This window comes from Lissotriton vulgaris, chromosome 2_1 (genome assembly GCF_964263255.1).
Source record: "Lissotriton vulgaris chromosome 2_1, aLisVul1.2, whole genome shotgun sequence".
NCBI lineage: Eukaryota > Metazoa > Chordata > Amphibia > Caudata > Salamandridae > Lissotriton > Lissotriton vulgaris.
The window spans coordinates 264,134,927-264,279,105 of NC_141687.1; the positions used below are offsets into that span (position 1 = coordinate 264,134,927).

General features: G+C 47.2%; 1 protein-coding gene across 1 annotated transcript; it reads right to left on the reverse strand.

Annotated features, from left to right (window-relative positions):
- Positions 1–27,185: 27,185 nt before the first annotated feature.
- MRM1 (mitochondrial rRNA methyltransferase 1) lies at positions 27,186–111,599 on the reverse strand. Its single transcript, XM_086954901.1, has 6 exons — positions 111,463–111,599; positions 83,127–84,242; positions 80,559–80,652; positions 31,023–31,143; positions 28,335–28,454; positions 27,186–28,233 (listed from the first exon to the last, which is right to left on the reverse strand). Exons 2-6 carry the CDS (start codon positions 84,206–84,208, stop codon positions 28,196–28,198), a joined length of 1,455 nt encoding a protein of 484 aa, XP_086811027.1. The 5' UTR covers positions 84,209–84,242; positions 111,463–111,599; the 3' UTR covers positions 27,186–28,195.
- Positions 111,600–144,179: the final 32,580 nt, after the last annotated feature.

The following is a 144,179-nucleotide window of genomic DNA, read 5'->3' on the forward strand; positions in this document are numbered from 1 at the left end:
TTCCAGTTTCTTTGCAGAGTGGGTTGGGGGTGGTTGTTGGATGAGGGCTTGTTGTAGGTGAAGTGAACGCAGCTGTGGTCAGACCAAAGGAGAGCTGTGGTGTGGCTGAAGGAAACATGCTTGCTGGAGGTGAAGATAGGGTCGAGTGTGTGACCTGCGATGTGGGTGGGGGTAGTGACAAGTTGTTTAAGTCAGAGGTTTGCGAGGTTGTCCAAAAGGGTGGTGGTGTTGCGGTCGTTGTTCTTATCAAGGTGAAAGTTGAGGTCTCCCAGTAGAATGTAGTCTTCGGAGGGGAGCGCGTGTGGAGTGATGAAGTCCGTGATGTCTTCACTAAATTGTGCGCGGGGGCCTGGTGGCCTGTAAAGGAGGGTGCCTCTGAGTGTGGTCTTGGGGTCGATGTGGATCTGGAAGTGAAGGTGTTCAGAGTTAACGCAGCTTTCATGATGTCAAACAAAGTAACACCCATGGAGAAGGCTTTGGACGCCATAGCCCCACGTGCAGAATGTGCGCCAAACACAGAAACATCAATACCTGCTTCAGACATAAGCCCCCGTACCCAGCGCGCCAAAGTAGCTGGAGTGACAGGGCGAAAAGGCTTTTGCAAAGCAATCAGCAATTGACCCTGCATGTCAGATCGCAAAGAAGCGGTACTCACCTCGTAATCTTTTAGACATTGCACAACGCAAAGTTTGGGATGCGAGGGAAAAGAAGGATAAAAAATAGAAGGCGTATTAGATTTTGTACGCCTAGAAAGACGAAAAGAAACCCCTTCAGGAGTAAAACTACGACCAGCAAGGTCTAAAGCGTGGACATCAGAAACACGCTTACAGGAAACCAAACACAGTAACATAGTTAATTTCGCCGACAACTGTTTGCGGGAAAGCAAAGAGTTCGAAGGCCAGGCTTCCAAAAAACGGAGAACAACCGAAACGTCTCACAATGTAACATACTTTGGAGAGGGAGGTTTCGCAAAACGAATCCCTTTAAGGACCCTGGAAACAGAAGGATGTTCACCTGCAGGTTTCCCATCAATGTGAGCATGGCCTGCCGAAATAGCAGAGCGGAAGCCATTGATAGTGGAGTAAGCAAGCCCCGAGGTGGCTAAAGAAGCCAAAAAATTAACAATCAGACTGACACCTGCTGAAACGGGATTAACTTGTTGTTGATCACACCAATCGCACCATCGCTTCCAAGACCCCTTGTATCGTTTGTGAGTATTGGGGGCCCATGCCTCACGAAGGTACTTGGAAGCGTCGCTTGAAATGCCTGGGATCGCCCAACGATCCCCGAGATCTTCCACGCGAGCAATTGTAGGGATCCCGAGGTGACCAGGGGATGAGGATCTCCGAGAGGATCCAACAAGAGATTCCACAACGGGGGAAGGAGAAACGGCGGAGCGGAGCACATTTCCAGAAGCACCGGAAACCAAGCTTGAGCCCTCCAGAGAGGGGCAATCAGAATCAGATCTGTCTGGAAGCGTTTGGAATAAGCCAAGACCCTGGGAAGCATCAGAAACGGTGGAAAGGCATAGCAAAGGGTCGATGGCCACTGTTGGAGAAAAGCATCCGTGGCCAGAGCCTGAGGGTCCGGTCTCCAACTGTAAAAGCGCGGGAGTTGCGCATTTAGACGAGAGGCAAACAGATCCAGTTGACAAGGACCCCAACGCCTTTGGAGAGCACGGAAGACTCGAGGGTGAAGCCTCCAATCGCTGTAATCCCGGAGATGTCGGGAATGCCAGTCCGCTATTTGATTGTGACATCCCGGAAGATACTCCGCAATAACAGTGATCTTCTTCTGCAGACAAAAATGCCAGAAATGTTTGGCAATCTCCGCCAAGATTTTGGATCTGGTCCCGCCCAGTTTGTTCACGTAGCGGACTGCCGACACATTGTCCATCCGGAGAAGGACACAACAACTCGGTCGTAGGGGAGAGAAACACTTGATCGCAAAGGAACCCGCCAGGAGTTCCAGACAATTGATATGCAGAGTCAATTCCTGAGGTGACCAACGACCCCCGGTCGAGACAGACCCGCAGCGGGCTCCCCAACCCCACCGGCTGGCATCAGACTCTATCACTAGATCCGGGGATGACCCGAATAGGGCTCGACCATTCCAGGCCTCCATGTGGTCCAACCACCATTGCATCTCCCAACGGACCTCCTCCGTAAGAAGGATCTGGTCTGAATATCCGAGACCCTTCCGAAGATGCAGAATTTTCAGGCGTTGCATTGCCCTGTAATGTAGAGGGCCCGGAAAGATCGCTTGAATGGAGGACGCTAGAAGACCCACTACTCTCGCCAACGACCTCAACGACACAGTCGGTCTGGAAATAACAGATGTCAACTCTCTCTTGATGTAACGCATCTTTTGCTTGGGCAAGAGAAGTTGACAAGCCACCGAATCTATCTGGAAGCCCAGGAAGTCTATAGACTGGGAAGGAACCAAAACCGACTTCTGAACATTGATCAGAAAGCCCAGAGATTGTAACAGATCGACAGACCATTCCAGATGACGCATAAGCTGAAGAGGACAATCCGCCATCAGGAGAATATCGTCCAGATAAATTATCAACCGCACACCCCGAGAACGAAGATGTTCTACTACTGGTCTCAAGAGTTTCGTGAAACACCACGGTGCCGATGACAGACCGAAGGGGAGAACCTGATACTCGTACCAAACCCCTTGCCACAGAAACTGAAGAAAACGGCGATGGGGTTGAAAAATCGGAATCGAGAGGTATGCATCCTCGAGATCCAGACGGACCATCCAGTCCCCCTCTCGTAAGAGATCCCTCAAAAGATGGATGCCCTCCATCTTGAAATGACGGTAAACTACCACCCCGTTGAAATCTTTCAGATTGAGAACAAGGCGAGAGCCGCCTCCTTTCTTCTCGACCAGAAAGACAGAACTGGCAAACCCCAAGGGATGACGAGTCGTGGGAACAATCGCCCCTTTCTTGAGGAGGGTGGCTATTTCCTCAGAGAGACACTCTTGGTCCTTCAGAGTAAAATGCAAACAAGGGGGAGGACGAGTTTGATGCACAGGATGATAAAACTCTATTCTGAACCCTTGAACAGTTTGCAGAACCCATGCATCGCTTGAGATCATGCGCCAATTGTGCAGGAAAAATTGAATGCGACCCCCCAACATCACATTGCATGCATTTATTAGGCTCACCTGTAGAGGAGGCATCATGGTACTGTCCTTGTTGACCACCAGATCGGCCTTTCCCATACTGGCCTTTTCCTTTTCTGGAAGGATAAAAGTTGGCTCGGGTGGAGTAGCCGGAGTCATAGGAGCCTCTCTGCTGAGAGGAATTTCCCCTCTGGGACTGGTTCGCAGAGCCTCGGCCGAACGAGCGTCCCCTTCCACGTCCGGCCTTAGCAAAAACCGGGCGCATGGCCCGTCTCAAAGAGGCCTGCGCCTTGTCAATGCCGCTAAACGTTGATACAAAACGAGTGAGTTCCTTCAGGAACGGTTGGCCGAACAACAATCCTTGAGCTTCAGGGCCTGATTCAGACGTCGCCAATTCCGAAAGCTTTGGATCCAACTTTAAGAGTATGGACCTGCGACGTTCAGTTGACATCGCGCAATTTGCATTGCCTAGATAGCAAATCGCCCGCTGGGCCCATTCAATCAATTCCTTGGGATTCACCAGAGCCGAAGCCTCGTCAGCTTTATAACCAAGGTCCAAGAGTTTGGTGAGGGGAGCCAACAAGTCGAGCATCTTGTCCTGACAGGACTTCCAAGATCTGTCCAAACCTTTCTTAGGGTCTTTCGCGTACTTTTTTAAGTACGTGACCATCATGGGGTCAACCTCTGGGGTGTCGGCCAGATGGTCAGCCAATTCCGGTCTCGGGCACTCGGAGCGCAACCGTGCCCGAACCGAGGCCTCAAAAGGCTGGCGAATGTGGGATTCAATATAATCTGCCACAGCAGGTGAAGGTGCCCACGAGGAAGAGTGCGGGTGGACAATGTCCGCCGGCTCGAAATTCAGGACTGAAGGACGCTCAGGGGCGTCCACAAAGTGTTCTTTACAGACCCTCTTACGAGGGGGCGGTGAAGCATGGTCAGAAGAAGCGGAAGAGTGGGCATTATCCGACTCCGACTCATGAGGAGCTGACGAAGCGGAAGGAGTGGCCGCCAAACTCTTCGCAAGGCGCTGAAAGTCCGCCTTATGAGGATTCACCGGCGACTTAGCCGATTTCTTGGCAGCAGGCAACCAACCCTGCTGTTGGGCGTACAGATTCAGGTGACGCTTCAGGGGGTTAATTGCACGCACCAGTGCCTTGTTAACAGACTGTTGGACCCCCTTGTCCAACTGCTCCACCAAATTCTGCTCCAAGGAGTCGTCCTCCTCGCCATCGTAGTAGTAGTCTTCGTCAGCGTCATAATATTCAGCCATTCTACCAAGTAGAAAAGACGACTAAAGTTCAGAGTGTCAAAACACCAGTCAAGGGGGAGTGCGTAAACCCCAAAGCAGGCTTTGAAAGAAGCAGGAACCGGGTCCGGACTTCAAGAAAAAAAACAATTCAAGCGTGGAGGGAGCCAAAGCCTGCACAACACCACACTCTAGGCAAAGCCTATGCCACAATGTTGCAACCGCAGTCCTCAAGAAACCACGGCGTCTGACGGGGTTAAAGTTTGTAGACAGGTCGTGGGCAGTACGCCAAAGACGTCGTCACTCAACCAGTTCTGAGGAGAAACCCTGAAACCGGAAATAGGACAGAGCGCACGCGCGAATGTCACCTGTCACCAAACACCGTCTCGAGAGCGCTCGCGCTCCCCCAAGGAAACGGAAACCCCTGCTCCCACTCCACAAGAGGACACGAGCGCGAGATAGCGCACGGAACAACGGAGGTGACCACACGCTCCAACGGAAGAGAAAAGCCGACTAGCAGCTGAAGAAAAAACCACGTAAGTAACACGGAGACAAAGCCCCAAACACGTGAACCTCAAATGCGCAAAGCACAACAGGTAAGAAAAGCAACAAAGTCAGAGTAACAATATGCTTTAGGAGAGAAAATATGCACTTAACTGGCTGCGGAGCAGCAAAGAAAGAGGAAGACAGACTAATGTTGGGACCTTTTATACGCTACCATCTATGGTTACTCCCTGGTGTTCATGGGAAATGTAGTTTTTTGCTTATTTTTATTGGCTGCTGAGCATTTCATTAAAGAAATGAGAAAGCCTAATCGGAGCCTCCTGTCCTGACATAGAATTATGTGGTTAATCTTTGTCTGACTGTGTGCTATGTAGTTTTGTCTGATTGATGCCAAAGCGGAAGCTGTGATGTGGAATTCTATAATGTGGAGTGGTGTGCATTTTAACATGTTGCAACTGTGGGGCTTGTCGTGGTGTTGGTCTGGATGAAATTCATGATGCCACTCGTCAATGTGGTCTTGCACATTGTGCCGTGATGCGAGGCTATGTGGCAATATAGGGTAATGTAAGTCAACTAGTGCAATCTGTTTCAAATGAATGCAGCATCAGGATAATCATTCTGTGATTTTATTGTCTCACTTGCCATTACTTACAGCAAAATGTACACAGTATATTTTGTATGACATTGTTCTCGAAGAATCCACTGGAGGAAGCCTTTAGCTACATTCCCAGGCTCTTCCTGTTTGCACAGAATATTGCATTTATTCACCATTGCTTTATGTAACCAGTTTTTTTTAACACCTCCTGATGACACTGCTTCAGAAGGGGTGAATCAATACTCATTTAGTGGTTAATGTTTGGTGGTAGTGTTAATTAGCGTTTCAAAAATATGAATTGTGATTTGTTCACACAATGCTGACTTTGCAGTTTCAAAGATTTCATATGCTGAAACAAGATACTTACCTAGAGTAACGCCTTATCTAGTAGAGACTAAATCTAGCCGCAGATTCCTTACCTTTGAATTTCCCCAGGTGTCAGGTTGGATCCAGATTTTTCGTGATCAGTACCCGTGCGTGCCAGTATATTTCTTAATTCGGCTCAGATTGGCACTGCCAGTGTCACCCATGCCAGAAGCGAAGCCTGCGGCACCTACATAGGTACCACCTAGATGCGCTCACGTCAATTACTTTTCACAACTTTCCATGACACAAGCGCAGAGCCATGAAGCGTACTGACACTGGTGTGTCCAAACTAGGGCCCTGAAAAGAATCAGCCCAGACCCTTGAACTGTCTGCGGGGAGGATGGCTAGGTCGGTAAAGAATCTGCAGCTAGATATAGTCTCTACCAGATCGTCCACACAGTAATTTTTGGTACACGTGTGCAGGGAAGCCAGAGTTGCGGCCTGGCAGATATGGAGAACTGGAACTACATTAATAAATGTAGTGGTCACAGCTATAGCTCTAGTGGAATGAGCTTGCTAACCTTCATGAGGTTGCTTCTTGGCCAATGGGTAGCAGATTTTAATGCAAAGCACGACCCAGTGAGAGATATGCGCTTCTACATCGTCTGACCTTCCTTAGCACCAACACACCACACAGAGTTGGTTGTCCACCCAGAACTCTAGTGTATGGTCAGGTAGAATGACAACCCTTTTTTGGGTCCAGACACTCCTCTTCTTTAGAGGGCTGTTGAGGAGCGTAGAAGGTAGTTTCGGGCAATGGACTGTCCTACTGTAAATATTAATGTCAATATATGCAAAAATATGTGTATGTACAAAAATTAAATTGATTCAATTGCCAAAATACCCCGATATGACCACTCGATCAACCCAGTCAGAAATATGTTGTCAGGCAGGCCCTGCACCCTAGGCCTGAGGCTACTGATTGACAGATCACAGATGGGGTGACACATAACCAGCAGGACAAATGCACGAACATGAGTACCCAGATTAGCTTCACAGATCGGTAGCGACATCACAATGGTCCTGGGTGATTGGTCCCAATAAAACACACATGGCCAGAAGGGCGTATGTTCCCAAAACATCATAAAGTTAGATGCTACATGAAGCTAGACACAGCACACACACTGATCACTTGCTCCCCATGACAGACATCTGTAGACATTACACAGTATCCGTTGTGTCCACGCAAGGTCGTGACCTACCTGTCTTTGTCACCAGGTGGGAGTAAGTTATGGCTTCTTTACAAGACCTACATTCTACTCCTAAAACAGGATCTATGAATTGTTTTATCATGCTTCAACAACGTATGCAAAGACATTCAAAATGATTGCACTTTGAGTCAGTCATCAGACCAGTTTCTGTGTGCTGCACCCCCAGTCGTAGTGTTTGACTAAAGTAACTGTGTTAAATTCATATTTGATCAACACTGCATGGAAATGTGTGACCACTTTCGTCAGAAAGAAGGCCCTTGTGCGAAGCACCACTTCATCAGTGTGGGTAGAGAGATACAATGGCTTGGAGGACAATAACTGCAGCTCGCTTAGTCTACAGGCAGATGTAATGGCCACCAGCAAAGTTGTTTTGAGCGTGTGGGAGCCAGCCACTTGTGAGTAAAGGTAAGTAATGCGTGGGTTCCTGACCCTTTTTATTTACAAGAGATTTTGCAAGCACAGATCAAGCGCTGTGCAGACGAAAGCTAAAAAGTAATCCTTTCAGAAAGCATGCTGCAACTGGCAACAAAAATAGGAAAGAATGGTCAGGTAAGCACATAAAGGGTCACTGGGCAGTCAAATATCTCTTAACATTAGAACGCAGAGTCCTGTTGGACAAGAGAGAGTGAATCGTAGAACATCAGAAAAACAGGACCGAAAAGGATTCAAGCATTTGAATCTTCACAAATCAACAAACTTACTCCAGCAGCCAACATAACTGTAGTAGCAGGTTTCCTGGCAGCGAAAATGATCTCCACCACTTTAGTAGGGAAAGAGAAGGCCTCTTTACTTGACACTGTAGGAAAAGGATTGGTGTGGAGGACCAGACCGCCATGCTGCGAAAACAGGTCCACCTTGCATAGAAAAGGCACAAGGGACAGGGTGCTGAGTTCCAACAGGTTGGGATACCTGGGATTATCAGGATCCATTGTGTTCAGTCCTCTAGCACCTTCCGCCATACACTCAACAGAAGCAAAAAACGATTGGGGTCTTGGCGGAAAGATCCACGCATGGATATCCCAATTTGGAGAAGATCATGCCTGTCACTTAGGGGTGAATCTCACATTCGCGGTGCCTTAGGTAGAGATGACTCACAGCATTCACCTAAACACTGAGGTGAATGTGAAGTGAGCCACAACTAGGAAATGCATTGCTGTATAGCCCATCACCACAACCATATTATCTCCCTAACCAGACCAATACCTCATACCACTCTGCTTATTGATTTAATGGACAGTCGTCATGTAGTCCAACAGAATCTCACTGGTGATCCCCGAGATGGGAGAGAGGAAGTCCTTCGCGGCAAAGCAGGCCAACAGAGGTTTGAGCACAGTTATGCGCAAGTACCTTTATAATAGGGAACAGAGTCCCCTCATTGTGATTTTTGCCCAGGAGTGCCTCAGCCTAACAAGAAGACATTCATAACCACAGTAGCAAATGACTGGGAAAGAGTGAAGGGGGAATCCACCAAAAGATTAGAGGGGCACTTATACCAGTGCAGATCCAGGAGAACAGAGTTGTACATTTGTACTTCTGCCTAAAGACTCCCCTCATGTGGAGCCACTGTTTCCTCGAGAACCACCAACTGTCCTAATTTGCCATTAGGCGTGTGGCACCATCAGAATGAATAAGGACATTGGGTCCAACAGGCATAAGATTTAGAGAATTGAGATCACTGTCTGAGCAAGAAACATTGGAATCATATCCCAAATATCTTCAATCCTCTTAGGAAGCCTTCAAGCACAGCCTCTGTGTCAGGAAAAGGTGCGACTTCAGAATGTTAATGGTAAAGATCAAGTTATACAGAAAGGAGGGTCATACGGCTTGTATCTCACCAGTGGACAACAAACGACAGGATTGTGCTAGACTGATCCTGTGCACATCCCCAGGTAATGTTGGCCTAAAGTTCTCCTAGACGCAGTGCACCATCTGCACCCCTAATCTTACAGGCTAACAGATGTGTGTACAAATTTAGAACATAGCAACCCTGATCCCCCAAGGAAATTATGGCAACAGATCCTAAACCTTTTCAATTGTACTCTCATGCATACCCAAAGAATGACAAAAAAATATCAGCAAGCTGTTTCAATATTTATTGAAGCATGGTGATTCTCGTGTAAAAGTACTTGCACTGTGATGAGTAGAATGAAACAGATTAGCTTAATTAGCATTATGAGAACAGTGAAAAGGATGAACACCACCACCACTATGATAATACAGTGAATATATGCGGGCATATCCGTACTGTGTATAGTGCACTCCTACCTAGAAATTCCCTGACCTAATCTTGTCTAATGTGGGTAATTTGCCAAATTTCTGCCAGGTAAATCAACTCTCCATTACCTGCGGTTAAGTGTCATCAGGATGTCCGTCTTGGTATAGTGCTAAGTATCCCTCATGGGGGTAAACAGGAATCAGCTAAGCTGGAATTCCAGCATGCAGTGATCTCGCAGTGTCGGAGTGCTCCTCTCCCTCAACAATGAAGTGGATCAATATATATAATAAATAGCACCCATGTGGCCATGTTGCAACCCTTGTCCGGCCACAATTGTTTATTCTAGATGGATATCGTTGTCGCCGAACTGAATGTTCAAGGTGTAATGATAGTGTGCCTACAAAGTGGAAAGGTAAGCTATGCCAATTCAGAGAATGTGATCCTGCATTTTAGTGCACACAAGGTATGTCAAAAGTCATTGTGTGTAAAGAGTAGGCAACTTAAGAAACATGGGCATGTAAATGGTGGTGTTCCTTACTGGTCCTATCCTGCCCATGTGACAAATCCTGGTGCACAAAGATATTCTAGGTCTAGTGCAGGGAACCCCGCATTCACAAGCTAATTGTCCATAAACGGAAATAGCTTGACTCCCAACCACTATGGGGAAGTGGTCACCAGCACTTTGGTGAATACTAGCAGTGCAGTAGGCAGATCCGTTGCATAAACTACCACTCTGGAGTAACTCTGTAAGGTTTGCGTTCCCACCCATAGGTGACACGTGTGAACTTGGTTTAACGGATCAGCTTTGAATGTGAAAGACAGTTTAATGTAGTCCCAGAGAACCCCACCCAATACCTTGTTAAAGTGGAATAATTGTTTTTGGGTTCCCAACAATACCGAAGCCGGGATCTGTATTACTGTGGTATCAGATAAACCTTTTTCGCTCTTTACAATATCACACACACAATTGGTACCAATAAGAACATACGCTTAACTAAAGGCATTTTTTGCAACAGGGAAAGGCGGTTTCTTAGCACATCTAAAATAAACACACAGAATATCAGAAAAACAGCAATTATGCATGTGTAGCCAAGGATTAAATGAACATTTCTAACATAGTTAAAATGTTATTTAAAACCTAACTCTCTAAAACTTAATTCTTTGTGCTACAATTGCAGGGCATAAAATGTAGAACTTGCAATTTGGACTTTAAGGAGAAGCAATGCACTGCATACCTTGTTGAGCGCAAAAGCTGTGGTTATTAGTGAGATATGAAGGCAGTGTTCCTGCGAAAGGAAAATAGACGCCAAATCACTGTCCTTTCTCCTGGATTCAGCTAGTTATTGGCATCAGGTGTGACGTAGCATCTTCTTGGTCTGCTGGCAGCACTCAAAACAGCCTCCGGGCAGTATCTTGTGCAATAATCTGGATGAAGGACCTCTCCTGACAAGGATTGAAATTTCTGACAAATTCAAGAAATTCTGACAGATTATTTGTATCAAGGTTTATGTTTCAGACATATCCTGTTTCTCATATAGGGTAAACAGACGCCAATGTAGGCTACACTGTTTTGGATAGGTCTGTGTTCGCTCTTATTTGACCTGGACATTGGGATAACTAGACACTTGTCCCCAACTGATGTCGCATCAGCTATCATCTCTATGTCATTGTCTGAAGGACTGGACACTTTCAATGTTCCTGGAACAATAAGGTCAGACGACATTGGCGTCAGTAGCAGACACGGCAATGATTCTGCATGAATAGGGAAAAATGGCAACTACCTTTACCTAAGATTTAGTCAGGCCTACTTAAAATGGACTTGGAATTTGGCGATTTACGTCAGATTAAATAGTAGAACAGCATACTGAAAGTGCCAGACCCCCAACGTGTACCTCAGGTAGTGCCTGTAGTGGAAATATGACATCATATATTTCTATAAGTGTTTGGCTACCAAAGAATCCAGAAGCTTCCAAGACAGTGTTTCTGAGTGTTGATGTCGCACAGGAGCAATAGATATAAAGGCAGTACAATCCAAGGGTACCACTTTTATGGCACCTTTGCTAAGCAAGGTAAGAACTTCCACCTCCAAGACGGAGGCAAGTGCCAGAGGCATGTCCTATTGGTAAGGGAGCTATTTAGCAGAAAAGATAGGAAAAGTAGAGGTTAACGCTTGCATATATGTTGTATTATCCAGTGTTCAATCATGATATTCTCCTAAGACAGAAAATTGACAGCTCATCCTCCCCTGGAAGCTGGTGATGTGAAAGAGAGGGGTGAGAGTCAGAAAGGGTTTGAGTTAGCAGAGCCAGTGGAGGATGGTGGTGTCCCCTAGATCAACACTCACCCTGAAAGGAGAGATACATCAGTTGGGGTGTTTGGATCAGTTAAAACAACTGTTGCTGATGAGAATGGTGCACCCTGGGAAAAACCTAAAGACCTCCTATATTATTTGTGAAACTGTTTGCATTGGGGAGGCTAGGTCTAGCAAGTGCACCCTAGCGCAACTGTTTCTGAATCGCTCCAGGCAGGAATTGGCTCTCAAACTAAAAAAGGTGTTTGCCGTTGAAGGACATGTACATTAGAGATGCTTGGGCATCTCCTAAGAAGCCTGTAGCGCAAATTCAGGTGTAGTCGTGCAGCACAATTGTCACAGCCAAAGATCAAGCAACCGTATCAGCAGAGTCCAAGCCCCATTTCAAGATTTGTTTGAGTTTAAAAGCTATTGTTGATCCCACCTGAGAACATATTTTCATTTTGTCAGCACGAATGATAATGATAATTTTCACTACCACCCATAGGACTTTAAGGTAACAGCCTAGAAGACACATGACATTAACTGTGCAAAGAGCCAAACTGCCAGAGGCACATACCTTTTGGCCCAGAGTCAAGAATCTTAGGACCCCGGGTCTGGAGGGGCCCAACCGGAAACCTTCTAACCTCCAGTAGGGAGGTAATTCAAACAATTTTCACCTGGCTTATCTGCATATTGGCATCATGATGGATGAACAAAGTTCAAGTTCAGCATTAGCCTTTGGTGAGATCACAGGATTCGTTCAGCAGAAATATTGTGAGCCACATGGCTCTACGGAGAAAGGAGAGCAGACGAAACGTTTGGGTTTGAAAATGCCAGTATAGGTCATTGTGTAATTTGTCTGTTACCTACTGGACCAAAACCTGGTTTCTCCTAGGATGCCAAAAGCAACTTTGCAAGCACTACAATGAAAGGAAGCAGCTGCTTTGATATCACACAGGATGCCTGGAAGATTTCTGTCAAAATGTTGGACTTTGCATCAGTAGTGTGCAAAGATGGTTCCAATGCCTGTACCTCTTTGTGTATACCAGAAGTCAATAAAAGGACTTCCTCTAAATAAGGCTTCAAGGTCACCAGCATTCTGTAAGTCCCAAAAAGGACCAGCAACAATACTAAACAGAGGTCTCTAACCTTTACTATATAATGAGAGCTAAATCACCCAGAGCTGCTAACAGATATTGTAAGTATAAAGCTGTACATCCAGAAAAATTAATGTAATGGGATACAGCCTGAGTAACTACCAGTGGCTAGGATGAATTCAAGCATTTCATCCATCACTGCCCCAGAAAAAGGCCAGCTTCTATATTGTAAGGAGGAGGGACACTCTGATCCATCGTACTCTGTGAAGCCATAAACTCTGTTGGGCACTGCTAGACCACCGAAGTGTGAGCCAAACATTTTTTCCATTTGTGCAAATCTCTAGGTTAAAGGGATATGCTTGGGAGGGAATTTGTCATTTAAGCAGGCACAAAGCCTTTCTTGATCTGCTCAGGATGTCAACATTAGACTACCCCAGAAGCAGCATCAAAGGCATGTGGTTTGGAACCTTGGAATGTGTTTTGCTTCTTCAGAAGTAGTGCCAAGGGCAGGGGTCAACCAGAGGCAGGAGGCATCGGGTTTAGAGCAAATATAATTGCTAAGCCCACAGGAGCTGGCACATCTTTGGGGACTAGCCCAAATTTTACAGAGAAAATCCTGAATATGTCCATCATGGTCTGAAAAAAAGTTGAGACCCAAGCAAGGTTGAGAGTTGTAACAGGAAACTCTGGCTTCATCATCTTTACTTTCAGAATTGGTTCCAAAGACAAGAAAGCGACTGGTGCTATTATAGAAAGGATCCGAGTCTCTTAACAGTTGTTGAAGCGGGACCATTCCCTTGAAGAAGTAGAAGGCCTTTCCTACCAATCGAACGCTTTGTATTTTATGTGGCAAGATCTCCTGGGAGATTGATTCTTATTAGAAGACTTACTTAAAAGGGGCTGGGGCCATGCTATTATTGGCATTGGCCAAAATGAAGTTGGTCTTCAGTTCTGTGATGGTCATCAGACTCATTGAAGGGCAGGACTCACAGACTGACCAATTGATCAGGATCAGAGCCAAGACATCACATGCAGACATCATTGGAATCCAACAACGAGGTCTTTTTACTGAACCTATGGACAGGGTTTAAACCCTAAAAAACTCAGGAGAAATGTAACCTGGTCGTCGTTGAATGCTCAGAAATGTCATCAATGAAGCTCCAATGACAGCTCTGGGCTGCATCAATCAGTAGCAAAAAAACAAGACGGACCCTACGCACAAGTTGGTGCTTTATATGTCCTGGCATCATCCCAGGTGAGCAAACACATGGCTAAAGCTGCATGTTGCCAGCTGGCCGCGCTGGACAGCTATTGCTGGGGGAAAAGATTCCGATCCAATCTGGTGCCTAGAAGGTGGTATGCCTTTGTCTCCTCTTTGCTTTCTCTGTGCTCCACATGGCCTCAGCCTATATGTATGTAACATTTGGCCTTTGAGATCCTTAAATCACGGCAGTATCTACGTGGACTGGTTGGATTATCTGGACACTGGGTATAATCAACCTCTTGTGTGCTCATGACGAGACCAGGCAGTCATGAGCACAGCTCCATCTTGACTCATGACGGCCTGGTCTCGTCACGAGCACTGCGGCGCCGCACTCAAACCCTGCCCCCCGCTTTGGGGGAATTAGCCCCGCAGGGAAAGTGTTAATCAAGCAATTGTCATGCAAGCATTAAGTGATCTCTGCAGCCTCCAGTTATATTCGCATTGCTCTTATGTGTGGGTGGTGGTGGCTCATCAAGACCAGGGGAGGAAGTAAGTGGTTAATTGCAGCTGCTGTGTAGCAGTGTTGACTTGCTGCATTTCTATTTCATCACATACAATTCAGGCATTGTTACTTAATTGGTCCTTGACTTTGACTTCACCCAGGCATACACCATCACCTTCACCTTATTGCTTGAAGATCTTGCTTTTTGCTAACGGTCTGTCGATATTTGAGGTGGTCCTCCAGAAAAGACCTCATGGGCAAGAGCAAATGTACTGGTGGTTCAGCAACAGATGCTCCAGAGGGCGATTCGGTTTGTAGCTTCTTAAATTGAGCTAACGGAGAGAATACTTACCATGGGCCAAAATAATCTTGCACAATCACTGCCTGACCCCTGTGTAGCCACTCCAACAGGAAGTACCCAGTAGGTTGAGTCTTATGTGCTGGATGGTCACTCTACGGATAACTCACAACAGACACTACTCCCCATGATCCTGCATGAGGAACCCCGGCAAGCTTCCAAAAAAAGACAGGAAATCTGTCCAAAATAAACAGTCGAATAATAGTACTCATATTAATTTGCCATTCTCCTCCCGGTCACTTGCAAACCTCGACTGCACTGCGGGTGAAGTGGATCGCAGTACAAAACCAAGTTGGGTGGTTGATTTGGTAGAGGATCTAGTTCGTCGGCTAAAAGGGTTTTTAAGAAGGTAACTTTCGCACATTCTGGCACGATTGTCCGTGATTAAACAGGTACTCAACAATACCATAAAACCCTGGTCATCTTCCCTTTAGTCCAATGACAGAGAAGATCTTGTACCAACTCCCTGATGAGCATTTGTTTTACGACAGTAGCTGCCAATGCCCCAAGGCCAGGCAGCAACACTAATCTAATGAAACGGGACAATTCAGAGAAGGGCCAATGACCAATGCAATTCTGCCAACAGGGGCATACCACTGGATGCAAGGGGGCTAATGCAGCCCCTCAAGAGACTTAGGGGCCCATTAGGATGGCGGGCGGATTGCCCCCGCCAAGCTGGCGGTAGCCACCGCCGGCCTGGCGGGGGCAATCCGCCCGCCTTCCGCACCTATATTCCCCCGCCATATTAGTATGGTGGGGGGACCGTGGCGGACGGAAAGACCGCTTTCCCCCCCGGTCTCCTTGCGGCAGGGGCGGAAATTTCTTTTTTAGGTGGCGGTACCGGGAGGGCTCAGTTACATGCCTTCCCGTGGCGGCGAAAGGCATGCGTTCTCCACTCTGGGGGCCCCCTGCGGGCCCCCAGAGTGAAGGAGGTGGGGGTGCACAAGGGGGGTACCCCCCCACATTTGCATACACGAAGCGGCAGGTACCGCGCGGTGCCTGCCGCTTCGTGTATGCAAATGCATACATGCATTTTTAGCATTGTGGCAGGCGGTGCTCTGCTAAAAATGAGGGATGCGCCCGCCACTGTGGCAGGCGCATCCTAATCCCCACCACGGGGCCCCCGCCCTTATGGCGGGCATTCCCAATCCCCGTGAGGACGGCGGGCGGGCAAAGTCCGCCCGCCATCCTAAAGACTTTCTTAGAATCTTTCTGTTATTAACTTACCCCCCGTGGCTTGCCCCTAGGTGGTAATTTTGGCAGGAGTACTGGGATTGAGCAAAGAGCAGGAAGAATAACACTATTATTTGGTTAATATGTGTCCCTCACGAGTCAAATGCAAAGCATTGAAATTATTCTTACATCAAGCTGCAGTTCCACTAGTCGTTACTAGATGTCCCTCACGAGTCAAATGCAAAACCATTGAAACCCTTTCATCAAGCATTTGCATTTGACTCGTGAGTGACATCTAGTAACCACCAGTTGAACTTCAGCTTTGTAGAATAATTTTGATATTGGATACTATATAATATTCACTGCCCACTGTTAATCTCATCCCATAATGCTTTGCAGGGCCTTAGGTTGGGATTGTTTTTTTGCCAATAACTGTGCTTGGTGTGGTCCTAAGAGGATGGGACCACCACCAAATCGATCAATAAGATGTGCTTTTTGTTTTCAAGGCATCCGCTTGCCACTCTCCCTAGGTTAGGGAGGATCCCAAATCATCACCTCTCTCACTGCTTGCTAATTTTTGAGTTTCACTTTTGTCAAAGTACTATATGCTCTTTAGCATATAAAGATAGAGATACTTATTGTACCATAACTGGCACTGTGGAGGATGCCATTTGCAATTATATCACAGTGCAGACAATTACACAGTGCCATCAGCTACGCAGTACTACGTGTAGTTCCAAGTATACTACGTGAAGATACCTGTAGTGCTGCTATGCAAACTACACCCAGGGTTACTTAACATGCTCCTCCATAGAGAGGTTATCAATTACAATGACACAAATAACAATACGGTAGTAGAGGGCTAGAGGGATGTTTAAAGACCTAGCCTAAGTTTTATCCCCCAAGGGAACTACAGATACAAACAAACAAACTTAGGGGTCTAAACTCAAAATCCTTTGGTGATTTCTTAGGGTTATCCTAATGCCTCATAGAGTACACAGGAAAAAAGCAGATTAAACTAATAGACCATATCACCAGAATGTGAAACACCTGTGATTGTCAGTCAACCTCATTGAGGATTCCCATCAATGTCTTGTATCGATCAATATTCTCATCTGGTAATCCTACCAGGGTATTGTGTCTCTTGATCATCGAGACAGCCAGCATACCCCAATGTTCGGCTTGGGTAACGACCCACAATCACTCAGTTATACCACATGATGTTGATATGATGGGAAGATGCAGTGCAAAAATTATACAAGTGGTGATTAAAAAAAGGATAGGGAGCTTAACAAAAAATTATTTATTGGACGTAAGCCCCTTCCGGTTTAAAAACAAGAACAGTGCATCACAATAATCGCAGTACAAACAAATAGCTGCGAGAGGGCCAACATGTTTCAGCCTGTAGTGGAAAATGACCAAGGCTTTCTTCAGGGCCTCTGTTCTACATTCATGCTACTGCCTACAAGTGACAATGTGTGAAAAAATAATACAAAAAACACACAAGTGAACCATCAGCAGTAAAGGATATAATGTTCCTTCAACTGTGAAATCCTCTTCGGCACCTGGTGTCTTAGTAACATCTGTTGAAGACAAACAGATAGGTGAGCCCCAATCAGCTACCAAAGTCTGTTAGATACACACTTAATTTACAACTATTTACAAATTAATTACTCACTCAGTGTGCCCGGAAAAAGGACCTCACCTCTTCCTGGACCTGGCTCAGGATATGCGAGACCCCGCTCTGCAAGGACCAACTCCACCCCGTACTTAGCATGGGCAGAGAGAGTTATCTCTGATCTGCTCTGTCCATTCATTATACCCGGGTTTGCGTAATATTATTAGCGCAGAGCAACCTAGCTTGCATCAACCTGTCCCAACCTAAAGACCTCACAACCACACTAGCATGGACTGCAACAATGGTTTCAACATATTTTAAAATTAAAAGTGGTACAGCATGACTAATTCCACATTCACATCTGAACAAGGAGTTTTACAAAAAAGGAGGAGGGAGCCCCAGTTTGTAGTATCTGCCTTGTCTTCCTTCCTTTACTGGTTATAAACGAAGGGAGAATGGAGGAAGCAGAACCAAGTTGTAAGGAATAGCCCATTTGGGCTGTGTGCCTATCTGTCCATCGTTGTCTCGGTCTGTGACTGAGTCAGGGGGAGGCACTGGGCTCTCATCAGTACTGCAATTTCAATGCTTGAGCCCTATCTCTAACACCCAATCAGTGAGCTGTAAAGGAGGGACTATAGGGTACCATTATTACATGGAAGAATGCCATATATCTACGGAGAACTCTTAATGATTCCATGTATCAAATATAGGAAAAACGCCAGATTTGGACCAGAGTGTAAACTGACTGCAAGCCTTGGTCCCGATACCTCTCGCTCGCGTAGACTCGCGAGACAGTTGGGAGAACTACCGAATGACGTCACACGCAGAATGCGTGTAGTTCAATAGGCATGCGGCGGTGATAAAAAGTGTCAGTAAGCTGTTAAACTAATATGGTATCGCGGGTCACTGGGGTCAGGCATAATGGTTAAGGCAGATCTTGTGACATGCCTGTAGTCTAACAATTGTTTACTTCGTGTAATCTCGCGCGAGGGTACACTCGAACTACCAAATGACGTCATACGTCTAGTTCGAGCCTTTAATACACAGTGTAAAGGTTTATTCAGGTGCGAATCTTGTCCCACGAAGTTTGATACTTCAAGGAAACACTCAAGAGTTGACCAGTCAGCACACAAGTTTAAATTAGAGTATAGCCAGATCGAGTCATTAGTAATGTATTACTTATGTTGAATCATCTGGGGCAGAAAAACTCTAAACTCCTGATTTCATGACAGCAGAATCGGATGTGAATAGATCAGTCGAATCACTATTAATACAGACATCAGGGAATGTGATTATTCAACCCATTCTTAGCAGAGCATGCAAATCCTTAGTATGTATACTCATGATAGATTAAACCAGGGTATATCATTATTAAGTCCATGCCTGTCTGCCCCCAATTTGAAAACCCATTTCTGCTCTTTTAGGAACAGGAATTAGGATACATCACTCACATGTGAGGGAATGAACGGTTTTTCCAGGACGTTCCACTTGAAGTCTATTTCACTGTGGTTGTGTTGTATGAAATGTTTGGTCAATTTTGAAATGTCTTTTTTGCACCGAAAAGTACTTTTGTGTTCCTGCATCCTCACTCGCACCTTCCTGGTGGTCATGCCCACATAACCGTCATTACAGGGGCATGTAAGGAGATAGATCAAGTTGGTGCTGTTACAGTTGGAAAAATGTCTCAGTTCCCAAGGACGATCTGTGCCTATATCTATACTCATAGTTTTGGAAGTTAAAGGACAAACGGAGCATACACCACATGGATGATGCCATATCAATTACAATGCCCAGGTTTTTTGCCCTCTTTTTGCGGGTGGGCGCTGCTCCTAGCGCTCCCGGCCACCACCACTCAGGCCATAGGGGATGCATTCAAGATCTGGTGCAAAGAAACAAAGATGGCGCTTTCTTCTTAATGTGACATGCTTCTCAGTTATGAGGCGGCATCTGCTGCAACGTCGATCCTCTTTTCCGGCGACGAGAGATGCTTCAAACGATGCGAGCCACGAAAGACCCTGCGACACTCTTCCAGGTGATGCAGCAGCATCTGCTGTGACGTCGATCCTCTTCTCCGGCGATTAGCAGCGACAGGCCCTGCTACACACTTCTCGGAGATGAGGGGGCTTCTGATGCAACGCCGACCCTGGTCTTCGGCCATGAGACGCGACAGGCCCTGCGACACGCTTCCCAGTGATGCGGCGGAGTCTGCAGCGACGTCGATCCTCTCCACAGGAGATACGAGGCGCTTCAGTGGCCCTGTGATGACTCAACGATTCTTCTGCGACACGCTTCCCGGTGATGCAGCGGCGTCTGCTGCGACGCCGATCCTCTTCTCCGGCGATGCGAGGCACTTTGTGTTTTGAAGCAGCAGCGGCAGTTTGCCAACTCGCTTCCTGTTCTTGAGTTGCGCTTCCAGCTCCTTGTGACACGCAGTTCACTTCCAAAGAACTCTTGGGGAGCTGGTGGGTGAAGTCTGTTGTCCCTGAGACTTCAGCAGGGGGAAAGCTCTTTTTTCATGCCCTTGGAGATCCTTCACAAGTTGAAATAAAGTACACAACGATCCTCTCTCCTTTCTTTGGCAGTCAGGCAACCACTGCAGGCCAATCCCCCAAGCAGCACGTCAGCTTAGGGACAGTCTCTTGTCAGTCTCTCTAGTTCCACTCCTCTGGAGAGGTTTCTTCTTCTTGTCCAAAGTGATCTAAAGTTCTGGGGTGTGGGTCAGCTCTTTTATACACAGTTTCTCTTTGTTATCTGGAGGCAGAGAGGCCTTTGCCTAGTCTTAACCAGTTCTGGTCAGTCCTGGAGCACTCTGTGCACAGGACTTCTTTCCTTTCACAGTGTAGGGCAAAGCATCGGACACACCACAGGAGGTGGAGCAAGCATTGTGGAGGGCCGGCACAGTCCTATTCAGGTCCCAGGTGCAACTCCTCCCTACCATCTAGATGCAGATCCCTCTATTCACCACTGGGCGAACTCACCCTGTATCCTGGAATCCCCCAGCTCCTGTCACTCAAACTCCAGACAAGGAATACACAACCTAGCAGAGGCAGGCTTGGATAGTTAGAGAAGAAAATACCTACTTTCTAAAAGTGGCATTTTCAAACAAAGAATTTTAAAACCAACTTCACTAAAAGATGTATTTTATCATTCTGAGTTCAGGCATACTCTAATTTCTACCTAGTTCTTCAAGTCAGTTAGGATTATAAAATGTGATTATGTAACTGCCCATTCTAGCCTACGGGTAATAGGTAGCCTTGCAAAAGTGAAACACGAAAATGGCTTTAATTCACTATTAGGACATGCCACACACATCTGGGCTTGTCCTACCTTATACTTAAAATGCACCCTGCCCTTTGGTCTACCATAGGGGTGTCGGATATGAAGAAAGGGGAAGGTTTAGGGACTGGCAAGTGGGTGCACTTGACCAGTCAACATGGCAGTACCAGACTGCACACAGGTCTGCAATGGCAGACCTGAGACACACTTTTACAGGCTGATTCTGTGGGTGGCACAACCGGTCCCTTGCTCACTTTGTCACTGGATTCAAGCAAGCCGGGCTGAAGACGGCTGGAATGCAAGAAACCGGTCCTCGGGAGCTTGTTTCCGGTCCAGGGAAGACATGGCTTGGCAGTTCGTGCTGACTGTTTCCATGAGGCACAGGGTCAGACTGATTTGCATATAGCCATGTCTGAACTGGGGTGGCAGAGTGGGCTAAAGAACGTGATGGATTAAACCCAGATCTTTTGACTGGGTGTGAGTGTTTGATTGATTCAGATGCTCCGTCCATCACCACCCCCTTTTCCACCGCAAGCCCACTCGCAGCATTTGGTTTACCACTGTACTAGGGTCTGACCAATAAACCAAATCAGCCAATCATGGAATCACTGATCCATACATCAATTTATAACAGGGAGCACTAGCACTGTGGCACTGGACAGCAGTGGCACAGTGCCCAAAGCATCTAACACCAGCAAAAACATGAGGCAATAGCAAAAAATGGAAGGGAGACCCACACCAAGGCGCCAGGTCTAACAAACTATGCTTCAAATCGAGTCAGTGCATTGCCCGGATGTCAGGTGTAAAACGAGGGTTGCAGCAAGGACTGCACACAGTCCCTGCTGCTACATTTTTCCTATAGTAGTTATAGAATAGACAGAGATTCAAGGGCATTTCACCTAAGGTCAGGAAACCCCCAACAACTTCATTCCTGTTGGCTAAAACGCAGATGACCTGCATTTTGGGGTGCAGTCAGAAACACACTACCAAGAACTAGATGAAACATCTGGTACATTGTATTTAGCAATTGTATATCAGTCAATAAAGTATCACTTGTGCATCTAGGCCTAAAGATATTTGGGCACATCTGCGCTTGTATTTGCTTCTCATTGATTGAGACCCTTCACAGATGCCCCACTCTGTTCTATAGCCAGACCGAGCATGAGAAAAGGACCCTTTTGCCATTGTCTAACCTGGATAAGTACTACAGGTCACGTGCAAAGAGTTGAACCTTCAACTCATCATTCGAGCACATCCCATACCTGCCTGGAGAGACTGTTAGTGCACATCCCTTAAGTGCACTCGGAATGCAGTGTCATAATGTATACCTCAGAATGAGAAAATAATATTGTATGCAAGTTTGTTTCCTTCCCTCATTATGCTCTACCTTAATGTGTTATGATGAAAACCTATACAAAAACTATTTAAAAAAAGAGAATGAAGTAAAGTAGTTTTAGGTCTTTCAATAGTACAGGTGGTAATATGATTCAAGGTTATTGATCAGAAAAGCTAATTGCTGGAGTGTGAACGGCGGTGAACGGGTGAACCAGGCATTGTGAATCTCCCTATTCGATATCTGCAACTAAAGCTTGTGTTTTTGTAACGCAAGGGTTAGATACTCATCTAACTGCTTATATCTAAATTACATGGAAGAGATCTCCATGGAGATGGAGATGGTCGCTTCCCACGCTCCTGGCCTTGGTATCGTAGCGCTTTGCTTGAATTGACTGTAAAGAATTAGTGCCTGCTACTGCTCACTACTGCTGTCCATTGCTCGCATTGTAATTGTGCTAGTTTGTCCATTGCTCGCATTTAAATCTGTGCATATTTAGCACTCGCATTGCTTGATTTTAAATTTATAATTAGCGCCTGTTTGTGCCGGTGCCACTGCCCTTTGTGCCCCAATCTCGTCCTGTTGTCCTGTTTCGGTTCTGCCTTCACTGCCATTTGCTGTTGTGCCTCGTAGCCAGCCTCTCCACCCCGCTCCCGCCTCCCAGCTGCTCCTCCCTCCCACTGATAGCTTAGGCTCGTCCCGCAGATAGTTGCGCTGTGACCGTTCAGACTGAGAAGCGGTCGCTCCCCACGCTCCTGGCTTGGGTATCGTAGCGCTTTGCTTGAATTGACTGTAAAGAATTAGTTGCTGCTACTGCTCACTACTGCTGTCCATTGCTCGCATTGTAATTGTGCTAGTTTGTCCATTGCTCGCATTTAAATCTGTGCATATTTAGCGCTCGCATTGCTCGATTTTAAATTTATAATTAGCGCCTGTTTGTGCCGGTGCCACTGCCCTTTGTGCCCCAATCTCGTCCTGTTTCGGTTCTGCTTTCACTGCCATTTGTTGTTGTGCTTCGTAGCCAGCCTCTCCACCCCGCTCCCGCCTCCCAGCTCTCCTTCCTCGCCCCACCCCCTCCACTATCCACTTATGACAGATACTTTTGGGTGCAACGTTCACGCGCAGCGGAAGCGCCCCATGCGCGCCGAAGGTGCGCCAAAGGTAAGCCCGTCTACACTCGTCCGCGCCCAGCGCCATACCCCCTGTTCCCCGCAAAATCCACTCCACCCGCATAACGTACGACGCCGCAACCCTCTCAGCCCTTAACCCCGGCCCGCCCACCAAACTGCTACCAAGCCGCCCCAGGACACACCCATGGACCCTTCACCTGCCCCTCCTGCAAGTTCGACTACATCAGGACCCACACCAAATCCACAAACTCCAAACAGAGCTCCGACACTAACCACCTAAAATGCATCCTGCTCAACACCCGCTCGGTCCACAGACACGCCATTGAACTCTGGAACCTACTCGAAACTACATCGCCGGATGTCGCCTTCCTTACAGAAACCTGGATGAACGCCTCATCAGCACCCGACATCGCCATAGCCATCCCGGACGGCTACAAGATCATCCGAAAGAACAGCACCAACCAAACAGGAGGAGGCATCGCCATCGTCCATAAGAACACCATCCGCATCACGACCAGTTCCGACGATTACCTCGCAACCGTCGAACACCTTCACTTCCAGATCCACACCGACCCCAAGACCACACTCAGAGGCACCCTCATCTACAGACCACCAGGACCCCGCACACAATTCAGCGAAGACATCACCGACTTCATCAGCCCACACGCCCTCCCCTCCGAGGACTACATTCTACAGGGAGACCTCAACTTCCACCTGGAAAAGAAAAAACAGCAACACTACCACCCTTCTGGACAACCTGGCCAACCTCGGGCTCGAACAACTTGTCAATACCCCCACCCACTATGCCGGACACACGCTCGACCCAATCTTCACCTCCAGCAAGCACATCTCCTTCAATCACACAACAGCTCTCCACTGGACTGACCACAGCTGTGTTCACTTAAACTACAAAAAGACCACGACCCACAACCCCCCACAACCTATTCCCCGAAGAAACTGGAACAAAATTACCACTGACCAGCTCTTCACATCGCTTCACCAAAACCCTCCCGCCAAATCATCGGACCCAAACCAAGCAGCCACCAACCTCACACAATGGATCACCCAAAGCGCCGACGAACTAGCACCCTTGAAAAACCATCAAATCAAGCAAGGTAGCAAAAAAGCCCCCTGGTTCAACGATGACCTTAAGAAATCCAAGAAGTTCTGTCGTACCCTCGAGAAAGCCTGGAGAAAAAACCCAACCTCTGACAACCTGACCACTTTCAAGAACGCCACCCGCAAACACCACCAACTGATCCGATCCACCAAGAAATCAGCATTCAAGGATCATCTTGACAACAATGCCCAAAACAGCAAGAAACTATTCAACATCGTCAAAGAATTTACCAACCCCACCGCCGGCACCAACGACATCACTCCCTCCCAAGACCTCTGCGACTCCCTAGCCTCATTCTTCCACAACAAAATCGCCGACATACATAACAGTTTTGGAAACCAGTCCAAAGACCAGTCCACTCCACCCACCTCCAAACCAAAATCGCCATCTAACATCCTTTGCGACTGGAACCCAATCACCACTGAAGACACCATCCGCCTGATGAACTCCATCCACTCGGGATCGCCAACTGGCCCATGCCCCAACCACATTTTCAACAAAGCAGACTCCATTATCGCACCCCATCTCCGTGACGTCATCAACTGCTCCTTCAACTCTGCTACCTTCCCGGAAAGCTGGAAACATGCCGAACTCAGCGCCCTTCTAAAGAAACCCACAGCAGACCCCACTGAACTTACTACCGCCCCATCTCGCTCCTCCCATTCCCTGCCAAAGTCATTGAGAAAGCCGTCAACAGTCAGCTCGCCGCCTTCCTCGAATCCAACAAATCCCTCGACCCCTCACAGTCCGGCTTCCGAGCCAAACACAGCACCGAAACCGCCCTCATCTCAGCAACAGACGACATTTGAACTCTACTGGACAACGGAGAAACAGCTGCCCTCATCCTATTTGACCTCTCCGCAGCCTTCGACACAGTCTGTCATAGCACCCTCATACAACGCCTTAGCAACGTCGGAATACAAGGAAAAGCATTGGACTGGATCATCTTGTTCGGCGCCTCCCCCCTTTTAGATCAGAGGCCAACGAAGTCATCTGCGGCGTACCACAAGGATCATCACTCAGTCCCACCCTCTTCAACATATACATGAGTCCCCTCGCATCCATCGCACGCCAACACAACCTCAACATCATCTCCTGCGCAGACGACACCCAGCTGATCCTCTCCCTCACCAAAGACCCAAACACCGCCAAAACCAACTTACACGAAGGAATGAAAGTAGTAGCCGAGTGGATGAAGAACAGCCATTTAAAACGGAACTCGGACAAAACGAAAGTCCTCATCTTAGGTTCATCCCCCGCTGCCTGGGTCGACTCATGGTGGCCACCGGCCCTGGGAACCGCACCTATACCTACGGACCACGCACGTAACCTGGGCTTCATCCTGGACTCCTCCCTCTCAATGACCAGACAAGTCAACGCCGTCTCATCATCATGCTTCAACATCCTACGCATGCTCAAAAAAATCTTCCGCTGGATCCCCACCGAAACAAGAAAGACGGTCACCCACGCACTGGTCACAAGCCGACTGGCTTACGGGAACACCCTTTACGCCGGAACCACAGCCAAACTACAGAAAAAACTCCAACTCATCCAAAACGCCTCAGCCAGACTCATCCTAGACATCCCCCGCCAAGCTCACATTTCCAGTCACCTGAAAGACCTCCACTGGCTCCCCGTCAACAAGAGAATAACGTTCAGTCTCCTCACCCACGCACACAAAGCCCTCTACGACCTAGGACCCCAATGCCTCAACACGCGACTGTCCTTCTACCTCCCCACCCGCCAACTACGATCGTCCAATCAAGCCCTCGCCGCAATTCCGCGCATCCATAGATCCACCATGGGGGGGGGGGGGGGGGTTGGGGGAGGGGGATCCTTCTCCTACTTAGCGGCCAAGACCTGGAATTCTCTCCCCACCCACCTCCGCCTTACACAGAACCACCTCTCCTTCAGAAAGCAACTAAAACAAACTTGGATATTTGATAAGTAAAGTACACCCCCTCCCCCCCCCCTCCCCCAAGCGCCTGGAGACCCTCTGGGCGAGTAGTGCGCTATACAAATTTTCGAACTTGAACTTGAACCTTGCTCTAGTGTAGAATAAGTGTGATTGTTCAACTGTTCCTGTATTCTCTGCATCCACTTAGCTCTCTGGATTATCTGCTCGCACTAAAGACTAATACAAAGCTTCACTGAACAGGTGATAACTGGCCAACACTAAGGACGTTTCGGTTGTTTAGAACTTGCTCTTTGTTTACCTAACATGAAGGCAGTAGGTAAAGCAAGCCAGATAAACCGATTGAATGACCTGCCTTGTTTAGTGCCTATACAGTCATGTTAGAAGGCTTACACTGCAGACACTGACATATATCATCCCCACCAGAGGTTTGGACATAGATTAAGTCCCAGTGTAACTATTCGAACAATAGGGAACCTTTTAAGTTGTTTTATAGTCATTTGTTTTAGGTAGTTCGACCACAAAGCAGTACTAGTAAATGATCAAACTATCCATGCAAGACCTTTAGAGTACCATCTATGTAAATCATTGCAGTTTCAATTTTTGTAAGAAAAAACATACCCCACGTGAATATGGAGAAAATATGACAGGGGCAGGCCCGCTAAGTCCAATGCTTGACACACATACTCATAAAAAGATACCATTAATGTAATTTGTTAGCCCCCGTAACAGAAGCCCTGAACATAGTATCAAGACTGTAAAAGAAGCATAAGATGATGAAGTGGTTACACGGCGATGATCTTCATAGGTTTCAACTTTATTGAAATCGTTCTTTCACCCTACAGCGTTGCAAGACTGTACATGCAAAATAACTTGTTTCAAAGAGGCACAAAATATTAGGCAAGCATATTTTATTGTACCTGCCAACTTCAATGTCATATTTTTAGATACATACATTTATAAAATAATACAGTACACAGAAATAGGTTGGTCGCTTTGTCCATGACACACACATTTGGGTAAATACAAAAATGGTACTGGATTACCTTTTATACATTAATAGAAGTGCAAGGATGCCTGATGTGGTAGGTTGGCCTAAGTTCAGCTACAAGTCCAGACACACATGCCGAGTACCTGCCCCACTGCTACTTCACACTATCGGAGGGGACATCTATGTAGCTGTATGGTCAGTCATCACGCGAGCATTTATACACATTTCCTGGGCAGAAATGATAATGGCGCAATACCCTCCCCAAGCTCCTCATAATTTCAACTCAAGTCTAGATCACTGGAGTGAGAATGCTGCTACTAGTATGACAACAGCTTACTACATGGACTGTAAATGCACCACGGAGTAGTGCAACATAAAACTGGTGATGCTCAACTCATTTCTCAAGTCTGTGAATTTCTGAACAGGCGAACTGCAGAGATGCTACTCTGGATCTCACAGACAGGGCTAGCACTACTGGATTTCCTCATCTTCCTCCAGGAAACAGTTCATGTCTACCCCTGGTTCAGTAAGAACGTAGCATCATGTTTGCAGTAAGTGACAAAACAAAAATCTATCAATGCAACTATTTTCAAGAAGATCTGGGCCAACAAAATGGAGATTCTGTCCATTCCTCAGCGAACTGCGTAAGAGCTATTTACGTGTCTTCCAGCTCTCCGGGTCTGTTTGCTATTTATCGTGGATTCCAATTGCTCCATTAAAGCTTCTATTATTTTTAGCCATTCATTTACAGAACATGGGGCCTGGTATCCTCAGAAGCACTCCTGAAGTCCCTGACCACTTTCCGCCCAAAATCAATGACAAGCATACCAGGAAATGTATAGGAACAGTCAGTGTAACAAGTGATCAAAAGTGAGCCACTCTTGGGTCAAGACGAACCAAAGCGTTTCCATCATCATGTTCTCTGTCCATATAAACCGTGTAACAGAATTCCTGCAAAGAGAGGAGGGAAACTATGGTCAACAACAGAACTCCAATTGATGGGCTTCTTTAACAAGTGATAGTGGTTAATGAGTTACTTTAAGTAATCTTACCAGCAGCAACGGAAACATTTAAGGATTCAATGCCCGGGTGCAGGACTCTTCCAGGTGGTATGGTAAGCATCATCTGGCAGAGGCTTCTCATCTCAGAGGAAAGGCCATGGCCTTCATTGCCTGCAGAGATAAATACATTACAGGCAGCTCCCGCATAGGTAAAATGATATTTCACAAGACTGGGCTGCAAGGTAGTTATGAGGCTGCACAAGAAGGCGGTGCAAGATCAACCACAAAGACAGGGTCTGCAGCCTTGTTTTGGAGTCGCTGACTGTGGGACACACGGAGTGATTCAGATTAAAGGACATTGCGGTCAGTGACTACAATGTAAAGTGGGAATTATTAAAACAAATACTGTTGAGTTGGGTAAGATCAAAACTACAAATTCAGGCTTAACGCAAGGAGTGGGATTAGGAACACTTACAAGAAAAGGAATCCGCAATCTATTCATCGGCTGAGACAATACACTGATACTTTCACAAATTAGGTTAACGCAAGTCTGTCTACAAAGTAAAATGCATCAGATTGTACCACAATAGTTTATTATTTGTGTAAAGCATCTACTCACCAATACAGAAAGTGCATAAGTATATAAGAAATTAACTAAAACAAGCTGAAAGTACTACCGGTCTGTAAATAATGTCTATTACCCGATGGTATTTTTATTGATTAATTAGTACTGAGGCTGACACAAATGGTACATCTATTAAAAATCTAAAAGCAAGCAATACATGATAGTTTTAATTATTAGCACATGAATAAAGTATTGAGGAACAGTTAGAAAAGGGAATGTAAAGTCTAGGAGTTGCATTGTTTTAGCACTTTAACATTTACTGAGGAAATCAGGCCATAACTGACATCAGAAATATCTTCTCGATAGCAGGCACACAGTAAAGGACCAGGAGTTTGTGCAACAATGGTGGATGGCTGTGCACGGTTTGCTGGCCAAACACATGGCTGTGTAGCGGTCGACTGTTTATGCAGATATTTAACTGGTTGTTTACATAATGCTTTAGCACATGGGTCTCCAAGCGCTCTAATAAACGACCTACCTTATGAATATTAATGAGGTAGGTGGCAAATTGTGACCCCCTAGGATTCACTGCCGTCACAGGGATGGTCGACAGCTGGAGTCAGCAGACCACCATGTCTAGGATTGCTTTAAATAAAGGAAACCCCATGAACCACTGAATACTCCTAAAAATGTTTTGGACCATTCACATAGGGACATGGTCCCCTGCAGACCTATTGCCTTTGAGAAAGGGTTGCCACCTGCTTGGAGATGTTGGTAACATATTAATGTTTTCTATGGCACTCTGGTCGCATTACATTAAAGCCTACCATAAGAATCTGTATGTGGAAGGGATGCCCTAAACACGCCCTTCCAAATAGCGATTCCTTATGATTTCCTAGGCCCATTTATCGATTCTGTAAGATGTTACCGAATAGCTGAATGGGGTTAGTACATTGGAAAAACACATTTTCTTGTTGCAAACCTTGCAATTTACTGAATTGCAGAATTTGCGGCAAGAAAATGTGTTCACACCTCTGGACTTTAGTTCCAGGTTCTAGGATATGTTTGGCAGAGTTCTGTTAACGTTATCAATGCACTTGTAATCTCATGAGTGATGTAACTACTGAATATAACGGATTTAAATTACGGTTTTACGACATCAGCATTTTGCATGTCCTGCAATTTATATCAATATCGCAGACCTTGAACAATAATATCATGTGCGCCCTGAAGCTCCTAGAAGGCCCTACTGGCTACGCTTCTTTGTACTGCACAAGTACCGATTGTTCTTGTAACCCAACCCGATAATGACTCAACCTGCCTGGATACAAGACTCCGGCTCCACTCGGCCTCGAAGCCGCGCATTAACCTACACAGCATTCACACAAGCTTACATCACACTGCACTGTACCCCTGCCGCCTGTACATTACAGAGGTAAGACACAGGTTGGAAATACAGAATGCACTGCATCCCGAAGCGAGCAGTTTTTAGATGCGTTACGGCCATTCAATACTGCGATTTTAGCAAAATGTAGATTGCAATATTTATATAGATGTACTGCTTATACAACAGTAGATAATTTAACAATAACCTTATGAAAAGTACATTCTTCTCTGCCCCAGACCGAACCATAGGTAACACGAAACTGAATAGCAGAAATGTAACTATGAGCTACCTCAGAAGCGCCCTAAAGGCATTGCTATTTGTAAAAGCACAAACTAAAACACCCGCCCACCTGGCGCACACACACACACCCGAGGACACACACACACCCAGCCGACACACATAGCCACCCACCCACCACATACACACACACACACATACAAGGCCAACACTCCTCTGTCCCCGGAAGCAAACTTGCGCCAAATCCCCAGCCTAAAGCAGGACTATGGCAGGTTGGCGTCCCCAGGGCCGGTCCTAGCCATGGGCGGTATGGGCAGCTGCCCAGGGCCTCGCGCTCAGGGGGCCCGCTGCCGGCCCTGCAGAGTAGCAGTAAGGCACTTAGAGGGGCCTCACATCTTCCCTTTCGCCCGGGGCCTCAGAAAGCCTCAGAAGGCCTAGGACCGGCTCTGAGAGCGGCTCTGGGCGTCCCAGACCAGTAATATTAATAAAAGGTGTACTTCCTATGCCAGTTATAAACCTACTGACCCTACAGAGCTGCGGACATACATACCCAGCACTAATATCGTGGGCCGGCTCCACTGGAATTCGGATGTGGTGATGACTGGGACCCCTTCGAGGGCTTCAGTCTTCCCGACCGTGCCAAGCACCTGCCACCCTTGCTCGATCTTTTCCTGAAGAGAGGAAACAAAGGAGAAAGTCAGCCAGATTCAGGCCTCGCAAACCTCAAAAAGTTTGCATCTGTTCATTGTGGCAGATTTCAGGCTCATTGTATTATTCTGTGCGCTCAGAACCCGGTGATGGCAGCAGCGTAAAGTCGGAAGCTGCGAAAATAATGGGATCACCTAAAAATGCTTTACAAGCTGTAGTAAAAGAAAACAATTCAATCTGAGAGCAATGTAAATCCACGTCTAACAGGAAGTGACGGCTAATAACTCACAGCCTTCTAGAAAGGAAAGTATCTGCTGCAGCACAAGCTAGACCGAAGTGAATAAGAAAAGCGTCTAAAAACGGTCAACCACAAGAGCAGAGGAGACATCCCTCTTAAATACGACTATTCACTGCACACCCCACTGTAACAGAACACTGTCAATCATATAGAGGAAAAGAACACACTGCATGATGACAAGAACAGAGGAAACATCCCTCTTGGATACGACTATTCACTGTAAACGCCACTGTAACTCAATATCACATGACAAGGACAGAGGAAATATTCCTTTCGAATAGGACTGTTCACTGCACACCCCACTGCAACAGAACACTGTCAATCGTATAGAGGAAAAGAACACACTGCATGATGACAAGAACAGAGGAAACATCCCTCTTGGATACGACTGTTCACTGCACACCCCACTGTAACTCAATATCACATGACGACAAGAACAGAGGAAACATCCCTCTTGGATACGACTATTCACTGTACACCCCACTGTAACTCAATATCACATGACGACAAGAACAGAGGAAACATCCCTCCTGGATACGACTATTCACTGTACACCCCACTGTAACTCAATATCACATGACGACAAGAACAGAGGAAACATCCCTCTCGAACAGGACTATTCACTGTACTCCCCTTTGCAACAGAACGCTGTCAATCATATACTTGCCATTGCTGTGACAAGTAAGCACACTACACCACAAACGTACTAACTCTCTTGCTGGTCTTAACTTGCAGTGCTGGCTGACAGCGCCCCTGGCTCTCTGTGAAACATGCAATCTCTGCTGCACCATGCAGCCTATTCCCGCTCTTCCGGAAATAAAGCTGGCCACGCGGCCTGTTCCGCTCTCCCCGGAAACAATCACACTTTTTGCTCCTGGTGATTTCTATAGCTGAGACAGGGGCGGCTCCTCTATGTGGGCGGAGGAGCGTCGCCCCACTGCTTTCTCGCAGTGCGTTAAGCGGTAACCTAAAATGGTATGAATACTTTTAGGTTACCGTTACTCGCACTGCGAGATGGCAGAAGGGTTTAATTTGGGGCAGGCGGTGGGTGGGCCTGCAACAAGGCAGGGGATGAGTGGCTAGCCCAATGTTGCAGGCCCTGACTGTTTGGTCGGCACTCTGTGGCCAACCAAACCAGTGAGGCGCACTCTGCCATTTTCTCCTTGTAGGCATGCAGCCTACATGAGGAAAATGGCCTCCCCATAGGAGCCCGACTGGGCACGGTCCCCACCAATCACAACGCTGCCATTTAAGCGTTGTGATTGGCTTAGGGGAGGGAAGGGAGCCAGGCTGCCTGTTTCCTGAGAGGAGCAGAGAAGCAGAGACGATGCGGGACTGGATCGGGCCAGCTAAGGTAAATTATATACGTTATTATAATTTTTTTTAATAAAAATTAAACCTCCCCCCCCCCCCTTCCCTTGGCCCCCCCAGACAACTGCTGGAGATGCCCTGGGTTACCCAGTCAGGCGAATATTAGAAAAGACGCATTTAAGTCTATGCTCCCTTACCCAGTGGCACCTCCTTTTACACCTGCCTGCAGGTTTATGTTAAAACAACTCAGATCCAAGAATGAGGCGCAGATTTTGTACACAGAATCTCTGCTCCTGCCAGCAGTAACTTGAGAGTATAGACAGATATTATGTTCCCGCCAAACAGGTATTAGAAGGTTTTTAACAATTTTTGTCAACGAAAAAATGCATTCATTACATTTTTAACAGCATTGGACAATTCAAGAAGCATAACAGCGAGCTGAAATAAACTGCTGGCAGGTTTTAGCAACACATTATCCTTTTCCACATTCTAAACATTAGCCTGTCTGTCAAACGTGAAAATGTTTTAGGGGTTATCTCAAACCTCATTTAGGCTATCCAAGGGAACATCTCATAACATTATGATAAACACAAACACGAACATCAAAACCTAAATACAAAAAAAACAATTAAAAAGAGAAAAATGCGGAAATCAAGGGCACAGCGAGAAGGGATACATAGCGGCATGCTTCTAAAGAAATGATTTGCAACCCACTCCTCTCTTCCCGAAATCACCCCCTTTTCAGTTGGTCTCTAGAGACTATGGTGCCAGAGATTTCAATCACTGAACCGGTTTGCAGTGTTTGATGAGGCGAATAAAATATTCATACTACGCACCTACAGTGCAATGCTGCCCTCATGTGGTCACATTTACACTAATCCGTCGTCCGAGATTAGAACGGCTCCCGGATGGGATTTTAAATTAGAACAGTCATGAATGAACGTCTGTGCCACTTGAATATTGTCCTAAACTGTTGTTCCTCTAGTTTTAGGACAGTTATTACCCAGCAGGCGGCCGGCATTACAAATTAGTAAAAGGAGTGATCCGCTGAATAGGAAAAAAAAATATGGAAAACTACGACTTTTTTAAAAAAAAAACGGAGGAAATACGAATTGTACACCTGCCAGGAGGACGCCGTACACCACAGAATGACCTATGATTGAAATAATAAAACCTGGATGACAAAAATGGCCTCTAACGAATGTTCCCATTCGTTTCAATATTTATCAGAAAAACAGACCGTACCCCGCGAAACCCACACTATAGAGGTCAGTCCGTTTCTCCGGTCAGAGAACCAGTGGGTTTAAAAAGAATATAGACAGTTGCGGCAGGCAGCCTTTTTGGTCATTCGCACTATGCACTTTTAAAATGTTACGTTTTGCGAGGTTTTCGATGAGCATGGCCGCACGTACAATGGATGTGCGGGCGGCGGGTGTGAATGTGTGCCTTTTAGGAACAGTGGAATGTATCCTGATGCACGTTGGAGGGTTGCACACCACTAATCCCCTCTGCAGCATTTGTAATGCCTGTCGGCCAGTGACTGTGGCCCCAATCCCCTCACTCCACCATGTGTTCCACTGAACAATGCAGTAATACAGCATAAGCAGGGTCTTCAAACACATCTGCCCAACACCTTAAAAAGCTCTTCCGTCACTCCCAGTGATCGAGGATCAATTACTGCTGAACGGATCCCTCAACATGTAGGAAACAACCGTCCCCTCGGTCCAGAGCAGGGAGTAAACTGCCCGCTCTTCATCACGGACACAGCTTGGGAATAAAGAACCTTCCAGGATATGGACGCATCAGGTTATCCAGGAACGCGGGGAGTAATACTAGATGCCTCCAAAGTCCTTTCGCAACTAACATAATAAAAGTGGCCGGTTTTAGGGTGATCGTTTTTGTACAGTATATGTATACGTGTATTTAACAAACAATGGTACACTCATACTATGTTGGATTTTAATTTTACATTGTACTGTAAAATACCAATACAAATATTTAAAAATAAATAAACATTTTATGAAGTGCATACTGTGCTCAAGAGCATCAGAGCGCGCACTTTACAGAAACTGTACAAATAGATCATAAACAAGTCAGAACATCAAAGGGAAGGTGACCTGTACAAAATGATGAAAGGGGGATAAAGAACAGTAAAATAAGGGCTACCATAAGGCAGCCATCGGAGTGATAGAAGGACTCGAGGGAAAGTTAGAGGGCTCCATAAGAAAAGGGAAAGAAGGTATTAAGGCAGTTATACTCAAAGTACGGCCCGGGGGGCGCTTGCAGCCTTCTTGACCTTTACATGCTGCCCACTGGTGAACAGAATCACTAGCTGCTGTTTCGTTGCCGAGCACTAAAATCCAGAAGAAAATGTTAAAGAAACGGGGAAGCATTAATTAATTAAACTGCAAATAAATGCTTGCCCGTTTATTATTTATTTTTTTACCTCCCTGCACAATACCTGACCCCCTGTGTGATGGTATGTTTCTTTAATGTTTGTTAGAATTGTGTTATGCAATAGAATCTCGTGTGGTGTTCTGAACATGGTAGGAATGTCATGACTTCATTATACTGTTACCTGCTTGATCTGCTGCATTGCAATAGAGGTGAACAAAGCAAAATCAAAGGGGATGATAGATGGAGTGTTGAACATTGCAAGCACTCACCCCAGTCAATTGATCTGGGTTTAATCCTTCATCAGTCTTTAGCTCACTCCGCCACCCGAGTTCAGACATGACTATATGCAAATCAGTCTGACCCTGTGCCTCCTGGGAACAGTCCAGACCGGACTGCCAGGCCAAGTCTTCCCTGGACCAGAAATAAACATCCTGGGACCGGATTCGGGCTCATAGCCCTCATCAACCAGGCTATCTTGAATCCAGTGGCAAAGTGAGCAAGGGACTCCCGTCTGGGCATACCCTGCCAACTTAGGCGAACAAAGCAAAACCAAAGGGGATGATGGACGGATTGTTGAACATTGCAATCACTCGCCCCCAGTCAACTGATCAAGAAACTGGTCCCAAGATGCTTGTTTCCGGTCCAGGGAAGACATGGCTGGGCAGTTCGGTCTACACTGTTCCCATGAGGCACAGGGTCAAGACGGATTTGCATGAAACTGTGTCTGAACTGGGGTGGCAAAGTGAGCAAAAGAACGATGATGGATTCAACCCAGATCTGTGACTGGGGGTGAGTGTTTGCAATGTTCAGCACTCCATCCATCATCTTCTTGTGTTTGCTTTGTTCGCCCTAAGTTGGCAGGGTATGCCCAGACAGGAGTCCATTGCTCACTTTGCCACTGGATTCAAGCTAGCCTGGCTGATGACAGCTGTTAGCCAGAAACTGGTCCCAGGATGTTTGCTTCCAGTCCAGGGAAGACATGGCTTGGCAGTTCGGTCTACACTGTTCCCATGAGGCACAGGGTCAAGACTGATTTGCATATAGCTGTGCCTGAACTGGGGTGGCAAAGTGAGCAAAAGAACGATGATGGATTCAACCCAGATCTGTGAATGGGGGTGAGTGTTTGCAATGTTGAGCACTCTGTCCATCATCTTCTTGTGTTTGCTTTGATCACAACAGGGGTGAACATACATACCGGCCAACTTGAAGAACAATCTCACCATGTGAGGAGAATGCGGGCCTTGAAGGGGGCAGGCCCTCGTCTAAGAGGAAAACTGGGAGGCACTTTTGAAGCCCACCACGCCCCCAGGCCACTATCCTCCCCGCCCCCCACCCCCCACCAAAAAAAAAAAGCTTGCAAAGGCAGGTGCCTATGTCCTTGGGCGTTTTCACAACCCTAAATGGACCTCAGCACTTCAAAGCCTCGGAAATTAGCTGGAAAACCACTATTTACAGTGGCTTTCTGCTCATTTTCCCGACCACTGTGTGAAATTGGATTCTCACTTGGAGACTGTGTGATGGGAGCAGATATTGTGTGTCACACAGTGGCACCGTGTGAGTTGGCAAGTATGAACAAATGTCCCTGTTATGCTAACAAGTTGTTCTTTGTCTTGAAGAACATCCTATTATTGTCTCGTGCTCCCGCTCGGGACCACTTTGGACCACCTGTGTTCATTCAAGGGTCGCCTGCATTCTAATGCTCTGCAGTCTTCTGCTCCAGCTCTTTACGTTGAACAGTTGTACTAAGGACAGCAGAGACTGCCGTGGGCTTCTTTCACAGCGACATAATAAACAGAAGTCTACAACTACTATTCTTCGTTGGATCTTCATTTATCACCATGTGACATTTGGCAACAGGATGGGATGTTGCAAATAAGTCCGCTGGCCAGCGGTCTCCAAAATTTATTTTTTTCTGTTCTTTCAATTCATATCCTCCGTTTGTTTCAGAGGATCAGCTTTCAATTCCCCCTGGAATTGGAGCGCTCTCTCTGACCAGAGCCGCAGTAGGGTACTTCCTATCTCCTGGGAAGAGCGTCACAGAGTATTCCTGACTATCCACGGGGGCAGGTCAGGAGCATAAACCTTTCTGCCAAGCAACCAGTGTCGTCACAACGCACTGCGCTCCCGGCGGCCATCTTAAACACGGCAAATACTTAATTTAATCTGCCTGCACCTTCGGTGACAGGCACACTGTATTTATAAAGTTCACTGTTGCCTGCACATTTGGTGACAGGCACACCTTGTTAAATGTAAGAATTACTCTGCCTGCATACTTGGTGACGGGCACACCTGGCTTCATTGTTATTTACTTCAATTCTCAATTTCATTGTACGTACATGGCTCACCTTATTTCTACCATTACAACTATCACAGCTGTTCATGTTTGATTTTTCATCACTTTATTAATTATTCATTTATTCGGTTATCTTGAATGCATATATATGCAGTGCTCCTAAACTGTATTACCATGGCATTTAATAATTAACTTCTTCAAATTTCGCATTTTCTCACTGCCCCAGGCAAACAAGTTATGCAATGGAAACTGTAGAGATGACTCGAAATCTTGTAAGGTAAGTCCAAGTTACTTTATTAGGTAAACCCTAACAGCAGAGGGTGCGTCTGCTCAGATAACGATCCTGCCAGAACTGTCCTCCAACTGTCACCAGAGCCACCGGTCAAATACAGAATGCAGTGACGTCATAAAGAGATAGGGAGGCTCGTGGCATCAGCTGAAGATCGCGAGGCAGTAACAGATAAAAGACTTATGCATATAAATAAACAACACATTTCCTTATCAATAATAAAACAAGAGTACATGTACCTGATGAGGAGGATAAGCAGGGAACAAGACCAGACGCTAAGCACACTCGAAATCTTGTAACTTAGCTGGTGGTTTCACAACCCTACCGTATCTGCTCACCTTGGGTTCATTATACGTAGTGCTGTTTTGAGACCTTACTTCTGCTTCTCCAGGTTCATTGGGACAAACCACTGCATTTCTTGTGCTCTGATCATTTATTTATTTATTAGTATTTTGTAAAGCGCTTGGTTACACAAGCAAGTTTGTCCCCGCGCTGTAAATGCTAATAGACGTTGTTTGTTACAGATGCTTCATTCGATTTTAGTTGTTGGGGAAGAGTATTGTTTTCAGGTCTTTCCTGAATTTAGTTTCTGAAGGTAAGTAAGTAAGTAAGTAAGTAAAGCTTTATTTCGATATAGAAACATATCATAAAAGCAGAACATCACAGCATAAAAACGATAATCAAAACAAAGCAACTTACAATTCATTTTGCCATTAAAAACATCTCATCATTTACACGAGAAAAGCATAAAGTAAGTAAGGATAAGAGGGGACACTTTATTGGATCGTCAGTTGTTTAGCAGTTCTTATGCGCCCAGCCTAGGAATTTTGCCAAACAAATGGCAAAAAAGGGTCTTGCATCTGAGAGCAGTATTCTCATAGCTTCCAAATGTGAGCGAGTTCCCAGGCTCCTACAAAGAGGCTTCAACCATCTCCGTCTAGGGACCATATAGGCTCGACACTCGAATAAAAAGTGTGCGACAGATTCAACTTTTAGCTCGCAGAATGGGCAGTAGGGTACAGTTTGCAGGGGTGGTTTCCAGGTAGATGTAAACTGGCATAAAGGTAAAACCCCGACCCTGAATTTAAAGTATAATGCCCTATCATGTGAACTGTGGATCAGGCCCAAATATGGTTCCCTAGAGGGGATATCTTTGACCATCATGAACTTGGCAACAGTTTTTGGATGATTTGACTTGCCTAGTCTCTCATTATCCACCCATGACCAATAAGCCTTCTTCAGTTCTTGTTTAGGAGGTGCTGTTTTATTTTCCCACGCAGCTCCTAGACCCAGCATGTACAGAACCCTCTTAACCTCTCTGAGCCAGGCGATCTTATGCCAGCCAGGTAAGGACAGTACATCTTTTAGTGCATCTGCATAGCTGTGGAGTTCGGGGACGTTCCAAATTCTGGACCATAGTAATAAGGGGCGTAGTTTAGCTTGCTCGCAGATTGGGCGAGTACCTGCGTCAAGCAAGAGGGGGATTGTGGGGGTGCTCTGGGGTAGCCTCATCAGATCTTTATGAAATTTATTTTCTAAGTGGGCCAAAGTGTCCACTCTCTGGGTACCCCATAGTTCTGCGCCGTACAGTGCTGCGCTCACGACCCTACCCCTATAAATATCTAGAAGTGCCCCAATAGGTTTTATGGAGGAAGCACGCTGTTCTTTAAGTAAAGCACCAACAACCCTCTTATGGGTTAGAAACACTTTTTGGTGGTGCGCCTTCCAGCTCATACTATCACAAAGACGTATGCCCAGATAGTCAAATTCTTTGACCCGTTCTAATGTGACAGAGTCAAGAGTGGGGGGTTTGACAGATTTCTTAGGGGGGTTGAGGACAAGAAATTTGGTTTTGCCAATATTTATGGCCAATCCCTTGGTGTCACAGAAGGCCTTAAAGCTGGAAAGTAATGACTGTATGCCTGCAGGTGATTTCGAAATCAGAAGGGTGTCGTCCGCAAACAGGAGCGTCGGGATTTTCTTTCCAGCCAGGGATGGTGCATCTGCAGGATGTTGAAGGAGGTGCTCCACCACTCCATTGACGTAAAGCGAAAACAGAGTGGGGGCAAGCACACACCCCTGGCGGACGCCCCTGTCTACTGGGATACACGGTGTTTTTTCTCCCTGGGCACCCCATCTGATTTGGGCAAAATTGTTGTCATGAAATTTTATCAGCAAGGCCAGCAAGTAGGGAGGTAGACCTAACCCATCGAGGACCTTCTACAATAATGCTCGTGGGACCAGGTCGAAGGCTGTTTTTAAGTCTATAAAGACTAAGTATAAACTGCCCCCTCCTAGCACCACTACCTTCCAATAGAGCATTAGAAGGCGGAATGTCTGCTCGATGGTGCCTGTCCCCGTTCTAAAACCCGCTTGGAAATCAGACAATATCTGATTTTCGTCCACCCACTCCAGAATCCTGCCCAATACCACTTTCCCCGCTACCTTTTGCGTCGAATCCAGCAAGCTGATGGGGCGGTAATTAGCTGGGTCTTCCCTGCTGCCTTTCTTGAAAATGGGGACTACTTCAGCGCCCCTCCAAGAGTCAGGGAAAGACCCCCCCCAACATAACCTCATTAAGAAGTGCAGCAATTAATCTGCTCCAAAATGGGGGATTATTTTTTATCAAATCGCCCGGGATCCCATCAGGGCCTGCCGCTTTGTTGGAAACAATACACCTAATTGCCTTCTCTACTTCCAAGGTGGTGAATAAGACTTCATTTGGTGGGAGATCTGTGGAGCTGAGCAGTGGGACCAGGTCTGATCGTGGAGGCCCTGTAGGAGCCGAATACAATTTCGAAAAATGGGCAAACCAGGCATCGTCAGGGATATTACAAGTCAGTTGTTGGTCAATGGGCTTTTCTCTTGATCTTAGCAAGTCCCAGAACCCCTACCCCTTGGCATCTTTCCTTGTGCTCGCCTCCGTTAGGTCACGCCAAAAGTTGAAATCATATGTCTGCTTGGCCTCGGTCACAATTTTCCTATAAAGCTTCCTTGCAGACCTGATGTTAGCTTGGTCTTTTCCTTTTACTGCAGCAACAAGATCACCCTTAGCAATTCGACATTTAGATGTGTACCACTTTTCGCTTGTTCTCGGAACTCCCTTTGAAGCGGTTCTGGAGCTGGGTTTGGGGATAATGAACAGCCCACTTAGTGCAGTTACAGTCTCTGTAAATGACGATAAGACCATCTTGCTAGCGCCATTTGTGGTATCAAGCCTAGATTCAGCCTCTGATAAAATGGTTTCAGCTTGTGTCATCCTTGCCTCATCTGCTGAGACTCTTGCCCATTTAAGACGTCTGCCACAGTTTGAGGGAAGAATCTCATGTGAAGCTTTCCAGGTCTGATCGGAAGTTTCTTGAGACCCAGTTTGCCAGGGGACAAAAATAGTTAAAGCAAGAGGGTTGTGGTCGCTGTCACAGGTCTCTATAACCTCCATGTCGTGGTGGTATGGCCAGAGGTTATAATTGAGCATGATGAAGTCGATTCTGGATGAGTGACCCGTCCTATTATATGTATGGGCACCCGTGGGATCTGATTTAGAACGCCCATTTGTTGCTCTCAGGTTATACTCCATGCAGAGAGCGTTTATATCAATCGCCCTTTGTGTCCATTTGGGGATCGGCTCGAGGTTCAAGATAGGGATACCCCTCCTGTTATCCTCGTCGTTGGTATCCAGAATGTCTTCTTTAGCTAAAGGCTCGAAACAGCAATTAAAATCGCCTGCCAGAAGGACGAGAGAATCAGCGCCGCAGGCAGCTAAAGTGTTGCTTAAGCCTAATGAATTTATAGATCCTCCGTTCCTGTTGCCCCTTAGGTAGAGATTGAATAGTTCTAATTTCCTTCCCCCCTTTGCAATGCAGTGATAACCATTGAAGGTCAGATGTTTGGGTGGTCCTTTGAGAAACACTGAGGCCTAGTGCTATGTTGATCCAAATAAGAAGACCGCCGGACGGGCGTCCTTTAGAACCTTGGTGATGTACAGCCGGGACATAGAAGGTCGAAAACCCCACTCTATGTCTTGGTTCCTGGCACCATGTTTCCTGTAGCTGGCAAATGTCATAAGGTGCCAGGAAGGTATTCCATTCCGGGTTATCAAAGTTACGTACAAGGCCAGCCACATTCCAGCTTAAGACCTTCAGTGAAGATTCACCAGATGTAGAGTTTTTAGGGGAATGGATAACTAAGGGAGGATTAACCACAGCTGGAACAGTTGGTCTTGTAAGAATCTCGATCTGGTGGAATGCTGGGGAGGCAGCTCTATCAGGCGGGTCAATCTCCATTAAATTAGATTGTACAGGAGGAGGGGGGATCGGGCAGAGTCCATCTGTCATCATTTCCACTCTTTTGCAGTCTAAAATAATCATTTTAGTCGGTTCCATGACACGGGGCAAGCGGGTCAGAAGCCCGCCTTGGGTAGTTGGAGGGCCGTGGGTTAGATTTCCAACGGTGTCTGCAACCTGGGGTGACGATGCTTTTTCTAGTTGTGAGCAGGCGGGGAACATAGAGAGTCAGTCGACCTCCTCCAGGCCTCCAAATCTATTGTAGGTTGAAAGGCCATTCCAGTGTAAAAGAGTATTCTTTTGCCTCGTAGGATGGGTGTTCCATGGGTGTTGCTGCACCAAGGACCAGTTATCAGCTTGGATATGGGCTTGGCGTGGAGGGTAAAAGTAGGATAGCGGCCTTGGTATGACTAAAGATTCTTCGCTGCTTGGCCAGGAACAGATATGGTGTGCCGTATGTGGGTCCTCGAAGGTTACAACTGCACAGTCCCCTTGCTTAGATTTCTTTGTTGGGCCCACCCAGGGTGTTCTACGGACCATCATTACTCGGCTTCTTCTACCATTGGGAATCGGTCTGTTGACGTTAAGCCAGTGCATAATTTTGTTTTTCAATGACCAGTGGTTTTCGTGTTGGTCAGTACCGATCACAGGAACGCCTGTCAACACAACCACGTAGTCATTGGCCTCTGGGGGAAGGTCTATATAGCCTCCTCTAAAATTTTCTTTTGGACGAGGGCCCTGGGTTTCAACAGAATGGGGTCTAGTGGGTACTCCCGGGTTTGAATTTGCTTTTTGAGGCTTGGAGTTCCGTATAGGAATCTGCGGTTTGGTGGCCTGAGGTTTAGCGGTTATGGAAATTTGGTCCACAGCCACAGTCCTCGGCTTAGGAACAGGCCTTGCAGCAACAGGTACTGGTAGGGGGTGCTGCTCAGCTTGCAAAACAGAAGCTGACGAATACGGGTCAGATACGGACAAGCCCTGGTTTTCAAGACTTCTCAGGCCAAGAGTGGCCAGAGCAATAATGCTCTTCTCCATCTCGAGTAGATTGTTTTCTATCCTAGACAATCTTAAGTCGAGTGGTGAGAGAAGTTTTTTTAATGTTTCCCAGACTTGGTCTATAAATTCCTTATCATTCCTACCCAGGTCCTGTGCCTGCGCGCCCTCATCTTCTAGGGTGGTAATAACTAGACCCTCTCCCATACTTTGGCATGCTGGCTGTGTGCTCGAGGAACCCTCAGGTAAGACATTACATGCCTGGGCGTTGGTCATTGCAAGATGGTGGGAGACTGCCACTTTTGCCTTTTTACGAGAATAGGCTGAGCGTGATTGGCGTTTTCTTTTAGGTTGTGCACCACTAACGCAGGAAGTGGTTGGGAATACTTGGGGAAGGGGATTGGGGGTAGGGGTCTGGGCATGAGGAGGTACAGGGAAACGTGACTCTTCTGCAATGTGTGGTTGCTCTAAGGGCGGAGTGAAGGTGGAAATAATCGGGGGCTGATGTAAATCAGCCTGGGTGGTAATACTATTTGGGCGGACAGGGCGTACTGGAGTAACAGCAGAGGCTATATGGCCTAAGGATGATTTTTTCGAGAGAGCAATTACTTGGGAGAGCCTTCGTGCAGCTACTAATTCTAGGGATACCCGGGTTTGAAGTTTAGATATTTCTTCATCGATGGCTATATTTGTGCGGGTAATAAAGTCGTCCATAGGGCCACAGATTTGTGAACCACCTTTGGAGGTCTTGCTGCGTGTCATCCTAGTGCTCATGGTGCTTACGGTGGGATAAGGGTCGTCACACAACTTACTAGTTAAGGTGCTTCAGTTTGGGCTAGCCTATCTCAGCACAATAATACAACAAGCAGGTTTAGGAGCAATAAGGGGGGTGGGCCAGGGCCGTCCGCTGCCGTCCTCGAACTGCCTCAAACGGCCCGCTCTTAGCCTGGTCTTCGCCCCGAGCTGCGTCCCGCGCTGCGGGAGTCCTATGATGTTATATAGAGGACGTGGAGGCGAGGGGCGGGCCAGCGGGGAGAGCGGACCGGATGCTGAGTCCATGGTCTCGCAGGGACTCCTGGTCACTGGAGTCCCCGCACGCTCGCAGCCCCGCCGAGCCTCTAACCCTTACCTCTGCCTTCTTCCCTGTTGCTGGCCAAGGATGTGGTGCGCACTCCTGTGCGATGCGGCACCCGCGAAGCGGGTGCGGCGAGGAGTTGGTCCGGGTCCGGGTGTAGCCTCTCAGAACAGCCTCTAAAAACTGCAGTGTCTCTGGCAGCCTTCTGTCCAATCAGGTGTCAGCCCCAACAGGTGAGCGCAGGAGAAGATTTTAACGGTGCTAGGAAGGCGGGGGGCGGGCCAGCGGGGAGAGCGGACCGGATGCTGAGTCCGTGGTATCGCAGGGACTCCTGGTCACTGGAGTCCCCGCACGCTCGCAGCCCCGCCGAGCCTCTAACCCTTACCTCTGCCTTCTTCCCTGTTGCTGGCCAAGGATGTGGTGCGCACTCCTGTGCGATGCGGCACCCGCGAAGCGGGTGCGGCGAGGAGTTGGTCCGGGTCCGGGTGTAGCCTCTCAGAACAGCCTCTAAAAACGGCAGTGTCTCTGGCAGCTTTCTGTCCAATCAGGTGTCAGTTTCTGAAGGTTCGATGCGCAGTTCCACTGGCAGTTGATTCCATTTCTTAGCCGTTTGGACTCTGAAGGATTTTCCGCCCATTTTGGCTGTCTGGACCCTCGGGACATGCACCTGTCCCGTCCCACATGACCTCAGTTGTCGTGTGGGTTCATACCAGGAGACCGCGGAGGTATCTAGGACCTTTGTCATGCAGAATGCGATGACCTGTACATAAGGCCTTAAAAGTCACCCGTTCCCTGATCGGGAGCCAGTTGGGGGGTTTTCAAAGCTATTTTAGATGGGGCTCTCCTGGGTTGTTGTAGGATCAGGCGGGCCGCTGCGTTTTGTATTCGTTGGAGTCTGGAAAGGCTTTTTTCGTTGGCTCCAAGATACAGAACGTTCCCATAGTCTAGTCTAGATGTTATTAGGCTGTGGACTATGGTCTGGCGCACCGATACAGGCATAAGGTCGAGCGTTTTCCTGAGGACTCGTAGTATCCCAAAACAGGTTCCTGCTACCTGTTTGATCTGATCATTGTCCTCACTTTGAGATGGTTCTTCACTCGTGCCACTACCACTGCATTCACAGTCGGGAACGTCGCTAGGAGTGCTCTCCCCACCAGGAACAGCCATGTGTGTTCCCTGTGAGAAGAAACCCCCACCGGCATCACCATCCAGAATCCACTAGTAGTCTCGAGAAGAAGAAGCACTGCTGTCTTCATGGGTGATATGGGAGGGCGAGACCCCCATCCACCTTCCTGCACAATGATAAAGATGAAAAATGCCAAATTTTGCCATCGCTCAATAGGGCAGAGTTACAGTAAACTTTCTTAATTTCCATAGGTTGTGAAAAACGACTTTGTCCTTTACTAATGAGCTTTGATTTCTTAACTCTGACAATGTCACCAACTTGAATGACTTTCTTTGCATGCATGTTTAGAGTCATAGTATTTCTTGTTGACTGTTTGAGACATTACAATGCTTTTTCTAACCTTGGCAGGAGACCAACATACTCTCTTAGGAGTGGACCAACCCACAGTATCTTTGGTGATAGGAGTCCTACCTCCAAGTAAAACTAAAGGACTAGTACCTGTGGATTCACAAGGTGTAACACGTAAAGCCCATAGATTCTTAATGAGTGGTTTCCTCCATGAAAGATTGTTTTGGTTGGCTATTCGGATTACCCTTTAGTTACTCTGTTCAATCTTTCTACAGCCCCATTCCCAGCAGGATGGTACACGGAAGTGGTCTTGTGGGAAATACCGTTTTCCTTAAGGAATGTTTTGAAGCATGTAGATAAGAATTGTGGGCCATTATCTGAAACTAAACACTTAGGAAGGCCTTCTCTAAGGAATAGTCTCCGTAAAAAACTGACGATTGTCTTGGCCTCCGTGTTTTGGACAATTTCCACCTCCGGCCATTTTGAAAAATGGTCTATCAGGACAATGAGATATATTTGTTCCGCATGTTCCGAGATAGGACCACAGATATCAATGCCCAGTCTGACCCATGGCATGGTGGGACACGAAAGTGGCTGGAGGGGTGGTCTAAGTGTGTGTTGTGATTTATCAGAATGTTCACATGCCACGCAGTTTGACACTTCTTTCAATTTCTACATCAAACCCTGGCCACCAATACGAGTTCCTGACTCTACTTTTAGTTTTTCCTATGCCAAGGTGGCCCTCATGACAAATTAAGAAGTTTTGTATGTAAGGAGGCAGGAGGAATGACTTTACCATTCCTCAGTATCAAATCTCCTTCGATGAATAACTCATCTTTGAGTTCCCAAAAGGTGTACAGGTGTTTGGGAATACATCTTTTTGCAGGCCAGCCTTCTCTTTATATATCTCTTTACTTCAAGGAGAATTACATCTCCTTCCAAAGCATGAGAAAATCACTAAGTGATATACAAGGTACTTCGTCAATGATGTTTGCTATGCAAAATGTTTCAATGTCAAAGGTCTGATCATTAGTTTTGGGTAGGGGTAAGCGACTTAACCAGTCTGCCACTTTGTTCCTGGCACCAGGAAGATATTCTACGTCATAATTAAAATCCAACAGTCTGAATGAAATTCTAGCAAGACGGGGAGAGGCACCCTGCAAGCCTTTGGTGGAAAGCACTTTGATTAAGGGCTTATAGTCGCTTCTGAGAGTAATCTTAAATCCCCATATATATTGTCTAAAGTGCTCCAAACCCCAAGGGCATGCAAGTGCTTCACGCTCAATCACAGAGTACCTCCCTTCTGTAGGTGTAATCGAACGTGAAGCAAAAGCTACAGTTACTTCTTTCCCCTCCTCAGTAATCTGGCTCAGAACAGCACCCAAACCAGTTCCACTGGCATCGGTGGTTACAATGCTGTGGAGTGAGGGATAAAAACCTTGGAGGGGTGGGGCCATGCAGATATCGTTCTTCATTTTTCTTAAAAGCTTCCTCACAGGCAGTATCCCACACAAATTTGTTATTTTGTTTGATCAGTTCTCTTAAAGGAAAGGTCTTAGATGAAAAATTGTGTACGAATTTAGCATAGAATTCATAGAGGCCTAAGAAAGCTCTTACTTCCTCTTTGTTTTTGGGTGAAGGGGCTTCTCTAATGGCAGCAAGAAGTTATTTTTTTGGTTTTATGCCACTATCATTGATTTTATGCCCCAAATAAGTGACCTCATTAGTGGCAAATTTACATTTGCGGACATCTGCAGTAAGACCATGAAGGTCAAGAGTACTTAGGACTCTATTAAGTTTCTCATCATGCTCTGTCTTTTTTGCACCTGTCACCATTATATCGTCTTGAAAAATCTAAAGATTTTTTTCTCCTTTAAAGATAGTGCTCACCAATCTTTGGAACATTGCCGCAGCCGAGGCCAGTCCAAATGGTACTCTTCTAAATCTAAAACATCCCAACAGTGTTATAAAGGTAGTGAGATTCCTACATTTGGGATGAAGTGTCACCTGGTGGTAGGCCGAACTTAAATCAATCGTGGAAAACCACTTCGCTCCATTAGTGTGGGCCAACATTTCGCCGATTCTCGGCAAGGGGAATTGGTCCACCAAAATGTTTTTATTTAGATCGCGAAGGTCCACACATAGGCAGAGTTTGCCATCGGGCTTCTTCGCAATAACAAAGGGAGATACCCATTTCGCTGATTCCACTGGTTCAATGATTCCTGCCTTCTGTAGTCTCATAAGCTCTTCTTCCACTTCCCCTATGATTGAAAATGGGATGTTCCTGGATTTGTGTATGCAAGGGACCGCATTTTCCTAGAGTTTTATTTTATGAACAAATCCCTTCAGCTTCCCTATTTCATCAGAGAAAACCTTAGGAAACCTTTTGACTATGATGCTCTCGTAATCTTCCTCAGTTTGTAAAACTAGTACGGGATCAGGGCTGTTCGGGTCCAACATTATACCCAATTCTCCTTGGTCGATCCAGCCTAACACGAAAGGACCAACTTTGGAGACGTATATTTTGCCCTGCATTTGTCGTGATTTGAAGTGAAATTGCAACTCCCTGAACCCTTACATCTCAATAGGTTCCCCCGTGTACGTTCTAGGACATATATCAGGACTCATTAATTCTCTGCCTATAACAGGGACACATTTTCCTAACCACACATTCTCATTTACAATGGTGTAAGGAGACCCCGAATCCACACAGATTGAGATATCTACACCTCCAATATTCAAAAGACACATAGGTTTTTTCTTTTTGTTAAACTTGTCATCGATGTTCAATACAAATAAATTCATATCATCTTCAGAAGACCATGCTTCACTTTGTTCCTCAGGCATCACTACTTTTACATTACAATTTCCTCTGGGCATTTTTCAACTGCATGCAGTAGGAAACAATTAGCCCACATTTAGTACATTTTTGCTTCACAGCAGACATGTTTAATCATTAGCCAAATGGTATTTACTGCCACATCTGTAACATTTCATATCATCCGACAGTTTGTTTCTAACAATAGACTCTTTCTTTCAAGTTCAGGAATTTGTATAGCGCACTACTCACCCAGAGGGTCTCAAGGCGCTTGGGGGAGGGGGTGCATTATTCATCTAATAGCCAGGTTTTAAGTTCCTTTCTGAAGGAAATTTGGTTCTGTGTAAGGCGGAGGTGAGCGGGTAGAGAATTACAGGTCTTGACCGCCAAGTAGGAGAAGGATCTCCCTCCCATGGTGGATCTGTGGATGCGCGAAACTGCGGCGAGGGCTTGATTGGAGGATCTTCGTTGGCGGGTGGGTGTGTAGAAGGACAGTCGTGTGTTGAGGCATTCGGGTCCTAGTTTGTAGAGGGCCTTGTGTGCGTGGGTGAGACGGAACGTTATTCTCTTGTTGACGGGGAGCCAGTGGAGGTCTTTCAGGTGACTGGAAATGTGAGCTTGGCGAGGGATGTCCAATATGAGTCTGGCTGATGCATTTTGGATGCGTTGGAGTTTTTTCTGTAATTTGGCTGTGTTTCCGGCGTAGAGGGTGTTTCCATAGTCCAGTCAGCTAGTGACCAGTGCGTGGGTGACAGTCTTTCTTGTTTCGGTGGGGATCCAACGGAAGATTTTTTTGAGCATACAAAGTGTGTTGAAGCAAGAAGATGAGACGGCGTTGACTTGTCTGGTCATCGAGAGGGAGGAGTCTAGGATGAAGCCTAGGTTGCGTGCGTGGTCTGTGGGTATGGGTGTTGTGCCCAGGGCTGATGGCCACCATGAGTCGTCCCAGGCAGAGGGGGATGGTCCTAAGATGAGGACTTCCGTTTTGTCTGAGTTAAGTTTTAGGGGGCTGTTTTTCATCCATTCGGCTACTTCTTTCATGCCTTCGTGGAGATTGGTTTTGGCGGTGTTAGGGTCTTTGGTGAGGGAAAGGATCAGCTGGGTGTCGTCAGCATAAGAGATGATGTTAAGGTTGTGTTGTCGCGCGATGGATGCGAGGGGACTCATGTAAACGTTGAAGTGGGTGGGACTGAGTGATGATCCTTGTGGTACTCCACAGATGACTTTGGTGGCCTCTGATTTGAATGGGGAAGGAGGGGGGGGGGGGGGGGGGGGGGAGTCGGACTCTCTGGGTTCTCCCGGCGAGGAACGAGATTATCCAGTCCAAGGCTTTTCCTTGTATGCCGATGTTGCTGAGGCGATGTATGAGGGTGTTGTGACAGACTGTCGAAGGCGGCGGAAAGGTCGTGTAAGATGAGGGCAGCTGTTACTCCGTTGTCCAGTAGTGTTCGGATGTCGTCTGTCGCTGCAATGAGGGCGGTTTTGGTGCTGTGTTTGGCTCGAAAGCTGGAATGTGAGGTGTCGAGGGAGTTGTTGGATTCAAGGAAGGCGGCGAGCTGGCTATTGACGGCTTTCTCAATGACTTTGGCAGGGAATGGGAGGAGGGAGATGGGGCGGTAGTTCTTGAGTTCAGAGGGGTCTGCTGTGGGTTTCTTCAGGAGGGCACTGAGTTCGGCGTGTTTCCAGCTTTCTGGGAAGGTAGCGGAGTTGAAGGAGCAGTTGATGACATCACGGAGATGGGGTGCGATGATGGAGTCTGCTTTGTTGAAGATGTGGTGGGGACAGGGGTCGGTTGGCGAACCTGAATGGATGGAGTTCATTAGGCAGATGGTGTCTTCAGTGTCTTCAGTGGTGATTGGGTTCCAGGCGCTAAGGTTGTTAGAGGGCGGTTTAGGTTCGGAGGTGGGTGGAGTGGACTGTTTTTCTCAAAGCTGTTATGTATGTCGGCGATTTTGTTGTAGAAGAAAGAGGATAACGAATCGCAGAGGTCTTGGGAGGGAGTAATGTCGTTTGAGGCTGCGGTGGGGTTGGTAAATTCTTTGACGATGTTGAATAGTTCCTTGCTGTTATGGGCGTTGTTGTCGAGTCAGTCCTTGAATGCTGATTTCTTGGTGGATCGGTGGATCGGATCAATTGGTGGTGTTTGCGGGTAGCTGTCTTGAAGGTGGTCAGGTTGTCAGTGGTTGGGTTTTTTCTCCAGGTTCTCTCGCGAGTACGGCATAGTTTCTTGGATTTCTTAAGGTAATCGTTGAACCAGGGGGCCTTTTTGCTGCCCTGTTTGGTTTGGTGGTTTTTCAAGGGTGCTAATTCGTTAACGCTATGAGTGATCCATTGTTTGAGTTTGGTGGCAGCTTGGTTTGGGTCCGATGAGAGGGCGGGAGGGTTTTGGTTGAGCGATGTGAGGAGTTGGTCGGTGGTGATTTTGTTCCAATTTCTTCGCGGAATAGGTCGTGGGGGGTTGTGGGTCGAGGTAGTTTTGTAGCTGAAGTGAACACAGCTGTGGTCCGTCCAATGGAGAGCTGTGGTGTGATCGAAGGAGATGTGCTTGCTGGAGGTGAAGATTGGATTGAGCGTATGTCCGGCTACATGGGTGGGGGTGTCAACAAGTTGTTTGAGTCAGAGATGGGCCAGGTTGTCAAGAAGGGTGGTGGTGTTGCTGTCCTTTTTCTTTTCCAGGTGAAAGTTGAGGTCTCCCAGTAGGATGTAGTTCTCGGAGGTGAGGGCACGTGGGCTGATGAAATCAGTGATGTCTTCGCTGAATGGTTTACGGGTTCCTGGTGGTCTGTAGATGAGGGTGCCTCCAAGTGTGGTCCTAGGGTCGGTGTGGATCTGGAAGTGGAGGTATTCGGCGGTTGCAAGGTTATCGTCGAAGCTGGTCGTGATTCTGATGGTGTTATTATGGACGATGGCGATGCCTCCTCCTGTTTGGTTAGTGCAATCTTTTCGGATGATCTTGTAAGCGTCCGGGATGGCTATGGCGATGTCAGGTGTTGATGATGCGTTCATCCAGGTTTCTGTAAGGAAGGCGATGTCCGGTGAAGCAGTGTCGAGTAGGTCCCAGAGTTCAGTGGTGTGTCTGTGGACCGAGCGGGTGTTCAGCAGGATGCACTTCAGGTGGTTGGAGTCGGAGCTATGTTTGGAGTTACTGGATTTGGAGTGGGTATTGATGCAGGCAAACTTGCAGGAGTGGCAGGTGAAGGGACCGTGGGTGCATCCTGGGGCAGCTTCGTAACATTGTGGTGTGCGTCCGGGGTTAAGGGCTAGGAGGGTGGCGGCGTCATACGTTATGCGGTTTGCGGGGGCCAGGCGGGTCTGGCGCTGGGCGCGGTCGGGCGTAGACAGTCTTACCTTTGGCGCACCTTCGGCGCGCATGGGGTGCGACCGCTGCGCGTTAACGCTGCACGCAAAAGCATCTGTCATAAATGGGTGGTGGAGGGGGGAGGGGCGAGGGAGGGTCGGCTGGGAGGCGGAGGGCGGGGTGGAGGTCCGGGCAGGGAGGCACAACAACAAACTACAAGATGGCAGCAGGCCAAAAACGAAACTGGATTGGGGCAAAACCTAAAGACAACGCTATACAATAATACAGTGAAATGATTCAATTTAAAGGCAAAATGCGATTCCACTGACTGCGCGCTCATTAATTGTAGCGTTGCGGTAATTGAATTCACATGACAGCAGACAGCCACTAATGCGCGTATTCGAGGCAAAATTATTTAAATATTAAATAGGCAGCAATGAGAAAATAGCAATGCGAGGAAAGGCAGATTGCAATTGTGAGGCGCTACGATACCACTGCAGTCGGGTCAGGGAGCTGCGTGGGGAGCGACCGCTTCTGGAGGAGCAGAAAACTGTTAGAACGTAACTTATTGTAGGAACTTATTGAAGAACTTATTTTAGCAACAGTAGATTTCTCATCAGTAATAGGTTTTTCCTCTTGTAACACAGCTTTGGCACATCTACCTGTCAATTCCGTACATTTCACAATCTCAATAACCTCATCTAGAGGTAATTCCCCTTTTACCCATAGTTTCTCTTGGACATGTTTGTTGGAAGATCTCATGACTATCTGATCACAAATTAATTTGTCATGTAATGTGCCAAATCTGCAAGTGAGTGCTAAGTTCTTCAATGCGGCAACAAAATCCTCTATAGATTCCTCTGGAGCCTGTTTGCGTTGGAAAAACTTATACCTGTTGACTGAAATAGAAATAGTGGGTTTGAAGTACATGGTTAAGTCTTCTAGTGCAATAATATAAACATCTCCTTCTCTTGGTTTTTTGTTGATGCGATTGTATATTTTCATTGCCTTGGCCCCCAAACAATGGAGAAGTATTTTTTTTCCTTTCAGGTGTTAGCTCCTCTTCTTCCTCTATGGCTGAAATATAATTCTCAAAATACTCCTTCCAATCTTCCCATTTGATGGCGTCATCACTTGTTGATGGAATAAAAAGGTTGTGGATGAGAGAGGTTCGAAATAGTACCAGAAGCCAGGAGTATTTAAAAAAAAAATGTACCTTATACAAAATAAAGATTGTATTGTATTGTATATTGGATTTGTATAGCGCCTTATCACCCAGGGGTCTCTAAGCGCTTAGAAGAGAATGAGCACAGTACTAAAAGGGGAGAGAGTTAGACATTACCCCAAGCCTCCTGAAACAGCACTGTTTTTTCTAAACGGTAGAAGGTTTGTTTCTTTGCGCAGGCTTTATGGCAGTTTATTCCATGCACTGGGAATTGTATGGGAGAAAGTGCTCCCTCCTAAAGAGGATAGTTTAAATCGCGGACAGACCAACAGTGCAGCGTCTGCTGATCGTAAATTCCTGCTGGGAGCGTACGGGACTAAACGTTCCTTGATGTATTTTGGAGCGTGTCCGTACAGGGCTTTATGCGTAATGCATAGGCCCTTGAATTTGGCCCGCTGTTTCACCGGCAGCCAATGGAGTTTGTAGAGGAGAGGGGTGGCATGAGTCCTTCTAGGTTTGTTGAAAATCAGTCTGGCGGCGTCGTTCATGACTATCTGAAGTCTGCTCAGCAATTTTTGAGGGATACCAACATACAAAACGTTGGCGTAGTCCAGACGTGCCAGGATCAGTGCTGATACTGCTCTCCTGAGCGTGTCTACCGTCAGGATAGGGGAGAGTTTACGCAGTTGTCTCATTAGGCCCACACATGTGCCCACTATGGCTGAGACCTGGGCTGACATAGTGAGGATGGCATCTACGATCAGGCCCAGGCTTTTCACTGCTTCTGCTGGTATTGGAGATGGCCCTAATTCAATAGGCCAAAGGAGATCGTTCCAGGGGCTGGATGCCGTTGTGATCGCCAACACCTCGGTCTTATCGGGATTTATTTTTAATGAGTTGGTCGTCATCCAGTTTACAGTGAATTTTAAGATATTTTGCATTCTTGGATATGCCATTGGACAGTTGTCAATTTGGATGATGATCGGCGTAGTTGTATATACTGCAGTCCATCTGATTTAGTGTTGAAATGAGGGGTTGCAGGTAAGCATTAAACAGTAAGGGTGATAATGCTGAGCCCTGAGGGACTCCACATGTGATAACTGCTGCCTCCGATACCAGGTCAGCCAATTGCACTCTCTGAACCCGATCGTCAAGGAAGGAGGTAAGCCAGGCATGGGCGGTGCCCTGGATACCGAGATCCCACATCCGCGACAACAGTAGGTCATGCTTGACAGTGTCAAATGCTGCAGAGAGGTCTAACAGCACCAGGGAACACAGGTTTTTTCTATCTGCTCTAAGTCTCAGGTCGTCCAGCACGGAAAGCATGACCAATTCCGTGCTATGGTGGGCCCTGAAACCGGCCTGGTTGGGCTCTAGCAGGAAGTTATTTTCTAGATGTTGAGAGAAGGTGGGCAGCACATGTTGTTCCAAGATTTTAGCTAGGAACGGTAGTTGTGAAATGGGCCTGTAGTTTTTCAAGATCTTTATATCAGCCCCTGCCTTTTTCAAGAGGGGGATCAGGCGGGCTTCCTTGAAGTTGGATGGAACCTGTCCAGTTGTAAGTTAGCTGTTCAGGAGTGATAATATATAGTCCTCCAGCCCTGACCAGGCTTGTTTGAAAACCCTCTGGGGACACGAGTCCGCCGGTGAACCTTATTTAACTCGACCCATCACGGTTCTCACGGTTTCCTTAGTGAGTAAGCATAAAGATATGTATTTAAAGAATATTTTATCTAAATAAGAAATTTCACTAGAATTACCAGGTGTGCGTGTCACCGCTGTTAACACGATAATCTTGAAAAGATACTAGGAATATTAAATCAGAATTGCAGTAGAATAAGGTGTGCGTATCCCAGTTAGCGACACGCTTTCTAATTTATTAGCCAATATTACGCGCTTGCTAAAAACGTAGCCAAAGAAATAAGGTGTGCGTGTCACTGGTAAATAGGTAACACGACAATGCCCCAGAAGAAGTCCACTGACGGCTTAAATAGTTTGAAATAGCGAAAGGCATAGAAAGGTCAATGATATCTACAAAGCTAATGTCTGCAGAATCTTTCACTTCCAGCGAACCCATATGTGCGTCTAGTGAAATTGAAGTTGCTGGTTTAGTTGAAGCAAGAAATAAATCAACACGAGGCTCCTTCAGAAGAACAGCTGGTATATGTTTCAGATGCGTTTCAAAAACGCATATAGAGAACAATCCAAGTTGTCCTGCCAGCAATATGTGCCGCAACAAATGTGGTAAACCAGGACTTTTTATGTCGGTTTGCAGAAGTTCAAATAATACAACGAGAATGAGTTCGGTAAATCTAGACACAGATTCATGTGCACAAGAATAAACCAGAGTGGTTTTAACTATTTCTGGCAATAAAGTTTCTCAGCCTGCAGTGAAAGGTCCTTGGTGCTAAGCCATTGTGGTACAAGAGACTATTGATATGATGGCAGATTCAGATGCACCTATCACTATAGTTTCGGATGCACTATTCACAGAGAAATGGGGTGCAAGGGTACTAACTAAAACGGACATTCACCCAAAAGCCTTCGGTGAACAAGATATTGACATGTTGGGGTATTTCATTGATACTCTGTCTTGCTTAGGAAGAGAGATCATCACTAAAATGTATGCAGGAATCGAAGGCCGTAACATCGTAGGTTGGCAAGACTTGGCATTATAACTGGTGCAGAAAATCCCTTTGTGTTGGCTGGCCATCCCATTTGTTTAATTGAAGATGACAATGATATCAATTTAGATTGTGTTTTGAACAAGTTTCAAAATAATTTCAGTGACAAAATTGGTAATATTTCAAAGTTGAACACTTCATCAAGCTCAAGGATGGTGCCACCCCTGTAGTGCATAAAGTAAGATCGGTTCCCTTGAGCATTAGATCAGATCTCAAGATTCTACTTGACAAACTATGTAGTGAAGGTGTTATTCAGGCAACTGACTCATCTGAATGGAGTTAGTCCAGTGGTTATTGTAAAGAAAAAGACAGGAGAAATTAATCTTTGTGTGAACTTAAGCACCCTCATCAAAAAAATTGTCACTGATTGTCATCCTCTACCCAAAGTACAAGATCTCCTAGCAAATTTGGAAGGGGCAAAGATATTTTCGTTACTTGATCTTAGATCAGCTTATCACCAAATACGACTTTCAGTAGAGAGCCAGGATCTTACCACCATCATCACACCATTTGGCGCTTTTAAGTTCCTACACATGCCATTTGGTCTGGCCTCTGCAGCAAGTGGGTTTCAAAAATTCATGGATACGGTGTTAGGACGCATCCAGGGAGTACAGGCATTCCAGGATGACATGCTTATTTAGGCTGAGGACACCAGGGAACAACAATTTATTTTGGAAAGGGTTCTTACCGTTTTTAACATAATAGACATCACATTCACAAAAATGCAAATTTATGGTTAACCAGTTAAATTATCTGGGTCACTGTATCTCCAGTTTAAGCATCAGTCCAAAATCGTCACTTGTCGGTGCCACCCAAGATACAAGTCCCCCAAGCAACGAGGATACACTACGCTCATTTTTAGGTTTATGTGAATACTATTCATGGTTTATTCATGGGTATGCATTAGTGGTACAACCTTTGCGAGAAACGTTAAAAAAAGATATCACGTTTTAAGTGGTCTGATGAGTTAAATTAGTATTTTACTAGGATTAAATCTCTCCTTACTTCAGCCCCAATTTTATCAGCATTCTCAACTGGAAAGCCTTGTTTTTTGACGGTAGACGCCAGTCATTTAGAACTCAGTGAAACGCTGTCGCAATGGGTGGATAAGAACGAGAACACAATTGCTTTTGCATCAGTTCATCTACAGTACTACTGGAAAAGAGGCGTTAGCGTGTGCATGGGCAATGAAAAAATGTAAAACAGATCTATGGGGCACACAATTTTAAGTTTTCACTGATCACAGACCACCTATTTACTTACTTAATGGCAATGGCACAGTTGAGGGTAAACCCTCTGCAAGGCCGGTCTGCATTCTGTTAAAGTTGCAAGAATATAATTTCACCATTCATTATCTACCTGGTGGAAAGAATGCCAAAGCAAAATGCTTATCCAGAATGTCTATTACTAATGATGCAGTATGTGAATCTGAGGAAGAGGTTGAATGTGTGGTTGCTCTGGTCGGATATCTTGATGTGAAACAGGACTCCATTACTAGAGAGGTTTGGTTGAATGCTCTCCATGGGGATGTAATTATTCAACAAGTTATCCAACATGTTAAAGATGGTTGGTTTCCTGAAAGAAATCTGGAATATGGAGTGAAATTGTTTGCACAAGTTTCAAATGAATTATCTGTTATTGAAGGATTTTTACTCCTCCATGAATGGTTAGATCACCTACCAAGATCCGAGAAACGTTATTATAAAATGCTTGCGAAGGCCATTTAGGAATCACAACCACCATTCGTAACTTGAAGCAATACTTTTGGTGGCCTGGACTAGATGCCTAGGTTAACAGATGGGTTTCAAGTTGCAGTACCCATTTAATTTCTGATAAACACTGGAAATCTACCGAACCGGACTTATATATGGTTTCTCTACAGGACGCACATTGGGATAAAGTTGCACTCTAGTTTGCTGGTAACTTTGAACGTCTTTCTAGTAGTAAAAAGTATATGCTAGTTTTTGAAGACTATGCAAGTGGATTTACTTAAATTTTGTTTTAAGTCCCGACACCACAACTGTCATTCCTTTTCTAACCAAAGTTTTTGAAGTAGAAGGACCACCAGAAGAACTTGTAACCGATCAGTTCAAGTCCCATCAAATGCTGCAGTTTATTAATAATCTAGGCATCAGACATTTAAAAGTAGCCCTCTAGTCTTAGAGTTCTAATGGTTTGGTGGAACGTGTAAACAAATTCTTAAAGGAGTGTTCAAACTGCATTGTCTGTGGGCTTACAGGCTGAACATTTCTTGAAAGAAAAGGTTTGGAACTATCACACCACATCACATACACCACTGGTGTATCTCCTTTCTAACGATTACGCAAGAAAGTACCAAACTGTAAGCTATGTCCTGGGTGGGTCAAAGAATTTTCCAGTGGTACTGGAAATACCATAGTTAATTCTGACAGCATGAGAAATTATGTTGTTAGGAAGCAAGAGGCAATATCCAGGCACTATTATAATAAGAAGAACAGTAAAACCATTCAGTTTTCGGTTGGTGACTGGTTGCTCATTAAAAATCCAAACCGGGACAGAAAGGAAGAGTCAAAATTCACACTACAAGTCAAAGTGGTCAGGATTTCTAAAGGTGTCATTCTTCTGGAGGGCAGAGGGTGGAGGAATAGGAGGAGTCTGGTGAAGGTTACTCGGGGACAAGCCTCAAAGATTGTAGCTGCCAAGAATAAAGGTATTCTGAGGTTGGTGAAGGTAGTCCCTGGAGGGATTTCTGGCAAGGAAACATCAGTTCCAATTCTATTTAGACCACACATTCTGCAGAATCTGACAATCACACCTCCAATGAACTTTTTCATGAACATGAGTATTCTAATATATGTGTGCCCTCTATTGAGGTATCCTCTGAGTTCTAGAGAGGAGAATGTGACCACGAGATTTGTTGTTGGAAGCTCCCCTTGAAGGGGATCTCGCAATGCTTAGTTTCCTTTGGCGGCAGGAGGCACCTGGCAGAAATTACGAAGTAGAAATCTTAAAGCCAACTTGCTTTGGAGCCACTAGGAGATCAAGTAGGACCAGCCCTAAATCGGATTGGTCTGAACAGCATCCTGAACGGAAACAACATTTGGTGTTTGTTGAGGGGAAAGGGAATCATTGCGGTGTAAGAGCAGGAGGTGGGAGATGGAAGGAGGGCAGTGGGTTGATGGGGTGCTAACAATTATACTGAGGTACATAAAGTGCGGATTACAAAGGGCCTGATTTTGAAGTCGGCGGAGTGGAGCACTAAGTCACAAACGTGACGGATATTCAGAATGCCCAATTACGATCACATTCTATCTTATGGTGATCGCAGTACGGCGGACAGGATATTGGTCAGGTTTGTGACAGTATTACCTCTGCCAACTTCTAAATTAGGGCCAAAGACTTAAACGGGACTGGATTGAGAACAAGTGGGATGGACGAGTTCCCTGCTGCGCCTTTCAGAATATTGGCGCCCCGGGACTGGTCCCAGTTCGCCCATGCCCTAGGCCAGCCCCGAGATGGAGGTTGGGATAGTGGAGGTTGGGATAGTGTTGAGAAAACATTTTCAAAGAAGGCTCTGAGCTGCTTTCTGAAGGCTGTAAGCGGTAGGGATTCAGGAATCCGGTGCAATGGAGTTCCAAATTCTAGGAGCACTGCCTGAGAAAGATCCGTTTAAAGTATGGGTTTTCTCTCGAAAACAGGGATTTCTAACAGAAGTGAGCCAGTGCTCAAAAGCGGTCTTGTGCTACTACAGAGTTTGTTTCTTTGCCAGGTATTGCTGCTGCTCAGCATGGATGATTTTCTCAACTATGCAGGCAACTTTATATATTGCTCTCCCTTCAATAGACTGCTAATTTTGTGAATTTATCAGGGTGATGAAGTCAAATCTGTCAGTTTCAGTGGCCGATCAATAGTGCAAAGCTTTGATTGGTGCTAGGTGGGCCATTGGACTGACAGCATTTCATTCGCACGGTCATCCCTGTCGGGAAAGAACCAGAGCAGGAATTTCTTCTTTTAGATCCTGGATGAGAAGAAAGGGTTTGATCCTCCCCCTCACCCCTGCTTCTTCGGCACCCTCATCGCCCCCCTAAAAAAGTTTGAGTTGGAAGTTAGTGTTTCTTGCTGAGGTATAAATATAGCTGTGGAAAATAAGGTTAACATCTAGGATGAAGACTAAGGATTTGGAATTTTCAGAGAGTGTAGGACAGCAGTCAATGATGTATGTAAAACAGTCACTCCAGGATTGGCATGGGTGAAGATTTTGCTGCAATGAGAAGGTATTTGGCTATTTGGGGTTATACTGAAGATCATGTGATTTAATAAAATAAATTGTTTTGTCAAGGGTGGAAGCCAGCCAGGAGAGGGCAGTGGGAAAGGAGACTTTCAACTAAAGCGGAGTGTTATCTATGAATTAGTGGCGAGATAACCTGAAGTCCATTTAAACATCACTCAAGAATTCGATATAGAGACTGAACAAGGCCAGGAGCATTGTAGGATGCCTTGAAAGACAGCGACCGTGTTAGCAGATTGTGCATGATCCACTTTAATAACTTGAGGGTGGTTATCTAGGAAATATTTAAACCACGTCTTCACTTTCGCCACAAAGCCCATGCAGCCTCATAGGGCTTGCATGAGGATTTCATTACTGTCTGTGTCAAATGCTACTGAGTGTTCAAGTAGGTTAAGCAGGCACGAGTCACCATTGTCCACGGTTTTATTAATGGTGTGGTTTTTTTTGTGTGCAGGAGGGCTGTTTCTGTACTTCAGTTTACTTTGAATGCAGATTGTTAATCGTCCAGCAGACTATTGTCAACAAATTGTTTTAGTATAATGTTAATGCAGCTTTCCAGGATTTTGGGCAGAAGAAGAGCCAGGTGTGGAAGATAATGGGTTATTAGCTACAAAGAATGCCAAGTAATAGTTCCCAGTAAAGAGAAACTTGTGGACGCAAGTACTCCATTGTAGTACTTGACTCTCTCAGCATAGTGAAGCAGAGCAATCAGAGGTTTACTCAGGGGAGATGGTGTGGACTCGCTGTTATGCAACACACAATAAATTGTCCAGTCAGTGCTTGTTTTTATAAAAAGGAAAAGTACTTTTACTCTACTCTACTCTACTCTACTCTACTCTACTCTACTCTACTCTACTCTACTCTACTCTACTCTACTCTACTCTACTCTACTCTACTCTACTCTACTCTACTCTACTCTACTCTACTCTACTCTACTCTACTCTACTCTACTCTACTCTACTCTACTCTACTCTACTCTACTCTACTCTACTCTACTCTACTCTACTCTACTCTACTCTACTCTACTCTACTCTACTCTACTCTACTCTACTCTACTCTACTCTACTCTACTCTACTCTACTCTACTCTACTCTACTCTACGGCGAGAGCAAGTGGCACTCTTTGGGCTCCCACCTGCACGCAGGAGCAGGTGGGAGCTCTTGTGCTGGCAGGAGGCAATGGACAGGGCGCCTCAGTCCTGACTTCCTTTGTGTTCCGGCGATGGGGTTCCCCAGGACTTTGTGCTGGGGGATGGAGTTCCTGATGTCAAAGAATAGTTCACGGAGGACCCCCACCCACACCCCCTCGCAAATGACATTTTGAATGAACGTTGTCCCAATCCCCAGGGTCTTCGTCTTTCCTGGTGGTAGTTTGGGATTGAGGAGCGAGGTACTGCTTTCTCCATTTTGCACACAATACTCCTGGGGTATGGACCTGTAAACTATTATATATTCGGCCCCGTACAATCCATCGTGCTGAATTTGGGCAAGGATTGCTCCTGGTGACCACCCCCAGCCACCACAAACCTTATCTTCAGGTGTTCAGGTGTTTTCTTATTTGGAGCTTAAATGTTACTGCTCCCTGCGCCACATCTGGCTACAGTTCTGAGTGGGCACAGGCTCTGCACAAGGGGAGAAGAGATTCACTATTTTGGACTTTAGGAGCGAGGGGCACTGTTTGCAGTAGGACAGCCACGAATTGCTGCAAAAACGGGTAGCATAATCCCTGGGAACCTTTACCTCACTGGTTAGGGAGAGGAGCCAGGAGTCACTCCGACCTACAAGCTTGTGTCACACACATGTTGAATCCCCTGTTAAACTCTTCAGAACACTACTGGACCTGAGGAAGATCAGAATAGAACTGTGACATGAAAGGAGCCCTTAAGAACTGGACCTGCTCCCTCTTGTACACAGGACAAAGAAATGGACTGCAAAGGTCATAAGGCGGACCTTCAGTTCAAGCTACAGGGACACAACAAGCTACATGTTTTCTGTAACTACCCCGCTAACCAGTTACAACTAGGCCTGCCCTGGACCTTGTGTTTGGTCTCTACTGAAGGGAGTCCTGACACCAAAGTACTGTTCATTAGGTCCTAGAACCCTTGTCTGCGCAACTGAAGAGGTGGGCGCACAGAAGAGACGGGACCACCCCGGTTCGAATGGGCCCGGCTTTCTTAGGCAGCGCCCTGCTGAGATTCTGTCCAGCAGAGTGTTCTGAAGCATCGGAACAGTGGTGATTGTGAGTGGTAGAGACTCAGGGACAGAGTCAGGGTCTGGCGGGGACTGCAGCAGGGGAATCTGATGTCTGCACCCAGCAAATCCTTGCCGGGCCACAACTGCAGCGGAGGCGAGACCTGCAAGAACTGTCGCACCCCTGGAAGCTGTGCGGCCCGAGGGAACTAATGGCTCCAGGCCTCCGGCGTAGATTGGTGAGGGCTCTCCTGATTGCGAGGGGGTGGGGCGCGACTTCCTCTGTGCTATCTGAGGTCTCCCCCCTTCCGGGAAGGGGGGAGCAAAGTGCTCTCCCCTGCTGCTCCTCGGCTGGGTTCCCCTATGCTGGACTGATTTTGGTCAACACCCAAGTGAAACTCTGGTATATACACAGCCCCCCTGACTACCCCCTCCAGTTGAGTTATGCTGGAGCGAGCCTGCCTGGCACTCTTGTGAGATTAGAGACGAGGGGGGGAACCCTGAAGGGCCCCTCATTGACTGGCTCCTACCGCCCCCACCAACATATCACGGCGATGCAGACCTGTGCTGCTCGTCTGGACTCTGTAAGCATATTGGGAGGAGCGCTCTGTAAAATGTGGGCACTGTATACATTGGGCGAAAATGTGCAAGACTAGGGGGAAACAGCTGGAGGCTGTCCCAATCTGGAAGATGACCCACAGGGTCTGATGCAGGAGTCTCCAGTACAACAGCAAATGGCTAAGATTCTAGATGCCATTACAGACACTAAGACCACGTTGCATCAGGATATAAATGCTGTCTCAGTTGGGTTAGGGCTTCCCTGAGCAGAACACAAGAAGTTAGCGGAGAGAGTGACTGGTGGGGTATGGAATCGTGGAACTGACCTCAGCACAAGAGCGGTCTCAACATGTAGCAGAGCTGACAGATAGGGTCCGGACACTTGAGCACAGGGCTGAAGATGGAGAAGGCCGCAGTCGAAGAAACAACATAAGAGTCCTTGGTCTGCCGTAAGGAGTGGAAAGAGGAGGCATGGTCACTTATTTAGAGTCCTGTACTGAGGTGGTTCCGGGGTGGACATCATTCTACACTCTTGAAAGAGCTCACCGGGTGTCGGCAAGACCTCCGGCACCAAGCTATCCCGTGCCTCGTGGTGGCCAGGCTCCTACACTACAAGGACAGAGACATCCTTTTACACAAGGCCCGAACAGATGGTCCTTTCGCGGAAGATAACAGTAAAGTCTCCATCTTCCCCGACTACACACTGGACGTACAGCGAAGGCGGGCTTCGTTGTTGGAGGTCAAGAAGAAGCTGAGGGAAGAGGGTCTACGATATTCCCTGATTTTCCTTGCTCGACCCCGTATAGACCTGGACAGGAAAGCCCATTTTTGTGAAGTTCCCCAGGCAGCATGGGACTGAATTGAATCATAAATTAACCGAGAACCCTTTGGTGGGGCTGGGGTGGGACCTAGAAGTCGAGGAGCAAGGAAAAGGCCCAAGAAACACTCCACGTGTGGCCTACTAAAGAAACAGGGTCCCTCCCAAACAGAGCAGGAAAGAGCCGCAGCACTGCAGGCTGTTGCCGAAATTACCCAAGGGGAGGAATCCGATCAGACTCGGGGTCACAATCTGTGAAAGGGACCGAAGACTCTGAATCAGACTCCGCTCGAGGAAATAGCCTTAACATGCCAACAGTGACCCCGAAGACAGAGGATGAGATAATATAATAGTGGCCCCTGCAGAACCAGTTCAAGCCCAAAGTCGATCTGGCGGTGACAGCACTCCCTGTATTGTATGGTGTTGTGTTATTTTGAAATGAATATGGTCCGGACTAATATTGGGGCTGGTGCACCGTGGGTATGCACCAGTGAGATTTTAAACCAAAGCACGACCCCCCTCAAGGACCTTTACCATGGTTGGTTTGGGCCCATTTGGACCTTGAAGATGTTGGACTGGTTTGGGTTGTTGGCCGTTGCCGAACTGCCCTGGGATTGGGGAGTTGTTGTTGGGAAAGTTTTTACACAGAGTTTGTTTCTCTTGCAGAAGAGGGGCTGTATTCTCCTTTCCAGAGTGGGGGGCTGGGCGAGGGGTGGGTGTAGGGAGAAGCAGACGCTCACTACACAGATGGCGTCAAACCAACACGCACTGAAATTTCAAACATGGAACAATAAAGGGATGGGGTCAATGTCTAAGAGTCATAACATACACAATTTCTTGAAGAGAAGGGGTGTGCAAATAGCCCTTCTACAAGAGACGCACCTGCTCAAAGGTGAGGTTGAAAAGCGGTGCAGACGGTGGAGGGGACAGATCTACGCCACAACCTTCTCGGCACACACCAGGGGATGTAAATCTTGATAAGAGCAGGAGTTCCTTTTGAACAGACATGTATCCTGATACACAGAGGGGGCAGATATGTCCTCCTTGCGGGGAGACTATTTGGCCGGGACCTCATGCTGGGCTGCGTATATGCACCCAACCAAGAACAAGTGCCCATTCTAGCCCACCTCTCTGCCCAGAAGCTGATTTCAGGGTGGGGTCCTTCAATAATGTTGGAGATATCTCGTTGGACCGCTCCCACCCACCCTTATTGGGAGGGTAGGCCAACAGCACCGCAGGGGGTTTTCATGACTGGAGGGACTACTGGGAACTAGAAGAGATTTGGAGGGTGCAACACGCAAGAGACAGGGAATATTCATTCTTTTCCTCTATACACCAACTCCACACAAGGCGAGACACCCTCCTGTGCTCACCAATCTTTAGCGGCTCCATTATACACAGAGTATTTAGAGCGGACCCTCTCCGATCACAGCCCATTACTGACGATTCACCAACTTCTTGGGTGCAAACCCCCGATCCCCACATGGAGACTTAGTCCCTCGCTGTTAGCCCAGTTTGAGGAATTCCTGTGTTCATTTATTGGAACGTTCTTCTCCGAGAATACACAGTCGGCATCATCTACCTTAGTGGAGTGTGAGGCATTTAAAGTAGTGGTGAGGGGCCATTGTATGGGACAGACGGTCTGCGTACAGAGGGTACTCCGTCGTGAATCAACAACCCTAGATGACGAGTAACGAACGCTAGACAATGTACAGGGTATAGATGCATAAGCCCATACTAACATCCAAGATACACAGTTTAGATACATTGAAGCTCTGGAGAGGCTAAAAAATTACGAACATAGGGATTACCTAGACAGAGCCCAAAAAGAGGAGGGGAAAGCCGGTGGTCTGTTGGCTTGGCTGATCAAGCCGGAGTCTAGAGGGACGCCAATTACGCAGATTCAAACTGAAACAGGTGCCCCCGCACACGACCTAGACAGAATTAACAACTTATTTAGAGGGTATTACGAATCGTTAATCGCTGCCGTCCCCCAAATCTGACCTCAGGGCCTTTTTGGACTTGCCGAGACTCCAGACATTGGATAGACAGGCCGAGGAGTCCCTGGGAGGACCCGTGACATGGCAAGAGATCCAAGAAGCCATTGCTACAATGGCCACTGGAAAGACTCTGGGCCCAGATGGCCTCCCGGCAGAATTCTACACATGATATATTACAGAACTGTCCCCACACTTGGTGACCCTGTATGCAGAGTTCTTGGGCCTTGGCCACCTGCCCGAGACCACACGTGATGCTATGGTAATCCCACTTCCAAAAAAGAAGACCCTGGGAGCCTGGTTGGTAGATTTTAGACCCCTCTCCATGCTTAATATGGATTTTAAAATTCTTAGCAAAACTTTAGCACTCAGATTGCTTCCACATATGAAGTCCCTAATACAGGTTGATCAGAATGAGTTTATCCCCACTCGCAACACTTCCTACAACTTGCATAGGCTGTACTCTGTGTTGTAACACACTTAGGGGCGGTCTCTCGTGCATGCAGCCATCCTGTCGATTGACCTGGAGAAGGCATTCAACACGATAAGTTGGGATTACCTTCTCAAGGTAATGAAACACTTGGGCCTAGGGGAATGGTGGGTGAAATGGTTTAGTTTGCTATATACACACACACACACACACACACATTTCCTACGTCACAAGTCCGAACGGGCAAAACCAAATCCACACAATATCAGATAGCCCCTGGTACGTGTCCGGTCTGCCCTTGTCCTGGCCATAGAACCTCTGGCGGCGAGGTTCCAAGGGGGAGGCGGGGGGGGGGGGATGGAAGGGGGCATGGGGCTGATTGTAGATAGGAGATCGTACGTCAGACCTCTATATACAGATGACCCGATTTATCTCCTGATTGATCTACACAAGGCTGTAGGGGGCTCCGATACAGCCCTGCAGCTTCTAGAAGGTTTTGTGGGTAAATAAGACCAAACATACCTGTTCCTGGTGGCTGGACCATTGCCCAGACCCCAGATTTACCGGTTGATCTAAATTGGACGCCCAATACATTCAAATACTTGGGCGTTCAGGTCTTCCACTCGTTGGATGATTTGAGAGAGGGAAACCTGGATAGAGCGCTGAGGGCGCTCAATTCCAATGTACTTCTGGTGCACTTTGCGACTCCCGATGATGGCTCGGATCTCCTCGACTCAAATGGTCATGTTACCCTGCCTTTTAGCCTTTCTTACTAATCTATCAGCCTTGATCCCAATGGGGTGGTTCCGACAACTATATTTGTTATTTCAGGACCTAATCTGGTGAGACTGAAGGCGAAGAGTCTCGCTGAAGACCCCGAGACGCCCCATGAGAGGGGAAGGGGGGGGGGGAGAAGGGGGGGGGGGGGGCGCTAGAGGTGCCAGATTTTGAGCTCTACTTGTTGGCTGCTAAACTGAAATGTCAGGCTCAGTGGCTGGAGGGTGTTAACGAAGAGGGGACGTTTCTTACAGAGCCTAACAAGCGCCCCCATCTCTTACTAGATAAAGTGTTGGACTCCACAACCAAAGGTCCCATACACTTCAATAGTTCTGGAAGCGCTGCATGGTAAAGATACCAGAGACCTCATTGTATTCTCCAGTGTTACCCCTGGTGGGTCTGACCCATGGTGAGCCGCAGTCAATCATCTTGACATACCAAGTAGTGGCGTGGACAGGAGCGGGACTTGATATGGTGGGCGACTGTTACCAAGAGAGGACCCCCTGCTCCCGTTTGTAACACTGATGGAGTGTGGCCTCCCGCCATGGTAGTTCCTGCAGTATGAGGTGCAGGCTCGAGCGTTTGGCCAGCTATGGGGGTTAGGCCAGAGATGAATCAGAAACTCAAACAGAACTGCACTCACTGGTCACCCTGGGCTCAGCTGGCCACCAAATGTAATGGTTCTATGCCACACTGCTTAGAACTTCTCTAACCCCACTACGAGTCTTTCAGGACAGATGGGAAAGAGTTCTTGACAGGGAATTAATGATCAAGGAATGGGGCAGGGTTTTGGAATCCCCCAAGAAGACGTCCCACAAAACAAGGTTGAAATACACATAATTTAACTTTGTACATATGTCATATATGACACCTCACCGCTTATTTATGGTTAATGTAGGGGAGCCACGAGGATGTCCAATGTGCAATCAGCCTGATGCGGATTTTATACATACGAATTGGGGCTGTGAGAGACTACGCAAATTCTGTACCGAAGTTATATCCAAGATCAACACTACACTGGGGCGCGCTCTTACATCCACAGTAGAAACGGTCTGTTGGGGCTCTCCCCCATCCACCCAAGTGTAAAGTAGGAAATAAATGTATGGACCTGGCCTCAGCGTTGGCCAAAAGGAGAATAGCCATGGCATGGAAAAAAGCCACGGGACCGCTGATCCAGGTTTAGAACCATGATGTGGTTATATGGGCTGGTGCAGAGGGTAGGGCCTTACAAAACGAAGAGGAGAAATAGCAGACACAACACCCAATGGCTGAGCAATGGAAGAATACACTATTCACAGGGGAACACCCAAGCTATAATAACAGTGAAGATGAAGGTAGCGAGGGAACTACAGTCTGAAATATAAGGGCTAACAACGGCCTAAATGGGGCATATTTAGAAGATAGGTAAAGAGATTGCTGCTCCTTCCCGTGAAAAATAGACAAAGCCCCACAGACAAGCCAAGACAGTGTGGACATTATAAACATTGGTTGTTTCCAAGCACCAATAACTCCCCCCAGCCCTAGCTTACAAATATATGTGTAGACTCCTCTCCTGCTCTAGTTGAGTTATTAAAGATTGTATGTTAACGGTTTTAAAGGGGTGTAAATGGCTAGAAAACACTCCCTGTTTCAATAATGCAATCTAATGAGTGTAAACCCCCAAATATACACAAGACTCAAACGTGCTGGACCTGTATACAGCAAAATACTATTTGGATGTAGGAGGCAAAGATAGGAAATAAAAGATCCTAAGTGTACTTTACCGATAACCTTTTAACTAACCTCTATACATTATCAAACCTCCCATGTGAAATGTTATCTGTTGCAAATTGCTGAAGAAACAATATAAGAGTATAATACGGCGCAATGTACTGTACACAATCAACATGCCAATAAACATACCTTAAAAAGAAAAACAAAGATTTAGTCTATTTTTGTGTTGTGCTTTCACCTTATTTCTATTTTGGTACTAAATAAATACTTAACATAATGCCCAACTAAAGCCAGTCTGCTCTGTGTCAGGTTGATTTAGTGACTTTGAGCATTCACCCAGAAAAGGACTGTAATAATTCCCTGAGGTGGGTAGCCACCCCCTAAACTAATAACTCAATTTCTTGCAGTGGCCAACACCACTAGCCCTAGAGAGAGCCATCCATGTCCTGGGGCCAGCTAGAGTTGATGTACATTAACACATCCTTGCAGTGGTGTCAGGTGCCTGGTTATTCCAGCTGAGCATTCCTTTGCGTTGTCGCTTCTAGGTCCAGTGTCTGCTCAATAGTCTCTCCCATATGCACATGTTTTAAGTGGAGATAGAAAGGTCTAGAAGCTAGGCACCCATAGGCATGAGTGCCACATCTTCGTACTACCCCTGTGCCAACCCTCCTGCACAAACGTCTGGGACATTTTAAGATGGCAACTTCAAATGGGAGCCTCACTCTTTCCCCAACTGACACAGCTGCCTAATCCCCTCCCCTCAAAACATCAAAGATGAATCCCTCCTAGGTTTAGCTCCAGAGGCCTGGCCTTCCTCCTTTGTTTCGGTGGGCCTAGGAGGTCCCTGCATTGGTGCAGTGTGACGAGATGATTAACAGATACAGGTTTCCTCCCCACCACTTCTTTTTCCAGAAACTGGGTCAAGCACTGTTGATCACTCTATTGTGTGTGGAGGCCTCTGATTCTCCTGCTGTCCAGAAGAGTAATTAACTTGGCCCTATGAGGGGGAGGGGAGGGAGAGGGGAGGGTGAGGGGAAGATGGGGGGCAAAGGCCTGGAATCGGATTATGAGCTGAGCCATGGAAATATGAAAATTCTTAAAGTGGATTATGAATGTAGATATGACATAAGGGACTGTGGATTTAGACTCCAGAAGCAAGTTTATACGGAGATTGATACCTAACCAAACTCTGTAGACCTAATTTGGGGGGATATTGTACTTTGGTGAAGCTTTTCTCTACAATTTGTAATTCAGTTTAGCACCATATATTTTCAGTAAGCACTACAGCCCTACATTATGAATGCCCACTCGCATTATAAGTCCTACCTAAAGTCAGCACCAATCCCTGAAGGGTCCCTTTTGCTCAAGTCAATTACCTTCGGTAACGATATATCTGTAAGAAACAGTAGTTCGCATAAGATTCCTTACCATCGAATATCCCCAGGCGTCAGACTGGATCCGGAAAATTTTGCGTAGCAGTACCCCTGCACATCAGTAGGAGTCGTCTGCGGCTCCGCGTCAGTCTTCGGCGTCGTTGGCGCCGGGATGACGTCGGAGTACTTAGACGCCGCCCTCGCGCGCTGACGTCAGTTCTTATACATAGCTTTTCCGCGACAGAAACGCAGAGCCATGAAAAAAACCAACACTGGTGCCATGAAACTAGGGCCCTGAAAGGGGATGACCTTAACCCTAGATATCGGTTCGCAGAACGGGGAGGATGGGTGGGCCGGTAAGGAATCTAATACTAACTACTGTTTCTTACAGATATATCGTCACCGAAGGTAAGTAACTTAGGCATCTGAAAGAAACAGGTTAGTATTAGATTCCTTACCTTAGAATAGATGCCACAGCAATACCAACCCCGGTGGTGGGTCTGCGAACCAATAATCACAACAGAAAGTCAAAGAAGCCATCTCTCCGGACTTGGCTGTCCAGGCAGTAGTGTCTTGCGAACGTGCGCAGCGAGGCCCACATAGCTGCCCGACAGATGTCCTGCAAGGGGACTCCCCGACCCAGGGCAGTAGTAGGCGCCGTGGCCAAAGTGGAATGGGCCCTCAGCCCAACAGGAGGCTCCTTTTTAGCCAAAGAGTAGCATACATTGATGCACAACACGAACCACGAGAGATGGTCTGCTTGTGCACCGCCTGACCTTTCTTAACCCCCACGTAACCAACAAAGAGTTGGACATCCACCCGGAACTGGCGTGTGCGATCCAGATAGATTGAGAGCGCACGTTTTGGTTCCAGACAGTGGAGCCTCTCCTCCTCTTTCAAGGGATGCGGAGGCTGAAAGAAGGTGGAGAAGGTGATGGACTGCCCGATGTGGAAGGCTGTGACTACCTTGGGCAGGAAGGAAGGTCGCGTCCGCAACACAACTTTGTCCGGATGGACAGAAAGGAAAGGAGGTTTAGAGGAAAGAGCTTGGAGTTCACTCACCCTCCTGGCAGAGGTGATGGCAACCAGGAATGAAATATTGAGAGGAAGGAGACGAAGAGAATAGTTATGAAGTTGCTCGAAAGGAGCGCACATCAGATAGGTCAGAACAAGGTTCAAGTCCCACTGAGGCATCACAAAAGGAGCAGGAGGAAACATATGAGTGATGCCCTTCAAAAATCTATTTACAACTGGGGACTTGAACAAAGTGGGCTGATCAGGGAGCCTTAAGAAGGTGGAAGTGGCAGAGAGGTAGCCCAGAGCAGAGCCCAGCTGGGCAAGAGAAAGAAGAAAGAGGAGAACCTCCGAAAGAGGGGCAGCAAGGGGATCCACAGCCTTTGCTGTGCATAGTGCCACACATTTGTTCCACCTGCAGGCATATACCGATTTTGTGGAGGGACGCCTGGCAGCCAGAACAACATCACATACTTCAGGAGGCAAGTCAAATGGCCTCAACTGCCGCCGCTCAATCTCCACGCATGTAAGTGGAGACTGGACAGGTTCGGATGGAGGACCGTCCCCTGCTGCTGCGACAGAAGGTCCTCCTGAAGAGGCAGACAAATCGGGGGATCGACAGACATGCCGAGTAGCTCTGGATACCAGTATCTTCGTGCCCAGTCCGGAGCCACAAGGATGACTTGGGCCCGGTCGCGTCTGATCTTCAACACTCTGGGCAGAAGTGGTATAAGAAAAAAGGCATACAACAGACCGCAGCACCACTCGCGACGAAAAGCGCCTCCGAGCGAGTGCAGCATTGGAAATTCCAACGCGCAGAACTGATGACATTGCACGTTCTCTTCTGTGGCGAATAGATCTAACCAAGACTCTCCCCACTACTGAAAGAGGCCTTGCGCCACGTCAGAGTTCAGACGCCATTCGTGATCCATCATGCACCGACGGCTGAGATCTCCCACCCTGGCGTTCAGGTAACCTGCCAGGTGTTGAACCTCCAGGGTCACGCTCTGATGTTCCAGCCACTGCCAGAGGCACAGAGCCTCGCCCCCACCCGCCCTGTTTGTTGCAGTACCACATGGTGGTAGTGTTGTCCGTGAACATCTGCACTACACTCCCCCGGACAGAGGGGAGGAATGCCTTCAGTGCAAGCCGGATCGCCCATAGCTCCAGAAGGTTGATGTGGAGCTGCGACTCCGCCGGAGACCAGAGGTCTCTGATCTCCGCCTCTCCCATGTGGTCCCCACCCAGCCCTGGAGGGACGTGTCCGTCACAACTACGTGATCCGGTTGGGGTAGGGAGAGGGATCTGCCGTTGACCCAATCGCGGTCCGTGAGCCACCACTGCAACGGTCTTGCAGTGCCCTCCGAGATCAAGACATGGTCGGACAAGTTGCCCTGATGCTGGGCCCACTGAAAATTCAGGTCCAACTGCAGAGCCCGCATCCGCCACATGGCGTGGTGCACAAGAAGGATGCAGGAGGCCATCAGCCGCAGCGTCAACCTGACCAAGACTCTGGATAACAGCTGAAAGATCGGAATCAGAGCCTGAATATCCTGAACCCGCTGTTCAGGAGGATAATCCCGAAACTGCGCCGAGTCAAGAACCGCTCCGATGAAGAGGAGCTTCTGAGAGGGACATAGGTGTGACTTTGGCACATTGTTGGAGAACCCCAGCAGGTGCAGGAGGTCGACCGTAGTCTGGAGGTGGCTGACGACTGTCTGGGGCGAGCCCACCTTCAACAACCAGTCGTCGAGGTAGGGGAAGACTGAAACCCCTAACCTGCGCCGATGAGCTGCGACCACCGCCATCACTTTCGTGAACACCAGTGGGGCACTGGTAAGGCCGAAGGGGAGCACAGTAAACTGAAAGTGCTCGTGGCCTACCGTGAACCGCAGGTAACGCCGGTGGGCTGGTAGGACGGGGATGTGAGTTCACCGCTACCATCCAGTATCCCGGGTCCAGGGCAGTTAAGACCTAAGCCAAAGTCAGCATCTTGAACTTCTCCTTCCGGAGGAAGCCGCTGACGTTCCACAGGTCCAAGATAGGACGTAGGCCCCCTTTGCCCTTCTTGGGAACCAGAAAGTAGTGGTAATAACAACCACACCCTACTTCTGGCCCAGGAAAGCGCTCGATGGCCCTCTTGGCCAAGAGGGCTGTAACTTCCTCTCGCAGAAGTTTCAAGTGATCCCCCCGACATGCGGTGGCACTGCGATGGCGTGGCTGGAGGGGTCGCCTCAAAGGGGAGGGAGTAGCCCCTTCGGACGATTTGCAGCACCCACCTGTCCGAATTGATGTTGCGCCAGTGAAGGAGGTGATGTTGAACCCTGCCCCCCACTGGCATCATGTGGGCCTGAAAGCTTGGACTAGGAAGGCTTTGAGGCAGATGCTGCGGGGGTGGATGTGGACTGGCCTGGCCGTTGTCCCCGGCGCCGCCATGGCAGTTTCCACGTCCGCCACCACGCTAGATGTTAGTCTGCGGCCCGAGGCTGGCAAGACGTGTGGGGGCGCCCCTTCCTTGGCCACAAAAGGAGCGAAAGGCAGCAGGTTGCTGGCGCGGGGCCGACAGGCCCAAGGACTTGCCCGCAGCCCTGGAGTCCTTAAAGCGATCAAGCGCACTGTCTGCCTTGTCGCCAAAGAGGCGACGGCCATCAAACGGCATGTCCATAACTGTGTTTTGGACATCAGCCGAAAAGTTGGCCGACCTCAGCCAGGCGTGGCGACGCATCGCCACTGTTGCTGCCATCGCTCTACCTAGCGAGTCCTTGGTATCCAGTCCACACCGGATGGAATACCGTGCCGCATCTCGACCCTCCGCAAGGGCTTGGGCGAGTTTATTCAGGGCCTCCTCTGGACATTTTGGCAGCACGGCCGCGAAAGTGTCCCACAGAGAGTGGGTATAACGGCCCAAGAGGCACACGGTGTTAACGGACCGCAAGCTCAAACTTAGTGAGGAGAACCATTGGGAATGCGGTCTGGAAGTTAGAGGCCTGTATGACCAGGCTCTCGGGGGTGGAGTGGGTGGACAGGAAGCAAGGGTCGCCCGGAGGGGGACCTGTAGCAGGCCTGGACCAGGTGCCCAAAAGAACGTCAGATAAGGCCTCATTAAACGGCAGCAGAGGCTCAGAGGAGCTTGCCTGCGGTTTAAGGGCCTCAGTGAGGAGGTTATTCCTCACGGCCGCGACGGGAGAGTTCAAGGGATAAGGCCTTGACTGCCGGCATCAACACCACACTATAGGCAGCCCCCTCCTCCGCAGCCACGGTAGGGAGACAAAACTAGTGTCTGGCGAAGTGTCCAGACCACTGGCATCCCCTAGCTCACCTGCCCAGTCCCGATACGGCTGGCACTCACGTGCCAGAGGGTCCTCAGACCCCTCCAAATCCTCCTCGCTACCTATCTCCTGATTCTCAGGTTCAAAGGATGGGGCCGGGTCGTAGTAGTAAAAATCTCCTAGCGGCGTCGAATACGGCGCCGAGCGGCACCGCTCTGGCGCCTGACCCGAATCGAGGGTAGGACCAGGGACGACGTCGTCCTGGGACGGCGCCAGGGGAGACACCCTGGGGGCTGATGCCGGCGAGGTCGTAAGGTCGACCGGCGACGACCCGGATCCGGATCCAGCGGGACCCTGTGGCGTCGGGACCGAAGTCGCCAACAGCGCCAGGGCAGAAGCACCCGGCCCGCTTGGGGGCCCAGTCGGGGCCGCTTGGCACGAAGGCGCCGCGGAACCCGACGGAGGAGTGAGTGACCTCATGGCCATGAGGAAGGCCTCGATCTCCTCCGGCGTCGTATTCTGCCCAGGGACCGGCGGGTATGGAGCAGGCGGGGACTCTGGCGGAGCCGCGTGGGTGGTGTCGAGTTGCGCAAGCGTCGGGGGGAGTCAGAAGAGCGATGATGCCTCATCGACTGCTCTTCGACTTTTTGTGCCTCTTACCTGAGGACTTGGAGCCCGAGGAATGACGACGACTCCTGGAGATATGATGACTCTGGCACCGCGACTGGTCCCTCGACCTCCTTCCGGACCGGGACCTCAAACGGTGCGGGTCGACTGCCGGAGCGCGAGGCGCTTGCGGGACCGTTCTAGCCTAGCCTACGACATAAAGGCCCGGCAGTCGGGGCACGACTTGTCATCGTGATCGGGCCCCAGGCAATGAAGACACCGGCGATGGGGGTCAGTAACCGACATCAGTCGGCTGCAGTCGACACAGGGTTTGAACTCTGGCAACCCTACCTGCACCGTCTGAGTCGTTCGACTCGAAAAAACAGATCAAAAAGATCCAAAAAGTTTCATCAAAAATTGACTAAAGGGTACCACTTTCTCCGGACCTGCGCTTGCTGGTGTGGAAAAAGAACTGACGTCAGCACGCAAGGGTGGCGTCTAAGTACTCAGACGACGTCAACCCGGTGCCAACGACACAGACGACTGACGCGGAGCCGCAGACGACGCCTACTGAGGAGCAGGGGTACTGCTACGCAAAATTTTCCAGATCCAGTCGGACACCTGGGGATATTCTAAGGTAAGGAATCTAATACTAACCGGTTTCTTTCAGATGTAACAGGCAGCCCATGCCCAGATACCAGGTTGTGCATGACTAATCTTATACGTGCAGCCTACAGACATACGCACAAGTGTGTTCTCACATGTTCATGTGTAATCAAACTAGAGCCTCTTTCCCCCTAGCTGAGCACAGAGGCCTTTTATTAATAGTTGGATGCTGGCAGTTAAAACACTCAGTCCATCTCCACAACATTTACAGTGACTGAGACTCACAGAGTCGAAAAACTGGGAGGCAAAAGTCAAAAATCCAGGGGGGATTAAACACAATAGAAGGAACACACTTTGCCAAAGGGCGGATATTGTTTAAGTCCACAGTATTTATTTATTTTTTTGTCGGAGAGATGTGCCCAATTTGTAAGCAGACGGGGAGCTGAAGAGAGATTAATAAGGTTGGACCAGTGTGCTATTAGGATGTTACACTCATCTTTGGCTAGGCTAGCCAGTAGGTCATTGTAGAAGTGATTTGATTTTAAAAAAAATCCGATGATGTTCTGTAGTTCTATCTGTGAACGGTCTCTAAAATTGGACCAGATGTTTGATAAATTCTTACACAACACGAGTTGATAAAATGTGTAGGGAGAGATGCGTCCACATTTTTGATTTTCAGATCAAAAATGTGCGCAAAGTCCTTGCAATTCTTTTCAGTATGCAATATTGCTCATGTTTTATTCAGTTTAGTGATTTCTTTGACAATCTTGAACAATTTTGTGGGTCTATTTTGGCCGAATAAATCTGTGACTTGATAGACTGACCCTCAGCTTGAAAAACATTTTATTCCAGACCTTCTCACATCACAAAGAATTTTAAGATTCCTGCTGGAGGGTGTTTGTCACAGAGTGCATTAAAGTGATCAGAGGAGCTTTTTTTTTACATCATTAAGGTCTTTATCATTACAGAAGTGGGTTCTTTCCCTCTTGGATATCTAAGGGGAGAAATGTGATCTATGACTGTAGTTAAGGTGTTGCTAAAGGGTTTACTTCCAAAAAGTAAATGCTGCTCTACTAAAGAATGGGGAAGTCCAATAGTGAGGACGGCTTCCAAGATGTCAAACTTGATGCTTTTAGTATTTCTTACCAGGATTTTTGGATGTTTAGGTTGAACAAATGATAAACTTTAGGAAAAACAGGGTTCAAAGGGAATTTAGTAATGGTCCACCCACTAAACGGAGACTGGGTTGCTATACGGAGGAGACCTTTTTGAAATAATGATTAAGTCAAAAGGTAGCGGATGTGATGAGTGGGGTTCAAAGAATATGGAGTTAAATCATTATTGCTCAGGAAAGAGGAAAGTGTTAGGGATGATTATCCCAGTAAAGGTTTAAGTTACCAAGAAAAATGTGATAACACTTAGACTGTAAGAGTTGAGATGTGATGAAGTCCCTGCATTGCTCAACAAATACGTTTTTCTCCCCAGGTCGGAGGTAGATGACACAGAGTTGGCAGGGGTTTACTGGCTAGAGGTCAAACATCAAATGGAGGCATTGAAAAGTGGAAGGAAAGAGGACTTACATAGGTATATTAGGGATGGATTTCTTGTGCATTACTGCAAATCCCACACCAATAATGCCTAACCAGTCAAGGTGTGCGATATCATAGTCAAGTCATTTCAGCAAATCCGTAATAGGGTGCGAGCTGTAGTTTAGCCACATTTATGTCAATTTCATCATGTCCAGATCCCTAGTCAAGAGAGAGACATCAATTTAAGTTTTATGTTTGACAGTAGATCTGTAGTTATGTACTAGGCATTGTAGTTTTCGTGAGGAGTTTGCTCAAGGAGGGGAATTTGTAAGGAGTAGACACTAGGTGAATTTTTACTAGATTTTTATGATTTGTGGTGAGAGAACACATGCATCTGGAGAGACCAAACCAAACTATCATAGGCCTGGGTTCAGAAGGGAAGGACTGTATGCCAATAGGGGTCATCGAAAGAGGGTGGAAATTAGGTTGGGATCCAAGACAAGATTTTTGGCAGAAGTGGCCTCTTTCTGCGCTACTAGAAATTGTGAAAGGACCATGAACTTCCCCTGCTTTGACGCAAACTTCTTTTAGGGTTGTAACTTTACTAGTATTGTAGCAGTACGACCAGAATAATCTTACTAAGTCTTCCACTTATTCAGAAATAATTCAGTTCAACCTGCTTCTCTTCCTTTTGGAAATAACTTAGAAATATCAGCAGGACCACCTCGCCTTCAGGAAGCAACTCAAGACCTGGTTGTTCGAGCAGTAGCAGCCCCCCCCCCACCCCCCCCCCCCCAGCGCCTTGAGACCCTCTGGGTAAGTAGTGCGCTATATAAATGCGATGATTGATTGATTGATATTTATTTCAAAAAGACGCCACAGCAATGCCAGTGAGTCAGGGAACATTTCTTAATAGTCTAATAAGCATACAGAGCAAGTTTACCGGGGGATGAAGATGAATGGGGAATGGTCCTTAATGGTGTGGTAGGATCATAAAGACCAATTGCTGAGCAATCGCTGAATAATGGACAAATTACTTGGTTCCCTATTCCACCCTAGCTCCTCCTGTAAACTTCCTCTTCAAGTCCCTGCCACCTCCTCTTGCTGCCTCAATAAGTCCCACTCTCTTTAATCATGGCATCTAATCCTTAGCATCTCCTTAAATCTATACCCAGCGTGCACAAAACACTTAGCCCCCCCAGTCTAGTTAAGAATACAGTGAAAATTCTAAAGCTAAACTCCTTTGGAACCACCTTGAAAAGGTATTCTCTGAACAATACCAAGTGCAAGTAAAGGTTCTTTCATTATTGACCTCCTATTCTTATTACATAATGCGGATTACAACTTTTGAATGCTCAATCTACACTTATTAAGGTGCACCTCCCTATCTCCATCCATCACAACGGAAGGATCATGATTCAAGCTTCTGCTCAAACATGAATATGTTCCATCTTCACTTTAGGATACTTGTCCTAATGGCACACAACAGATTCTTACTCACCCTAGATGATTCTAAAGCACCTTTGATCACAACACCACCAACTACTTATCTGGTAGACATCTTTACCTTCCCCCTTACACTGACACCTCCCCCCCCCCCCCCTCCCCACCTTCTGCTGCACCCTGGTTACCCTCCTCAATTCCAGAACCCTCTCTCTGATGACGGAACAAGTACTCTACCCTTCTCCATATCAAAGTATTTTATGACCAGACTTAAAATCCCATCCTAAATCCCCTCCACTTTTCCTCACTCACCATTGCAATAGCCTTAATAGTTCATCCCACCATTGTAACGTCCTTGATACATCCCTCCAACTTGATGCTAGTCTTTCACACACAAGCAGTATCCACGAGTCATCAAACTCCATGGCAATCTTCCTACTAACGTGCACTAAACGCAGTACGTTACTCGCACCTCCCACTCAAACCTTCCCTGAAGCGGTCGACAAGTAGCCGTCCATGGTCAATTCCCTCTAACCGAACCCTTTGTTCTTTCTTGGTATCAATCATTTGGATAAAGAAGCCAAGAAAATCAAGGACGTTTGTCGGTCTATCCCATTTTTGGTAATAAGTGAGGAAGTCAAGAAAATCAAAGAAGAACAGAGATACTGAATTTCGATGGGGAAGGCCCAATAATGAGACTGCAGATGTAGAAGGCTCATCACATGTGCTTATGTCATGTCGCTTATAAGGCAGAGGATTTGAGATTGCAGCTCTTATAGAGCTGTTAAAGCAGTAGTCGGTATGAGCAAATTTCTTGGAGAACAAGTTTGCTAATGGTCAGTACATTCGAGAGGAGAGCTGGAAAGGGGAAAGCTCAACCAGATATCATTGGCCATTTCTGAAGCCTGGGTCAAGGCGGCTCCAAGAGGTTCATACAACCGCACAGGCAGAACATGCCCACAAGGAAAATACTTGGCCTCCTCTTACCACACCAGGGGACCATATGTCATTTTCCAGCAGGTACTCTGGAGATCTCATCAAGCCAGGAGAGCTCATCACAAGGTCACAATGTGGGCAGGATGTGACTGTACTAGAGAATTTCGAAGCAGAAGCTTCTCATCGTCATCAAAGACTAGCAGACACAGGGAAGCTGTGTACAGCAGGGGCTACGTTGGTCTCTTCAGGCCAGATCCATAAAGTCAGGCAAGTCTTCCTTACAAATACTGAAGCCACTGGTGGTTGTGCAGAGACTTTTTACCAATTCCTCATCCTTGATGAGTTAAATGGCTAGGGCCAAGAGGGGACTGGCATGGATAGTGATCCCAGGCCCAGAGAGCTAGTTACAGACCTCCTTTGTTGTTGGCCACCTCCAAATTTGCATTACTGATGTATTTTCATACGCAACATATTCAAATTCATTAAGAAATGCCACCCTTTTCTTGACACTTCACGCTTTCAATATGCAGAACTAGTGGTCTGTAGGTCCTGATGGATGGCACGAAGAGACTCAAATGAAGACCTTTTTTCTGCTATGAAGAAATAAAGTCTAAAGGTTTGTGTAAAATCAGTAAAAAACATGGAAAACTAGTAAATCTAAATTAACCCGGACAAAAACTCCCCACACTCACATACAATTACTATCTCTTCCAGTCAAGGTGGCACCGACTGGGAACCACAACCGGCCCTGGCAAAGTGCTCGGCCGCCCCCAGCCCCATGGTGGGGTGTGGGGGATTTGAGGTGCCGTCGAGCTCTCCGTCGGGGCCGGTTTTTGGCCGATTTTGGTACAGGGACGATTTTGCAGCTATGCTGCAAAAATGGCCCTGTAACAAAAACGGCCCGTAACAAAAACGGCCCTGTAACAAAAACGGCCCTGTAACAAAAACGGCCCTGTAACAAAAACGGCCCTGTAACAAAAACGGCCCTGTAACAAAAACGGCCCTGTAACAAAAACGGCCCCCATCCGCGCGGCGCACGGTTGGGGGAGATTGCGCGGTGCCAGCTATGGCCAGTCCGGGCCTGTGCACCAACTAAACCTGGCATCAGACAACACACGATTCATTATAATGTCTGTTGGGTACTCGTGAATTGGCACTTTGCTGGTTGCAATCACCAACCAACCACCGAGTCTGCCACTTACACAGTTGTTTTGGGCACACCATAATGTGATTTAGTTCAAGTTAGCATAAGTGAGGAAAAACTTCCAAAGAAGCTTTAAGACAGATATGTCCAACGGAGGTCCAGGATGACCGAATCAATGCCAGATTTTCTGAAAGTCCATGTAAACTAGTAGCTACTTTGAAAACCTGCCATGGATCAGGCATGCTGGACATGACTTGCATAAAGCAATGTGGTGATCAAACAGGACAAAGCCTTGCTAACCGAGGATTCATGGTTAAAAAGAAACTAGTGCACTTACAAAAAACAACCCCAAGAGCAAGTGGAATAGGAAGGAACCAAGTAAAAATCAGTACCTGCAAGACCTCAGGGAGATTATCTACACCAAACACCTCCAGAAGTTCCATTGTGCCTGCACTTGCTTTGCTAACTGTTGGAGTCAGGGAGCAGCTGTGAGGGAATGAAAACACAATGTATTGGAATTATTCAAAACTGGCTTGTCAATTGGCTGTTAAACCCTCAACATCAAAAAGCAAATAAGAAAAATAATTCAGCATTTACTGGGGGGGGGGGGGGGGTGGGGGGGGGGGGGCGGAATCAATCCATAGTGGTCAAGGACTTTCCTCGAAGAATGCATTTGTGGAAACATGCCACTATACAATAAACCGTATATCTGGCAACACGCTGCTGCAGGGCACCTGATGCAAACTATTGCATTCCACACACGTCGCCCAAGCAATCACGCGTTACATTAATTTTGCAAATCTTACCGGTCCCCATGTCCTACCACTGGGTTGGGAGGAACTCTGCAGTCAAAACAGACCAGACATGTGAGGAGACAGACACTCCTGCTAAAATATTGCCGTAGACCACAGGGAAACATATACCTGATGATCATATTAAAAGTGCTGCTTTAATACATAAGAGAATTGATAGTGGGCGACCCAGTATACCCTTGAGGGTTTGGGCAAAGAGTATAATGGGGTAAAGATACCTTCAAGGGATTTTAATAGACACAGGAATTTTGAAATCACTTAAAGGATGAGATCGTGTGGGCTTAGTGATTTGGACCCACTAATGCTGGTTATGCAACAACAAAAATGACATATATTCAAAGCTGTTACTTGTGAGTAATCAGTCAGGAGAGAGAGCAAAAAGAGATTGAAAAACGGGTGTATATAAACAAAGAGTATTTAATCTTTTTTTCAAAACAAGTTAAAAAGTTGGGTACAAGATAAACAGCAAAGATGTAAAAGGGTAAAACCATTAATCCACACAGCCCTTGTTACATCAATTGCTCAAGCTTTTCTACCTAACACAAAATTAATTAAATATTCAATGGTAGATAAAGCCACAGTCGACGTTTCGGTCTCTATTCTTTTGCGTAGGAGACCATCCTCAGGACATGGATTTCATATCTTGAGTACCCTCAATTATGTAGGCGCATGTGTCAATCATGCAAGCGTCCGGATCATAAAGTCAATTTCCTAGCGCTGATACCGATTCAAGAATTATCGTATTGCGCTGAAGTACCCTTATGGGAGCCAACAGGTGTCCCAGGTAGATGGAATAGTTTGCACCATAGAGATTAAAAATGCTGTGGAGGTATCTGTTAAGTCTGTCGTTTTCGAAACCACGGGTTTAAGGAAGGGGTCCTCGTTAATTTTAAAGGATTCCCTTACACATTCAAAGGTATAGCGACGCCTTCTTGTAAATCTTTTTCAGTGAGGTAGTCAGTTCTGAGTTCAGTTCTGAGTTCAATGTGTCAGAGTCAGTCCTCACGCAGCGAATGATACAGCAGTGGTGCTGTATCATTCGCTGCGTGAGGACGGACTGACACATTGAACTCAGAAATGACTACCTCAATGAAAAAGATTTACAAGAAGGCGTCGCTATACCTTCGAATGTGTAAGGGAATCCTACCCGACAGATCAAACATTTTCCACATTCTTGTACACCCAGGTTCTGAGGGGCACTGGGTCACCCTATTAGACTAGATGTATCCCATACAATCTAGGCAGATGTTTGACTAGTACTATTTGTCTCTATCTCTCAGACGGCCCAGACACCAGTAACTACTAAAAGCAAGAGCCCTAGGATGGAGCTTCCTCAGCATTTCTTGTCAAAATTATCTCATCAGTTGAATACCGACAGAAACAACCCTGGACATCCAAATTCATTTGTACAAAACATCTTTCATGTCACACACAGCCACTACCACCTCACATGCGGATTTCTTTCTCGCCGGGTTGCATCACCGAAATCATATGACTTTGTACTAAGGGAGACATCCATCTCACTTGCTGAATCACTTTTTGTTGGGTGGCATCACCTAAAGCACACGGATCTCAATCTCCGTTTCCCTCCACACCATGAGAAACATTGCTGCTCTTGAGAGCTAAAAAACACCTACTATAGGCCATAACCTACTGTAAGCTTGAACCACTGCAGTTCTGATATTGGCATCTAATGCACAATTAAAAGATGCACTGTTCGTTTTTTAGAGCTAAGAACATAATTTAGCTTGTTTTTAATAACAAACCACATGAGCTTTATCTTACTAGGACGTTACACCAGGGAAGAATAAAATGCATTATATTTGGAGGCAGGAAAGAACGCTAGTCTTCATTATATAAAATAAGACTATCAAATTATGCAACTATTTTTTAATGCATTCCTATCATTCTCTACTGAATAATTTGTTGCAAGCTGGCACCTAGTAGACAGCTGTATCTGTTTTTTCAACTAACGGAATGACTCACAGGATCTTTGCTAAAAGTGTCCCAGAAAAAACCACTTTTTCAGGTTCATTACTATAATGAGTACGTATATCATTACTTTGATTCGATTGTTTAGGCTCTTTATCTGCCCACTTCAGTACTGCTGGGGAAAGAGATCTTTATATTTAGAAAAGATAAACATACCTGTTTGTTTGGCTTGACAGTACTCTAGTCACTCCCAGAAAATAGGCAGTGCGAAGAATGGCCCCCACGTTCATCGGATCCTGCATGCCTTCCAGCACCAGCCACAAGACTTGCTTCTCAGGGCCAACAAGCTCACTCTCCGCCACACCTTGCTGTTCTCCATCCAACCGTTCATAGCGGAGAGGAGTCACCTCCATGCACACACCCTGGTGGACCCGGTCCTTGCAAAGAGAATCCAGTATATGCCTTTTCACGTGGTGCACAGGCACCCCGCGGGCCTCTGCCTGCTCAAATATCTCTTGGATTTCAGGCCTCTGTGGTTTCAGGGTTGATTTGAGGAACAAGTTCAAGAAATTTCGTCTGGGCTGGGAGAGGGCTAGGTGACAAGGAGCCACACCAAACAAGATCTCCGAGCCTTCACTTAGCTCGAAAGGAGCTGGCTTTTGCGGTCTGTAAGATTTTTTCACAGAGTCATCATCTCTCAGATACTTCAGTTCTGAAGCATTACCTCTGTCCACCTGAAATGAGCCCTTTCCAGGTCTTTGCATCCTTTTATTCTCCCTGGGTGAAAAGTCCTCCATTTCATCCTCTACTTCACCATCTACGACATTCCGGTGATGTCGAGGTTCATGTGGCAGAGGACTCTCATAACTATTCCTGCTGGAAACCCTCTCAGTCCTTTTTCCACCAGATGACCAGGGTTTTTTCACAGAGTCTTCATCTCTCAGATACTTCAGTTCTGAAGCATTAACTCTGTCCACCTGAAATGAGCCCTTTCCAGGTCTTTGCATCCTTTTATTCTCCCTGGTTGAAAAGTGCTCCATTTCATCCTCTACTTCATCATCTACGACATTCCGGTGATGTCGAGGTTCATGTGGTAGAGGACTCTCATAACTATTTCTGCTGGAAACCCGCTCAATCCTTTTACCACCAGATGACCAGGGTGGGGCTGAAGGCTTCTCTTTCATAGAATAACACTTGACAGCATCATAATGGATTCTGGATTGAGATGCAAGCGAAGTTCTGGCCAGCCTCAATGGAACTGAGCCATAAGCACACATCTTGACTAGTATAGAGGCCATCGTTTTTTCAGTCTTCCTCTTGAGCACTGTAAATCTACAAGAATAAGTATTATTAGTACCGAAAAGCAATTTAGGTTTATCATCTTCATGAAAGCTTAATTTTAGACAAACATTCGAAACATATACCGTATGAGGTAACAGACAATATACACAATTGACATAAAAAAATGTAAATCTATCAATATGGGACACGACGCATACCAGAAAGTATTATTCTGTACAAAACAATATATTGAAAAGCCTCATATATGACATTTATTAGTCTGAACATAAAAAGTGAGGTTGCCTTTTACAGCTTCTGCAGACACAGACACCCAAATTCCACACTAAGGACGGCTTAAACAATGTAGAGGACAGTTGTCCTTCGTGGCTGCGTTCCATAAATTACTGGTCACAAAAGAATGTATGGGCCTGATTACAGGTATAGGTGCTATTTATCGCACTCGATAAATAACGATACCACGAGCAGTATTTATTAGGTGAGATAAATACTACCCATCATCAGTTTGTGGGGAATAACATGCCGATATTGGTGTTTGACACACCAAAATTCACAGGATACGATAAATACTGTACGTTTTCCCCCGTTAAATTCTGGCAGGTTTGACCTGCCTAAATTTCAAGAAGGCATTCAAAGCATCTGATAATTATCAGATGCGTTAAATACCTTTCAACTCTCAATTCCAACCCATAAGTAAACAGTGGTTTACGAATGGGTCGCCTTATCTGTCAATAGAGAATTGGGGGTGGCCATTTGTCACAAAGGCGATCACTCGATTATGACAAGTTAAATGCTGGAGAAAATCAAAATTTTTCAGGCCCAATTTCGGATCAAGAGGTATATTTTACAGACAATCCAGACAAGACCACCCAATCATATAAACAAGACCTGAATATAGGCGACAGGGACAGTGTAAGGCTGAGCACCTAACAGTGGCATATAGGGTAGTAAGCAGCACCCGTTTACTTTGTTGCTGTAGTGTGGGCGAGTGACTGTTGTAGCTTGTAACATATTACAAAAAGACTTGTAAAGAGCTGCTGAGGGACCTCATATGGTTACAGATGTGTACCTCTGCAATGAGTGCCCCAGCTGCAATGATGTCTGGATTTCTGGTGCTGATTTTTGTTGTCATGGGCAAAAAAAAACAGATCATTCATGTGTGCTATGACACAGGCCAGTCTCACAGATTGCGGTCTTGTTAGACCGGGAGGGGCACCCAAAGTGCTACCCTCATAGTGGTAAAAGGCTACGAACTGAGCCATGAGTTAAGTAGCACAAGCGCAGTGGTGGAAGCAGACTGTGTTGCGATTAGTAGATTTAGTCAGGCCCCTTTTTACCTGCATCACTGGAGTGAGGCCTATATGCTCGCTCTTGTAAACTTCCGCTGCTGCATGCTTAACTCACAGTTGGCCTCCATCAAGTTAGTATGTAGCGTTGCGTAGTGAGTATATGCAGTATGCATGTGCTGGTATATGTGACTGTGAATGTTACAATATGTGGAAGATGCAGGATTCCATTTTGGGAGGCCCAGGGCTGACAAAAGGAGCATGAAGAAGGTAGGGAAATACCCCCGATAGATTTGTGGATTGTTGCATTCCTGCGAGCTGGGTGGGAGAAAAACATTCAAGCAAGGAAAGTCAGGTTGTGTAGTATACTTCAAAGGGTGCTCTTTAATTCAGAGTAAGATCACTGGAAAAGGGCCTGGGTGCATCTCAGGACGGAGATGGGGGTGAAAATAAAATAAAAACTAGCAGAGATGAGGCATTGGGGTAAGCTTTTAATACATATATCAATGTGGCTGACATCCAGGTAAGGCCAATGTTGTGGACTTATCAGATTTGAAGTCCTCCTGCCGTGACAGACTGCTTTCAGGGAGAAGGGCAGGGCAGAGGAAGGGGCACTTCAAAAGGAAGTAGACATCCAAAACAAATTTCAATTACTTTGAGCCTACATCACATTTGGTGTCTGGAAATGGACTATATGAAGGGGAACTTGAGGTCTCCAAAAATGGCAACTGTCAAGCAGCCCGTCGGCTGTGTCACAGAACACATAACAGAACGTGTATTTGTAAAGCTCACGTTCACCCAGACTGGCGTCTTGGAGCTGAATAACAGATGTTTATGGTTGCCAAACTCAACGGTACTTATTTTATCAACCTCAGAAGGATGAGAGGCAGAGTGAACGCACCGGGATTTGAACCTGTGAACAAGAGGTCGAACACAGGCCCTTAAAGCGAACGCATTAGTCCACTGAGCCACCAGACTAGGAGATGCTCTGCAAGACGTCTGTTTGTGCCCAGGACTGGGAGTGAAGGCATACCAGTCTCCAAGTTAGGCGAAAGTAAATCGCCCAGGGAAAATACAAGATACCTCCCCGGGAGCATAGATTAGCAATAACTGCCTGCTTGCATTAACCTGTGTGCCCTATTAGAAATAGAAGATTGCTGGATGGAGCATTCCAGTGGGGGATTTTAGTGAGTGGATCCATGTGGCGAGGTGTGAGGAGAGGACTGACAGGTCGATCAAGACATCTCCTGTCTGTGGTGTGTAAGTCTACAACCTAATATAGTAGAGGGCGACATTAAGTAAGTAAGCATTGCCCCCTATGTAATTTCCTCAAATAACTTTCTCCTGCTAGGAGATTTTAACTTCAACGTAGAGGACTTTTCAAAACCAGAGATGGCTTGTCGTTGTGAAGACTTAAAAACACTTAACCTTCACCAATATATTGCTGGCCCTAAGCATAGAGCAGGCCTCACATTCTTGGCTGGTGACTCCTTACTTGGACAGATCATTATTTGATCAAGTTTCAACTTGCTATGACAGACGTAACAAAGCAGTTGGCAACAACATAGAACAAGACCTACAGAGCTTGGAACAACATCTCGCAAGAAAGGTTCTCTAAGGCAATATCATGGGGAGCGGCGACCCATGGTCCAGATATTAATGTTGCTTTAAAAAGCTACCATTGTGCCCTGTTGTAGCATGTGACAAAATTACGCCCATAAAACTTTCCAAACAGACCTCTTCCAGGACACATACCCCCTGGTTTTCAAGCAAACTACGTTTACTGAAGGCCGCCATTCAAAAACTCAAATTGACAAAGCAGCCTTCAAATTGGTGCTATATGAATGAAACGCGCATATTAGGAAAATGAGTAGGGAGTTTGATCTGCAGACATCAAAAATCCAGGCAATTCTTCCAAAGAGCTCTATAAAGAGCTCAAGGATTCTATCCTCCCTCATGCCTGCGTTTCTGCCATTCCTGCCTCTCAGCAACTTTGTAATTAACTAGCCGATTTCTTGGAGGGCAAAATTGGATGCTATTTACAAGAAATTCCCCATCAATCCGGTGCCGAGCAACCCCATTTCATCTAAGTCGTCATATAAGGACTCTCCTCTGCTTTGGGATAGGTTTGAACCCCTCACACCAGACCATATTTTAACACTGGTTCAAAGCCAAATCTGTCTCTCCCCCGGATGTCTGTCCCCCTAAGACCTCAGCCACTCTATCAGCAGTGTTAACTCCTGCCATTCAATCATGGTTTAATTTTCCCATTAAGTCTGCTTTAGCCTCCCTATCCTTAAAAACCCCAATGTGGACCCCAAAAACCTGAACAATTACTGTCCCTCTAAAACTGAATTCTTCCTCCTACTCCTCCTCCGCTTTCTCCTCTGCCGGTTCAATCATTGATGGATCAGATGAATCTACTTAACAATAAACTCATCATTATCTGGACAGATCCTTTTTTTTGATCCCCCTTACCTGGACCACATATAAAACCACCACCCCTCATCTCTATTCCGCGTAAAATGCGAAATTGGTCTAAACTCCGCATAGACTATTGGATCAATACTCTTACCACTACCAGACCCTCACTCCTTCGCGACCCTCTTTTTAATAACAATCAATAGAATAACTGGATCACGAATTCCTTGGATTCTATACTCCCCCTTCGTACCTCTGGCTCAAAAAGGCAGCACAAAACAGCGCCTTGGTACTCAGAAGAGCTCAGGGAAAAAAAACATCTATGCAAGCAATTAGAAAGAAAGTGGCGCATGAGCTACGCCACTACGGAGAAAGCCATTTATAGGGAGGCCATCAGGACTTACAAATCTGAAATAAAATCTATACAATCGGCCTATTACAACGAGAAAATAATGTCGGCCAGATCCAAGCCTAAAGAGATATATCAGATAGTAAAAACTCTGACTAGGCTTCCACCTCCCCCGGCAGTCAATTCTGATCCACTCTCCCGATGTAATGATTTGGCTAAGTTCTTTTTTCATAAAGTAAACACAATTTCTCTCTGTTTCCCTGATCTAGATGTAGAACCTTCCACTCAAAGATCTGACTCAGCCGCGGAAATAGAGGATTCCCATCAAAACATCTTAGATCATTTTCCTCTGCTGGATTCTGAAACACTTGAGCTCTTAATACATCAAATAAAATGTTGCTCCCCATGTGACCCTGTTCCCCCGAGCACTCTGGTCCTAGCCGATAAAGCTATTCTTCCCATACTTATGGATATTTTAAACTCTTCCATAATGACCGGGACAGTACCACCTGCCTGGAAACATGCCATGGTACGAGCCTTGCTGAAGAAGCCCGCTCTTGACCCTGGCAATCCCAACAGCTACCGCCCGATTTCACTGCTTCCCTGAGTAAGCAAGGTCCTCGAAAAACATATTAACAAGGTTTCTCGAGTGTAACCACCTGCTTGATGCTTCCCAGACGGGTTTCCGCCCCAAACATTGGACGGAGACAGCTTTGTTGGCATTGACAGAGGAAGCAAGGCGGATCTTGGATCAGCGAGGATCAGTGGCAGTGATCCTCCTTGATCTGAGCGCCGCCTTTGATACGGTAAACCATAAAATCCTTCTGCGCCGTCTCTCTGACCTAAGAATATCAGGAGAAGCCTTGGCCTGGTTCAAGTCCTTTCTAAGTGATCGGACCTTCCAGGTCTTTGAAGGCGCATCTGTCTCCACAAGCAAGCCGCTGGGCTGTTGGGTGCCGCAAGGCTCATCACTGAGCCCTACGCTGTTTAATGCATATATGAGACCATTGGCTGGGATTGTCCGTCCGCATGGTATTAAACATCATTACCTCGCTAGTGGTCTCCCTTGTGCAAAAGAACAGCCTTCAACCACAGACCAGTTTGACAACGTGCTTGGAACAGGTCAAAAGATGCGTGACTAAGTCCTGCTTGAAGCTCAATGACGAAAAAACAGAGCTCATGCTCCTTGGCACATCAGCCCCCTCCACCTTGGAGCTGCTATGGCCTATGAGCATGGGCGCACCCTCCACTCCCAAAGACAACATTAAAAGTCTTGGGGTATGGTTGGACAAATCCTTGACCTTCAATACACAGGCAACTAAATTGTCAGCGACCTGCTTTGGCCTCATTAGGATGATGAAAAGAATCCTCCCCCTTCCTCCTTTTGAGGCCAAGCAGATAGTTATACAAGGCCTAATCCAATCCCGCCTTGACTTTAGTAATGCCCTGTACCTTGGGGCGCCTGAGTACAGTCTAAAACTTCAGCGGATTCAGAATTGTGCAGCACGCACATTGCTTGGAATTCCACGCAGAACCCCGATAAAGCCTGGGTTGAGAGCTCTGCACTGGCTCCCTGTTAGGGAAAGAGTCAAATTTAAATCTATGTGCATTGCCCACCAAGCATATTGGAAATCTGGCCCAGAAATCAGTCACTCCTGGATCTCTCCCTACCAACCCAATAAACAACTCTGTTCATCACACGCCTTTTTGGTGGAAGTCCCCCGGATTCGGCAAGCTAGAGCAGGAGGCCGGTCTTTCACCTACAATGCATCCAAATTATGGAATACACTCCCTCTCCATCTAAGAACTAATCCCAATCTGCTAAGCTTTCGTAAACAGCTCAAGACCTTTCTTTTTAACTAAACCAGACTAATCCCTGGACTGACTCACTGGAAGGCATCGCCCTAGTCTTAGCGCCTGGACGCCTCAGGGCAGATGTTGCGCTTAATAAAACCCCTTAAAAAAAAAAAAAAAAAAAAAAAAAAAAACCGACAGCGCAAAATCCCTTGGGGTCATACTCGACACAAAACTCTATCTACTCTCCCACATAATTCCATTGCAAAGTCTGTGCAATACCAACTGCGCCTTCTTTGGGGGATTTGTCGCTTCTTCCCGGAGCAGGACCTTTAAATCCTGGTCCAATCGCTGGTTCTCTCCAGACTGGACTACTGCAACTCTCTTCTTACTGGCCTACCCAAATCTTACCTGTCCCCCCTTAAATCTGTTCTTCGTTCGGCAGCTCGTTTCATATATGGGGCCAAAAGAAGCGACCATATCACACCCGTTTTATCCACCCTCCGTTGGCTTCCCATTGAGGCAAGACCTATCTACAAGACTGTCTGTTCACCCACAAAGCCTTGCACTCCTCCTCTCTTCGCTACCTGGTGAATAAACTGAAACTCTCTGGAGGCTCTAGACCATGACGTAATGTGGAAAGTCTTTTGCTTGAACCTCCCACTTTCAAGAAGGAAAGGTTGATGGTCCAATCCTTTTCAGGCAACGCGGTGAGAATCTGGAACTTACTTCCGACTCAGCTCCGGACCACCACCTCTTCCCAGGCCTTCAAAACTGACCTCAAAGCTCTCGACCTTCAAAGACATTTCCAATTTTAATTCACGCCCTCTCTATTACCTGAAGGAAGTCCTTCCATTATAGGACATTCTGTTCCACGTGACTATAGAAGTGCCTTCCCAATGTGTTCTTGTGATTTGAGAGTCAGCCATTTATTGCAGTATTATACTTCTACTTGTATTGTGTACTCCTTTGTAACATGCACACGTCACTTTCCCTCTTGTAATGTATTGTTTGCTACCTCTTGTATTTTGTTTGCTTTTGATCCATGCACAATTGCCACCATTGCCTCATGTAACCCAACGTTTGTTCTTGTGTTTTGAGTATCTGCCATCAAGTGCAGTATTGTAACATACACACTTCACTTTTTTTCCTCTTTTAACGTATTGTTTGCTACCACTTGTATTTGGTTTGCTCTTGATACATGCACGATTGTCACTATTGCCTTAGGTAACTTAACGTTTGCTTTTGTAACATGCTCACTTGTAATTTTTCCTCAGGTTTCACTACTGTTCCTATTGTGAAGCGCTCCGACACCTTCGGGTAAGGTCCGCGCTATATAAAAACGCATTAAATAAATAAATAAATAAATAAAATACTGGGGAAATGCTTTTATTTAAAAGAAAAAGTAGACAGGATATGGCTCAAATTTCAATGACTCCACCCAAGCACTATGATGTCCCGTTGCTTTTTCGTTAGATTTTCACCATTCAAATCCACAGGCATGCTGCACTGAATTGTGACATGTTGCTGCCATATGGCTGTGTGTCACAAATGTGACAAAATTGTGACAGGTCTACATTTCTTTTTCCTAAAACAACCAAATCAGATAAATATGGATTTCAGAGGCCTTACTGCCACAATTTGATAGGACTAATTTATTTTGGCCAAGTGAAAAGCCACGTTTTTGATCTGTTCTTTGGCAGGCAGAGTATTCCATAGACTCGACACAGTTATGGAAAAGGTCTTGGCACAAGAAATTTGCTTATATGTGGTAAGCGGGCCGATCTAAGTGGTGAGCACCATTTCAATGTATGTCGAGTAATTTAGAAATACCGTTGAAATAACTAGAACTTAGATTTGTTGTTGATGATGCAAGCTTGGGTAAGGACACTTGTCACTCACTCACTGGACGTCTACCTTAGAGACAGCAGATGCTTTAGCATCTCTGGTGGCACCACCGTGGCCCACTTGGAAGAATGTATAGTTCCATATGCACCCTGTGTTCGCATTCTTCTCCCCTGCATAAATATTTGTCCGGTCTCGTAATGAAAACAATCAGCCAACGCATACTGAAACTGAGGCTCACAATATAGTCGTGGATGCTAATTTTGGAAGCGTGAAAGTGATCTGTGCATCTGTGACCCGGGGCGCGTGAGCTTTCAGTGATATATCTGCAGCCGGACCTTAGAGGCGGGCTTTACATCTGCTGCCAAATGTAAACTTGTTTTACCTCAGAAAGGCCAGGCTCGCCAAGCAGCAGGCCACTTGCAACTGTCAGTACGTTTATATACACGAGCTGCTGGATAACTTTACGAAAATACATGCAGCCCGTTGCCTGTTGACAATGGTATATACTTAGGCCTTTATTTAGCCCCTCGCTGAGCGATCTCATTACTATAGAAGCAGCAGTTTTGCCTTTCCCACAATGAACCTTGCAAATGTGTACACGTCACCCCACCGCGCAGCAATGCGCTTCAGTTTAATTGCAAAAAATGTAGATTCACGAACTCGCAAGCAGCAGATTTTTTCATGCTACCGGAAACTTGCACGAAACATCGATAATGTTCCATCACTTTCTCATCCAAAACATATTTACAAAAGCATGGATCCCTCAAGCGTTGTAGGACGGAACCCCACATGCATATAGCCCTGCATAACTTTGCAATGCTGTTGCTACCCCCGACTGGGTCGTTACCAGATGTTACTTTACCATGCAAGTCATTACAACAACTTGCTTTAGAGGGCGCTGTAATTAGGAATAGTATAAATTACTATTACAACTCCAGTCCACACTACAGTAGGGAAGGTGTTGGGCTTAAAAATCCAACACCAGTCCAGCATTGCGCCTCCTACAGCAAGTCGTTGTAACAACTTGCTGGTTAAAGTTACGCTAGGTAACGGTGGGGTATTGACTCCATTGTAAAAGCTGGTCGTTTATGAGACTGCGGGGTAAAGTAGGTTTCCCTCCCTCTAGGCTCTATTATCTCACCCAAGCTTTTCAACACCTATACAAAGTCATTACCTGCAATGATCAATGGATTTGAGCTCACAAGCTATAACTACACAGATAACAAACAAATACTTCTTAAACTGGAAATCCACAAGGCTATTGGAAACTCAAAAATCTTCAGTTGCCTCGGAGTCCATGACCAGTGGATAACATGGAGCTAGCTCAAATTGAATGTGTCCAAGACTGAAATACTCACATGTGGCAACTGGATAAGGTATGACCCACTCTGCACCTGGCAATTTGGGACCACCTCTTAAATTTTCCAATGAAGTAAGAAATCTTGAAATTACCATAGACTCCAAGCTATCAACGAATTCCCAAGTGGATAAGTTGACAAGATGAAGCTTCATTCAAATTAAAAACTATGCGATGCATCTTACCCCACCTAGGACTTACCCACAAGGTCCAAGCTACTTTCACTATGTGCCGTCTAAACTGGATTATTCCAATTGCCTCTATCACAGATCATCTTTATCAACTATGAAAACACTAAAACAAATTCAGAACTCTGATACCAGACTACTCCTACATGTAGAGATACAAGCCCACATCTCCCCTTCCTTGAGGTCCCTACATTGGTTACTGGAAGATCCACCTTCAAGCTGCCTTGAATGACCCACAAAGCAATAAATGGAACAGGACCACTTTTCATTATGAATAAAATCACCCAAAACATACAACAATCTCTGCTCCAGATAGGCAATTTGCCTCAAAACCCCTGCATACAAGAAAGAACACATGGGTGGTATATCTCTCTCTGTTCAAGTAGCCAAACTATGGAATTCACTACCCCTAAACATAAGATCCACGCATAACTGTCCTATCTTCAGAAGACTACCCAGCATGTGACTTTCCTTCATAACCACCATACTCAAAAGAGCATATGCATGTGTGCGTAAAGTGTTTTAGATAAGTGGATCTATTTCTACAAATATGCATAGTGTTCAAATGTATATCTTACTTATGGTTAGAAAAAATACACACACATATGCATGTATATCGGTCACTGCATAGTTTGCATCTGTTATTTCATTGTATGGATCTGTTTATTTTATCTTTCATAATGTGTAAATATGATCATAACAATTTATCTATAAGTGCTTCCCTATGGAAATATTAGGGAAAATATTGTAAATATAAATAAACAAAAAACATAACATTTCCCCCCAGGATGCTGGTTTCCGGTCCAGGGAGGACCTGGCTTGGCAGTTCCGTCTGGACTGTTCCCATGAGGCACAGGGTCAAGACTGATTTGCATATGGCTGGGTCTAAACTGGGGTGGCATGGGGAGCAAAAGAACAATGGATTTAACCCAGATCTCTTGCGTAGCACTTCTTACAGTATAGTGCCATGAGATAGTTCCCATTGCATGTCTGTCTACCCGACAGGCTGGTTCCGTCATCAGTGCAAAGGCCCAGTCATTATCATTTATTAACTGGGATGCCAAGTAGTAACTTTCAATGTCAGGGATCGCCAACCCACCCTCATAGACTCCTTGTTGCAATTTTCACAGTGCAATACGTGGACTCCCCTCGTCCCAAAGCAAATTTCAGATCTCACCTTCTGTTACTTTAAACGTGGACTACGGGATCTGATATGGCATAGTTTGCAGTACATATAGGAGACTGGGGAGTGTCATCACCTTGAATAGCACTGCTCAGCCCATTAATGAAATCAGAAGCTGTTGCCAGTGGGCAACATCCTCGAGCAGTCTTTCCATCTGTGGGCTTAAATTCAGCTTCAAGAAGTCTGCCTCTGATTTGGAGATATTTATCCTCCAATATTTTAATACATTTCTGAACTTTAGCACTGCACATGCCGACGTAAATGTTGGTTGTTCCGGCGTCAGTGGGAATTCCAATGATTTATCCCAGATTATCCGGTAGCCTGAGTGGCTGCCAAATGATTGCAATATATGCATTAGTCTGTGAATCGTCTGACGTGGCCTATAAGCATAGAGCAGCACATCATCCGCATATAGGGAAATGCATTCCTACCAGCCTCCACCCATATAGATTCCGTATACCAGAGGGTCATTTTGCCCCCAACAGTGAGCGGCTCGATTAACATTGCAAAAATCAATGGAGAAAGTAGGCAGCCTTGTCGTGACCCCCTGTCTATCTAAAAAGGTCTGGACACGTCCCATTTGTTAAGTAGATCACTGTACAGGCAGGCAATCCATGCCCGCAAGTGCGTCCCGAACCCTAATCTGGCCAGGACCGCAAATATGTATGGCCATTCAATGCTATTGAATGCCATTCACACGTCTACTGCCAGTACCGCTGCTGCCGCGCCTCGTCTTAACGATACTTCATGCATTACTCCAAAGATTCTCGTGAGGTTCAGCCTAGTACTTCTGTGTGATATAAAGCCGGACTCGTCTGGATGGACTATTCTCGAAATTCTGACATTACTCAATTTGCTAAGGCTTTAGCCAATACTTTCGCCTCAAAGTTAATCAAGGTTTTGGACCGGTGTGAGCTGCATTGCTCCACCTGTTCCCCTTCTTTGGATAGGACCACGATCGTGGCTATTCTGATATCTTCTGACAGTTTACCCCTTTACAGGGCGGACTGGAACATATTGTGCATCGGCTAAGCCACCTTATCAGCAACACATTTGTATAATTCTGTGGGTAGACCATTTGGCCCTGCCGCCTTCCCAGACTGCAGATCACGTACGGCACCTGTCATTTCTTCCACTGTCTGGTCTCTATCAAGATCTTACCTTTTGTCTGAGGACAGCCCTGGCAGACGGCTATCCCATAGAAACTCTGCACAATCCTCAACCGTTCTAGTTGTTTCAGACTTATGTATCGCAGCGTAATACGTAGCAAAGACCTCAGCAATTTCTCCATTTGATTTACTAAGCGAGCCGTTCTCTCCCCGGATTTCTACCACTCAATTGCAAGCTTTATCCCTCCGCTCTAGCCATGTTATTAGTTTACTCGGTTTATCGCCTATATAATAGATACTTTGTTGTGTGGCTATTATGTTTCGCTCTTGCTGCCCTTTCTTTCGGGTCTTTAAGCTCCAACTGTAGTAGCCGCAGTTTGTGATTCATGTTTGGTTCTATTGCATCCCCTTCCCCAATTTGCCCCTCAAGCTTAAGTATTTCTTGCTCAAGTTCCTCACATCTTGCCCGGCTTTTTCTTTTTACCCCCTACAAGTGCCTGTGCATGACCCCTTGCTACGGCTTTATATGCCCCCCAGAGTATAGCTGGAGAACTAACGGTCGCTTTGTTTTCCTCAAAATACTGTTCTGTCCATTCCCTAAACTTGTTGCCAAATTACTCCTCTCTTAAGAGCCAGGGTTGCACACGCAGCGGCAATGTCCATTACCTCAATTGGCCTTGAAGCGTTATTTTCACTGGTGAATGGTCGGAAATCCCTCTGGCTGTGTATGTGAGTGAGTGTGCGAGTGTGTGTAGTCTAGGCGGGATCTGCTGGTGTGCGCTGCAGAAATGTGTGTGTATTGTCTGGTACTTGGGTTGTTTGCTCTCCATAGATTTGTTACGCCCATTGCTTTCGTAAACGATTGTAGCAGTGTCGGCCCAGTTGGCGCTTCTCATTTTGTGCTTCTATCTATATCTGGGGGCATCACCACATTCATGTCACCTCCCAGTATTAAAAATCTCTTTGGCATTTCGAGCAGTGTTCTATTAAGCTTTGGGAGGGTTTCTGAGTGGAGCCATGGCGGAATATATAGTGAGCATATGTTAAGAATTCGGCCCTCTAACTTCCCGGTTAACGCTACATATGTGCCCTCAGAGTCCCGCCAAATCTGGCCCACCACAATGTAGGTTCTGTTTTTACTTATTATCGCCGTTCCCCTAGAGCATGTTGTGTATCCCACATGGGCTATGAGAGAGTAACCGTATCAATGTAATGCCAGGTAGCAGTTGCCTTTTAAGTGGATCTACTGGATTAGTACCAGTTCTGGGGAATGCCTACGTAAGTATTGGAGAACCATTGTGCGATTGATTTTATTTCCCAGACCGTTTACGTTCCAGGATATTCGAATAACTGAAATCATTCCCATCCTCCCCTCGCTGCTACCCTGCACTGTAGGTCAAAAACTACCCACTGGCCCAATTTGCAGAGCGCTTGACGCCCAATCCAAAAAATGAAACTTAGTAGGTGTTAGTGGACACCAAATTTCTTAATAGTCCTGTGCCACTCCACCCTGCCACCTGACCCCAGCAAACACCATGCACCTGGTCCTCGTAGGTCCCCAATACCATTATTGCTAACAGTAACATCCCTTAGGGGGCAATCAGCTAAGTGCTCCGACTACACTCCCTGCATAATCCTCTCAGCACATAGAGTTGATCAGGGTCTCTCAGGAAACTTCTGCTTATCTATTATCACCAGCACGCTTCCTCTCCAATTACTTCGCATTCATGGCTGTGTCCATCCAGGTCTCGGATTGACTGTCTTCTCGCACCATTTGTTGCTTTTAGTCTCAATGTTGCCGTCTTTTCACTGCATCTTTCCGTCTTCTTTCCACTCAGTCCCATGCTTCCTATGGTGCCGTAAAGTACCATGGCTCGCCAAACTCCATTACTCTTAATTTGGCTGATAAGAGCATTGAGTACCCGATTTCCTCCTCTTCTAGCACTCTCTTGATTTCGTGGAAGGTCCATCTCTGGCGTTGTATCAGCAAGGTGAAGTCGTGGAAAAACCATATTGTCGCGTGCTCATGAACCAGGTCTCCCTTCGTCCAGGCTGCTTGAACGATGGCGTCCCGATCCAGGAAGTTCAGATTCCTTGCGATTATTGTTCTTGATGGGGCACGGGAGCCCTGTGTGCTCTCTCAACTGGGAAGAACCTGGATAATCGCTTGGGTTTCAACTGGTTCAGGACCAGGTCCTCCAGAAACGGGTCTACAGAGAGGCCCTCCATTCCCTCTAGTACCCCAACTACCCTTATGTTGTTGCATCGGGCCCGCCCTGCCTTGTCTTCCAGCTTCGCCGCTGCTGCCTTCTGCTGTTGTTCCAGTCGTTGTACCTTTCCTTCCAGTTGTCTGGTTATGGTCTGCAATTCTCCAATGTTCGTCTCCGCTGCTTTGACCTTTTCGGATGTTTTGTGCATATCCGTTCATAGGAGGTCAACGTCTATATTAATTTCGTTCATCTTCGTTTCAAGGGTTTCCGCCAAATTGCGGATTGCCTCCATTATAGCCCCCTAGTGAGGGCTCCTCCAGCTCCTGGTCCCCAGGTGATTCCTGTGAGAAGTTGGCCTGATACAAAAGTGTTCACTAGAATAGTGAACATTATATGTCAGTCCAAACAACCCTTATTGATGATTGGTCGTAAGTCAACCGTAGACCAGCTATCCTAGTAGCATGGACAAGAGCAGTCTTTAGGCTAGACTCTAGAGGGTGTGTTAAGCCAGCTGTTATACCACCACATATACCCCTTGAACACCAAGTGAAAGGACACCACACAAGTTGTTATGAAAATAAAAGTATATTTATTTAGAACACAACAACCCTGGACTCTTTATGAGGACAGGGTGCTAAGCACAATACAAAGCTCTTAAAGAAATACTGAAAGTCGCACAATTTACACAAATGCCCGACGGGCACGAAAAACCATATACTCTAAAAGTGGAATGGGAAATACTAGCAGGTAAGTAACTAGTCTCAAAGGCTTTGGGATCGCTAGGGCTGTACTACTGAACCTTCAGATTACTAGCAGGAGGCCTAGGGGGATCGGGTGCAGAGTGTGCACTATCACGCGGGATGCGGGACAAAGTCTATGGAGGCTAGATTTCGTAAAGTTAGTGTTATCGGACGAATCCGACTAGGTAGAGCTGAAACGAAAAAGGATCTGGACCTTTGGATAGTTAAGCTATGCTGGAGCACCGAAATGCTCAGGTACCTAGCCCAGGGGCTGCGGCTGTATAAGTCTGAAAAGACGTCGGGAATCCTCGTTGCAGTCTATGGAGCCTGAAAGAAGAAGTTGCTGGCAGGCGACCAGTGATGAAGTTCGATGGGATCCAAGCCTGGATCGGTGAAGAAGGATACCTGTAAGCAGAGGGGACCAAGTTCCGAATCACTAGCCAGTGATTAGATGGGCACCAGGATGGCACCGGATGGAGTCACCTCGACCAGGTGAGTGGGCGACGCTGGGCTCTGCAGTCTCTCGGACCAGGAGGCGTTGTCGGCGACCAGGATGGAGGTGCGAGCTGTCCCACGAAGTTATCTAATGTCGACGTCGCTGGACCCAGGATTGGGGCAACAACTCTTGGCAAATGCAAGCCCACGCGGTGGACTCAAAATGGCGTCTGGAGTGGACCAGGAGGGTCCGGGGTGCTCCTCTGTTGGAGGGGAGCAAGGGCCAGTCTGGAGCAACCAGACCAGCGGTGTTGTCGTCGTGGTGCATCGTCAAGAGGGCCACAAGCCAGCCGGCAAATAGCCGGACAACGCGGTGAGTAGCAAAGAGCAGAAGGGCCCCACACAGATCTCGTGGATGCTGGGGGGCTGGACTTCGGTGCTGGAGCTGCTCAGGGTTAGGGCTTCTCGAACCCCAAAGCACTCACTTGAGGATCCCTCGGCGGTCGTGCTGGATAAGTGTAGTGCAGTTCTGAAGATGGCCGGTCCCTCGAGGTCTCGTCACACCCACGAATCTCAGCTAGGCTGATGATGCAGGTAGAGGTCAGAGGTGCCAGGGAAGCCGGGTCTCGTTGTGCTGGTCGGTCGGATTCCGGAGGAAGGACGTGCAGCAAACCGCAGGTTACTTAGTTGGTGCCCGCAGATGCAGGGTGACTACTCCTTAGTCACAAGGGAGAAATCTTAGGAAGAAGTCTTGAGTTCCTTTCGTAGAAAGTAGTTTCAGGATTCAAAGATGATCTAAATTTGGAAGGGGGCCGCTCCTATCTTTATACTAAGGAAAGGGGCTGGCACGCGACTAGGTCCTGCCCATGGGTGGGACCAGGAAGAGGGGTGGTTACACCCCTCTCCCATGCCGGACTTTCCCCAGCTCAGGGGCTGGTGTGCCCCTGGAACTGGTTCAAGCCGGCCTATGCATAGTGAGCACCGGGGTGCCACTTGCAGTCACCTTCCTCTAAAGCCCTGCCTACCCAGGATACACAAAACCCTGTCTGGGATGGTGCTAGCACCACCCCTGACAGGAAACCCTTTGTCCAAGCTCTCCTCGCTGGAAGGACTCCCAGCAGCAGGAGGTCAGACTTGTGTCTGTGGTGGCAGCATCCATTTTGTGATGCTAAGGCTCGAGTTACCTTTAACCGGGGTTCACAGTTATATACATGTCGTGTCCCTCTAGAAGGGTGGAATGCTAACCCCGTCGCCAGAATTGGCGAGGGGTTAGTATTCCAATTCGTATGGCACCTTACTCGACATGTTTTGATAAAGCGATACCAGAGTTGGCATATAAACGCGAGGATTATAATGCACTTAAGAGTATATGGTACGCGTTATCATAGAACAGCTATTAGGACTTGGTTCCACAAGCTGCAAACGGGCTCAGCTCATGCCAGAGCACCATCTCACATAATTCCAAGCACTCTGCCTTCAGGATTGTCAAGGCCTGCCATAGGAGTGACTGATAGGAATACATGTGTCCGTTTTAGGGTTAGATATAGGTATACTATATCTACAGCAAGGGGTGATTACACCACCTTGCCCCAGGTGTCGTGCAGCCAGTTGTGTCAGATTTAGATGGCCAGCCAGGAGTGGCATAGTACATGCTGCAGCCCCTGGTAGGCCCTGGGTACACCTATGCCCCGAGTTACAGGGTCTGATAAGGTGGCCCAGTACCAATTGGTATATGCACCTAAGGTACATGGAATCCATTTTACAGAGAGAGCAGTGGGCCTGGGGCCCTGAATAGCAGGGTCCCAGGTCAACTAAGTCGGAAAACCAGCAAAACACCAGGCAAAAAAATTGGGGGCAACCATAGTCAGGTATCCACCCTCCTACAATTCCCCTCCCTCTGTCACCGCACTCCGGGGTACTGCATTTTTATCCATTTTATTGCTCTGGGTCGCCAGCGCACCCTTGGGCTTCATTGTGGCGGTCCCGTATGGCGGCGTCTGGTTTATTACTGACGGACAGCAGGCCTCCCCTCCCAAGCCTCAAAGTAGCACCTATCTTTTGTGGCTGTCCGCTGTGCTTCTAGAAGTCGAGTCTTCACCACCTTAGCACCCCACTGCGCCACCCGGAGCTGTGCCAGTCCACACCTTTCTTTAGGTCTTTTTTCCGGTACGCCCCTAGTACCCTGGGGTGTGTCACCTACAGGACTCTCCTTTCAACTTTGACTTGTGGTATCTTACTTTCCTCTCAGCCACCGCGGGATCAGCGTGCACTGAATGCAGCCTCCTGGTCTCACCGGACTTCCTACAGGCCTCGGTCGAAATATTCCCAGCCAAATCGGAGCCTCATACTCCCCTCCGATCTAGAGTACCAGGGGGTCGGTCCGTTTTACGTCGCTTTCGCGTGTTTCCCCAGATAGTCAGGGGGGTGGGGGTAGAGGGAATGGTGACTAGTGTCCCAGATGCGTCCGGAGCTGTGATCACGGTTTGTGTGGGGTCTATTCCCGGCACTGCAGCTCCCGGCCTGCGCCGCGCTGGATAGCCACGGCCGGCCCGTTTCCGCACGCCCGTGCCTCACTTTTGCGATGTTCGCCCCTCGGTATCACAGCGATTGCTGGATTTGTAGTTGTCCCGAGTTGGTAGCTTTCGGGTACTGTTTTGCACGGGTTATGGGCAGAACGAGTGGTCAGATTTTGTTTGGATAATCGGAATACGGAGCAGAGCTCGAGTCTTACGCGGCCATCTTGGTTGGCGCCAGACAACGCCCCCCAGCTTATCAAACTCAAACAAATGCTCACTACAGCATTATAATAATTCGCAAAAAACAAGCCAAAAACCCTTATGCGCAGCCAAAATACGTTAACATTCTTCTCGCTTACTAGCTTTCCCTTCGATATAGTATCAGTTCCATTATTTTCCTTCGAGTGGGACCAAAAAGTCACCCGAACAAAATAAAAAGGTTTTCTTTGTTTTTTAAAACGGGATACAGAGCAGGCGCCCAATATTCCCATGTGTTTTGATTGGAATTTACTAAGGGCCCTCCATGAAGATAAATAGGTAATTTAAAAAAGGTTAAAAATTGTGACTAGAACCGTGTTTGCCAAACTGTGGGTTGCAACCCACTGGTGGGTCTTGAGCCCCGTTTTGTGGGTACCGAAAATCGAGCTACAAATAAAGATGCCTTTAAATTTAGTAGTTACTGTGTCGCATTTCCTGCGCTTCACAGACAGAGCTCAAAGTCAAGCTATGCTTTCTGACAAATTGCGGCTTATTTTTTGGGTGTTTACGAACACCCCTACACCTGCAGTCAGAATAAGAAAAGTAAAGTGAATTATGCAACAATCTTGCTTAAGAGTTTAAAAAGAAAGGCTGTAGGATGCCATTTTTTGTAACACACAAGAACATGTAAATAATGGTCGTGCAGCTGAGTGCGACCCAGAGCAGCGAACGCCGAATGCCGAAAGCAGAGCCCTGTGAGCCGTGATAATCGCGGCCGACTGCAACGACCGCTGACCGCAACTGCAATGGCCGCTGACCGTAGGGGGTCGGATTTTGGGGGCATTACCAGCCGCTGGGCATTACCGGGTAACCCCGACAAGGCGGGAGCCGCTGGAAGCCAGAGCCCGGTTGGAGCAGCCGTGACCTACTCGGCCCGAGATCATCCAGTCAGCACCTCTTCACGCGGCCGGAGCTGCTGGGACAAGGGCGACTGCGGCTGGGGCCGCTAAACTGTCCCGACGAGCGGCGAGTGAGTGCAAGTGAACACCAATACACTTTGGGGGCAATTTTAGAGGCTGGAGCCACGCACAAAACCCCGGACTGGCAAGGGGACGATTAGTTATCCCTGGGCAAGGCGGGGGAGCGGCCACCGTGGGTGCACACTCTCTTTTGCGGCAGGAGCCGCCAGGCGGAGCAGGATGCAGCTGGAGTAACGCCGGAGAAGACAATATTGTGGTGAAGTCTCGAGGATTCTTATCCAGTAATCCATATTCTGCGGCAGGAGCGGCCAAAACATCATCTGGCAAGGTGTATAGGTAAAGGTTATACCTGACGCCGAGGACATTGATCCCAGGACCCTCAGACCTCCGGGAGACCCGTGAGCAAGCTTACCTTGCCTCCAGCAAGACTGCCAAGAATCCGGGTGCCTGCCTGTTCACGTCCCCCTCCCGCCGCCGCAATTGTGATCGAGTAGCGGCCGCCGAGCGGAGGGGGGCTCAGAACCACATCTCCCGCCAGGCTGTGCGGCGGGAGACGCCCACCAAATCGCGCCAGGCGGCGCATAAGACAAGCGTCACCCCCGCGTCGCGGGAGCGCCCAGGGCTAAGCCCGGGCAAAGGGCGGGCCCTCAGAGGCAAGAAGAGGCTAGGCTAGGCCACCCCTATAACATCTATAAAGGAGTATCACGTATTAATACCTGCGATACAAGATAACAGTGTATGCGCTGTTGACCTCTAGTGACCACCTCCCAAGTCCTGGTTACCAGACGGGGGTCGGTAGGCAGCTAGTTAGACCTGCCACCGAATCGCCCAGGAGCCTGGAAAGAGGAGGGGATTTGCTTCGAGAAGTCCTCAACAGCCCTTTCACCACCACTAAACAAGAAGAGGTAATCGCAGGAAAATATAACAATTGCATCTGTCGTTGAAGTAAGATCATCTTTTATTCTTTTTTCTCTCCTCCTTTTCATCAACTTGTGGGTACAAAACTAACTAACTGTAGCACAAACATGTCTAAAAGAAATATTCCTGTGGCACCTGAAACACCAATTAACACCATGGACAGCTATCTCGTTCAGGTGGTCAACAAGATAAACAGTGAACGAAGACAGTCGTTGGGTCTGAGTCAGTCACCTATCCTCCCCTCTACGAGTCCTCCTCCTAATCCACAAACAACCGATGTAACACTACAAGATCCTAGCTGCGTTACCCCTGAAAATAACTCCCTAGTCAATGTCACTATGGATATAAGTGGACTAAATGCGGCTGACATGGAGATACATATGGATACTGATCCGGACACACATATTGACATTGTGGTAGAAGAAGTATCGCCTGCAATGCGGGCGACTAGGGCAGTTAGAGCGTGTCGCAAGATGCAAAATAAACGAGGGGGGGGCACGGTCAGGTAAGAATAAAGCTACTCCACAGCCAAAAATTAAAGGCAAATGTCGGGAGTATGAGGAGGAAAATACTAGGGAGTTATTGGATGAAGTTTTATTGTCTAAAATATCTGACTTGTTAGAGTTAAAAATTCAGACATTTATCAAACCACTCATTAGTAAAATTGATTAACTCTCTGCGGTCATAAAGAAACTGGGAGGTACTCAAGACATATTACTTGATGCGATAGGCACTGTTTCAAATAGTGTTACTAAGCAGCTTGAATGCCAGAAGATACCTAGTGTGGGTGGGACAGCTTCAGATGGAATTCCACTAGAGGTCACTGCACCGGATAACCCACAAACTGGCCCAATCACCCATGAATTACCAAAAGAGGTCCCAATAGACCCACCGCCTGTACCAGCACCCTATAGCTTCGAGAAAGATTCGTCACAATTTGCAGCAGAAGCTTCACTGTTGGTTTTAGTATTAGCAAATGTACCTACCCTACCACCTGGCCAAACAGAGTCAACATCATCACTAACAAGTAAGGCATTATACTGGCTGTCAAATAACATGAGGATGGCGCAGTGGGGAGAACAGCAGTTAGCTGATGAAATTAAAATGGCAAGGAGGGTTACATGGATTGGGAATAAGCCAAAAAAATGGAAGGGTGACTGTGTTGTGTTAAATCTCTTAAACCCAGTCACACTTCCGAATATTTTGTCTAACATTCTTCCCCCGCAACGAAGAAGTGGCACCATAATCCCCCTTACATTGGAATTTTTTTATAATGAGTTGCAAAAAGAACCCAAACAAAATGCCTTGAAGTCAGCCTGGATGGTAAGAAATAACAGATGGGGTGGGGGACCTATGGCAACTGAAACTAATATTGTCCCAGGTAATAGGGCTGGGGCATGGGTAGGTGACCACCAAAATGTGCCTTGTTTTACTACCCCTGGGCCAAATTGGAATTTAGTGAGCAGACGGGGGCCGTGTAATTATGTCAATGAGTATGGGGCGACACGTAATGGCAATTACATTGGAGGATGGTTAGGTGACCAGCAGAACTTGCCATACCCTAACACCCCAGTGCCTAGATGGAATACAGCTATAAACGGATAGGGTTTTGGGGCTCTGTCCTGTATCTGGGGAATTAGCACTTCCAATAGGTTTGGGGCTTTGGCCGGTCTTAATGACTGTGATTGACTCAAGGGGTCGGGGGGGGGGATCTTCCAATGAAGTAAGGGATGTTACTCCCAGGGTTAACCCCGATGTTGAGTTCAATCAAAATGTACTGGACTATAGGTTAGAACCGCCACAGTACCATTCCTCTAGACAAAATACAGTGGCTCAAACACTGAATACAGATGTCTCCGAGACTATTAGACAACCCCAGGTACAGGTAAATCAAGAAATGTTAGAAATAGATAAAATATTTTGCTGGAATATTGCAGGGTTGAGAAAAAATGTATCTGATCCAGCTTGGCAACAATATCTTGCCAGTGGGGACCTTATCCTCTTCCAGGAAACCTGGGGGTTGGAGAACTATTTTAAGGTTGATTACAGATCATTTTTTATTCCCGCAATCAGCACAAATGGGGGTAGACCTTCTGGTGGTTTAACAATATGGGTCAAAATTACAGGGGGGGGGGGGTAAGCTTAAAACAAATAGATACAAATAATCCTGACCTTCTGATGATTGAACTAAAAAAAAAAAACAAGGGACAGACCATTTATGTGATCAATGTCTATAACAGACCTCTCTAATCCTATTAATAAGAGTGCCAGACAAAATATTTACCAACTACAAGACCCCTTAGAAGCAAACAATCATAGGTCCTTAAAGTGGCCAGTAGTATTAGGAAATACAAACACTATTAGCCAGATCTACCACGTCTTTGTTAGACATATGTCCCCCTTAGCTGAGAATAGTACTGCTAACCATAGCCCTTGTCTGACAGAATCCCATGACCATTTAATTGGCCAGCTTAGTGAGATCTTGACTAGAGTGGTAAAAAGATCAAATGCCGCTCACAAGTGTAAAAAAATGGGTAACTCTTGGTACAATCAGGAATGCCGGAGAGCCAAATCAGATTTAATTATTGCAGTCCGGGAAAACTCATCAGACAATGTTAAAATCAAAAGAGCTCAGTACAAAAGAAGTTTACTTTCGGCCAAAAAAAGAATGGGACGAGAGGGTATGGTCTGACCTGTTAGATGCTTGTAAGCGCAAAGACCAGACTTCCTTTTGGAGCCTTATTGCTAGAGGCACCACAGGGGTCACTGAAACTAAGGATAGATTTCTTGAGGAAAGGACTTGGGTCAGGCATTTTTCTTTACTATATGCTTGTGCCGACCCAGGCGAAAATGAAGACCAGGCTAATATATATCTTGACTTGGCATTGCATGAAACCCCTCTTGTATTTACCTTGAATGAAACAATTCTAGCAATTAAAGCTGTTAAGCCAGGAAAAGCCCCAGGCCCGGACAAAATACCTGGGGACCTCTGGAAACACGCGAATTACATTTGGGCTCCCAACATTAAACTTATTATCTAATGAAATTGCTAGTGGAGCCCCTGTCCCCGAAACTTGGAAGGGGGCGGAGATTGTAACATTATTCAAAAAAGGTGATAGGGCAATAGGTCGAATCCCTCGCACTATCAGTTTGATTGACGTGTTACAAAAAAATTTTGCCCGCCAACTTCTCAGTCGTCTTGCCTTATGGATCGAAGATCATTCTATTTTTACCAAGTACCAGGCTGGTTTTAGACCAAAAATAAGCACAGTGGACCAGGTTTTTAGATTTTTATGTTTAGTCTGGAAATACACTATCATAAGGAGCTCCCATATATACGTGGCTTTCGTCGACTTGAAAGCAGCTTTTGATATGGTTCCCCGGGCAGACCTATGGAAGACACTAAATAATATGGGCGTGCCCGGAAACATTCTACAGTTATTAATCAGACTCCATGAGAATAATTATGCACGAGTCAGATGGGGACCAAATGGGGAACTAAGTGAGAAGATAAAAATAGCTAAAGGGGTTAGGCAAGGGTGTGTAATGGCACCTACCCTATTCTCCTTTTAGGTTAACGATATTCCCGACACCCTTTTGGCCTGCGAGCAGGACTCTCCCAAATTGTGTGGTGAAGCCGTTCCGGCATTGTTATTTGCAGATGACACCATTTTAATCTCTCAGACACCTAGAGGACTTCAGAACCTTTTAAATAAATTTAGTTTGTATTGTCATGACAGGAAATTGGAAATTAATTCCTCAAAAACAAAGGTCATGACCATCAACCCTCATAAAGGTTTTAACAAAGCTTTTGAAATAAATTATGAAATTATTGAAGAAGTCCCTAATTTTAAATACCTTGGTATCATTTTAGATAGCAAAATAACATGGAAAACTCACTTAGAAAATGCAAAACTGAGGTTGACTCAAAACCAGTTCCCGATTTTTAAAAAGCACAAGAATAGTCATTTTAAATCAGTTTTACCGGCCATTGAATTATTTAAATGTAAAGCACAATCATCCTCCCTCTATGGAGCAGATCTTTGGGGTTATGCATTGAAGGACACCTTTCTAGTTCGAGAGAATACCTTCATTAGACAGCTCCTCGGTGTACCTGGTTCCAGGCCATTGACCCCTGTACTGTGGGACCTCAATTTTTGACGCACAGATGATTATGCTTCTCTTCGCCCATTGCTTTACTGGGTCCGTCTGTGGTCTACAGAGGAGTTGGTAGACTACAGAGAAGCACTGAAAGAGATAATGGCTATAAAAAATATCACTTATCTGCCATGGTTAGTGTACGTCGAAAAATGGTTTGGAAAACTGGGCCTGAGTAACTTCTGGTCAGACCCAGATTCCCTCACTAATAGCTCAAAAAAGCTTCTGAAACAAAGGTACTGGGAGTTTATTCGTGACTCAGTGTTAGCCAACCCCAATATAGGGACTCTGACTTCAAAATTATTTGAAGTAAAAATGAATATGCAACTAGAGCCCCTTATGGATGAAATCTACCCCCGATTGGCTAAAAGTCTATATCTAAAATTCCGGTACAGCATTTTGCAAACGAGGGACAGGACAATCAAATGGCACTGTAATAAGGGTGCAGACAGGAATACTGTTTCAGTTTTATGTGAGCTCTGTGAAATGGGGTTGAAAGAGGATGAGTCTCATGTTTTATTTATATGTCCTGCATATCTTAACGCAAGGAAAAAATGGTTAAAGCCCATATGCAAAATGTTAGGCATTCGCCACATTGGCGTTGGGCTTAGAATTTTTAAGGGAGACACCTCTCAACCGATAGTGTTCAGTCTGAGCCGTTTCCTCTTATGTGTAGCTTTGATCAGAAAGAGGAAAGGTTTTAAAATCTAATTTTATCTACTATTGTATTCCACTATCGCTGGCTAGAATTGAACGTATAAGTTAGGTGCAGAAGTATAAAGAACTGGCTAGCATAACATTGTTGTTTTTAGTGATCCTGGTACTGTTTTATATAGAAAATATTTTATTGTTTTATTCTGTATATTTATTAAGTGATCTCGTTAGATGAGGCAAGCTGACTACGATGAACTGCCTTGCAACCAAAAAAAAAAAAAAACCCTCAGGGAAATGTAATTATATACTCTGTATTATTTGATACAAGAAAAATTGCTGCTAATTGTACCCAAATTTTACTGTGACTTTGTATCCGCTTGTATTTATTAGTTGTATGTATTGTAGCTTACAAGTTTTTTTTAACCAAATAAAGATTGAATTGATTTTCAAATACTAAAAATCAACTTTACATATTCGGCAGTTAGGAAATATTAAGTACTTTTTTTGTAATCCTGAAGTGTGATGGAAACAAAGATTTTAATGAGATCAAAACAATCAAAACATTTAACTTGGTGAAGCACAAATGATAAACATTAACTGAAACTCAATTTCCACACATCATTATTTGCATAGAACATAGTTTTATCAGTAAAAATTGTGCATAATTTGTGGCCATTTCATTCGAAAACGTGATGCCAATAAATGACATTAGTTACATTAAAATCATCATATGCCTCATGCTCAAAGTCAAGTGAGTCGCGAAGGTTTGCTGCTCTAAAAATTGGGTTGCAATTCTGAAATGTTTAAGGAGCACTGGCATTGTACTTTCAACAAGGAGTTATGGATCGTCACATACTGTGACATAATGAACTCACTGAACAGTTGTATTGCATAGTATCCTTCCTATAGCACATACTACCCCAATGTGGGTCACTAAGGTGCTCGCCTATATGGAGTTGCAAGCTACACCATGTAGGGTATGTTGCTGGAAGGGTGTTATCTTTGATTTGAACCAAAGTGGGAAGTGTTCCCTTGCTGTGTGTGATGCGGTAATAGAGTTACGGGCACAGCGATTAGCAGGGCAATAGATGAGGTCGTATGAGAGACAGGCACACATTTTATGATATGGCAGTTTCAATAAGCTCTGCAGGTCCCTCTGTGGTATTTCTTTTGGTCCCAGTCCACTTAACTGGTTATCGGACAAGGTTGTCAATCCCGAGATTTCTGATTACGATTATGGTCCTGAGCAGGCATAGCCTCGGAGAGAGAGATGGTCAGGAGCTCTGGGGAATTTACTTTTTTATTACAATATGAGATGGCAAAACACAGTTGTAGCATGTAATTAATTTTCACAAGCAGTAGTGGACTATATTAGAGTCCCCAAGTAGCGAGATAGATTAGAGTCCCCAAGTGACAATTGGCATGTGGCACATCTCCACAGTTATTCAAAGCCTGTTCATTTGGTGTTGGGTGGTTATTTTGTTGTGAACCGATCGGGTGATAGACATGACCTGTAGCGGTTATGTTGAATGTGAGTGTTAGGTAGCCAAGCGATTCAAAGGAACATGTAGCCCGTTTGAACTACAATCGACTGCATAAATGCTGAGTGTTATAGTATTAGCAAGGGCTAGAAGGGTTATGTAGGATTTTACATAAGTATAAGATACCCAGTCTAGGAAGTGGTCAGCCTTTCACAACTTACATGGACAAACACATATGTTAGATTGTTTGTGGACATCAGAGCTTGCTAGTCAGACTTGCATATCTTTGGACAGTAGCTGTACTTGAAGGAGTGACTTTATCTGGGTTTGATCCCACGAGTATAAAATAGTTAGTGCAGTTAGTTTTAAATGAGCAGTATCAGAAGTATGAAAACAGCTACATGAACAGTAAGTAAGCAGGGGTCTGCCTTTTCCGTTGGCTATTTACAATATTTTTCGATACCTTAACCACAGACGGTAGGGAAATCAAAATCGTCCCTGGAATTTGTTTTCAAACCAGTGGTACACTGCGGAATGCAACACACGAATGGGAGCATGGTGGGGTAGGGCCAACCCTGCAGCACACTGGGAAACTCCCAAAATAAGCGGCGCAGGTCTGACCTTAGCTTCTTCGCAACAAGCGAGGATGTAAAAGGCGAGAGAGGCAACCAACCCTTTAAAATGTAACTCCGCTACCCTCGACTGTTGATGAAATGACACCAAAGCTAAAGAATCATTTGTGACGCTGCTGTAAATGGGCTACAAATTAATAATACAATTTTTTTTCAGAAAGCCTGACCGAAGTTCTGCATCAGACCTTGTTATGTTAAAAGAGGGCACACTGTAGAGATACAAACTACATAAAATGGAAATGATAGAGATGACTGATTGGCTGTTCTCTTTCTAATATATATATATATATATCAATCAAGGGAGGGATCCCCCGAAACGCGTCATGGCGGCATTGGCAAAAATTAAATATTGCACTGAAGAAATCTTGGGTCCACGCTGGTCTTTTCGAAGTTACTGAAGTAGTAAGGCAAGGTGGGAAATATATATATATATATATACACACATACACGAACTAGGAAGAAGGCTGGTCTTTCCTAAATCGTGTGTAGGATTGAAGGTTGGTGTGCATAAAATGCACATCAGTGTGGAAGTGATCAAATATTCACAGAACTGGAATCGAACCATGGCAAGGCTGTGCCCACAGCTTCATGAAGTGGAACAAAAGCAGCATGACATTGTCAATGGCAGGTTACATCATAAAATGCAATCGTTAGTTCTTAAATACCAACATGAATATATGAGCAAATGTGGTAGAATTCTGAGCGGGCCCTAAAGCCACAACCGTAACGAATACAAATACTGCAGGCAACGAAATGAAAACAAATGATTTTAAAAAACGGGAACCCCAGTACTTGCATGAACCACGTGCTTGACCTCAGCCTGATGCCCGTTACTGATGTTTTACTTCTTACCTAGATGACACTTTACTCCCAACGTCACTGCTTCCAGGTCGCCAGACAACCAGTCCCACGGCTTAACATATTATGGGAGACGCCTTGGGGTGGGTGGGACTCGTAATGTGTAAAGTGACCTAGGATTGGAGCACTGTCAGGGCCTCGGCGAATCCTAGAACGCAGCATATAATTCAGAAGAACTCGTTGGCTGTGGCGTCTGCACGTGCAGTTGCTGTATGCAAATATGTTCAGAGCCTTCTTCCGGGGTGAGAGCCTGGCAACTTGGGGCGCAATGAACTTAACTATTCAGTTACAGTTTACGACCGGAGCAGTAAGCGCGAGCTGATGATGGCAATGGGGAGAGGCAGTTTAGCTGCATGTGTCAGTTTGGAGCAGGGTTGCACCCTTGGTGGTGAAAATGACTCACTGGATCCATTCGGTGGCCGTTTGAATAAAGTACAAATCCATTATCGAGTGATAGCAAGCCCTTCTAGCTGTTGCTTGTACTGCTAAATATGTTTCAAGGGTTCTGGCCTGGTCGGTAACTAACATTGGTCCTCACGTTTGCCGCCCTTGGACTGCTCAAAATAAAACTTATGTGCCGCCTACCTAATGGTCTTGGCAGTTAGGGCTGAAGTCCTAAGGTAAATAGTGGTAGAGGGCGGACTAATTACGTATACGCTTCACAAATTACTCAAGAAGCTACGTTACAACTAGGGATGTCATGCCCTTTAAATAATCATTACGTAAAAGGTCAAGGACCTATTTTATAGAAACAACAAATTAACATAGTTACAAAAAAAATATGAAAAGAAAATGATTTGGTTTTACTTTTTCTAATTCACTTGTATTCTTTCAACATATTAAAGAGGTTACTGAGTTCAGCACTGGCTAACACTGTCAATTCTATGTCAGGACAGGAGGCTCCGATTATGCTTTCTCATTTCTTTAATGAAATGCTCAGCAGCCAATCAAAAAACAGAACTACAAATCCCATGAACACTTGGGAATGACCCCAGAGGAAACACTATATAAGGTCCATAAATCAGTCCTTCTTCCTCTTTCTTTGCTGCTCCGCAGCCAGTTAAGTCACTTTTACCTTACTTGCATTGCTTTACTTGTTATTGCTCTGCTTTGGTTGTGTACACTTGCCTTATATTGCGCTGCTTGTTAAACTTTAGTGCGCGTCGCTTGTGTACTCTTGTTCGGTTTCATTGCCGATATTTTTTCTGCGTCCGTTGGCGACGTGTCTTCCTGGGAGCGTGTGTTCACCTCCCTGCGCCTGGCCGCGTCCTTGTGCCCGGTTGCTTTGGTGGAGTGGGAGCAGGGGTCGTCGGCTTCTTAGGAGAGCGCGAGCGCTCTCGAGCCGGTGTTTCAGCGGCAGCGACGTCGCGCATGCGCGTTGCTTGTTTCCGGTTTCTGGCTGTTCGCCTCACGCCGGTCGAGTGAAGGAACGCTTCTCACCAGCGCTCACGCCCACAGCCCTGAACTTTCGACCCCGTCTATGCCGGAGCACAGTGAAGTGTTTTGGCTGATAATTGTTGCATAGGCTCTGCCTAGAGTGGTTTTTGTTGGCAGGCTCTCTCCCTCCACGTTCTATAGTTTTTTCTGGAGTTTGGTATTTTTTCCAACCTCTCTCGGGCCTGCTTTGGGGTTCTCACTCCCCCTTACTGGTATCACTGATACTCAATATTTTAGTCAGTCATCTAGTGGGCATTCATTTTTGTACCTTGATACAATGTCTGAGTATTACGACGCAGATGATGACTGCTATTATGACGAGGAGGAGGATGACTCCATGGAGTACAACCTAGTCGAGGAGCTGGACAAGGGTGTCCAGTTTTCGGTGAACAAGGCCTTGGTTAGAGCCATAACCCCTCTAAAACGTCATCTCAATGACTATGCCTTTCAGCAAGGGTGGTTGCCGCCTTCTCAAAAGGCCGCGAAATCTCCTCACAACCCGCATAAATCGGACTTTCAAAGGCTGGCAAGGGCCTTGTCTTCCGACAAGCCCAAGACTTCTGCGTCACATACTGTGGATGAGTCGGACCAGGCTCAGGCCTCTTCCGAGCACGACTCTTCGCCTCCAAAGAAGCGTCTCCGCAAGGAGCGTTTCGTTGACGCTCCTGAGCGTCCCCTGCTCTTGAATTTTGAACCGGAGGATATCATCCATCCTAATTCCACGTCCTGGTTGCCAGCTCCGGCGGTGGCCGCATATCTTGAGGCGCATGTTCGCCATCCTTTTGAGGCGCCGGTCAGGGCTCGTCTGCGCTCTGAGTGTCCGAGACCGGACCTTGCGGACCACATTGCTGAAACCCCAGAGGTGGACCCCATGATGGTGACCTACCTCAAGAAGTACTCCAAGGACCCTAAGAAAGGTCTCGACCGCTCGTGGCGGTCCTGTCAAGACAAGTTAATGGACATGTTGGGCCCACTCTCAAAGATCCTGGATTTGGGCTTCAAGGCAAAGGAGGCTTCAGCGACCGTCAATCCTGACGAACTCATTGAATGGGCTCAGAGAGCTGTCTGCATGTTTGGCAATGTGAACTGCGCCATTTCTGCTGAAAGGCGACGGTCTATTCTCCTCAAACTAGACCCGAAATTGGCCGAATTAGCTACGTCTGAAGCCGGTCCGGAGGCGCAGGGCCTTCTTTTCGGTCAACCCTTCCTCAAGGAATTGACTAAATTTGTTTCCGCCTTCAGCGGCATTGACAAGGCGCAGGCATCTTTGCGCCGGGCCATGCGTCCGGTTTTCAGCAAGGCCGGACGACGGGGACGGTCGTTCGGCCGCGGGTCGCAGCAGCAGTCTCACAGAGGTTCTTCGCAGCAGCGCGGTGGTCAGTACGACTCCGGTTACTCCACCCGCGCAAACTTCTATCCTTCCCGGAAAGGAAAAGGCCAGTACGGCAAAGGCAGATCTGGTGGCCACCAGGGACAATATCAGGATTCCGGAGCTACAGGTGAGCCTAATTCAAGCATGCGATGTGATGCTGGGGGGCAGGATACAGTTTTTTCTGAACAATTGGCGCTTAATCTCCAGCGATGCTTGGGTGCTGGACACCGTTCAAGGGTTCAAGATCGAGTTCTATCACCCAATTCATCAAACCCGTCTGCCGACCCCTATGCTTTTTTCAAGTCACTCTCAAGCTTGTATGTCGGAGGAGATAAAGGAACTCCTCAGCAAGGGGGCGATTGTTCCAACAGTACGCCATCCTCAGGGCTTTGTCAGCTCAGTCTTTCTGGTAGAGAAAAAGGGAGGCGGATCTCGCCTGGTTCTCAACCTGAAAGACTTCAACAGCGGGGTTGTGTACAGGCATTTCAAGATGGAGGGCATCCATCTTCTGCGGGATCTCCTTCGGGAAGGGGATTGGATGGTCCGTCTGGACCAGAAAGATGCTTATTTGTCCATCCCGATATACAGTCCCCATCGCAGGTTCCTCCAGTTTCAATGGCTGGGTCAGTGGTACGAATATCAAGTTCTCCCGTTCGGCCTTTCGTCAGCACCGTGGTGCTTCACGAAATTGCTGAGGCCGGTGGTGGAGCATCTTCGTTCCAGGGGGGTCAGACTGATTATTTACCTGGACGACATTCTTTTTATGGCAGATTGTCCTCTCAAGCTCCTACAGCATCTGGAGTGGTCCATCACCCTTTTACAATCTCTGGGTTTTCTAGTCAATGTTCCCAAATCGGTTTTGGTTCCCGCTCAGTCTATCGATTTTTCTGGGTTTTCGGATAGATTCGTTGACTTGTCAACTACTCTGGCGTCCTCCATTCAGGCGATCTTCCCGGGTCCCTTACATTACCGGGCGATGCAACGCTTGAAAATCCAGCATCTCCGGAAAGGTCTCCGCTATTCAGATCAAATTCCTCTTTCGGAGGAAGTGCGGATGGAGATGCAATGGTGGCTAGACCACATGGAGGCCTGGAACGGTCGAGCCCTGTTCGGGTCTTCTCCGGAACTGGTGATCAAATCGGATGCCAGTCAATGGGGCTGGGGAGCCCGTTGCGGGTCCATCTCGACGGGGGGTCGTTGGTCACCCCAGGAATTATCTCTCCATATCAATTGCCTGGAACTCCTGGCGGGTTCCTTTGCGATCCGGTGCTTTTCCCCCCTGCAGGCGAATTGCTGCATTCTTCTCCGAATGGACAACGTATCTGCAGTCCGCTATGTGAACAAGCTGGGCGGGACACGGTCCAAGATTTTAGCGGAGATTGCCAAAGATTTTTGGCATTTTTGCCTTCACCGGAAGATCACAGTTATTGCCGAGTATCTTCCGGGCCGCAACAATCAGGTAGCGGACTGGCACTCCCGTCATCTTCGGGACTACAGCGACTGGAGACTTCACCCTCGAGTCTTCCGCACCATTCTTCATCAATGGGGCCAGTGTCACCTAGACCTTTTTGCATCTCGCCTCAATACGCAGCTTCCCAAGTTTTACAGCTGGAGACCGGACCCATCAGCTCTGGCCACGGATGCTTTTCTCCAACAGTGGCCCTCGACTCTTTGCTATGCATTTCCCCCGTTTATGATGCTTCCCAGAGTCCTGGCTTACACCAAACGCTTTCGAGCGGAGCTGATTCTGATTGCTCCCTTGTGGAAAGCTCAGGCATGGTTCCCGGTTCTCCTGGAAATGTGCTGCGCGCCTCCTCTCCTTCTTCCCCAGAAGCGGAATCTGTTGCAGGATCCTCTCGGATATCCGCATCCCCTCATTCTCGCCGGCACTCTCCAGTTACTAGCGTGGCGAATTTCGGGGATCGTTGGTCGGTCCCAGGCATTTCTAGCGAAGCTGCCAACTTCATCAGTAACGCCTGGTCTCCCAATACCCACAAGCGGTATCGAGGAGCATGGAAACGCTGGAGTGATTGGTGTGTTCAACGGGAGGTTGATCCCGTTTCGGCGGATATCAGTCTAGTCATAAATTTCTTGACTTCATTGGCCACGTCTGGTCTTGCATACCGGACTGTTAATGGTTTTCGGTCGGCCATTTCGGCGGGTCATATCCATGTTGATGGTAAACCTGTTGGGGAACATCATTTGCTTTCCAAACTGTTGAAAGGAATTCGCCTTGCGAAACCTCCCACACCGAAGTACGTGTCTTTGTGGGATGTTTCGATTGTCCTGAGATACTTGGAGGCCTGGCCTTCTAATCTTCTATTGTCCCGGAAACAGTTGTCTGCAAAACTAACAATGTTATTCTGCTTAGTTTCTTGCAAACGTGTTTCGGATATTCGGGCTTTAGACCTGGCGGGCCGCTCCTTCACTCCCGAAGGTGTTACTTTCACTCTCTCTAGAAGGACTAAAACCAACACCTCATCCATAACGTATCCTTCCTTCCCGGATCACCCCAATCTGTGTGTTGTACAATGTTTGAAGGATTACGTGGTGAGTACCGCTTCTTTGCGCGCAGATATGCAAGGTCAGCTGTTGATCGCTTTGCAGAAGCCTTTTCGTCCTGTAGCACCAGCTACCTTAGCTCGCTGGGTGCGCTGGCTTATGTCCGAAGCAGGCATTGATGTTTCTGTGTTTGGGGCGCATTCTGCTAGGGGAGCAATGGCCTCCAAAGCCTTCTCTATGGGTGTAACTTTGTTTGACATCATGAAGGCTGCAGACTGGTCTTCGGACTCTGTTTTCAAGCAATTCTATTATAAACCTATTGTTAGTGTTGCCTCTGTAGTGGTAGACGAGCTTTGAACAAGCATAATCGGAGCCTCCTGTCCTGACATAGAATTCAAAATTTGCAAACATTCGTGACAAGAATTTTCAATTCTATTAAGGACAAGGAGGCGAGGATTATCCCACCCGGATTGTGATTACTTGGTATTATCATATACTGTATAAAAATTGCATACTGTTACAGTTGTGAAATTTTCTGTTTTTTCCCTCCCCTGTATATCTTATTCTCTCGATGTTGGGATATTACGGCTCTGTCTCTGTTTCAGGTTCTGACCAGAAGTGATATGGTTGATACGCCTCGTGAGCCTCCTCTGTCTCCTTGCGCACGGATCCCGGATACTTCCATCTTTGTCTACAAGATCCTGTGGATTTCGGCGGCTTGCTTGGAGCTGATGCTGTTACTTTACCTTGGATTGTTTTTTGATGTCGAACTTATTACCCAAAGAAAGAGGAAGAAGGACTGATTTATGGACCTTATATAGTGTTTCCTCTGGGGTCATTCCCAAGTGTTCATGGGATTTGTAGTTCTGTTTTTTGATTGGCTGCTGAGCATTTCATTAAAGAAATGAGAAAGCATAATCCTCGCCTCCTTGTCCTTAATAGAATTGAAAATTCTTGTCACGAATGTTTGCAAATTTTGAAGTGTTCGTTTCCTGCTGCCTACCTATCTCCAAAGCACACACCTGCATCACATTTGCAGTTTGTTAAACAATAAAACGTTTAATGGTGTCGGATTCTATTTTCCTCAGTTGAGAGATTAAAAAATAACCCCAATATTCGCCGGTCCCACAAATAAAGGGGATGCTGCAGGTGGGACTAGGGTTTACAAACATTCTGAGGCGAGATTACACACTTGCAGTGTTTGCAAATAGAAGCAGATTGAGTGCTGGGGCACAAGGGAATTCAAAATTTGCAAACATTCGTGACAAGAATTTTCAATTCTATTAAGGACAGGGAGACGAGGATTATGCTTTCTCATTTCTTTAATGAAATGCTCAGCAGCCAATAAAAACAACCAAAAAACGACATTTCCCATGAACACCAGGGAGTAACCATAGATGGTAGTGTATAAAAGGTCCCAACATTAGTCTGTCTTCCTCTTTCTTTGTGGAAATATGTCCAAATTAAAGTAAAATCCCAAATACAACAGGAACAACAATTCCAAACAAGCCGCCGTCATCCACAGAATCCGGAAGTAGGCAGCCGAAGAACCATGGGTCCAGAAGACAAGAGGAGAACCAGATCCCGACAATGAAGGAACGACATCACTTCTGGTCTGAACCTGAAACAAGATACAGAGCCATAATATCCAAAACAATAAGACTGTCAAGAGTCATCCAGGGAGGGAACAGGGAGAGAAATATTTGCAAATGCATGTATACAGTCATAATACATAAGCATACAAATATGGAAAAACCTGGGTGGGATAATCCTCGCCTCCTTGTCCTTAATAGAATTGAAAATTCTTGTCACGAATGTTTGCAAATTTTGAATTCTATGTCAGGACAGGAGGCTCCGATTATGCTTTTTTAAAGCTGATCCACCACTACAGAAGCAACACAATCAATCGGTTTGTAATAAAACGTTTTAAAAACAGAATCAGATGACCAATCTGCAGCTTTCATTATGTCAAACAAAGTAACACCCATGGAGAAGGCTTTGGACGCCATAGCCCCACGTGCAGAATGTGCGCCAAACACAGAAACATCAATACCTGCTTCAGACATAAGCCCCCGCACCCAGCGCGCCAAAGTAGCTGGAGTGACGGGGCGAAAAGGCTTTTGCAAAGCAATCAGCAATTGACCCTGCATGTCAGATCGCAAAGAAGCGGTACTCACCTCGTAATCCTTTAGGCACTGCACAACGCAAAGGTTGGGATGAGAAGGAAAAGAAGGATAAAATATAGAAGGCGTATTAGATTTTGTACGCCTGGAAAGACGAAAAGAAACCCCCTCAGGAGTAAAACTACGACCAGCAAGATCCAAAGCGTGGACATCTGAAACACGCTTACAGGAAACCAAACACAGTAACATAGTTAAATTCGCAGATAACTGCTTGCGGGAAAGCAAGGAATTCGAAGGCCAGGCCTCCAAAAAACGGAGAACAACCGAAACGTCCCACAATGTAACATACTTTGGATTGGGAGGTTTTGCAAAACGAATCCCCTTAAGGACCCTGGAAACAAAAGGATGTTCACCCGCAGGTTTCCCATCTATGTGAGCATGACCTGCCGAAATAGCCGAGCGGAAGCCATTGTTAGTCGAGTAAGCCAGCCCCGAGGTGGCTAAAGAAGCCAAGAAGTTAACAATCACACTGACATCTGCCGAAACGGGATGAACTTGTTGTTGATCACACCAATCGCACCATCGCTTCCAAGACCCCTTGTATCGTTTGCGAGTATTGGGAGCCCATGCTTCACGAAGGTACTTGGAAGCGTCGCTCGAAATGCCTGGGATCGCCCAACGATCCCCGAGATCTTCCACGCGAGCAGGTGTAGGGAGCCCGAGGTGATCAGGGGATGAGGACCTCCGAGAGGATCCAACAAGAGTTTCCACAACGGGGGAAGGAGAAACGGCGGAGCGGAGCACATTTCCAGAAGTACCGGAAACCAAGCTTGAGCCCTCCAGAGAGGGGCAATCAGAATCAGATCCGTCTGAAACCGTTTGGAGTAAGCCAAGACCCTGGGAATCATTAGAAACGGAGGAAAAGCATAACAAAGGGTCGATGGCCACTGCTGGAGAAAAGCATCCGTGGCCAGAGCCTGAGGGTCCGGTCTCCAACTGTAAAAGCGCGGGAGTTGCGCATTGAGGCGAGAGGCAAACAGATCCAGCTGACAAGGACCCCAATGCCGTTGGAGAGCACGGAAGACTCGAGGATGAAGCCTCCAATCGCTGTAATCCCGGAGATGTCTGGAGTGCCAGTCCGCTATTTGATTGTGGCATCCCGGAAGATACTCCGCAATAACAGTGATCTTCTTCTGCAGACAAAAGTGCCAGAAATCCTTGGCGATCTCCGCCAAAACCTTGGGCCTGGTCCCGCCCAGTTTGTTCACGTATCGGACTGCCGACACATTGTCCATCCGAAGAAGGACACAACAACTCGGTTGGAGGGGAGAGAACCACTTGATTGCAAAAGAACCCGCCAGGAGTTCCAAACAGTTGATATGCAGAGTCAACTCCTGAGGCGACCAACGACCCCCGGTCGAGACAGACCCGCAACGGGCTCCCCAACCCCACCGGCTGGCATCGGACTCTATCACTAGATCCGGGGACGTCCCGAAGAGGGCTCGACCATTCCAGGCCTCCATGTGGTCCAACCACCACTGCATTTCCCAACGGACCTCCTCCGTAAGAGGGATCTGGTCCGAGTATCCGAGACCTTTCCGGAGATGCAGAATTTTCAGGCGTTGCATTGCCCTGTAATGCAGGGGACCCGGAAATATCGCTTGAATGGACGACGCCAGTAGACCCACTACTCGCGCCAACGACCTCAACGACACAGTCGGTCTGGAAATAACAGATGTCAACTCTCTCTTGATGTAACGCATCTTTTGCTTGGGTAAGAGAAGTTGACAAGCCACCAAATCTATCTGGAAGCCCAGGAAGTCTATAGACTGGGAAGGAACCAAAACCGACTTCTGAACATTGATCAGAAAGCCTAGAGATTGTAACAGATCGATGGACCATTCCAGATGACGCAGAAGTTGAAGAGGACAATCCGCCATAAGGAGAATATCGTCCAGATAAATTATCAACCGCACACCCCGAGAACGAAGATGTTCCACAACTGGTCTCAATAGTTTCGTGAAGCACCATGGTGCCGACGACAGACCGAAGGGGAGAACCTGATACTCGTACCAAACTCCTTGCCATAGAAACTGAAGAAAACGGCGATGAGGCTGGAAAATTGGAATCGAGAGGTACGCATCCTTGAGATCCAGACGGACCATCCAGTCCCCCTCTCGTAAGAGATCTCTCAATAGATGGATGCCCTCCATCTTGAAATGACGGTAGACTACCACCCCGTTGAAGTCTTTCAGATTGAGAACAAGGCGAGAGCCGCCTCCTTTTTTCTCGACCAGAAAGACTGAACTGGCAAACCCCAAGGGATGACGAGTCGTGGGAACAATCGCCCCTTTCTTGAGGAGGGTGGCTATTTCCTCTGAGAGACACGCCTGGTCTCTCAGAGGAAAATGCAAACAAGGGGGAGGACGAGTTTGATGCACTGGATGATAAAACTCTATTCTGAACCCTTGAACAGTTTGCAGAACCCATGCATCGCTTGAGATCATGCGCCAATTGTGCAGGAAATATTGAATGCGACCCCCCAACATCACATCGCATGCATGAATTAGGCTCACCTGTAGAGGAGGCATCATGGTATTGTCCTTGTTGACCACCAGAACGGCCTTTTCCATACTGGCCTTTTCCTTTTCTTGAAGGATAGAAGTTGGCTCGGGTGGAGTAGCCGGAATCATAGGAACCTCTCTGCTGAGAGGAATTTCCCCTCTGGGACTGGTTCGCAGAGCCTCGGCCGAACGAGCGTCCCCTTCCACGTCCGGCCTTAGCAAAAACCGGGCGCATGGCCCGTCTCAAAGAGGCCTGCGCCTTGTCAATCCCGCTAAACGTTGAAACAAAACGAGTGAGTTCCTTCAGGAACGGCTGACCGAACAACAGTCCTTGAGCCTCAGGGCCAGATTCGGAAGTTGCTAATTCCGAAAGTTTCGGGTCCAACTTCAAGAGTATGGACCTGCGACGTTCAGTCGACATTGCGCAATTTGCATTGCCCAGATAACAAATCGCCCGTTGGGCCCATTCGATCAGTTCCTTGGGATTCACAAGAGCAGAAGCCTCGTCAGCCCTATAACCTAGGTCCAAGAGTTTGGTGAGAGGAGCTAGCAAGTCGAGCATCTTGTCTTGACAGGACCGCCAAGATCTGTCCAAACCTTTTTTAGGGTCTTTCGCGTACTTTTTCAAGTACGTGACCATCATGGGGTCAACCTCCGGGGTGTCGGCTAGATGGTCCGCCAAGTCCGGTCTCGGGCACTCGGAGCGCAACCGTGCCCGAACCGAGGCCTCAAAAGGTTGGCGAATATGAGACTCGATATAAGCCGCCACTGCAGGTGAAGGCGTCCACGATGAAGAGTTCGGGTGGACAATGTCCGCCGGCTCGAAATTAAGGACTGAAGGACGCTCAGGGGCGTCTACAAAGTGTTCCTTACAGACCCTCTTCCGAGGGGGCGGTGAAGCATGATCTGAAGACGCGGAAGAGTGGGCATTATCCGACTCCGACTCTTGAGGAGCTGAAGAAGCGGAAGGCGTTGCCGCTAAACTCTTCGCAAGACGTTGAAAGTCCGCCTTATGAGGATTCACCAGCGACTTAGCCGATTTCTTGGCAGCAGGCAACCAACCCTGCTGTTGGGCGTAAAGATTCAGGTGACGCTTCAGGGGGTTAATTGCACGCACCAGTGCCTTATTAACTGATTGTTGGACCCCCTTATCCAACTTCTCCACCAAATTCTGCTCCAAGGAGTCTTCCTCCTCGCCATCGTAGTAGTAGTCGTCGTCAGCGTCATAATATTCAGCCATTCTACCAGGTAGAAAAGTAAATGCCCACAAGACGACTAAAGTTCAGAGTGTCAAAACACCAGTCAAGGGGGAGTGCGTAAACCCCAAAGCAGGCTTTGATTGAAGCAGGAACCGGGTCCGGACTTCAAGAAAATTATTCAAGCGTGGAGGGAGCCAAAGCCTGCACAGCACCAACACTCTAGGCAGAGCCTATGCCACAATGTTGCAACCGCAGTCCTCAAGAAACCACGGTGTCTGACGGGGTTAAAGTTTGTAGACAGGTCGTGGGCAGAACGCCAAAGACGTCGTCACTCAACCAGTTCTGAGGAGAAACCCTGAAACCGGAAATAGGACAGTGCGCACGCGCGACTGTCACCTGTCACCAAACACCGTCTCGAGAGCGCTCGCGCTCCCCTAAGGAAAACGGAAACCCCTGCTCCCACTCCACAAGAGTACACGAGCGCGAGATAGCGCACGGAACAACGGAGGTGGCCACACGCTCCAAACAGAAGGAAAAAGCTGAACAACAGCTGAGAAAACCACGTAAGCAACACGGAGACAAAGCCCCAAACACGTGAACCTTAAATGCGCAAAGCACAACAGGCAAGAAAAGCAACAAAGTCAACAGAGTAACAATATGCTTAGAAGAGAAAAATATGCACTTAACTGGCTGCGGAGCAGCAAAGAAAGAGGAAGACAGACTAATGTTGGGACCTTTTATACACTACCATCTATGGTTACTCCCTGGTGTTCATGGGAAATGTAGTTTTTTGGTTGTTTTTATTGGCTGCTGAGCATTTCATTAAAGAAATGAGAAAGCATAATCGGAGCCTCCTGTCCTGACATAGAATTGCTATACCTGCTGCTCAGCGAGTGTGACTGGGGTGTGGAATGTTTGTGTGTGGTGATGCCGTGGAATGTGGAGGTTTGAAAGAGTCAGTTGGAGAAAGGGCTGAGCAGCAGGAAGGCTGCTCCTGGTGGGGCTCTTCGTGACAACTATCTATTAAACATCCTACATAATCTTCTCCTGGACCTCTTTTTGATTACAATATTTTGGCGACGATTTTAAAGAAGAACTTACAAGTGCAAGCTTAATATAAGTTAATTTACAGAGAGAAACAGAGAAACTAAGATGACAAGGAAAAGCTTCAAGAGAGCTGCTATAAAATCCATGAGAAGTTTACAATGTATTTGAGGCTGCGGTGTTCTATATTGCCCTGGAGCTCGCTCCACCAGTGTTCTACAACATCTAACATATTTGACAGAAGTTTGTTATTTTACAGCAGTGAATTGGATTGCTCTGGTGCTGAACTAGTAGTGTTTGTGTAGTAGGAACCAGCTAGTGCTGCGCGTTGAATCTACGTCGATTTGGATTGGGGTATGGAAGTTGTTTCTAATGCTGAATCCGTATTACTTGAGGATATATTGCTGCTAGGTACGTTGATGATAAGTCATTCGGGGGCGTGGATGAGGCCACAGTGAGAATTTGGCTTAGCGGCGTGTTAATTGCTCTTGTGTGATGTGCTGGGGAGATAACCATGTTGTGGACTTTAGAAATGTACTACTGCCTGCATAAAGGAACGTTCGTGTTTTTGTGTTGCTTACCTGAAGAGCCACAAAGGGGGAATCACACTGGTCTCGAGCAGCCAAACTCTGGTTAGCAACTTGTAGCTCAGGAGAGCACGAGCTGCATCATCTTACAAGTCTCGCGGAAGACTGGAGGGCGTGCCAACATCGACTGTAATAGTGTATCCTTGGAAGCTGGAATACTGACTCCTGGAGAGGTTGCCGGCAGTCTTTTATCTTGTTACGTAGCAGACTGTTGTGAACACTCGTGGACACAAGAGACTTGAAGCAGGATCCTTTTTAAGGTAAGTTTAATCCTTAGCACAACCTGGCATCTGACCACCTCGACAGTCCTGTGCAACTGACAACTGTCGAGTGCTGTCAACCTGACATTCCATAGAACCGGGAGAACAGAACGTGTATGACACAGTAATGAAGCTCCACGAGAGAGAAGCTAAGCATCCAACCAAGAATAGGTGGGCCTTCTTTGGCAATGTAAACCTTCCCTTCAACGCTCCTAGTACTGAAAGTAATAGAGCCAAATATTTACCCTAAAATGTCAATGGTTTGACCTTGATATCCAACAGGATTGATGTCCTTTTTGGATAAAGAAACACCCTCCCACAACAAAGTAAACAAAGATTCTGGAATAATCGTGAACATGGAAGCTGAGTCTACCATAAGGGAGACGTTCTGCCCACACACATTGAATTCAGCAGATGGTCTTGTTATTCTATGAACATCTAGAATAACTAATCCAACAATACAGTCAGTATCTTCTTGTACAACCAACACTCTACTTGTGTTTTGTTTAAAATCTGAGGATTGTTGTATCACATTAACTTTAGACCTATTTTTATACAAACCGTCAACTTGTTTGCACATCCTCGAATAATGTCCTTTACGACCAGATTTCCTACAAATTTGATCTAAGGCATAACATTTTTTGAAATCACCCAGATGATACTGACTGCCACACCGCCAACACTCTTTCCCCTTGATCTTGGCAGAAAAATTAGAGGCTCTATTATTTTTGTTATATCTCTTAGAAACTGCGTTAACATCAACATCTTCCTCTTTGAAATCAACATCAACGTTGCCAATCTGAGATACCCCTTTGTCCTTTCTCTCTAACTCCTTTATACATTTTTGAGATTCTTCAATAACTTTGGCCATGTCCACAGCATCTTTTAAAGAGGGGTCCTTCACCGCCCAAAGCCTTTCTTGAATTTTTCTATGACGACATTGTACTATAAGCTGATCACGAATTAGTTCATCAGTCATATTTCCAAAACGGCACTTTACAGACAGCTCACGTAATCTAGAAACAAAATCATTGATACTCTCATTCTCAGCTTGTGGTTGAGTATAAAACCTATACCTGGCCATGACCAAATTGACTTCTTTGGCAAACCTTGTTTCAAGTCTCTTGAGGGCTTCTTTGTACACATCATCCATGGGTTGACCATTGGGAGCCATTGCTTCAGGTAAATATTTAAATATACGCTGTTCTTCACTACCCAGAGTACTGAGTAAAAGTGCTTTTATCCTATTAGGTGAACATGGCAACAATATAGTCTGACATTTCCACCCAATCTTCCCAATCTATGACAGGAGTGCCTGGAAGAGGGAGAAACATTGGAGGCGTGACAACATTAGAATTCATGACAGTAGTGAATAAAAGCAGTACCATAATGACAAAAAAAGTAAAGTGCTCTAAAAACACTGTAATAATCAGCAAGTACAACAATAGAAGTGCAGATTTACCTAGAAGCGCTGTGAAGTAAAAAGAAATGAAACAATTTGCCAAAGAAACAAATAATACAAAGTCTTTGAATGAATAAGAAGGCGTGCAAATCACTGTGAAAAGGCTTGCACAGAAGTCCGTGGCTGAAAAAGAATTGCCGTAAGTCAATGATGTGGTAAATACCTTTCTCTTCAACCAGAAGAAAGAAATACCACTCGTGAGAGATCGTAACCAGATCGTGCAGCGTTTTGGAAGAAATTACTCACAAGATGGCGGCACGCGATGATGTAACAACTTTGCGCACGGTGTACGTGATGCACGTAAAGGAACACTAGCGTACACCGTGCATTCCAGTGATAAGAGAAAGTGACGTATAGGCGCGTGATTCCACTGTTGGAAAGCTCGAGCGGGAGCTCGCGATCCAAATGGCAACGCAGGAGTGCAGAAAATGAACAAACCACGACCACAGTACCTTGAGATGCAGGAAAAACAGGGAGTTGAATCAGGAAAACATCAAGAGATGCAGGTGAGGAATAATCAGTCAAAACGGCAAGGCGATCACCGATCACCAGGTTGTGCCATGAGTCCACAGGAACACGCGGAGGGACAGGATCGTCGCCAAAATTGTTGTGAACACTCGTGGACACAAGAGACTGGAAGCAGGATCCTTTTTAAGGTAAGTTTAATCCTTAGCACAACCTGGCATCCGACCACCTCGACAGTCCAGTGCAACTGACAACTGTTGATTGCCATCAACCTGACATTCCATAGAACAGGTAGAACAGAACATGTATGACACAGTAATGAAGCTCCACGAGAAAGAAGCTAACTTCACTCAGGTAAGAAGCATCATAACACAGACCAAGGGTTAGCAGGTCAGGGGTTTCTACTGTGTGCATCTCTGGAAATGGAGAGATTTGCCTTATTATATACTTATTCCAGGTGTCCCGACGGCGGTGAATTAACTCATGAAGTGGCTTGTTAGTTTCTGTTTGAAGCGATGTTAGTCAGCACACTGGGGACAGAGAAATCTGCCACGTGAAGACATCCACAAAATTTTGGCAGCATTACTACTTCTGCTAAAATAATAATGATCCGCAAGCTGGTGGAAGCTGCGCTTATTGGAGCTGTTTTGTTGCAGGCAAGAAGAAAAGTAGAACTTGAATGGCTTCAAGGATTAGACATGTTGCACGCATGCTGCACTGTGTAGCAGTGCGTGTTTGATTCAAGCTGTGCAGCTATCTAAGGGTGTCAGCCACGCAACTGCGGTGGGCATGCATAGTATGTGGAAAGTGAGGTAGGATGAAAAATTGTCTAGCTAACGCGACAAAGAATTTTCAATTCTATTAAGGACACGGAGGCGAGAATTATGCTTCTCAATCTTTACTACACATACAGCAGCAAAGGGTTACACTTTAAACAGCATACCCTGGAAGGACAACCACCTCCAGGTCTGCACCAATCAGAACACACTATGAGCAATAAATGTCCACGAAGTTGTCGTCACTTCCTCTTTCCTTGCAAATGTCTATAAATTGAAATAGGACTGAACCCAAACTTGATGTCAAACAGCATCAGCGACCATCCTCTTCAAAACGTAGAAGGCGGATCCAAAGCCTCGTCAGAACAGCTCACACCTCAGGTTTGTTTTCCTTGGTCGCCTGAAACAAGCAACACAGCCATAACACCCATGCCAGACTGAAAATAACAGTCACAATTTCAGATATCGGGTTCTAAAAAATAAGAAGTCAAAGCATTAACATTGAAATATGCAATCAAGTATCATTGTAATGATCATGAAAAACATAACACATTAAGTAATCCATCCTGGGTGGGATAATTCTCGCCTCCGTGTCCTTAATAGAATTGAAAATTCTTTGTTGCGTTAGCTAGACAATTTTTCTTTCTATGTCAGTCCATGGAGGCTCAAATTATGCTACTTTAAAGTTGCTCCACTTCAACAGACGCAACATCCACAATAGGTTTGTGGTAAAAGGTGTTAAAAGTGGACTCAGAGGACCAGTCCGCCGCAGTCATAATATCTTGTAACCTGGACCCAGAAGCTATGGCTTTCGCGTCCATGGACCCTCTCACAGAGTGAGCACCAAAAAGGGAGGAATCAATTTCCGCTTTGGCCAATAACCAGGTAATCCACCTGGCTAGAGTAGCGGAAGAGACTGGGCGGAAAGGTCTCTGAAGCGAAATCAACAGTTGACCTGCCACATCATTTCTGAACTCTCTGGTACAATCCTCATAGACCTTTAAACATTGCACAACACACACTTTGCTATGATGAGGAAAGGCAGGATAAGAAATACATTTAGAATGAGTCTTAGTACGACGGTAAATTGTAAAAGAAACTCCAGACGGAGTAAACACTCTACCTGCTAAATCCAGAGCACGTACGTCCGACACACGTCTGCATGAAGTAAGGCATAACAAAAGCATCAATTTGGCAGACAATTATTTGCGCGACAGCCCTTCATTGGCTGGCCATGTTTTCAAGTACCTCAGAACTATGGAAACATCGCATAATGACTGATATCTAGGTTGAGGGGGATTCACCAACCTGATACCTCGTACTACCTTACAGACCAGAGAATGTTCCCCCACTGGTCTACCATCAACATGCGGATGTCCAGCCGAAATGGCCGATCTAAAATTCTTTACCGTTCTATAGGCTATGCCTGACTTAGCCAAGTCAGATAAAAAATTCACAATCACAGAGATACCGGATCCCAAGGGATTACTCTGTTTTTCACCACACCAACGCACCCAACGTCGCCAAGGGGACTCATATCGTTTGTGCGTGGAAGGTGCCCAAGACTGGGAGAGAAAAAAGAGAGTGTCCTGTGAAACTCCCTGCACCTGCCAGCGTCGCCGGAAAGTCTCCATGCCATGAGAGGCAACTGACCTTGCAGGACTGAGAGGTGATGAAGGCCCACTGGATCCGTCAACAACTCTGGGAATGACCGGATGGAGAACAAGATAAGCTCATTGCCACCGGAAACCAAGCTTGCGCCTTCCAACATGGGGATACTAAGATTATTTCCGCCCCCTGCCTGCGTGTCTGCGCTAACGATCTCGGAATCATGACAAAAGGAGGAAAGGCATATAGAATGCCCATCGTCCATGATTGAAGAAATGCGTCCGAGCTGATCGCCATCGGATCCGGACGCCAACTGTCGGAATTGTAATTAGCGCAAGAACAGACGCGCGCCACTAACCTTATGTATATGGCCAGCAGGAACGATGGGATGAAAGTCCCCTCGACTTGTCTAAACACAACACCCAGTAGTGATATATTAGTCACTTTCTGAGTGTGTATAGCGAGAAGCCGGAGGTGAGAAGGTGTAGAAGAGTCGGGGTTAGCGGTACTGCCTTCTGGTCGGAGTTATCCACGAGATCTCGGTTGAGGGACGTACTGCAGCGTGGAGAGACAAAGAGCAGGATTGAGTACCTTGTCCGAATAATGTCAATCCCCCCCTGGCCCGAGTTACTACACTTACCAGATGGAACACTATATTATCGTATAACGTAATCTTGCAATTCCAAAATTCGAGAGAAATAGACACTTTTGAAAGGAAAGTTATCTTCACTTTCCTCAATAGAGTATATATATATATATTCCTGAGAGACTCTTCTACCCTCCGGTAAGAAAAAGTGCTTTTTGTTTGCAGGCGCTTTGCTCTCAATAATTCTTGGGAACAAACAAGATGTCGAAAGATTCAAGGAAAAGTATTTTCGTGAACCTCAGGTGTGCTAAAGAAACAAAGAACGCGTATCACGCGGGATAGTATCAAAGAAAGTAAAACAGGGGGCGTGGCTTGGGCGCCGATGGCGATGGTCGCCTGAGAGCTCGGCTCCGGGACTAAGCCCGGGATTATCCTGAAAATCGGAGGCTGCGGGGCACCCCAGACCCCGCATTCTGCTGAGTGTGCCGGCGGAACCCTGCCGGGGCCCCTGGTGGAGCTCGGACGAGGGTTGCTCCGGAGTAAAACCGAAGGTTGCGGAGTTGCGGAGTGCGACCCAACATGGCGCCCGGACTCCTTTGTCCCCCTGTTCGGAACTACTGAGTTGAAGAGGTGCCGCAGGTAGCGACTAGCGCCCGGCTTCGCCATCTCCGGCTGTTCTGGACATTGGACATTTACTGGATTGGACCCTTTGCAACGGATTTGCACTCGGTTAGACGGCCGGGCGGGTGCCCACGCAGTGGAGGGCACCGGGAGCGGACGCCCTGCGATCCGAGCGGTGGCCCACCTCGCGACTCCGCAACTAGCTACGTCTTCCTGGCCAGTCCACCTACATGGGAGGCGCGACACTCTGGCGCCACAGATCATCCGAGGGGGTTGGTGGCCCTCACCCCGGGGCTATAGTGGGTGAACGGGCCTGCCCGACTCGGCGACGGCTGTCTCCGCCCCCTCATCGGTGCCCTCGGACGCCGTGGCGGTGGCGTGAGCCGAAGCGGCGGAGTCTCCACAGGCTCTGGAGAAGGAGGTCGCCCATACCCGAATTGAGGACAAGCATCCGGGAAGGTAGTGGTCGACGCCTGCACACGGAGACGCCTACTCCGGGACCCTCGCGGAGTGCCCCGGGAGGCATGGGGAAACCTAGGGGAGCCAAGGGATCCACCCAGACCGCCTCGGACTCTGAAGCCCAGGACAAAGAGGAACATGGGGACCCAAAAAGTTCTGGTGGCGCGCCGATGCAGCAACAGTTCGACCGTGTCCTAGAGGCGATAGAGACTACGAGATCAGCCCTCCAACAGGACATTGCTCAGGTGGCGACGAGCCTGGGCCTCCTCAGGGCGGACCATGGCAAACTTTCAGACCGGGTCAAGGAGGTGGAGGGCACGGTGAAAACCTTGGAGCCGGCGCAACGAACCTTGGCTGCGACGATGAAGGACGCCCTATCCCGAATTGAGACCCTGGAACGGAGGGCGGAGGATGCGGAAGGCCGCAACAGGAGGAACAACATCCGAGTGGTGGGCCTGCCGGAAAAGATCGAGGATGGCGACATGGTGCAATACTTGGAGACCTGGCTCCGAGACACGGTGGTCCCGGAGGGACTGTCCTCCTTCTACACTCTGGAACGAGCCCACAGAGTCCCAGCACGGCCCCCACAGCAGGGACGCACCCCGAGGCCAGTGGTGGCGCGGTTGCTGCATTTTCGAGACAGGGACTTAATCCTCAATGCCGCCAGGCACAATGGCCCGTTCAAAGTAGCGAACAGTCAGGTGAACATCTTCCCAGATTACACCTACGAGACGCAGCGCAAGCGGTTCTCCTTCCTAGCGGTTAAGCGCGAGCTCAGGAGCGAGGGCATTCAGTATTCACTCCTATATCCTGCAAGGCTCCGCATCATTGTCGATGACAAAACCCAGTTCTTCGACACCCCGGAGGATGTCTGTGTCTGGCTCGAACTATACAGGACAGGGAAAGATGGCTTTGGCTCCTCGTCCCAACAGGCAGATGAGCCGGAACAAAGGCGGCGATCCAAGAGGGTCAGGAATCGCCGCGGCCGCACGGGAGGGCCCTCGACTGCGGAGACATCATCGGAACGGAGGGGAGTGCTGGAAGTATTGTCGGAGTTGTCGGGAGCAAGGGATGAAGCCGTTGAGGAGGAAGAAAACCCGGGTGATGAGGGAGCACCATCGGACTCGGAGGATTCAGTGGCAGATAGTGCCCATACACCGGTGATCACACCGAAATCGGTGGAGGACCTTTTAGATGGACAAGGGTAACAGGTTATACTGCCTTGTTTTGGGTGGGGGCCCGGCAGGGGGGAGGCGGTTGCCGTCCTTTATTGCTGACATAGAGGAAGAGAGGGTTGGGGGGCCTCTGCTTTCGCCCCGGAAGGTTTTGGCACTGTTTGGGGCTTGTTATAGTCCTGGTGGCCTGGGCGACGAGGGCCCACTGCCTCCGCCCAGCCCGCACCTGGCCCATAAGGCCTTCCTACGGTGGCGACCGTAGGATTAGTGGGGGTTCTGGGGTTGATGAGGGACGAGGTTTGGATGGGATCTAGATGGTGCAGTTTGGGTCCTGTTCTGGGGTGGGTGGGGGGGGGGGTTTGGTTGGTTTTTGGGTTGTTTGGTTTTGGTTGGGGAAAATGGCCGCCATCAGCGCTGGGAGGATTGATGCCTTTTCTTTGTGGGGACCCGGATGGGGGGACTGTGCAAGAACAATCTGGGACAATGGCTGATGTTGCTAATTTGAAATGTGTTACTTGGAACGTAAGGGGGCTTCACACTATGTCCAGGCGTCACAAGGTCCACGCTTATTTAGTGCGTAGGGGAGTGCAAATGGCGCTGCTGCAGGAAACTCATCTGAACAAGGCGGAAGGGGCGGCGCTTCAGCGTAGATGGCGGGGGCAGGTCTTTTCCACGTCGTACTCTGCTTATGCCAGGGGGGCGCTAATATGGATCAGGGCAGGGGTCCCCTTCCAAGTCACGAGGACAGTGTTGGATCCAGAGGGGCGTTTCGTGGCCATCTCGGGCACTCTAGGGGGGAGGGACCTGAACGTTTGCTGTGTATACGCTCCTAATGTAGACCAGACTGCCTTCCTTTCCAGGTTATCGGGCTCGTTGGCCCACTTTTTCGCCGGGCCCCTCCTGCTGGGGGGAGACTTTAACTCCGTAGTGGATGTGGACATAGACCGCTCGCATCCCCCGCTTCCCGATTCCCCGGTCCGTCGCACGGCTAAGGGTCGTCAGGATTGGCAGACCCGCTGGGGTTTGACGGACATTTGGAGGGCGCATCACCCCGCATCTAGGGATTATTCATATTTCTCGGGCCTCCATGAATTGCATGTCAGACTAGATGGCTTTCTTGGATCGCCCGAACTGGTTTCGGCAGCGGTCCGATCGGAGTACTTATCGAGGACCATCTCGGACCATAACCCCCTCCTACTGGACCTTCGCTGGTTTCCTGGGACGCCGGCGGTGCCCACCTGGAAATTGCGACCCGAGATCCTCGAGGACAGTGTCTTCAAGGCGGACTTGGGGGAGAGAATATCGGATTATTTTGCGTCCAACGGCGGCTCCGCGAGTACTAGGGCGTTAGAATGGGACGCTTTTAAGGTAGTGGTGAGGGGCTACTGTATCTCTAAGAAGGTGGGCATGAGGCGCGTCATCCTGGCTGATTTAGACACTGCGGACCGGGAACTCCGCGAGCTTGAAATTCGCCGCCCCGGACACCCGGAATTGCAAGCCCAGACGGCGGAGGCGAGGGAAAAGGTAGCAGCGGAGGTCGAACGGCTCCGCTGTTTTGATTATAAGGCCTATACGGTCCGGTCTATCGCGGAGGGAGACAGATCGAGTGCGTTGTTGGCGTGGTTGGCCAACCCTACGCGCCAGTCTCAAACGACGACAAATATGCGTGGGGCAGACGGAACCGAGGTATGCACCCAACCGGAGATTCTTAGTTGCTTCCGGCATTATTATGAAGGTTTATACCGCAGTCGCTCCGCACGTGACCCAGACCGGCTTGATAATTATCTTCGCCCACTGGAGCTCCGCACAGTGGAGCAGGAAGTGGCGAAAACTCTGGGTTCCGACATTGAATTAGGGGAGATCCGCGGGGCCATTAAACGGATGGCGAGAAACAAGACCCCGGGCCTAGATGGCCTACCAGTGGAGTTTTATGCCGCTTACGCTGACCTCCTAGCCCCTCGCTTACTGGTGGTCTACAGGGAGGCGAAGAGGCTGGGGCGACTCCCGAGCTCGATGTGTGAGGCGTTGGTGGTTCCTCTCCTCAAACCGGGCCGCGACTCATCCGACCCGGGGTCCTACCGTCCCCTATCGATGTTGACGGTGGACTACAAAATACTGAGCAGCATCTTGGCCTCGAGGCTGCTGGGACACATGAGTTCTCTGGTGCAGGAGGACCAGGCCGGTTTCATCCCACGGCGGAACACGACGATGAATATTCGCAGGTTGTTCCGTTTACTAGGGGAACCATTTGTGGATGCCCCGTCCCCGGTAGTCTTGTCGGTGGACCTGGAGAAGGCTTTTGATAGCCTAGAGTGGGACTACCTCTGCACGGTGTTACGGAGATTCGGCCTCGGGGAGGGATTTGTCCGATGGACCGCGGTTCTTTATGCTTCTGCTTCGGCCAGGGTCCGTGCGGGCCCATTGATTTCATCGCGGTATCCGGTGGAACGAGGCACGCGGCAAGGGTGCTCCTTGTCCCCGCTTCTTTTTGCGCTGGCGGTGGAGCCACTGGCGCTGCACCTTCGCTCGGGAGCCCACTATACGGGCTTATGGACGTCTGCGGGCCCGCATTATGTCTCGCTATATGCGGACGACCTGTTGCTCTTCCTGGATGACCCGGTCGACGCTTTACGGGGAGCGGAATTGGCGCTCACGGAGTTCGGAGAGGTCTCGGGCCTCCGAGTGAATTGGTCTAAGACCTGTCTTTTTCCGGTACGCAGGGGTACCCCCGCCCCTGCGCTAAGTAGGGAGATTAGATGGGAGCCCGACTGCTTTAAGTACCTTGGGGTATTCGTCTACCACGACCAACCCGACCTCCTAGATGGGAACATTGCCCGCTGCACTCGAGCACTCCGAGGTTGCATGGACTTTTGGGCCACGCTGCCGCTTTCAGTGGCGGGACGTATCGCCCTGCTCAAAATGGTGGCGCTTCCCCGGTTATTATATTACTTCCGGACTTTGCCGATCTGGGTCCCACCGGCCACGTTTCGTCGATTACGCTCTATGGTGGTCGGATTCCTCTGGGGAACGGGCCGGCGGCGGGTAGCCCTCAATACCTTGATGAGGCCGAAAGACGAGGGGGGGATCGCTGTGCCGTACTTCGAAAAGTATTATCTGGCGGCGCAGCTCCAGACCTTCACTCAGGAGATCGCCAGGGAATTCCGGGGCCCGGAAGACGGAAGAGGGACGGGTATGGCCAGGCATGTTCTCTCCTTTATAGCGCTGCGACAACGTTTAGTCCTGCGGGACTTGTCGATGGAGGAGCGGACTGTCCGCCTGTGTTGGAATCGGGCCCACGCCCGAGGCCAACTGAGAACACCATATGCGCCTGAAATACCATTGGGGATGCTGACGGCCCTCCCCCACGGAGGGGATTGGTCGCGTTTGGCGGCCTGGGAGGATTCCGGTTTACAGCTCGTTGGTGATCTGTTCGAGGACGGAGCGCTCTTGTCCTTTCAGGATCTCATTGACCGCTTCGGGATCTCCCGGGGCGACTTTTTGCTGCACTCGGCCATTGTACGAGCGATCCAGGCACACTGGAAGAACGGGCAGGAGGAACCCCACTTATCTCAGGTGTGCCAGTACGTAATGATGTCGGCGGGCACGGTGAAGGCGGTCACTTGCCTCTACGGCAGGTTGATTACCGAGGGATTGGCTCCTCTCACCACTTTGAGGACCCGCTGGGAGGAGGACCTTGGTAGGGAGATCCCGGAGACGACCTGGTCCCAGTTGGTGAGACGAGCCTGGAAGGGCACACGAAACGCCCGTTTCCAACTGGTCCACTATTATGTTCTCCATAGAGCGTACCTGACCCCGGTGAAAATCAGGCGTTATTTTGCCACGGCGTCGGCGGAATGCCCTAGATGCCCGGCTCAGGAGGCGGACCTCCTACACATGTTATGGGCCTGCCCAGGACTGACGTCCTACTGGCAGGAGGTAGCGACGACCCTGGAGGAGGTGACAGGGAGACTCTTATCATTGGATGCGGCGGTGGGGCTACTGCACTGGTTCCCCCATACCCCCAGGAATAAAATTTCTAGTAAATTTATCGACCTGGGGCTCCTCCTTGCTAAACGAGAGGTGACCAGGAACTGGAAGGCACGAGCTGGTCCGGCAGGCAACAGATGGCACAGTGAGCTTTTGAAGTGGGCGGCGGGAGAGAGCGCGCTGAGATATCAACTGGCTTGGAGGCAGGGTAATGAGAAGGCGCAGGAGGCCGCGTTGGAGTGGGAAATGTTGGTGCAGGCCCTCAGGGATTATTGCGCCCCCAGCGACTCTGAAAGTGAAGAAGCAACTCACCCCGAGTCCCGGTGAACGTTAGTACTGACAGTCCTATTGCCTTCCCCGTGGGTCCAATAGCAGATCCTATGTTGATAGCTCCCTGGCGCTGGTGGTGGGGGGGGGGGGTTCTCTTAGTTAGTAGACATTTATGGGAGGGGGGGTTTATTTTGGGGGTTTTAGGCTTGTTTGGAAAAGCAGATGACGGACAGTGCATTATCCGGACCAGCTCTAGCATCCTACGGACCCCCATTGCATTTCGCCGCCCGACCCCAGGGTTATGGGCCGATTGGCTGTGTACGGACTTTACGGAGGGGGGCCAGAGGGCTTTATTCTGTTAATATTGCTTATGATACAATGCTGGTCGTTACTGTACTGATTTACTGATTCCTGCAATAAAAATATATTTCAAAAAAAAAAAAAAATCAAAGAAAGTAAAACAGGAGTGGAAAGAAGAACAAGCCCGTTCTTCTTTTGTATACTTGCGACTGCAGCAGGAAAACTTCTTCTCCTCTGACCTCGCAGGCTTTTCATCAGCGTTGGGCTGGACTCCTCTGACCTCGCAGGCTCTTCGCCTGCGCTGGTTTGAATCCTCTGACCTCACAGGCTCTTCGTCGGCGCTGGCTTGAATCCTCTGACCTCGCAGGCTCTTCGTCTGCGCTGGCTTTCTAGGTTATACATCCGGCGGGAACAACACCTTCTGCCATAACCAAAACTACAAAACAATTGTCAAGCAACTACCTGCTGCTGGGGAGGAGCTTATATAGGCTCAGCCTTTTTTCCTGACTTCCATAGCCGCTTTGCTTTCTGGGACATGTAGTCCGTTTGGAGAGAGCGCGCTATTCTACATCTCTTTCTTCTCGCCGTGGCGGCGAGAGCGATCGCGACAGAACCCCCTCTCGAGGACAGCTGTCCCGGCGGTCGACCCGGCTTACCAGGGAACCGCTCGTGGAATTCAGCGACCAAATCCGGGCAATGCAAACGGTCCACAGGTTCCCATGTTCTATCCTCGGGTCCGTACCCTTTCCAATCAAACAGATACTGGACCCTGCCACACATCATACGAGAATCCAGAACTCGTTGTACCTCATATTCCTCTTGGCCTTCCACCTCCAGAGCTTTAGGACGCTCCGGCAACCGCATACTCAACGGACAGGGTCGGGGAGGGACACATGGAACACCGGATGGATAGACCATGACACAGGCAGGGACAGCTTCATTGCCACGGGATTCACTACTTCACAGATCCCATAAGGACCGATAAACTTAGGCTTAAGTTTATTAACCCCTTTCAGATGTATATTACGTGTGGAAAGCCACACCTTGTCCCCCACCATATAAGCCGGCTCCTCGGACCTCTTCCTGTCAGCAAATAGTTTATAAGCAGCTTGTGCAGTCTCCAAACAGTTCCGAACATCGATCAGGATGGCCCTCAAATGAGCATGATGTTCATGTAAGGTAGGAACCAAGGATTCCGCAGTCCAGTCGAACGGAAGCATGTTCGGATGGAAACCATAGAGGCAGAAGAAGGGAGAGCACCCCAAAGTGGTATGAAGAGCATTGTTATAGGCGAACTCCGCCAACCACAAAAGAGTGGTCCAATCCGTGGCATTCTGCATGGTAAAACAGCGGAGGTATTGTTCCAGTGTCTGATTCAGACGTTCGGTTTTACCATCTGTCTGAGGATGGTAGCTGGAGGATAATCTTGCGTCTATTTGTAAGATGGCACAGAGAGCCTTCCAAAAATGGGAAGTGAATTGCGTACCGCGATCAGTTATCAGCACACTCGGCAGTCCATGCGCCCGCACAATGTGTTGGAGGAATACCTTAGCTAACTCCACAGACGTAGGAAGACCTGGTAAAGAAATAAAATGTCCCATCTTCGTGAGATGGTCCACTATCACCAAGATGACCGTTTGATTGACGCAGGGAGGCATCTCCACAATGAAATCCATTGATAATATATGCCAAGGTTTAGAAGGAATGGGCAATGGATGGAGTAAGCCTGATGGTTTAGTGTGGACTGATTTGCCCTGGGCACAAATCGCACAGTTCTTTACATATTCCTTTACATCAGCTCGTACACCCTTCCACCAAAAGGAACGTTCCACGTTTGCCGTGGTTTTATATATGCCCATGTGTCCGCCTAATACAGAATCATGTGCCCACATCAACACCTGTTGTTGCAACGCAACCTATGGTATATACAACGCATGATAATGGTATGCTAGGTCGTTTTCCATATGTCGGTGTTCTGGTGCCTCTTGTATTCAAGAGGGGATATCAATATCAGTTAGTGCCACTCTTACATCTTCCAAAAAGTCCTCAGACGTGACCAGGGCAATCGATGTCGTGGAACATTCAGTTTCTTGAAGGATATAAGGGGGTTCCTCAGGTTCCACTGTCTCTTCTTCTCCTAGACGGGATAAGGCGTCCGCTTTTCCATTGCGTGACCCAGGCCTGTATTTGATGACAAAATCAAAGTCGGAGAAAAACAAGGTCCATCTAAGCTGCCGTGGAGTCAAGGCTTTAGCCGTTTTGAGAAACAACAGGTTCCGATGATCCGTGATGATTTCAACAGTATGCAGAGCCCCTAGGTGATAGTGTCGCCACTCTTCACACGCTCTTTTAATGGCAAGGAGTTCTTTATCTGTGATGGTGCAGTTTGTTTCACAGGGTGTAAGTTTCCTCGAATAGTAGGCCACCGGGTGCAGCTGCCCTGTGGTGGGATGCCGTTGGGATAAGATCCCTCCGAGAGCGAATTGGGAGGCGTCGGTCTCTAGAATAAATGGCAGTTGAGGATCCGGATGTCTGAGAATCGGGGCCTGAGTAAACCTGTCCTTCAGGAGTCGAAAGGATACTTCAGCTTCTGTTCCCCAAACGAAGGGTACATTCTTTCGTAAGAGGGCGGTGATGGGGTGGATCGTTTTAGAAAAGTCCAGAATAAAGCGCCGATAATAGTTGGCGAAGCCAAGAAAACTTTGCATCGCCTTAACATTCTGCGGAGTCTTCCAATTAAGGATCGCCTCAACCTTGCTCATATCCATCCTGAACCCTGGGGCGTCTATAATATACCCCAAGAAGGCGACTTCCTGAACATGGAAAAGGCACTTTTCCAGTTTAGCGTACAACGAATTTTGTTGTAAGTTCCTCAACACAGTCTTCACATGGACGACATGATCCGACATAGTTGACGAATAAATCAAAATATCGTCTATGTAGACCACGCAGTAGGACTCCAAACACCCTCTTAGCACTTCGTCCATGAAGAATTGAAAGGCGGCTGGGGCGTTGCAGAGACCAAAGGGCATTACCCGATATTCGAATAGACCGAATTTGGTCCTGAACGCCGTCTTCCACTCGTCTCCTCTTTGTACTCGAACAAGGTGGTATGCTCCCCGAAGATCGAGCTTCGTGAAATAGCGGGCTCCCTTCAATTGGTCCATCAGGACCGGTATCAGGGGCAGGGGATAACGGTTTTTTATCGTCACCTTGTTAATGGCGCGGTAATCTATGCAGGGTCTTAGCTCATCACAGTCCTTCTTGGCAATGAAAAACATCGGCGAGGATGCTGGGGAGGTTGAGTGTCTGCTAAACGCGGTTGCCAAGTTGTCCTCAATATAGGTTTTCAAATATAGGGTTTCTTTTTCCGTCAAAGCATACACCCTGCTGCAGGGGATATCCGCCCCCGGGACCAGGTCAACACGGCAGTCATAGACCCTAAGGGGTGGTAAATGGGCAGCCTTTTGTTTGTCGAATAAGGCGTGGTACTCCTGGTATTCAGCGGGAAGCGCTGTGGCACAACAGAACTTCTCAAGGGTGCAAGCATTCGCCAAATAGGTGGCAGGTGAGGGTTCAGTGATTGATGGAAGGAGTTCATGATTCTTACAATGTTCCTTACAATAGAGAGAGGTCATATTGACTGTACGGGATGACCAACTCACAAAAGGATCGTGTAGGGTAAGCCATGGCATACCCAGGATGAGACGAAATTGCGGGGCGTCAATCAGGTCAAATTGTATATGTTCTTGATGGTCCACCCCGATCTCCATCAACAGTGAAAGGGTGTTAAATACCACCGGACCTGAGGAAAGTACAGTACCGTCCACTGCCTTTACTGTTTCGGGTCGGAGCTTCTTTTCGCAAGGGATGCCCATCCGTAACGCAAAGTCTTGATCGATGTAATTACCAGTGGCCCCAGAGTCAAGGAGGGCATCGATCTGTAGTTTGCCACGAGAGGAAATCCAGAGAGACACACTCACGTTCATGTGGGCCACTGCAGGATGAAGGGTGTTAGCAAGAATAGGGGAGATCATGGAATACTGGCATCTCAAGTCAGAGACCTCCGTCTGATTTGAGATCTTCAGTTTTCCGACTGTTCTTCGTTCTTCGTCGTAGCATGGATTCGAGGAAGGGTAACGCGTCCTGGAATGTAGTTCCGGGCTCGGCATTCCTTGATGAAATGTCCACCTTTCCCACAATAAAGACAAAGCTTAAGTCGTCTCCGTTTATCCTTTTCTTCTGCGGTCAGGGGGCCTCTAATCCCTCCTATCTGCATAGGTTCCGACTCTTCTGGTACCTTAGTCTTTTCATCTCCTCCTGTTCTTGGTTGTGCCAGAGGATAGTAGACTCGATTTTCTCCTCTAGGTCTTTCACCTTTTCGTTCTAGCAAGCGGTGATCTAGCTGGACGGTCAGATCAATGAGTTCAGCCACCGTCGTCGGTAACTGTACCACTTGGGCTAACACGCCCTTCAATTCTCCTCTTAAACCCTGATAAAAGAGGGAAATCCGCTTTTCTACTGGCCATTCAGTTTCCACTAATAGACGATTAAAAGTGGTAATGTACGACAAAAGATCTTGCGAACCCTGTCTCAATGTCATTATTTCACGGTCAAGGGTTAACATGTGAGACTTTCTGTCGAATAACTTTCTCAACTCGAGACAGAAATCGGGAAAGCTATGTAACACAGGGGGCCTCATTTATGACTTTTTGCCGTAGGGAAGCGCAGCAGGCCTTCCTGCTGCGCTTCCCTACGGCAAAAGAAAAGGGCAGAAATGCGCCGTATCTCTAAGATACGGCGCATTCCTGTCCTTTTACCCTGCGCCGGCCCACAATGGGTTGCCTGCGCCAGCGCAGGCACCCTTGGACAATGGTGCAAGGGTGCCTACGTTGCGGGGAAGATTATTTTTGTACAGGAAGGGAAACCTTTCTGTACAAATATAATCACAAGAGGCTTTTCCTCTTTCTATGTGTGCTGTAGAATGCAGCACACATAGAAAAAGGAAATACGAGGAGAAATAAAGACATTTCTCCCTGTTGCGCCTCCCTTACGCCTCCCCTGGGGAGGCGTAAGCTTTTGGCACTGCTTCAGAGTTACGATTTCATCGTAAATCTGGGGCAGTGTCAAAAGGCCATGGATGATGCTGGCAACACCCATTGCACGCCCCTTTAACGCAGAACACTGCGTTAAAGGGACTGATATTTATCAGGCAGCAGTACGCCACAAAAACTGGCGTACTGCTGCCTGATAAATACCACGCAGGCTTCTGCGACACGGAACTTCATGAAAAGTGAAGTTCCGATGGCGCAAGGGGCCTCATAAATGAGGCCCAGGGTCGTTACGTTCCAATAAGGGTATGGTCCAACTTGGCGCATTCCCTCCCATGTATGACATCATAAACGCTGTTTTAGCCGCTTCATCCTGAAAGACCGCTGGTTTACACAAGAAATGAAGACGGCACTGATTGAGGAAGGTCTCAAATTTACGAGGATACCCGTAAAACCTCTCCGGTGGAGCAAGAGGTATCCCAGTGTTCTGGATTATCTGAACAGTGGGTAATGCATCCGTGGTTGTGGATGGAGTAGACAGAGGCAAAAAATAACCCCCTGACCGAGAGGAAGCAGGAGGGGGCAACGTGGCCGGTTTAAGTATGGGCCTCACCCCTGGTTCCTTAAGTGCCAAGTCCGACAACTCCTTGCGCATCTGGGAAACCTCGTGATATAAAGTTTGGTTCTCGGCACGAGATGTAAGGACCTCCTGTCGGAGTTCCGAGAAACTTTCCAACAAGGTAGCAAGGGTAGCATCGGCATCCATCGTCCGGGCTGGTTAGTATTCTTGGGCTTGACAATCTGTCGGGATTGTAAGCAGCGCAAGAACAGACGCGCGCCACTAACCTTATGTATATGGCCAGCAGGAACGATGGGATGAAAGTCCCCTCGACTTGTCTAAACACAACACCCAGTAGTGATATATTAGTCACTTTCTGAGCGTGTATAGCGAGAAGCCGGGAGGTGAGAAGGTGTAGAAGAGTCGGGGTTAGCTGTACTGCCTTCTGGTCGGAGTTATCCACGAGATCTCGGTTGAGGGACGTACTGCAGCGTGGAGAGACAAAGAGCAGGATTGAGTACCTTGTCCGAATAATGTCAATCCCCCCCTGGCCCCGAGTTACTACTCTTACCAGATGGAACACTATATTATCGTATAGCGTAATCTTGCAATTCCGAAATCCGAGATAAATAGACACTTTTGAAAGGAAAGTTATCTTCACTTTCCTCAATAGAGTATATATATATATATTCCTGAGAGACTCTTCTACCCTCCGGTAAGAAAAAGTGCTTTTTGTTTGCAGGCGCTTTGCTCTCAATAATTCTTGGGAACAAACAAGATGTCGAAAGATTCAAGGAAAAGTATTTTCGTGAACGTCAGGTGTGCTAAAGAAACAAAGAACGCGTATCACGCGGGATAGTATCAAAGAAAGTAAAACAGGAGTGGAAAGAAGAACGAGCCCGTTCTTCTTTTGTATACTTGCGACTGCAGCAGGAAAACTTCTTCTCCTCTGACCTCGCAGGCTTTTCATCGGCGTTGGGCTGGATTCCTCTGACCTTGCAGGCTCTTCGTCTGCGCTGGTTTGAATCCTCTGACCTCGCAGGCTCTTCGTCTGCGCTGGCTATCTAGGTTATGGATCACTGACAGAATTTCGACCTCAGAAATATCGACCTACAAGAATATCGAGTCAACAATATCGAGGGCAAAAATATCGACATCCTATCTACAACATGGTAAGTACAAAAATATCGAAAAAATAATATCGATGTAAAAAATATCGATGTTAAAAATATCGATTTTTTTTAAATATATATAAATGTAAAAGTAAGTATATAACACAAATAAATAAAATATACATATTTAAAAGTATCTAATAATGTTTAAAATTAATAAATAATACATATATATTAATAATACATTAATTAAATATATACAGTAAAGATATAATATATATGTACTGAACAATAAGTATTAATAATTAATTTACTAATTTATAAATTAATGTAATATATTCTAATTTACTAATACATTTACAAACATAAAATAATAACATAAATAAAATGTAAGTAATATAAAAAATAAAATAAACATGTGATATTTTAACAATTAATTATATAAAACGTTGGATAGCGTAAGGGTAAAAATTACTATTTCTACTCCAGAGAGTGGAACAGTAGGGAAAGCGTTTGATAGCGTAGGGATAAAATTACTATTCCCACTCCAGAGAGTGCAACAGTCGAGAAAACTGACCCTGAACCCAAAAAACACCCCTTTACCCACAAACTGAAAACTGACCCTGAACCCTAAAAATACCCCTTTACCCAAAAACTGAAAACTGACCCTGAACCCTAAAAATACCCCTTTACCCAACAACTGAAAACTGACCCTGAACCCTAAAAATACCCCTTTACCCAACAACTGAAAACTGACCCTGAACCCTAAAAATACCCCTTTACCCAAAAACTGAAAACTGACCCTTAACCCTAAAAATACCCCTTTACCCAAAAACTGAAAACTGACCCTGAACCCTAAAAATACCCCTTTACCCATGAACTGAAAACTGACCCTGAACCCTAAAAATACCCCTTTACCCAAGAACTGAAAACTGACCCTGAACACTAAAAATACCCCTTTACCCATGAACTGAAAACTGACCCTGAACCCTAAAAATACCCCTTTACCCATGAACTGAAAACTGACCCTGAACCCTAAAAATACCCCTTTACCCAAGAACTGAAAACTGACCCTGAACCCTAAAAATACCCCTTTACCCATAAACTGAAAACTGACCCTGAACCCTAAAAATACC

Excerpts from the sequence above, each read along its gene's own strand:
- MRM1 (XM_086954901.1), bottom strand. The coding sequence starts at position 84,208 with ATGGCCTCTATACTAGTCAAGATGTGTGCTTATGGCTCAGTTCCATTG. Across the intron at positions 28,455-31,022 it reads GCCCACGATATTAGTGCTGG|GCAATGAAGGCCATGGCCTT; the intron begins GTATGTATGTCC and ends TTATCTCTGCAG. Across the intron at positions 28,234-28,334 it reads AAATGTTTCCGTTGCTGCTG|GAATTCTGTTACACGGTTTA; the intron begins GTAAGATTACTT and ends CTCTCTTTGCAG.